This window comes from Stegostoma tigrinum, chromosome 7, assembly GCF_030684315.1.
Source record: "Stegostoma tigrinum isolate sSteTig4 chromosome 7, sSteTig4.hap1, whole genome shotgun sequence".
Lineage (NCBI taxonomy): Eukaryota > Metazoa > Chordata > Chondrichthyes > Orectolobiformes > Stegostomatidae > Stegostoma > Stegostoma tigrinum.
In genome coordinates, this window is record NC_081360.1 from 103,267,005 (window position 1) to 103,381,995 (window position 114,991).

Below are 114,991 nucleotides of genomic sequence, written 5' to 3' on the forward strand. Positions count from 1 at the left end.
TTGGAAAGGCCAGTATGGACATGGTGGGCCGAATGGCCTCCTTCAGCACAGCACTGTGGTTACTCTATGACTAATTCTCATCACGCACATGGTATTCCCCCAAACCCAGCCCGTGTGAGAGTAAAGGACTCCATGAGGCCCTCAGGCTGAGGGGCCCCAGGTCCCAGCCCATGTTCTCCCTGCGCCCGGCTGCGAGACCGGAACCGTTCCGCGAGGACCCACAGCTCCGGCCGGAAACTACAGCCGGCGGACCGGAAATGAGGGGGCCGGCAGCGCGGGAGGAGTTAAAGTTCAAACTGGAGTAAGTGTGAGAATAGTGAGTGTGTAAATCACCGGGAGGGGGAGGGGGAGTGAGTGTGTAAATCACCGGGGGGAGGGAGGGGGAGTGAGTGTGTAAATCACCGGGGGGAGGGAGGGGGAGTGAGTGTGTAAATCACCGGGAGGAGGGAGGAGTGAGTGAGTGTGTAAATCACCGGGAGGAGGGAGGAGTGAGTGAGTGTGTAAATCACTCGGAGGGGGAGTGAGTGTGTAAATCACCGGGGGAGGGAGGAGTGAGTGAGTGTGTAAATCACCGGTAGGGGGAGTGAGTGTGTAAATCGCCAGGAGGGGGAGTGAGTGTGTAAATCACCGGGAGTGGGAGGGGGAGTGAGTGTGTAAATCACCGGGAGTGGGAGGGGGAGTGAGTGTGTAAATCGCCGGGGGGAGGGAGGGGGAGTGAGTGTGTAAATCACCGGGAGGGGGAGGGGGAGTGAGTGTGTAAATCACCGGGAGGGGGAGGGGGAGTGAGTGTGTAAATCACCGGGGGGAGGGAGGGGGAGTGAGAGTGTAAATCACCGGGAGGGGGAGGGGGAGTGAGTGTGTAAATCACCGGGAGCAGGAGGGGCGGGGGAGGGAGGGGGAGTGAGTGTGTAAATCACCGGGAGGGGGAGGGGGAGTGAGTGTGTAAATCACCGGGGGGAGGGAGGGGGAGTGAGCGTGTAAATCGCCGGGAGGGGGAGTGAGTGTGTAAATTACCGGGAGGAGGGAGGAGTGAGTGAGTGTGTAAATCACTCGGAGGGGGAGTGAGTGTGTAAATCACCGGGGGAGGGAGGAGTGAGTGTGTAAATCACCGGTAGGGGGAGTGAGTGTGTAAATCGCCAGGAGGGGGAGTGAGAGTGTAAATCGCCGGGAGGGGGAGTGAGTGTGTAAATCGCCGGGAGTGGGAGGGTGAGTGTGTAAATCGCCGGGAGAGGGAGGGTGAGTGTGTAAATCGCCGGGAGGGGGAGTGTGTAAATCACCTGGAGGGGGAGGGGGAGTGAGAGTGTAAATCACCGGGAGGTGGAGTGAGTGTGTAAATCACCGGGAGGGGGAGGGGGAGTGAGAGTGTAAATCACCGGGAGGTGGAGTGAGTGTGTAAATCACCGGGAGGGGGAGGGGGAGTGAGAGTGTAAATCACCGGGAGGTGGAGTGAGTGTGTAAATCACCGGGAGGGGGAGGGGGAGTGAGAGTGTAAATCACCGGGAGGTGGAGTGAGTGTGTAAATCACCGGGAGGGGGAGTGAGAGTGTAAATCACCGGGAGGGGGAGTGAGTGTGTAAATCACCGGGAGGGGGAGGGGGAGTGAGAGTGTAAATCACCGGGAGGGGGAGGGGGAGTGAGAGTGTAAATCACCGGGAGGTGGAGTGAGTGTGTAAATCACCGGGAGGGGGAGTGAGAGTGTAAATCACCGGGAGGGGGAGGGGGAGTGAGTGTGTAAATCACCGGGAGGTGGAGTGAGTGTGTAAATCACCGGGAGGGGGAGGGGGAGTGAGAGTGTAAATCACCGGGAGGTGGAGTGAGTGTGTAAATCACCGGGAGGGGGAGTGAGAGTGTAAATCACCGGGACGGGGAGGGGGAGTGAGAGTGTAAATCACCGGGAGGGGGAGGGGGAGTGAGAGTGTAAATCACCGGGAGGTGGAGTGTGTGTGTAAATCACCGGGAGGGGGGGTGAGAGTGTAAATCACCGGGAGGGGGAGGGGGAGTGAGTGTGTAAATCACCGGGAGGGGGAGGGGGAGTGAGTGTGTAAACCACCGGGAGGGGGAGGGGGAGTGAGAGTGTAAATCACCGGGAGGGGGAGGGGGAGTGAGTGTGTAAATCACCGGGAGGGGGAGTGAGAGTGTAAATCACCGGGAGGGGGAGGGGGAGTGAGAGTGTAAATCACCGGGAGGGGGGGAGTGAGTGTGTAAATCACCCGGAGGGGGAGGGGGAGTGAGAGTGTAAATCACCGGGAGGGGGAGGGGGAGTGAGAGTGTAAATCACCGGGAGGTGGAGTGAGTGTGTAAATCACCGGGAGGGGGAGTGAGAGTGTAAATCACCGGGAGGGGGAGGGGGAGTGAGTGTGTAAATCACCGGGAGGGGGAGGGGGAGTGAGAGTGTAAATCACCGGGAGGGGGAGGGGGAGTGAGAGTGTAAATCACCGGGAGGTGGAGTGAGTGTGTAAATCACCGGGAGGGGGAGTGAGAGTGTAAATCACCGGGAGGGGGAGGGGGAGTGAGTGTGTAAATCACCGGGAGGTGGAGTGAGTGTGTAAATCACCGGGAGGGGGAGGGGGAGTGAGAGTGTAAATCACCGGGAGGTGGAGTGAGTGTGTAAATCACCGGGAGGGGGAGTGAGAGTGTAAATCACCGGGACGGGGAGGGGGAGTGAGAGTGTAAATCACCGGGAGGGGGAGGGGGAGTGAGAGTGTAAATCACCGGGAGGTGGAGTGTGTGTGTAAATCACCGGGAGGGGGGGTGAGAGTGTAAATCACCGGGAGGGGGAGGGGGAGTGAGTGTGTAAATCACCGGGAGGGGGAGGGGGAGTGAGTGTGTAAACCACCGGGAGGGGGAGGGGGAGTGAGAGTGTAAATCACCGGAAGGGGGAGGGGGAGTGAGTGTGTAAATCACCCGGAGGGGGAGTGAGAGTGTAAATCACCGGGAGGGGGAGTGAGAGTGTAAATCACCGGGAGGGGGGGAGTGAGTGTGTAAATCACCCGGAGGGGGAGGGGGAGTGAGAGTGTAAATCACCAGGAGGGGGAGGGGGAGTGAGTGTGTAAATCACCCGGAGGGGGAGGGGGAGTGAGAGTGTAAATCACCCGGAGGGGGAGGGGGAGTGAGAGTGTAAATCACCGGGAGGGGGAGTGAGAGTGTAAATCACCGGGAGGGGGAGGGGGAGTGAGTGTGTAAATCACCCGGAGGGGGAGTGAGAGTGTAAATCACCGGGAGGGGGAGGGGGAGTGAGTGTGTAAATCACCGGGAGGGGGAGGGGGAGTGAGTGTGTAAATCACCGGGAGGGGGAGGGGGAGTGAGAGTGTAAATCACCGGGAGGGGGAGTGAGTGTGTAAATCACCGGGAGGGGGAGGGGGAGTGAGAGTGTAAATCACCGGGAGGTGGAGTGAGTGTGTAAATCACCGGGAGGGGGAGGGGGAGTGAGAGTGTAAATCACCGGGAGGTGGAGTGAGTGTGTAAATCACCGGGAGGGGGAGTGAGAGTGTAAATCACCGGGAGGGGGAGGGGGAGTGAGTGTGTAAATCACCGGGAGGGGGAGGGGGAGTGAGAGTGTAAATCACCGGGAGGGGGAGGGGGAGTGAGTGTGTAAATCACCGGGAGGGGGAGTGAGTGTGTAAATCACCGGGAGGGGGAGTGAGAGTGTAAATCACCGGGAGGGGGAGTGAGAGTGTAAATCACCGGGAGGGGGAGGGGGAGTGAGTGTGTAAATCACCGGGAGGTGGAGTGAGTGTGTAAATCACCGGGTGGGGGAGGGGGAGTGAGAGTGTAAATCACCGGGAGGTGGAGTGAGTGTGTAAATCACCGGGAGGGGGAGGGGGAGTGAGAGTGTAAATCACCGGGAGGGGGAGGGGGAGTGAGAGTGTAAATCACCGGGAGGTGGAGTGAGTGTGTAAATCACCGGGAGGGGGGGTGAGAGTGTAAATCACCGGGAGGGGGAGGGGGAGTGAGTGTGTAAATCACCGGGAGGGGGAGTGAGAGTGTAAATCACCGGTGGGGGAGTGAGTGTGTAAATCACCCGGAGGGGGAGTGAGAGTGTAAATCACCGGGAGGGGGAGTGAGAGTGTAAATCACCGGGAGGGGGGGGGGAGAGTGTGTAAATCACCCGGAGGGGGAGGGGGAGTGAGAGTGTAAATCACCAGGAGGGGGAGGGGGAGTGAGTGTGTAAATCACCCGGAGGGGGAGGGGGAGTGAGAGTGTAAATCACCTGGAGGGGGAGGGGGAGTGAGTGTGTAAATCACCCGGAGGGGGAGTGAGAGTGTAAATCACCGGGAGGGGGAGGGGGGGTGAGTGTGTAAATCACGGGGAGGGGGAGTGAGTGTGTAAATCACCCGGAGGGGGAGTGAGAGTGTAAATCACCGGGAGGGGGAGGGGGAGTGAGAGTGTAAATCACCGGGAGGTGGAGTGAGTGTGTAAATCACCGGGAGGGGGAGGGGGAGTGAGAGTGTAAATCACCGGGAGGGGGAGGGGGAATGAGTGTGTAAATCACCGGGAGGGGGAGGGGGAGTGAGAGTGTAAATCACCAGGAGGGGGAGGGGGAGTGAGTGTGTAAATCTCCCGGAGGGGGAGTGAGAGTGTAAATCACCGGGAGGGGGAGGGGGAGTGAGAGTGTAAATCACCGGGAGGGGGGGGAGTGAGTGTGTAAATCACCCGGAGGGGGAGTGAGAGTGTAAATCACCAGGAGGGGGAGGGGGAGTGAGTGTGTAAATCACCAGGAGGGGGAGGGGGAGTGAGTGTGTAAATCACCCGGAGGGGGAGGGGGAGTGAGAGTGTAAATCACCCGGAGGGGGAGGGGGAGGGGGAGTGAGTGTGTAAATCACCGGGAGGGGGAGGGGGAGTGAGAGTGTAAATCACCTGGAGGGGGAGGGGGAGTGAGTGTGTAAATCACCCGGAGGGGGGGGGAGGGGGAGTGAGAGTGTAAATCACCGGGAGTGGGAGGGGGAGTGAGAGTGTAAATCACCGGGGGGAGCGAGCGTGTAAATTGCCGGGAGGGGGGTGCGAGCGAGCGTGTAAATGGATCAGTTCTGAGGAAGGGTCTCCGGAACCGAAACGTTAACTCTGTTTTCTCGGCCACGGACCAGCTGAGCTTTTCCAGCATAACAGGGTGTGAAGCTGAATGAACTTTCCTGCTCCTGAAATGCTGCTTGGCCTGCTGTGTCCATCCAGCTTCACACTTTGTTATCTTGGATTCTCCAGCATCTGCAGTTCCCATTATCTCTGAGCTTTTCCAGCAACTTTGTTTTTGTTCCAGATTCAAATTAGAGTTGTACTAATGGCCTCACGGTTAAAAACGTACAAATCAGCAGCTGGGTTTGAGCCTGCTCTGCCAATCGGTAAGGTTTTGCCTGATCTGATTGTGGTGTCATCTCTATATTCTCACCTGCCTTGATATCATTGACTCCACCATCAATCAAGAATTTATCTACTTCTGCCTGAAAATATATTCAGTGGTCCAGTCTCCGTCTCTTTCCAGCAAAGAGACTTCCACAGATCATTGACCCTCTTGAGTGGGGAAAGAAACATGCTCCTTGTGCTTACATTGGATGACCCCTTATTCTCAAATAGTGACCCCCTAGTTCTCATCTCTGTTCCATAAGGTAAAACAGCGACCTTTCAACAGCACCTTCCAAACCCACGACCCACTTCCATCTAGAAGGACAAGGGGCAGCAGATACATGGGAACACCACCCCCTGCAAGTTCCCATCCGAGCCACTCACCGTCCTGACTTGGAAATATATCCCTGTTCCTTCACTGTCGCTGGATCAGAATCCTGGAATTCCCTCCCTAAGGGACATTGTGGGTCTAGCAACAGCACAAGGACTGCAGTGGTTCAAGAAAGCAGCTCACCCCCACCTTCTCAAGGGGCAACTAGGGACGGGGCAATAAATGTTCACGTTCGATGAATTAAATTTTAAAACTACTCGGTCAAACTCTTTCTGCGGTGGGTAAGAAATAGCCCTTTGAGACACCCCTACAAGAAGGAGTGAGACAATGTGGGGACTTGAAGCTGTGGACTAAAAGTTAGACCTGATCACCCCAGTGGTAGAGGAACAAGCCCTGTTGCAAGTTAAGACATGACAGAGTTTTAGATGACTGTGGGATAGGAGGGTAGACTGTGGGTAAGGTCATATGCAGAGATTACAAACATATGGATGATGGTTTCACCAGCATGTGAGCTGAAATAAGCAAAGGTGGACAAGTTGGACTAGGCGGTCTTTACGATGGCAAAATGATCATGAGCAGAAGTCGATAAGCACGGCTTACAGACAGTTGTTTGATAGATTGCTTAAAGAAGACAAAGCCTTTCGCATTGCACTCATCAAAAGTAAGATAAAACAGTCCTGATGAAATGTGTACCATTTAAGTATAAATTTTCAGATGGGGAAGGTGTTCAGGAGCAATGTTTTCATACAGAATGTGGTGGTGGGATCTTGAACACTCTGTGTGAAAGGTAGTGAGGTAAAAACTGTCAGAGCAGTGAGAAGACATATGGATGTGTACTAGTGCGGTAATCTACAGACCGAAAACCAAAATCTGATCCATTCACTCAGCACCATCACGACTGGCTGAATGGCCTCCTGTACTGTAAATCTTGCTGTCTTTCTAAAATATGTTAACGATAGAGTGAACAATAAAATCCAGAAGGGCCAGAGGTTTGGGTTAGTCTCCGTTGAGTGTGTTTTCCTGAGAATAAACATGTCTGGAGCTGAAAGACTATTTAAACTAGTGACCAGTCACAGCCTTTGCTGAAGATTGAATCCCTCGTGTAGCAATAGAATTGCATCAAATGGCAGCAGATGAGAGACAGCCGGTGATTTTTCCTTTGCAAGCCAGGGACCGGAAGGTTTGAACTATAGGGAAGGGCTGAATAAGCTGGGGCAATTTTCCCAGAGTGTTAGAGGCTGAGGGCTGACCTTATAGAGGTTTATGAAATCATGAGGGGTATGGATGGGGTGAATAGACACGGTCTCTTTCCCAAGTTGGCGGGGGCGGGGGGGGGGGGGAGTCCAAAACCAGAGGCACATAGATTTAATCAGAGATAATGGGAACTGCAGATGCTAGAGAATCTGAGATAACAAAATGTGGAACACAGCAGGCCAAGCAAAGGTGAGTGGGGAAAGATAAAAGGGACCTGAGAGGCAACTTTTTCACACAGAGGGTGGTGCATGTATGGAACGAGCTGCCAGAGGAAGGGGTGGAGGCTGGTACAATTACAGCATTTAAAAGGCATCTGGATGGGTACATGAATAGGAAGGGATTAGAGGGATATGTGCCAAATGCTGGCAAATGGGACTGGATCAGGTTAGGATACCTAGTTGCCATGGACGGGTTGAACTGAAGGGTTTGTTTCTGTTCTATATAACTCTAAGACTCCATAAGTGCCATAATATTGGGAAGCCCAGGAATTTTGGAAACAAGTGTAAGAGATCCATATCTTTATGGGACATCTCTAAGTGAGGACTTGTTCAGGGACTCTCGGTGTGCAAGCCCCCTCCATTTCTACACCTTGTTCATCTTTTTTGTTCAGCTCGTGACCCTCATTCTATCTGTCCCTCTCGCGCCTGACCCTCGGTCCGTCTGTCCCTCTCGCTTCTGACCCTCAGTCCGACTGTGCCTCTCCCTCCTGACCCTCAGTCCGACTGTCCCTCTCGCTCCTGACCCTCAGTCCGTCTGTCCCTCTCGCTCCTGACCCTCAGTCCAACTGTCCCTCTCGCTCCTGACCCTCAGTCCGCCTGTCCCTCTCGCTCCTGACCCTCCGTCCGTCTGTCCCTCTCGCTCCTGACTCTCAGTCCGACTGTGCCTCTCGCTCCTGACCCTCAGTCCGACTGTCCCTCTCGCTCCTGACCCTCAGTCCGACTGTCCCTCTCGCTCCTGACCCTCAGTCCGTCTGTCCCTCTCGCTCCTGACCCTCAGTCTGACTGTGCCTCCCGCTCCTGACCCTCAGTCCGTCTGTCCCTCTCGCTCCTGACCCTCAGTCCGTCTGTCCCTCCATCTCCTGACCCTCAGTCCGTCTGTCCCTCTCGCTCCTGACCCTCAGTCCAACTGTCCCTCTCGCTCCTGAACCTCAGTCAGTCTGCCCCTCTCGCTCCTGACCCTCAGTCCGTCTGCCCCTCTCGCTCCTGACCCTCAGTCCGACTGTCCCTCTCGCTCCTGACCCTCAGTCCGACTGTCCCTCTCGCTCCTGACTCTCAGTCCGACTGCCTCTCGCTCCTGACCCTCCGTCCGACTGTGCCTCTCACTCCTGACCCTCCGTCCGACTGTCCCTCTCGCTCCTGACTCTCAGTCCGTCTGTCCCTCTAGCTCCTGACCCTCCGTCCGTCTGTCCCTCTCGCTCCTGACCCTCAGTCCGACTGCCTCTCGCTCCTGACCCTCCGTCCGACTGTGCCTCTCACTCCTGACCCTCCGTCCGACTGTACCTCTCGCTCCTGACCCTCCGTCCGACTGTGCCTCTCACTCCTGACCCTCAGTGGGTCTGTCCCTCTCGCTCCTGACCCTCAGTCTACCTGTCCCTCTCACTCCTGACCCTCATTCTGCCTGTCCCTCTCACTCCTGACCCTCAGTCTGTCTGTCCCAATTCTCGCTTCAACATCAGCTGGAGAATTGTTTACAGTAATTGTCCACACTTTAGGAAGGATGTGAACACATTGGAGAAACTGCAGGAGAGGTTTACAAGAATGGTTACAAGGACGAGGAACTGCCATTATGAGGCTGAATTGAAAAGATTGGCTCAGCTTTCCTTGGAGAGGAGAAGGCTAAGAGAAGATTTGACATCAATTTTCAAAATCACAAGCAGCATGAACAGAGTAGCTAAGAAGAAGATGTTTCCACTTGTCAGGACTGTTTTAAATTTGCAAAAGAAGCAAATGTGTTGTGAGGAAAGCTTTTTCACACCATCAGTGGTTGGGTTTGGAATGGACTCCCTCACAGTGAGTGGTTAAGGTTTGTAATATACTATCTGAGAGTGTGGGGGGAGGCAGGTTCATGGTAACTTAAATAGAAACAATCTCCAGGGTTACAGGGAAAGGCCTTCAGGATGCCTCAGGGAGCCAGTGCAGAGACAGTGGACTGAATGGCCTCCTACGCCATCATAATTCTGAGATTGATGTGAGTGATCAGTTGCTATTTTCACTACCTTACACACACAGACTCGGGCCTAAAATCAGTGACTCGTGCTTGCATTTAGTTTGCATTTAGCGGAGTTTGAATTAAATTGAATTAGCTTCATTGTCCATTCTGTCTCCTGTAGATCTTGCTGCTTATACCATGCTCCCCAGGCACCAGTGAACTGATAAAAGATGCCTTTCTCAGACTTTGTTCTAACCCTGAAGGATAACCCATACTTTGGGGCTGGTTTTGGGCTGGTCGGGGTAGGAACAGCGCTGGCACTGGCTCGCAAAGGAGCGCAGTTTGGGATGGTCGCCTTCAGGAGGCACTGCATGATCACGCTAGAGGTGACCAGTCGAGACAAGAGCTACCACTGGTTACTCAACTGGATAACGCATCATGCCAAGCGGACACAACACCTTAGTGTCGAGACATCCTACCTCCAACACGAAAGCGGTAGAATCAGCACGACCTTCGACTTTGTTCCCAGCCCAGGAAACCACTTCATCTGGTGAGTAAAGGAGTTGTATGTCACCATGCTGCTCTGACCCCATGTACTTCAGTGTCCGGGTGCCCAAAAAACATTGAACATTATCAGAACAATACTTCAGAACTGCTCTCTATAGTAGAAATTCCAAAAACCCATAATATTCATTGTGGTTTGCAATGCTGTCCCTGACCTGGGAGTGTTTGATGGGGACAGTGTAGAGGGAGCTTTACTCTGTATCTAACCCTGTTCTGTCCCTGTCCTGGGAGTGTCTGATGGGGACAGTGTAGAGGGAGCTTTACTCTGTATCTAACCCTGTGCTGTCCCTGTCCCTGTCCCTGGGAGTGTTTGATGGGGACAGTGTAGAGGGAGCTTTACTCTGTATCTAACCCTGTTCTGTCCCTGTCCTGGGAGTGTTTGATGGGGACAGTGTAGAGGGAGCTTTACACTCTGTCTACCCCTGTCCTGGGAGTGTTTGATGGAGGCAGACATGAGGGAGCTTTACAGTGTATTTAACCTTGTGCTGCCCCTGCTCTAGAACTGTTTGATGGGGACAGTGCAAAGGGAGCTTTTCCCTTTCTAAACTTGTGCCGTCCCTGTCGTGAGTGCTTGGAGATAATGTAGAGAGAGGTTCACTCTCTTTTCTCATGCTGCCCCTGTCCTGGGAGTCCAAAGTCACACGGCACTAGGTTATAGCCCAGCAGGTTTATCTGGAATCACACAAGCTTTCGGAGCTTCGTCAAGTGCGGTGAGAGACGAAAGCCACCCAGACGCAGAGTTTATAGGCACTGAGACCATACAGCTGGGTAGTTTGCTGCAAACAGTGGTCTGTTTAAGGTTTGGCAGTTGTTTGAAGGCGAGAAGTAGAAGGTGTAGGGAAAATTTTGACCAGGCGCTCATCGTTGATGAATCATTGAAGTCTGCGAAACGCATGGCATAATTTCTCTGCCCCAGGGGAGTACTGGACGATGAAGGGTATTCTATCAGTCTTATCCTGTGCCTGTCTCCTGAGGAGGTCATTGCAGTTTTTCGCTATGGCACATTGGAACTGGTGATGGATGAGCTGAGCATCGTATCCTGTTTTTATGAGGGCATCTTTCAAAACCGTCAGGTGTCCTTTGCATTCTTCCTCATCTGAGCAGATCCTGTGTATGTGCGGGGCCTGTCCATAGGAGATTTTCCGTTCATGCCACACTGCGGGTGACCCACCGCACTGTTCTGTATCAGTAAAATCTTCCTGGCTTTTCTGTTTTGACAGCATCATCTTGATAAGTTGTTATGATCTCTCTATCTTAATTAGTTTGTACAGTTTTGAATTAGTTACTACACTATCCCACACTCTCTCAGACACGCACACACACTCTCACTCACACTCTCACACACACACACACACACACAAACACAAATCTGAGGGGTGAATTATTTCTATTTTGTTCAAAAACACATAATTAATAGTCAGAGACAATCAGTGTGGCATCTTAAAAAATGCTGGCTTTCAGAATAAACCCAGCCTGAGTCCAGGTTAAAACTCGAAGGCAGATTCTGAATGAAGCCTCACACATCCAATTCAGTGCCTGATCTGAGATGTCACCTTTTGATCTTCCTATGGCTCTGCCTGATTGTCATGACAGCACAGCACTGACATTGACTTTATAAGCGCTTTACACACTGTCCTACACTCCTGGTCTCCTTCAGGGACTTATTACCTGACACTTCACTCACACCAGTTGTATGATCTTTTGATCTCAATGCCTATAAACTCTGTGTCAGTGTGGCCTTCGTCTCTCGCTGCACCTGATGAAGGGGCTGATTCCAAATAAATCTGTTGGACTGTGACCTAGTGTTGTGTGATTTTCTGACTTTGTCCACCCCCATCCAACATCAGCACCTCCACATCATGGCTACATGTCCTGGGAGTGTTTGATGGGACAGTGTGGAGGAAACTTTAGTCTATTTTAACGCAATAACACATATAATGGAAATATTCAGCGGGTACACTGCATCCGTGGAGAGAAATAGGTGTGAACGGTGAAGTTTGATGGCCAGTCCTCTGAACGTAAGAACAATGGAGTGAGAGCGATTCATTCCGCTTCAAGCCAGTGTGAAGCTGCAGTTCTCTCCGACACTCCATGGACACATACCCAGGCGTCAGTGTTGTGACTGCACCCCATTTCACCGTTTGGAAACCTGGCCTCAGGACAGCGTGGCATCACCTTTTCAGAAAGTTGTGGCATTTACTTTGTGCTGGTGTTGATGCAGGTACAAGAGCAAATGGCTTCGGGTGGAGAGAAACCGGGAGAAGCAGATGATCGACCTGCACACGGGTACCCCATGGGAGACCGTCACCCTCACCTCATTAGGCAGCAACCGCCAGGTCTTCTTTGATATTTTAAGGGAAGGTGCGTGTTTCCTTTATAACTTTGCACGTTCAACTAGTTCCAGATAAGTTTCCTTCCTTCATGTCCTGAAGGTGCCTCAGTGACTCACTGATATAGAATTGTGCTGCGTATTGGTTATTCAGTCGATCTTTGAAGCTTTGGTAGACACTTTCAATGATGGGCGTCCTATTAAAAAGGTCAGTTACAAAATGTTTCAAGCAGGCAGCAAGATGGAACACAAATACTGGGCAAAAACTGCAGATGCTGTAAAAAGAAACAAAAACAGAAATTGCTAGAAAAGCTCAGCAGGTCTGGCAGCATCTGTGGAGAGAAATCAGAGTTAACGTTTCAGGTATAATGGGAACTGCAGATACTGGAGAATCCAAGATAACAAAGTGTGAAGCTGGATGAACACAGCAGGCCAAGCAGCATCTCAGAAACACAAAAGCTGACGTTTCAGGCCTAGACCCTTCATCAGAGAGCTCTGTGATGAAGGGTCTAGGCCAGAAACGTCAGCTTTTGTGTTTAGGAGTTGGGACGTCGTATTGTACAGGACGTTGGTGAAGACTTTTTTTGGAATTCTGTGTACAGTTCTGGTCATCGTGCTATAGGAAGGATTTAAAAGGGATCTGGGGGGCAGTTTTTTCACACAGAGCGTGGTTCGTACATGGAAAGAACTACCAGAGGACGTGGTAGATGCAGCTACAGTTACAACATGTAAAAAACACTTGGACAGGTACATGAATAGGAAAGGTTTAGAAGGCAAGTGGGACTAGTTCAGTTTGGGAAACTTGGTTGGTATGGATGAGCAGGACTGAAGGGAGTGTTTCCGTGCTGTGAGACTCTATGGCTGGTCATCATTCTACTGACTTATCAGCAACTCGTTGCTGGCCGAATCCTGTTTTCTACGCATTCCAGTATGTTCACAACTAATTCTCCCCCACAAGTTGAGCAAACAGCACTTACAATAACTTTTTTTAAAAAGTGCAGCAATCCCTCCTTACAGTCCTCAGTCTTTAAAAACTGCCCTTTTCCCATTTCAGTGCTGTCCAGCCCAGAAAGGGGGTAATGCTAGACTAGATTCATGGGAATGAGGCATGTAAATGCTATATCTCTGTAATTTTCTGTATTTTTGTCTTTGGAACAATATTATTAAATTGGAGAGGGCGCAGAAAAGATGTTACTAGATCTGGAGGCTTTGAGTTACAATGAGAGCCTGCATATCTTGGGACTTTTTTCACAGGCGTGTCGGAGATTAGCAGGTGACTTTGAGGTTGACGAAATCACAAGAGATAAAGTGAATACCAAAGGTCTTTTCACTTGGGTAGGGATGTTCAAAACTAGGGGGCATAAGTTTAAAGTGAGAGGAGAAAGATTTAAACAATCTGTTTCTATGCAGAGGGTTCAGGAACCTGATGTACACAAGTTAAAGATAATTAGCAAAGGAGGGAGAAAGGAAGGAATTTTTTATTTGCACAGCAAGGTTTTTGATGTGGAACATGCTGTCTGAAAGAGCAGTGGAGTAGATTCAACAAGAACTTTCCAAAAGGAACTGGATGAGTCATTGAGGGGAACAGATTTACTGGGATATGAGGAAAGAACAGGGGAATGGGACAAACTGGAGAGATCATTCAAAGACCTAACAGGGCTATTATGGGCCAGATGGCCACTACCTGTGCTGTATAATGCTATAAAGAGACAGAGTGAATAGCATGAGCTGTGATTTGTTCAGTGACACTTGATAAGGAACTTTTTGGCATGTCTCTCCACTCCCTCTCTCAGCAAAAGATCTGGCTCTCAAGCAGCAGGAAGGCAAAACGGTGATGTACACGGCGATGGGAGCAGAATGGCGGCCTTTCGGATTCCCACGGCGCAGGCGGCCCCTCAATTCTGTCGTCCTGGAGAGGGGAATCTCAGAGAAAATTGTCCATGATGTCAAAGATTTCATTGGGAATCCCAAGTGGTACACAGACCGGGGTAAAGGGTGGAACAGTAACCTTTACTCAGTCACAGCACGTGAGAAATTCAGAAGGCCTGGCGGCATCTGTGGAGTGATAAACAGAGTTAACATCTCAAATCCAACATGACTCGAGACGTGTTCTCTGTTTCTCTCTCTCCTCAGAATCTGCCAGACCTGCTGAGTTCTTTTCCAGCAATTGTTGAATTTTGCTTTTACTTGCGTTTGGGTGTCACTGGCTGGGTCCAGCATTTATTGCCCATCCCTAGTTGTCCCTTGAGGAGTTGGGGCTGAGCTGCCTCCTCGAACCGCTGTAGCCCATGTGCTTTGGGTTGACTCACAATGCCCCTTAAAGAGGGAATTCCAAGATTTTGACCCAGCGACAGCACGATGATATGTTTCCAAGTCAGGATGGTGCTTGTCGCTGCCCTGGGGAGGCAGGTAATTTGGAAGTAATCCCTGGTGAATTGTTCTGTTGAGACTATTACGACTATTTCACCTATTTCCCCTGCCTCAATCACCTTTCCCACCTCCAGTGTATGCTTTGACAATATACTATCACCTTAAAATGAAATGAGAGTTTCTCAGTTAGACAAAGGAGACCCATTGGATGTGATCTATTTGGATTTCCAGAAGGCCTTTGACATGGTGTCATGCAGGACACTGCTAAATAGGGTAGGAGCCCATGTCGTCAGGGGTAGGACATAGAACATTACAGCACAGAACAGGCCCTTCGGCCCTCGATGTTGTGCCGACCTGTCATACCGATCTCAAGCCCATCTAATCTACACTATTCCATCTCTGTCCATATGCTTATCCAATGACGACTTAAATGTACCTAAAGTTGGCGAATCTACTACCGTTGCAGGCAAAGCGTTCCATTCCCTTACTACTCTGAGTAAAGAAACTACCTCTGACATCTGTCCTATATCTTTCACCCCTCATTTTAAAGCTATGCCCCCTCGTGTTCGCCGTCACCATCCTAGGAAAAAGGCTCTCCCTATCCACCCTATCTAACCTTCTGATTATTTTATATGTTTCAATTAAGTCACCTATCAACCTTCTTCTCTCTAATGAAAACAGCCTCAAGTCCCTCAGCCTTTCCTCGTAAGACCTTCCCTCCATACCAGGCAACATCCTAGTAAATTTCCTCTGCACCCTTTCCAATGCTTCCACATCCTTCTTATAATGCGGTGACCAGAACTGTACACAATACTCCAAGTGCGGCCACACCAGAGTTTTGTACAGCTGCAGCATAACCTCTTGGTTCCGGAACTCGATCCCTCTATTAATAAAAGCTAAAACACTGTATGCCTTCTTATCAGCCCTGTCAACCTGGGTGGCAACTTTCAAGGATCTGTGTACATGGACACCGAGATCTCTCTGCTCATCTACACTACTAAGAATCTTACCATTAGCCCAGTACTCTGCCTTCCGGTTACTCCTACCGAAGTGCATCACCTCACACTTGTCTGCATTAAACTCCATTTGCCACCTCTCAGCCCAGCTCTGCAGCTTATCTATGTCTCTCTGCAACCTACAGCATCCTTCGTCACTATCCACAATTCCACCCACCTTAGTGTCCTCTGCAAATTTACTAACCCATCTTTCTACGCCCTCATCCAGGTCATTTATAAAAATGACAAATAGCAGTGGACCCAACACCGACCCTTGCGGTACACCACTAGTAACTGGTCTCCAGGATGAACATTTCCCATCAACTACCACGTTTCAGCAAGCCAGTTTCCGATCCAAACTGCTATATCTCCCACAATTCCATTCCTCCGCATTTTGTACAATAGCCTATTGTGGGGAACCTTATCGAACGCCTTGCTGAAATCCATATACACCACATCAACCGGTTTACTCTCATCTACCTGTTTGGTCACCTTCTCAAAGAACTCAATAAGGTTTGTGAGGCACGACCTTCCCTTCACAAAACCGTGCTGACTATCCCTAATCAATTTATTCTTTTCTAGATGATTATAAATCCTATCCCTTATAACCTTTTCCAACACTTTACCAACAACTGAGGTAAGGCTCACTGGTCTATAATTCCCAGGGTTGTCTCTACTCCCCTTCTTGAACAGGGGAACCACGTTTGCTATCCTCCAGTCGTCTGGCACTATGGCCACTGTGACATGGATAGAGGATTAGCTGACTGACAGAAGGCAGAGAGTGGGGACAAAGGGGTCTTTTTTCAGGTTGGCAGTCAGTGACTAGTGGAGATCCTCAGGGATCAGTGTTGGGACCACAGCTGTTCATGTTATACATTAATGATCTGGATGAAGGAGTTGAGGGCGTTGTTGCTAAGTTTGTAGATGACAGAAAGAAATCTGGAGGGAGAGGTAGTGCTGAGCAAGCAGGGAGTGACCTGGACAGCCTCGGACAGTGGTCAAAGAAAAGGCAGATGGGATGCAATGTGGGAAAGTGCGAGGTTATGCACTTTGGTAGGAAGTTTAGAGGTGTGGAATATTTTCTAAATGGGGAAAGCTTCAGAAATCTGAACTTAGAGAATCCTGAACTAGGATTCCTTCAGGTTAACATGCAGATTCAGTCAGTTAGGGAAGACCAATGCAATGTTGGCATTCATTTTAAAAGGGCTAGAATACATGAGGAGAGAGTACTGCTGAGGTTGTACAAAGCTCTGGTCAGACCACTTTTGGAATATTGTGAACAATTTTGTTCCCTGTATCTAAGGAAGGATATGCTGCTGTTAGACGGGGTCTAGAGAAGGTTTACAAGAATGTACCTGGGGATGAAGGGCTTGTCACATGAGGAGCAGTTGAGGAATTGGACTGTCCTTGATGGAGTTTAGAAGGATGAAGAGGGATCTGACTGAAACTTGCAGAATACTGAAAAGCCTGAATAGAGTGGACGTGGAGAAGATGTTTCCACCAGGAGGAGAGACCAGGACTCACGAGCACAGCGTCAGGGTGAAGGAATGACCCTTTAGAAATGAGATGAAGAGGAATTTCTCTGCCAGCGGACGGTGAATCTGTGGAACTCATTGCTGCAGAGGGCTGTAGCGATAAGTCATTGAGTGTATTTAAGACAGAGATAGATAGGTTCTTGATTAGTAAGGGGATAGAGGTTATTGGGAGAAGGCAGGAGAATGGGGTGGTGAAACATTTCAGCCATGATCGAATGGTAGAGCAGACTCGATGGGCTGAGTGGCCTAGTTCTGCTCCTGTATCTTTTGGTCTGAATGATCAGTGCTCCATAGAGCATGTGAGCTATAGTTTGAGAGTCTCCAGGCCATAGAGGGATTTTAGGCTGGGGGCTGGAAGGGGGAGATTGTTCTCAGCAAGGAGTCTGGTCTGCCCATGTTGGGATTATTGATGTTACCTTGTGTAACTCCTGTTTTTGTTGGGGGGGTGGGCAGGGACTGTTTGTAAATTGATATCTAATACTGTACCTGGCTTAGTCTCTAATTTATGGACCATTATGTGACACTGCCCCCCCACTTTGTAGTGTAAGTGCTGGAGCCAAGCTTCCACTCAAGCCATTCAGTGCCTGCTGTCTGCTATTCAACCTGTGATTGAATCGTCTTCTTACAGGGATTCCTTACCGACGCGGGTATTTGTTGTATGGCCCTCCTGGATGTGGGAAGAGTAGTTTCATGTGAGTATTGACGTGGGTCATGACGGCACTTGTAGACCGACGTATAATAAGTGCAGAGAGTTTTACTGACAACAGATTTAAGATAATCGGTCAATTTGTGAGATGTTTATGCACTCTGCCACGCTTTGTGCAAGTAAAAATGAACATGTTCCAAACTTGAGGTGCTATTAAATTAACTGAGAGCTTGGGAAGCGTTTGCCCTGCTTTCTTTGTCGTAATGGCTTGTCACAATTGACCCACCAAAAATCTGCACCCTTTTGTCCTGTTGTATAAATTGTTGCGATTGTATTTAGAGTTTATTGCAGTTGGCCCGGGGAGAGTGAGATGAAAAGCTTCAGCAGCATAGAAATACTGGCCAGGAAGCCAGACACTATTTTTCTTTGAAATACTAACTTGTGAAGATCTTTACTGTTCACTTGAAAGGGCAGATAGGACATTGCTTTAACAATTCATCCATTAGACATTATCTCTGACAACGTGGCATTCCCAACAATATGTTACCTCCAGCAATGCAACATTCCCTCAGTTAAAAAGCTCCAACATCTCAGCCTTAGGCGGCACGGTGGCTCAGTGGCTAGCACTGCTGCCTCACACCGCCAGGGACCCAGGCTCGATTCCACCCTCGGGTGACTATCTACGTGGAGTCTGCGTGGGTTTCCTCCCACAGTCCAAAGATGTGCAGGCTAGGTGGATTGGCCATGGGAAATTGCCCGTAGTGTTCAGGGATTTGTAGATTAAGTGGATTAGAGGGGGATGGTTCTGGTTTGGGTGCTCCAAGGGTCGTTGTGGACTTGTTGGGCCAAAGGACCTGTTTCCACTCAGTAAGAATTCTATGAACAGTGTGAAGTGATTCATTTTGGAAGGACAAGTACAGGTGAAAATCGTACTGTGAATGGCAGAGTCCTTAGGAGTATTAATATGCAGAGGGATCTGGGTGTGCAGGTTCACACATCACTGAAGGTGGCAGTGCAGGTAGGTAAGGCAGTAAAAAAAGGACCTGTGGTATGCTTGCCTTCATTGGAAGGGGCACTGAGTATAGGGATAGGCACGTTATGCTGTAGTTTTATAGAACAATAGTTAGGGCACACTTGGAATATTGCATACAATGGTGCTGACCACACTACCAGAAAGATGCAGATGCTTTGGAGAGGATAGAGACAAGGATTCCCAGGATGGGGGATAAAGATTAGATAGACCATGTTTGTTTCATTGGAACGCAAGTGGTTGAGGGGTGACCTGATGTTTATAAAATTGTGAGTGGCATGGATAGAGTGGAAAGTATGAGGCTATTTCCAAGGGTGGAGGGGAACAATTACTAGGTGACACAGGTTCAAGGTTGTTTGTGAGTTTAAAAGAGATATGTGAGGCGGGTTTTTCACACAAAGGGTGGTGAGTGCCTGGTACACGCTGCCTGAGGAGGTGGTGGAAGCAGATACAACAGCAGCGTTCGGGAGTACATGAACAGGAAGGGAATAGAGGGATACAGATGCTGTAAGTGACACAGTTTTAGTACGGAAGGGCAAAGTCTGTCACCGGAGGGCCAAAGGGCCTATTCCTGTGCTGCATTGTTGTTTGTTCTTGTTTAGTCCTTCAGTACCATAGCTCCAAAAATACAGATCTCCCCCACTATAGCAGTCTCAACAATGCAGCTCCCCCACAATGCAGCAGCTCCAGCAATGCAGATCTCCCCCATTATAGCATGTCGAACAATGCAGCTCTCCCGCGGCGCAGCGGCCCCGACAGTGCGGCTCCAACAATATACTTTTTCCTCAGTGCATTGTGTATAACCTGAATCCCTGCTGCCCCCACAAATGTGGACAATGCCACTCTAATTTAAACAAAAAGTATTTTGCGTGATGGAGGTTTTGGATGGGTAAGTAAACTGATTGCAGGAGTCTCTGTGCCAAGTTAGAGTGAAATGTCTCACTCTGTAAATTGAGTACTCTCAGCCAAAAATCGAGGTTGGTGGTAAATGGAAGTGTGTTTAGATTTACTGATGTTCTATACACAGCTATCTGTTGTCAGTCGTGCACTGTCCTCTCTCAGTTAACCCATTGCACCCAAGTTCCTCAAGAAGTACCCTGTAACCCAATGTGGGAAAGGATCCTGGGGTCACGGGTATCTGTGACCTGTGCTGGGTCTGTGTCTCACCCAGGTGTGTATGGAATAACATTGCCATTAGTGTACTGACATGTGGCTTCCTCTCTGGCCTGACCCCTCAGCACAGCTCTGGCTGGAGAGCTGGAATATAGCATCTGTCTGATGAGCCTGAGTGACAGGAGCCTGACTGATGACCGGCTTAATCATCTTCTCAGTGTGGCACCGCAGCAGAGCATTGTCCTACTGGAGGATGTGGACGCGGCCTTCATCAACCGAGACTTGGCCAAAGAAAGTAAGTTAGCGTTCCTCCTTGTCATCACTCCAAACAGTCTGCCCTCCTCCCGGATCCCCAGTCAAACCTCATTCTCTATCCGTCTCTCGCTGTTCATAAATATAACTAAATCTGTGGCTTGGTGTCTTTCTTAGCTTAATAACCCTCCTGTGAAATATCTGCCCCGCTCCCACGGTGCCAACGCTCCAACAGTGCCCCGCTCCCACAGCGCCGACGCTCCGACAGTGCCCCGCTCCCATGGCGCCGACTCTCCGACAGTGCCCCACTCCCTCGGTCTTCAATATGGGTGGAGTTTCTGGAGTGGAGGCTAGAATCCATTACCCTGTGACCCTGCACAGAGTGAGAGATACTACACGCTGCCTGGTTTGTGATTACAGACCCCACGATGTATGAAGGAATGGGCCGTCTGACGTTCAGTGGTTTGCTAAATGCGCTCGATGGTGTTGCATCAGCTGAAGCGAGGCTCGTCTTCATGACCACAAACCACCTGGACAGGTAGAAGTCACTTTTCATTTTGCCTCATTTACCTTGCCTTGGAATAAATCTCCCACATCGACCAGGATCGAATCGCCCTGATATTCCCTTTCTCCCCTCCACACAGTCGCTTGAGACGTTGAAAGGGTGGAAGTACAAAGAAAATTCAGGGTTAAATAATGGAAAAAGTGTTATTTGAAACCCTTCTCCAGTTCCTTTAGGTGCTCAGACAAATTGGGCAAAGCCTTACAAAGATGTTTAGCTTCAAAGTGATACAGTCTCTTTTCCTGTCAGAACCTTTTCCAGCTCCTTCTCAAATACAGAGTCAGTGACACACACCAACAGCACCTCATTCCCAGAGGTCCCCCGTGTCAGAGGGAGATTCACGGGGGTGGTTCTGGAGATGTGCAGTAGCAGCCATGCAATTAGATGGGAGAAATTGGGGCTGATCTTCCGGGAGGAGATAAGGCTGAGAGGAGATTGTCCTAGATCAGGAAGGTGCCTGGAAAAACTGCAAAAGAGAGAACCTGTTCCAGTTGGAATTAGGAGCCAGAGGTACAGACTCATGGTGATTGGTAGAAGCAGCATTGGCAGCAGGAAGTGAAACAATCTCTCAAAGCGAGTGGGTAACATCTGGAATGCACAAAACTGAGTGTGGTAGAGGCAGGTTTAATTGAGACTTTCAAAATAGAAATTGAATCAGTACATGGAGAGGAAAGGTTTGCGGTGCTGCAGAGAGAGAGAGGCAGGAGTAGTATGAGGTGAATTGTTCTTGCAGACGACTAGCACACATATGACACAAGAATCTTCGATCTGCCTTCCCGTCTCTCCCTATTTATTTCAGAACTCTCTTCCCCTCCCCCATTTCTGATGAACGGTCGAGGCCCGAAACGTCGGCTTTCCTGCTCCTCTGATGCTGCTTGGCCTGCTGTGTTCATCCAGCTCTACACCTTGTTATCTCTGACACAAGAATGTCCTGCTTTTCTGTGTAATCATTCTGACGCAGCTCCTCACTTCTTAGCCAGGACCAAGAGGAAGCCATTCAGCTTCCTGCTGCACAGGAAGAGCCCACTCAGCTCTTCAAATCCAAGGTATGAGATCTCGGCTCTGTACTTTAACTCCACTTACAGAGCCATGTTGTGCAACTGAACAGAAAGAGGCCACTAGACTCAACAGTTGGAGTGGTGAAGTGGCTCAGTGGCTAGCACTGCAGCCTCACAGCACCAGGGACCCGGGTTCGATTGCACCCTCAGGCAACTGTCTGTGTGCAGTTTGCACACGCTCCCCGTGTCTGCATGGGTTTTCTCCGGATGCTCCGGTTTCCTCCCACAGTCCAAAGACGTGCAGGTTAGGTGGATTGGCCATTGGAAAAATGCCCTAAGTGCCCAGGGATATGTAGGCTCGGTGGATTAGCCATGGAAAATGCAGGGTTACAGGAATAGAATGCCCTTTGAAGGGGTGATGTTGGCTCAATGTGCCAATTGGCCTGCTTCCACACAGTAGGAGATTCTATGCCTGCACCAGCTCTTCAAATGAACATCATTACCTCGTGCCGAACCCCTGATTTTTCCCCATGTCACTGCGCACCAGTTCTCTCCAAATAACCATCCAATGCCCCTCTCGGTTGACTTACTTGAACCTCCATCCCCCACATTTTCAGGCAGTTCATCCCACGCCTTAAATACTCTCTGGGTGAAAAAGATTTTTTTTCTCACATCGCTCTTGCTTTTCCTGCACATCACACCAAATCAATGCCCTCATTTTTGTTCCTATTACAAACTTAAATTGTTTCTCCCTGTTCTTTGTAGCTGGCCCGCTCATGATTTTGTAAACCTCTATCAGACTAACTTACATTTGCTCCTTATCCCTCAATACCTCTAGTCAACCACAATCTCAATCTTTGGGCTCCAGCTGACCCCCAGCACCTACAGCAGTCTAGGGAATATACTGTTGGACATCCATATCCTCTTGTTACATGGAGTGACCAAGCTCTAAGTAAAAGTTCATGCCATTTTGTTCTTGATTCCCTCAACGGGGAAGATAGTTCCTCTACATCTTCTCTGTCAAATTCTTGTAATGTTTTAGATGGCTAGATTTTTTTTTAAAAATCATTGGATTAAAGCCAGGATTTTGCAATTTCTTGGCCTCGTTTTAAACTCCTAACCAACCCTAGTCTAATCGGATAAGTATGTCCAAAAAAACACCGATGCTGGAAATCAGAAACTCGGCAGGTCTGGCATCATGCTTTCTCTTCATAGATGAGTTTTCCCAGCAGTTTCAGTTTTTGTTTCCAGTCTGATTAACCCCTTACTGACAAGCTCCAAGTTTACTTCACAGTTCTCATCTTCCAGCTTCTCAAATGCTGACATAACCCCCAGTTTAATGGCTCCCTCTTTGATGGCCGTGCCTTCAACAGTATTCACTCCCTAAACGTCTCCACCTTTAATCCTGTGGTTAAAATCTACTGAACTAAACACCCTTCCAGGGGTAAACCATTCAGGAGTGAGATGAGGAAGAGTTTCTTTACTCAGAGAGCTGGGAACCTGTGGAATTCTCTCCCAGAGGAAGCTATTGGGGCCAGTTTGTTCGATATATTGAAGAGGGAGCTGGATGTGGCTGTTACAGCTAAAGGGAGTAGGGAGTATGGAGAGAAAACGGGAATGGGATACTGAGATTGCTTGATCAGCCATGATCATATTGAATGGTAATGCAGGCTCGAAGGGCTGAATGGCCTGCTCCTGCATCTTTTATGTGTTTCTGTGTTTCCTGTTATCCCCGTATAGCTGGCAGTCATTATTCAGTTTGATCGCTCTCCTGTGAAATGGCTTGGGATCTTTGACACCAGTGAAGATGCTGAAGAGCTGAGAGTTTATTATTTGCACAGGAACAAATTGAGATTTGCTCTGCTCCAGTGTCAGCATCCTCCTCAGTGACGATTATCTCATCAGTTAACTGGTGTAGGAAACAAGAAGTAACTTTCAGAGTAGACCATTCAGCCCATTGAATTAATTCCACCATTCAGTATCGTGGCTGATCTTGGGATTCAGTTTACTTTCGCAGCATCTCCCTGAATTCCCGAGAGACCAAAAAAATCTGTCAGCCTCAGAATAGAATAGAGGAAGCTTTATTATCTCTTGTACTCCAGTACAAGAGTACAGTGAAAAGGTTTTACAATGGCTCCCTTTTAATGGTACCATCTTAAGTACAAATACATGCAGACCTTAGAGTGGAAAAGAAAGTAATGCCGTGAGACAAAACAGGATTAAAAGGTAAGGATTTACATTACAGTCTGGTAAAAGTACCAAACAGTAGCAGCTCAGCATGAGCACCAGGTGCAACTCCAACAGTTGTCCTGCATCACACCAGCCTCCAGTCTGCTCCTCTCTGGCACTCAGCAGTAAACAGGTAAGTTGCGCTTGTCCGGGGCTAGCCTCACCCCGCACCTTACATATGTTCAATGATGGAACAGCCATAATCCTCAATCTTGCGAATTCCAAAGATTTATAATCCTTCCAGCAAAGGAATTTCTCCTCGTCTCATTTCGAAATGATTGGACCCTTATCCTGAAACTGTGCCCCCAGGTTCTAGGTTCCCCGGCAATGGGGACGGCTCACAGTTGACACCTCCCTCAAGTGTGAAACCATGAACTGTAACTCCTGGATTTCGATGTTATCTTCCTGTTTTTGTGTCTCCCTTCAGGCTGGATCCTGCCCTGATCCGTCCAGGACGGGTGGACCACAAGCAGTTTGTTGGGTATTGCTCCCACTGGCAGCTGTCCCAGATGTTCCAGCGGTTCTACCCAGATCAGCCAGTGGCTCTGGCTGAGGAGTTTGCAGACAGAGCACTCTCCGTCTCGGACAGGATCAGTGCCGCCCAGGTACAGGGGCACTTCTTACTGTATAAACTGGAACCTCTCAATGCCGTTGAGAACATCCAGCGCATCATCATGTAAAGGCCAGGAGAGTTGAACCACCTCCACCCTGAGAGAGGGAAGGAGCCCCTCTGGCCCACACTGAAAAAAACTAGATTCTATTTAAAAGAATAAAACCTAAAAGTGAAGCCTGTACCTCAGTGCTCAGTATATGTGAAGAGATACTGTCATTTATAGCTCCATATGGAGGGCTAATGTTGGCCAGTTAAATGGCCCTTAATCGCATGTTTCTATTTGTGGGATCTTGTGTAAAAGCTAGTGCGATGCCTTTGCATACAGAGCAATTGTGGAAAGGAATTCGGTAATAACAAAGTGCTTACCCTGCAGCAGTGTTAATAATGATTGGGACTCCAAACAGAACACTCCTGCTCTTTGCCTGTGGAATTTCTAACGTCCACTCAAAAGGCCAGATAGAGATCTCTTTAAGCTGGCCTCTCCTAACAGTGTAGCAGTGTACTGGCACTTCACAGACAACTAGGATTAAGTCCTGAAGTGAACACAGAGAAATGTGTGCTACCCACTGCAATCTTCCTTGATGCAAATCCAGAGGGAAGGTGAGTCTGATTCAGTTGTGCATGTCAAGTTCACTATCTGAGCAGGTTAACTGGCCCATAATGTCTTGTTGCTGTCTTTAGCATCATACCGTGGGCTAGCTGTTGGAAACCTTTCCCAAATCACTGCCTGTCTTTTGAAAGGTGCTTCATTAAACACAAAGTGCTCGAAGCCTCATGCAGTTAAAGTTGTTACATTCACCACCCTTTGTCATGGATCAGGGAGGAAGGCCTCTGCTCTGTTTGTCCTCCTACCTGTGAAGAGCATGAGTCCCTGTGACATCCCAAAACAGTGGAATGAACACTGAAGGTGACACAGGTGGCAGGCATCTGTGGGCCCATACTGTTGACAAAAAAACCGGATTAGCAAATGTCATCTTCTACTATCATGCAAAAGCAAAACACTGCAAATGCTAGAGAAACCCAGCTGGCTTGGCAGCATCTGTGGAGAGAGAAACAAAGTTAATGTTTGCTGTTGATAATCTTGACCTGATGAAATGACAGGCCTGGGCGAAACATGATGTGTTAAAAATGTTGGACTTGTATGGAAAGGATTTATTTTGCTCAGCCTGACATCAATTAAAGGATTATGTCAACATGAGTAATTCTGAGCCAAATGTTGTTTTGAGTCCTGTTTTTGGATACAATTCTTGTTCTAGTTCTCACCATTTGCATTAGGTGGATAATAGTAAATGACAGGAACACTCCCTGTTCAGCTATTTTCTGTCTGTAATTCTGCCTTGCTTCCACCTGTTGTATGGCTCTGCCATTGTATACCAGTTTCAAATAGAATGATTTGCATTTTTCCAGCATCTTTCTCAACTGCAGTAGGTTCCACAGTGTTTTACAGCCAGTGAAGTCCTTTTGAGGTCCGGTCACTATTGTGATTTGATTTAATTTGTTGTCACGTGTACCGAGATACAGTGAAAAGTATTACTTTGTGTGCTACCCAGGCAAATCATTATCTTATACAAATAGATCAGAGTAAAGAACAGAATATAGTGTTACAGCTACAGAGTAAGATCAGCTCTAGTATATGCGAGGTCCATTCAAAAGTCAGATTAAAAACGGGAAAGAAGCTGTCCTTGAGCTAATTTGTGCACAGCAAGACCTCAAACAGCAGTATGAGAATGAAAGTTAGGAAATGAAGTAAGTTGTGAAAAGAGGCCACAAGTTATTGATCACATAGGTTAGCGGGAAAACATGTGGCAAATGGGATATGGACAGAGGTCAGTGGGTGGTGAGGAATGACAGGAGGATTCTGGGAGAAGTCAGCTTGGTCACCACTACTTTCAGAAGAGGACTGGGGACAAAGACTTAACTGATCAGGAAGCAGGTCTGGAAATTGAGAGAGTAGTGCCTGGACGGAAATAAAATATTTTGAGAGAAAAGCGGAGAGTCATGTTGTTCCCTGAGCAGACTGCCAAAGTCATTTGGCAGAGTACCTCATCCCCAGAGCTTTCCAACAAACTCAAGGCACCATTTGGTCGGTGGTGGGAAGGGCACCACCTATGCGATCCTTCAGGTACGCCCAATCGGTCTGTGCCACTGCACTCTGCCCTTGAAGCTGCCATGAGGTGTAGGCTGCCATGATGTCCTGCTGGAATGTGTCTTTGTAAAGGGAGTCTAGAGAGAGGTGCATTGGATTTGTCGAGGTTAGCCCTGAACAGCTCCATGACACAGGACTCTGTGTTCTATGGTCTGTTCCCTGGAAGGACGCTCTTTGGGTCTGCCTGAAACTTGTCGGTCTTCCAGAATAAGGAGTTGACCGTGATTGAGTGTTGCAGACTGGCACATTCCAAAGTCCAGGACTATGTGCTGAGGGATGCACTAAAGCTTGGGGCGGCTGCTGTCAAGGTGCAGTGGGGAAAGACCACTGTATAAGGTCCTTCTGCCAAAGTACAATGGGGGTCTGCTCAGTTATCAGGCCCTTCAGATGCCTCAAATGCACGTAGATATAGCCTGTAAAAATTAGAAATGCCTTGTGTTTGTTGGTTCTCCATATGCAAAGATTGAACCAAATCAAACTGCTGTAGTGACTGAGTCATAGCAACATGGTGACTCAGTGGTGGGCTTTGCTGCCTCACTGTGCCAGGGGCATGGGTTCAATTCCAGCCTCAGGCGTCTGTCTGTGTGGAGTTTGCACATTCTCCTCGTGTCTGGGTTTCCTCCGGGGACTCCAATTTCCTCCCACAGTCCAAAGGTGTGCAGGTTAGACGCATTGGTCATGCTAAATTGCCCGTAGTGTCCAGGGTAGGAAATGCAGGGGTGGGTCAGGGTGGGATGCTCTTCAGATGGTCTGTGTGGACTCAATGGGCCGAATGGCCTGCTTCCACACTCGGGATTCTATGATGATTCTGTGAATGCTCTAGTGTTGTGAGGAAATGTCACGACCTGAAATGTGAACTCTGATTTTATTTCATTGATGCTGCCAGATCTGCCAAGCTTTTTCAGCTACTTCTGTTTTTGCTTTAGTCACTGTGCATATGAAGATTTTTATAAATAAAGCATTATTTTGAAATTTTAAAAAAACTTGTGTTTTGTTGTTGTGGTCTGATGGAGATTGGGTGTGAGAGACCTGAAAAGTTTGGTGATTAGTAATCAGTTCCTGGATTGTTGTTTGTAGTTGAAAAGGTTGGTTAAGTCACAGAATCCCTACAGTGTGGAAGCAGATCATTCGGCCCATCAAGTCCATGCTGACCTCCCGAAGAGTATTCCATACAGACCTAACCACCTACCCTATCCCTGTAACCGTCCATTGCCCACTGCTAATCCAGCTAGCCTGCACACTACGGACAGTTTAGCATGGCCAATCCACCTGACCTGTACGTGTTTGGACTGGGGGAGCGAACCAACACAAACATGGGGTGAATGAGAGGCATAGATAGAGTCGATAGCCAGAGACTATTTCCCAGGGCAGAAATGGCTAGCACGAGGGGTCATAGTTTTAAGCTGGTTGGTGGAAAGTATAGAGGGGATGTCAGAGGCAGGTTCTTTACGCAGAGAGTTGTGAGAGCATGGAATGCGTTGCCAGCAGCAGTTGTGGAAGCAAGGTCATTGGGGTCATTTAAGAGACTGCTGGACATGCATATGGTCACAGAAATTTGAGGGTGCATCCATGAGGATCAATGGTTGGCACAACATTGTGGGCTGAAGGGCCTGTTCTGTGCTGTACTGTTCTATGTTCTTCTATGTTCTATGAATATGCAGACTCCATACAGGCAGTCACCCGAAGATAAAATCGAGCCCAGGTCCCTGGCGCTGTGAGGCAGCAGTGTTAACCACTGAGCCACTGTGTGGCCGCAAAGTCAATGCGATTCACAATAGCAGGAGATACCAGCCCCATGGAATGCTCCTCCTGCTGTGTGTTGGAAATCAGGGACACAACCGCTCTCCATAGTAGCTCTGTATAAAGGTAATGTGTTCAGCCTCAGCTCCTGATTTGCTGCATTGTGTGCCTGGAGCTGTGGATGGACTCGTTATGGAGGATCCATGAGTCTGAGAATGTTGTGGACAGAATGTTTAGTGAGCTGGTCACACCACCAGTAAGGGCTATACAGACAGGGAAGAGTTGGATGGCCATCAGGAAGACGAATAAGTGTGTACAGGATTCCCATGTGACCATTCCACTCCCACACAGGTATACTGTTTTGGAGTGTCATAGAGATGTACATCATGGAAACAGACCATTTGGTCCAACTCGTCCATGCTAACCAGAATTTCCTGAATAAATCTGGTCCCATTTGCCAGCATTTGGCCCATATCCCTCCAAACCTTCCTAACCATGTACCCATCCAGATGCCTTTTAAATGTTGTAATTGTACCAGCCTCCACCACTTCCTCTAGCAGCTCATTCCATACATGCACCATCCTCTGTGTGAAAAAATTGCCCTTTCGGTCTCATTTAAATCCTTCCCTCTCTCACCTTAAACCTATGCCCCTCTAGTTTTGGCCCCCGCTAACCTGGGGAAAAGACCTTGTCTATTCACTCTATCCATGTCCCTCAGGATTTTATAAACCTCTGTAAGCTCAGCCTCCAACACTCTAAGGAAAATAGGCCCAGCCTATTCAACCTCTCCCTGTAGCTCATACCCTCTAACCCTGGCAACATCCTTGTAAATCGTTTCTGAACCCTTTCAAGTTTCACAACATCCATCCTAAGGGAAAAGAAGCAGCAGCTAGGTCAGTGACACCACAGTATTATCCACAATAAGGACAGTATTACAGTTGCAGACAGCATGTTTGGGGACTCGTCAACTGAGGTAGTATGGGCTGAGGTTAGAAACAGGAAAGGAGAGGTCACCCTGTTGGGAGTTTTCTATAGGCCTCCGAATAGTTCCAGAGATGTAGAGGAAAGGATAGCAAAGATGATTCTCGATAGGAGTGAGAGAGACAGGGTAGTTGTCATGGGGGACTTCAACTTTCCAAATATTGACTGGGAACACGATAGTTCGAGTACTCTCGATGGGTCAGTTTTTGTCCAGTGTGTGCAGGAGGGCTTCCTGACACAGTATGTAGATAGGCCAACAAGGGGTGAAGCCAGATTAGATTTGGTACTGGGTAATGAGCCCAGCCAGATGTTAGATTTGGAAGTAGGTGAGCACTTTGGTGATAGCGATCACAATTCTGTTATGTTTACTTTAGTGATGGAAAGGGATAGGTGTATACCACTAGCCAAGAGTTATAGCTGGGGGAAAGGCAATTACGATGAGATTAGGCAAGATTTAGGGAGCACAGGATGGAGAAGGAAACTGCAGGGGATGGGCACATTAGAAATGTGGAGCTTATTCAAGGAAAAGCTCCTGTGTGTCCTAGATAAGTATGCACCTGTCAGGCAGGGAAGAAGCCGTAGAGCAAGGGAGCCGTGGTGTCCGAAGGAGGTGGAATCTCTGGTAATGAGGAAGAAGAAGGCTTATGTTTGAATGAGATGTGAAAGCTCAGTTAAGGCACTTGAGGGCTAAAAGGTAGCCAGGAAAGACCTAAAGAGAGAGCTCAGAAGAGCCAGGAGGAGACATGAGAAGTTGCTGGCGGATAGAATCAGGGTAAACCCTAAGGCTTTCTATAGGTATTTAAGGAATAAAAGAATGACGGAAGTAAGATTAGGGCCAATCAAGGATAGTAGTGGGAAGTTGTGTGTGGAGTCAGAGGAGATAGGGAAAGCACTAAATGAATATTTTTCAACAGTATTCACTCTAGAAAACGACAATGTGGTCGAGGAGAATAGTGAGATACAGGCTACTAGACTAGGTGGGATTGAGGTTCACAAGGAAGAGGTATTAGAAACCCTACAGAGGGTGAAGATAGATAAGTCCCCTGGGCCGGATGGGATTTATCCTAGGATCGTCTGGGATGCCAGGGAGGAGATTGTCGAGCCTTTGGCATTGATCTTTAACTCGTCATTGTCTCCAGGAATAGTGTCAGGCGACTGGAGGATAGCAAATGTGGTTCCCCTGTTCAAGAAGGGGAGTAGAGACAACCCTGGTAATTATAGACCAGTGAGCCTTACCTCAGTTGTTGGTAAAGCGTTGGAAAAGGTTATAAGGGATAGGATTTATAATCATCTAGAAAAGAATAATTTGATTAGGGATAGTCAGCATGGCTTTGTGAAGGGAAGGTCGTGCCTCACAAACCTTATTGAGTTCTTTGAGAAGGTGACCAAACAGGTAGATGAGAGTAAATCGGTTGATGTGGTGTATATGGATTTCAGCAAGGCATTCGATAAGGATCCCCACAGTAGGCTATTGTACAAAATGCAGAGGAATGGAATTGTGGGAGATATAGCAGTTTGGATCAGAAATTGGCTTGCTCGAAGAAGACAGAGGGTGGTAGTTGATGGGAAATGTTCATCCTGGAGACCAGTTACTAGCGGTGTACCGCAAGGGTCGGTGTTGGGTCCACTGCTGTTTGTCATTTTTATAAATGACCTGGATGAGGGCGTAGAAGGATGGGTTAGTAAATTTGCAGACGACACTAAGGTCGGTGGAGTTGTGGATAGTGACGAAGGATGCTGTCGGTTGCAGAGAGACATAGATAAGCTGCAGAGCTGGGCTGAGAGGTGGCAAATGGAGTTTAATGCGGACAAGTGTGAGGTGATGCACTTTGGTAGGAGTAACCAGAAGGCAAAGTACAGGGCTAATGGTAAGATTCTTAGTAGTGTAGATGAGCAGAGAGATCTCGGTGTCCATGTACACAGATCCTTGAAAGTTGCCACCCAGGTTGACAGGGCTGATAAGAAGGCATACAGTGTTTTAGCTTTTATTAATAGAGGGATCGAGTTCCGGAACCAAGAGATTATGCTGCAGCTGTACAAAACTCTGGTGCTGCCGCACTTGGAATATTGCGTACAGTTCTGGTCACCGCATTATAAGAAGGATGTGGAAGCTTTGGAAAGGGTGCAGAGGAGATTTGCTCGGATGTTGCCTGGTATGGAGGGAAGGTCTTACAAGGAAAGGCTGAGGGACTTGAGGCTGTTTTCATTAGAGAGAAGAAGGTTGAGAGGTGATTTAATGGAAACATATAAAATAATCAGAGGGTTAGATAGGGTGGATAGGGAGAGCCTTTTTCCTAGGATGGTGACGGCGAGCATGAGGGGGCATAGCTTTAAATTGAGGGGTGAAAGATATAGGACAGATGTCAGAGGTAGTTTCTTTACTCAGAGAGTAGTAAGGGAATGGAACGCTTTGCCTGCAACAGTAGTAGATTTGCCAACTTTAGGTACATTTAAGTCGTCATTGGATAAGCATATGGACGTACATGGAATAGTGTAGGTTAGATGGGCTTGAGATCGGTATGACAGGTCAGCACAACATCGAGGGCCGAAGGGCCTGTACTGTGCTGTAATGTTCTGTGTTCTATGTTCTATAATATGTCTGTTGAAGAGCAGGGACGGTCCGTGTAGACCCACAGTGGTCATCTGGGATGCTATAGTCAGGGGGATGGACTGGTGTTCCTGTGACACGTGTGTTACATGTGACAATCCAGGATGGTGTGTTGCCTCCCTGCTGTCAGGGTCAAGGATGTCTCTGAGCGGGCACAGGACATTCAGAAGGGGAAGGGTGAACTGCCAGAGTTTGTGGTCCATATGAGAACCAACGACGTTTGCAGAAAGAGACATAAACTCCTGCAAAGGGAGTCGAGGGAATTAGGTAGAAGTTCGAAAAGTAGGATATCTAGGGTTGTAATCTCCGGATTACTTCCTGTGTCACAGGTCAGTGAGGCTAGGAGTAGGAAGATAGTACAATTTGTGACAATACTATGGCTTTAAGAGATGTATTTTGCCTATTTTTTAAACCTGATCACACTCCCATGATCCTCCTGTGATAGAGATGCAAATGCCTCCCGACCCCTTCGCAACTTCATTTGAATCAACAATACTCACAAGGTCACTGGCCATTTCATTTGCTTAGCTACTTTCTCAGATGAAATGAGAAAGGCTTAGGCCACATGGATGGATTGATTTATTGTCACATGGACCAAAATACAGTGAAAAGCTTTGTTTACAAGTGGTACAGGCACATCTCAGCAAGCAAAGGATGTACAGATCAAAAAAGCTTACAGTTTACATTATTTGAGGCTAAAGTATCATACGCACTTCTGGAATCCACATTATAGGAAGACCGTGAATGCAGTGGAGAGGGTACAATGGAGTTCTACCAGGCGAGTTTCACTTATGAAGAGGTTGGACGCATGGGTTGTTTTCCTTGGAGCAGAGAAGTCTGAAGAATAGACAGGAAGGAAATTTTCCCCTTGGTAGAGGGATCAATGGGCAGGGTCGGGGAGCCTCTGTGTAGCTATAACAACAATTCCTGACCCAACCTATCACTGCCTGGCTTGGTGTAAACACTTGAGCATGCCTTGAAACATGATGCTAACTAGCTATTTTATTGTGGTGTCCATCATTAGTTGGGCGTGGGCTTGCAAAGTTTCATGTATTCAAAGTTTATTTCTTTGGATAAGATGAAGCTCTACAAAAGTTTAGGGAGGATATTCCAGAATGTCGGCTCCAGGCAACTGAAGGCACAGCCACTGATGGAGAGGTGAAGGGAATGAGGGATGCGCTAGAATCTACAGCAGGAGAGCTGCAGGGGCTTTGGACCATTATGGAGCTGGAGGTGATGACAGAGATAGTTGCAAAGGTGAGACCATGAGAATTTTAAACTCAAAATTCATAGCCATCGCAGGTCGGCGAGCACAGAGTAATGGATAAATGTGATTTGATGTGAGTTGAACAACACTGTTTTATGGGATCAGGTTTACAGAGGCTGTAAGTTAAAAGTCTGACGAGATGATTTTGGAATTGTCAACCTGCAAGCAGTAAAAATCACCTTCCAGTGTTTCCCCCGAATCCTAGATTTGGATTTGTGATAGCCTTTGTTTATCCTCGAATCTCTTTACTGATCTGTACCATGGGGTCACAAGGAATTAAGCAGTTAAAGAACCTCGCCACTGAGATCAAAAACATCAATCCTTGAACATAATTAGGTTCAGGTCAACCTGATAGTGGTCAATAAGATAACAAAATGGAAAATGATGCAGGAGCCAGGGGCCCATGCTAATCTCATGGGCATCTCGTGCTGAATTTAAATTCAATTTAAAATCTGAACTCTGAAGCTGGTCTCAGCAATGGTCATCACCTTTATTGTTGTAAAATCCCACCTGGTTCAGGAAGGTCCATCCTAGAAGGAAATCTGCCCTCCTGACCTGATCGGGTGTGATTTCCTAGCCACATGCAACGTGGGTGACTCCTAATTACACTCTGAAATGACCACACGGTTCATGGGGTGGAGAGCAGTTTCTCGCCCTGCCAGGAACACCCACATCCCATGGAAGAATAAAGAGAGCAGTTAACATACTGATCCCTGATTGCAGTTTGTAAATTAAAGCAGACCAGGAGATTTGAACATAAACTCTGGGAAAGCTGGAGTAGACAGTGTTGGGCAGCGCTCCAACCTCGTGGAGAGCACTGCGCCTAGGGAATGTGTTGCTATTCTCGTGCAATGGGTGCTGACCCTCTGTCCTTCTGAGATGGAGCTGGACCTGTTGCAAATCTGTGGAATTCCCTGCCCAGTGAGGCAGTTGTCATGCTATCCCTTTGAATGTTTTTTAAGGCAAAGATAGATTTTTGAACAGTAAAGGAATTAAGGGTTATGGTGAGTGGGTGTGTAAGTGGAGCTGAGCCTCAAAAAGATCATCCACAAACTTATTGAACAGGGGAGCAGGCTCGAGGGGCCGGATGTCCTACTCCTGCTCCTATTTCTTACGTTCTTATCTTCTACAAAAATCCCATTAAGTGTCTTTGTCATAATTTCTTCGTACATGTGATCGCGTGGTTGTGGGATTCTGCTGTGATATTCCAACCCCTCTCTCATGAGAGATTTACAAAGTTACAATAGGAATTCTGAGTGCAGAATTGGAAGTTTACAAAAATTTTGAACACTTCATTACTTAATGAAAAAATTATTGGAGTTTGGGGTGAGTGGGCCTTTGAGCAAAGATTAAGTATCACCCAGTTGGGTTATGAAAAAAGCCTTTGTCCTTGCTGATTGTTTGGGTCCTGCAGGAGATGACAAATCCTGTGTTTAGACTGCAGCTCCTTGCTTCCTTCCCACACTACGGGTTCTGTGCTGTGTGGGCCAGGTCTGATGACCAGCCATTTTACAACCCAGGGAGTGGCCATTCAGCCTGTCAGGCCTGTGCTGGAAATTGCAGCTGCAGGAAAACTCTTCCAAAGCTGGGGCACAACTCCTGCAGGAAAAAGATTGGAAATCGGGAAGGAGGTGGGAAGTCCAGTTGTGACGTGTTACTGTGGGAATGCTGTTAAAGGACAGAACTGAATTAAGTGGTCAGGGAGGGGAATTTCTGTGTGAAGTGAGATACAGTATACAATGAAAAGGTCGGCTGATTTGGCATGACCTGAGAGATTGCGATGGATTTGAGCCTCGTCACTCCTTCCTGCTCTTGATCCTTCACTGCCGGTCCAGGAACTGCAAATTTATGGGTTTCTCAGGAATAAGAACAATCCTGGTCTTCGCAGAAATTTCCTGTGTTCCAGGCTCCAGCTTTAGCTGGAACTGTTTCAGCAGCTGGAATCAGAAAGAGTAATTTAACACTTAGACTCATAGACATTTACAGCACAGAAAGTGGCCATTCTACCCATTGTGTCTGTGCCAGTTGACAAAGATCTGACGACATTAATCCCACTTTCTAGCTTTTAGCCCCTTATCCCTGGAGGTTGTGGCAACATAAATGAATACCGAAATACCCTGTTCAATGTCACAAGAGTTTGTTTCTCAACTACCCATTCAGGCACCTTTCCTCACCAGTTCTGAATTACACTAACTCTGATTTCTTTCCAAAAATGCTGCCAGACCTGCTGAGCTTTTCCAGCAATGTCTGTTTTTGTTCCCTTTCAGGCAGTTAGATCCCATCACCCTCTGGGTGAAAAAAATTCTCAACCCTCCCTTTAGCCTTCCACCTTTTAGCTTAAATCTATGCCACTACTAATGGAGGAAAGTGCCTTTCCATCTATACCCCTCATAATCTTTTAGACCTCTACCAGGTCACCCTCCCAAACTTAGCGACTCCAAGGATAAAAACTTTGGCCGATTCAGTCTTTCCTCATAGCTCAGTCCCTCCAGCCCAGGCAGCATCCTCGTAAATCTCTGCACCTTCTCCACTGCAATCCCATCCTTCTTGTGATGTGGTGACCAGGAACTGCACACAATGCTCCAGCTGTGGCCCAACCAGTCTTCACACAGTTCCAGCATGAAGCTCCTTTCACTTGTATTCCACCCCTCAACTAAAAAAGCCAAGTATCCCATGTGCCTTTGAGCCAGCTTATAAGACCATAAGACGTAGGAACAGATGTAGGCCATTCAGCCCATCAAGTCTGCCCTGCCATTCAATGAGATCGTGGCTGATCTGATCATCCCCAACTCCACTTTCCTGCCTTTTCCCCATAACCCTTGGTTCCCTTCCTGATTAAAAACCTGTCTGTCTCAGCCTTGAACATATTCAATGACCCAGCCTCTGTAGGAAAGAATTCCACAGATTCAATCCCCCTCTCAGAGAGGAGATTCCTCCTCATCCCTGTATTGAATGGATGACCCCTTACTCTGAGATGGTTCCCTTTGGTCCTGGACTCCCACAAGGAGAAACAACCTCTCCACATCTACTCTGTCAAGCCCCCTGAGAATCTTCTATTTTCAATAAGGTCACCTCTCACTCTTCTATATTCCAATGAGTACAGGCCTGATCTACTCAATCTTTCCTTATAAGATAGAACATTCATATTTGATATTAACATGCTGAACCTTCACTGCAAAGCCTCCCATACCAGACTATCTTTTGTCAGATATTCATTGTATTCCGGCTGTGTGTCTGTTCGGTGCCATCTATAGTTTTAGTTATGCCACCCTTCTCCCTACCCTGCTACCTTCAGGGGTCTAAGGATATTGAGCAGGACTGGGCCCAAGTGCCTGCTCTGGTTGATGCTGACTCTGACTCGAACTTGATACCGGTCCTTACCCTGGCCATTATTAATTGCATCTCCAGCTCAGCGATCCTTCGCCCTGGGCAGCCCCGGACACCGTACCCGAAAGGCATTGAGCTGAATGGATGATGCTGGAGTTTATCTGCGCCTCGGACCCAGCGTTCTGGTTTGAAGAGGTGAGGACTGGGAAAGTTCTGTTCACTGTGGGACATGGCATAGTGACACAGGACAAACGTTGTCTGTAACAAAGGAATTACAGAGCTATAGAAACATTAACAGACCTTACAGGAGATTTTCAATCTGGTTAACATTTCAAATCCGTAACCCTTGTACAGCACTACTTCAGGGTTACTGGATCTGAAATATTAACTGTGTTTCTCTCTGCACAGATGCTGCCAGACCTGCTGACTTTCGCTAGTATTGTTTGGTTTTGTTTGTTTCACATTTTCAGCAATTGTCAGTTTTATTTCAATCTGATAATGTTTGAAAGGAAGGCACAACATACTGCATTAAACCTGCATGTCTGTCATTTCCATTGCCTGGAAGATCGAGGGTAGCACCGCATCAACTCTCAGTGTGAGTGTGGGTCCATGTCTCTCTCTCTCTCTCTCTCTCAGTGTGAGTGTGGGTCCATGTCTCTCTGTCTCTCTCTCTCTCTCTCTCGGTGTGAGTGTGGGTCCATGTCTCTCTCTCTCTCTCGGTGTGAGTGTGTGTTCCTCACTCTCTCTCTCTCTCTCTCTCTCGGTGTGAGTGTGTGTTCCTCACTCTCTCTCTCTCAGTGTGAGTGTGGGTCCATGTCTCTCTGTCTCTCTCTCTCTCTCGGTGTGAGTGTGGGTCCATGTCTCTCTCTCTCTCTCTCTCTCTCAGTGTGAGTGTGGGTCCATGTCTCTCTGTCTCTCTCTCTCTCGGTGTGAGTGTGGGTCCATGTCTCTCTGTCTCTCTCTCTCTCTCTCTCGGTGTGAGTGTGGGTCCATGTCTCTCTCTCTCTCTCGGTGTGAGTGTGGGTCCATGTCTCTCTCTCTCTCTCTCTCAGTGTGAGTGTGGGTCCATGTCTCTCTGTCTCTCTGTCTCTCTCTCTCTCTCAGTGTGAGTGTGGGTCCATGTCTCTCTCTCTCTCTCGGTGTGAGTGTGTGTTCCTCACTCTCTCTCTCTCCCTCTCTCTCGGTGTGAGTGTGTGTCCCTGTCTCTGTCTCTTTCTCTCTCTCTCTCAGTGTGAGTGTGGGTCCATGTCTCTCTCTCTCTCTCGGTGTGAGTGTGTGTTCCTCGCTCTCTCTCTCTCTCTCTCTCTCGGTGTGAGTGTGGGTCCATGTCTCTCTGTCTCTCTCTCTCTCTCTCTCTCTCTCGGTGTGAGTGTGGGTCCATTTCTCTCTCTCTCTCTCGGTGTGAGTGTGTGTTCCTCACTCTCTCTCTCTCTCTCTCTCTCTCGGTGTGAGTGTGGGTCCATGTCTCTCTCTCTCTCTCGGTGTGAGTGTGGGTCCATGTCTCTCTCTCTCTCTCTCGGTGTGAGTGTGTGTTCCTCACTCTCTCTCTCTCTCTCTCTCTCAGTGTGAGTGTGGGTCCATGTCTCTCTGTCTCTCTCTCTCTCTCTCTCGGTGTGAGTGTGGGTCCATGTCTCTCTCTCTCTCTCGGTGTGAGTGTGTGTTCCTCACTCTCTCTCCCTCTCTCTCTCTCTCGGTGTGAGTGTGGGTCCATGTCTCTCTCTCTCTCTCGGTGTGAGTGTGTGTTCCTCACTCTCTCTCTCTCTCTCTCTCTCTCTCTCGGTGTGAGTGTGGGTCCATGTCTCTCTCTCTCTCTCTCTCTCTCGGTGTGAGTGTGTGTTCCTCACTCTCTCTCTCTCTCTCTCTCTCGTGTGAGCGTGAGTCCCTTTCTCTCTCTCCCCATCATTCTCTCTCTCTCTCCCTCTCTCTCGGTGTGAGTGTGTGTCCCTGTCTCTGTCTCTCTCTCTCTCTCAGTGTGAGTTTGGGTCCCTGTCTTTATCTCTCTCTCTCTCTCTCTCTCTTTCTATCTGTCAGCCGAATTTGGGTCCGTGTCTCCCTTGGTTTTCACTGTTTCTGCCTGAGTTGCTCAGTGGGATATTTGCTCACATTCTGAGGAATATGGTAACCGCCCAACACGATGTCTTTGTTCAGCGTGCGATACCCACTTGGAACAACGGGGTACAACCTGCGGGTGAAAACAGAAGGAAATCTGACCTTTTTGTTCTTGTATTTCAGCTGATTTTCACACTCACCCTTGTTCCCTATTCACGGTCTCCAGCAGCAGCATTTATTGCCCACCTGTAATTGCTCCTCAAACTCAGTGACTTGCTTTCTGAGGGTGGATCAGAGTGTAGCATATTGCTGAGAGCCTGGGCTCCTGTAGACCAGACCAGGGAGGGATGGCAGGCTTCCATCCCTCAAGGATATTAGTGAACGGCTCAGGGTTTGAGAATAATCATTGATATTCTCATGGTCGCCCTTGCTGTGTCTTGATGAATTAAATTTACGACTGAAAACAAGTTTTAATTCTACCAGCTGCTGTGGTGAGTTTTGAACACTTTTCCCTACAGCTGTAGCCTGGCCCACAGGAGGTAACAATTCAGAAATGATACAACAATGTCACTCTCTCCCCTAGTTTCAGACACTCATTAAATATTGTATCGTACACTACAGCAGGTATATTTCAGCATCTTTTCTCCAAAGTAGAGGAAAGCAGACGTGCTGGCAGAATATTGGTTATCTTCAGGAGGTCCCCCACAGACCAGTCCATTTCAGTGGCATCTGTGCTACCCTTGAGAATCTGCAGGACTCTCTCTCTCTCTCTAACTCACACTCACATACACTCATACCCTCTCTCTCTAACTCTCACTCACACACACCCAGTCTCTCTCTAACTCACACTCACTCTCACACACACTCATCTCTCTCTCTCTAACTCACATTCACTCTCACACATACTCAGTCTCTAACTCACGCTCACTCTCACACACACTCAAAGTCTCTCTCTCTAACTCACACTCACTCACACACACTCATAGTCTCTCTCAAACTCACTCACTCAAACACACTCATTCTTTCGCAAACTCACACACACACATTCTCTCAAACTCACACTCACTCACACACACTCATACTGTCTCTCTGTCACTCTCACTCCTCTCTCTCTGTCTCTCTCTCACACACACACACACACAAACACACACACGCATACACACACACACTCTCTATCTCTCTCTCACTCTCACTATTCCCTCCTCCTTCTCTGCTTCTCCCTCCCAGTCCCCTAACTGGATGTTAGCTTAAGTGATTTCATGAATCAGGGTTGATAGAACATGACCTCTCCAGTCACCGGCAAGAGAATGAAGGTGTCTCAGGTATCTTGGAGCCAATGAAAGGGTAGCTGATTGAGAGGATATTGATCCTTTTTCTCATTGTCCATATCAGCATCAATAAATGGTCCGATATTGGAAGTAAAGAACATGAATGAGGTCCTGCTGATGGAGTCATCCAACCCTCAACCACTCCCATCCAGAAGGACAAGGGCAGCAGATACATGGGAACACCACCCCCTGCAAGTTCCTCTCTGAGCCACTCACCGTCCTGACTTGGAAATATATCGCCGTTCCTTCACTGTCGCTGGGTCAGAATCCTGGAATTCCCTCCCTAAAGGCATTGTGGGTCAACCCACAGCACATGGACTGCAGCGGTTCAGGAAGGCAGCTCACCCCCACCTTCTCAAGGGGGCAACTAGGGACAGGCAAGAAATTCTGGCCCTGCTAGTGATGGCCACATTAACATAAGGATATTCTAAAAACAATATGCAAAGATTAATGAAAATCGAGGAGCCCAATAAACAATAAGTTAAAATTTGTGAGAAAGACATGTTGGGGTTAAGGACATAATCAGGTGCTGAAGTAAATTCCATTCGGTCATGCCTGTAGCATGGAGTGAAAACAGAACATGTGAATTTGAAATGCAATGTGAATGATGGTAATCTCTGAGGCCTGGCTACATGTTACTGATGATTATTTGACAAGATTATTATAGTCAGACAGCACAGAAACAGACCCTTCAGTCCAACTCATCTGCACCAACCAGATATCCAAAATTAATCTAGTCCCATTTGCCAGCATTTGTCCCATATCCCTCTAAACCCTTCCTATTCACATACCCATCCAGATGCCTTTTAAATGTTGTAATTGTACCAGCCCCCACCACTTCCTTTGGCAGCTCATTTCATACACACACCACCCTTTGCATGAAAAAGATGCTCTTCAGATCCTTTAAAAATCTTTCCTCTCTTACCTTCAACCTATGCCCTCTACCAAGGAAAAATGCCCGAGGTTATTTACCCCTCTCATGATTTTGTAAATCTCTGTAAGTTCACCCCTCAGTGTCCCACACTCTAAGGTAAAAAGCCCCAGTCTGTTGAGTCTCTCCCTACAGCTCAAACCCTCCAAACCCTGGCAAGTTCTTTAAGGACCGCAACTTTCCCCCCACGGTGATCGAGAACGCCCTTGACCGCGTCACCCGTATTTCCCGCAACACATCCCTCACAGCCCGCCCCCGCCACAACCGCCCCAAGAGGATCCCCCTCGTTCTCACACACCACCCTACCAACCTCCGGATACAACGCATCATCCTCCGACACTTCCGCCATTTACAATCCGACCCCACCACCCAAGACATTTTTCCATCCCCTCCCCTGTCTGCTTTCCGGAGAGACCACTCTCTCCGTGATTCCCTTGTTCGCTCCACACTGCCCTCCAACCCCACCACACCCGGCACCTTCCCCTGCAACCGCAGGAAATGCTACACTTGTCCCCACACCTCCTCCCTCATCCCTATCCCAGGCCCCAAGATGACATTCCACATTAAGCAGAGGTTCACCTGCACATCTGCCAATGTGGTATACTGCATCCACTGTACCCGGTGTGGCTTCCTCTACATTGGGGAAACCAAGCGGAGGCTTGGGGACCGCTTTGCAGAACACCTCCGCTCAGTTCGCAACAAACAACTGCACCTCCCAGTCGCGAACCATTTCCACTCCCCCTCCCATTCTTTAGACGACATGTCCATCATGGGCCTCCTGCAGTGCCACCATGATGCCACCTGAAGGTTGCAGGAACAGCAACTCTTGTTCCGCTTGGGAACCCTGCAGCCTAATGGTATCAATGTGGACTTCACCAGTTTCAAAATCTCCCCTTCCCCCACCGCATCCCTAAACCAGCCCAGTTCGTCCCCTCCCCACACTGCACCACACAACCAGCCCAGCTCTTCCCCTCCACCCACTGCATCCCAAAACCAGTCCAACCTGTCTCTGCCTCCCTAACCTGTTCTTCCTCTCACCCATCCCTTCCTTCCACCCCAAGCCGCACCCCCATCTACCTACTAACCTCATTCCACCTCCTTGACCTGTCCGTCTTCCCTGGACTGACCTATCCCCTCCCTACCTCCCCACCTATACTCTCTCCACCTATCTTCTTTTCTCTCCATCTTCGGTCCGCCTCCTCCCTCTCCCTATTTATTCCAGAACCCTCACCCCATCCCCCTCTCTGATGAAGGGTCTAGGCCCGAAACGTCAGCTTTTGTGCTCCTGAGATGCTGCTTGGCCTGCTGTGTTCATCCAGCCGCACATTTTATTATCAACTTCCTTGTAAATCCTTTCTGAGCCCTCTCAGGATTAACAACATCTTTCCTATAGAAGGGCAACCAGAATTGAACACAGTATTCCTAAAGTGGCCAAACCAATGTTCTGTACAGTCACAACATGACATCCTAACTCCTATACTCAATGGTATGACCAATAAAGCCAAGCATACTAAACACCTTCACCATCCTGTCTACCTGCTACTCCACTTTCAAGGAACTATGCGCCCGCATTCCAAAGTTTGTTTGTTCAGCCACATACCCCAGGGCCGTAACTTTCTAACTATTGGTCCTGCCCTGGTTTGCTTTACCAAATTGCAATTCCTCACATTTTTCTAAATTAAATTCCATCTGCCACTGCTCGGCCCATTGGCCCATCTGTAAACTTGCTAACCATTACCTCCTTTGTTCACATCTAAATCATTTACATAAATGATGAAAAGCACTGAGCCCAGCACTGATCCGCTGGTCTCTGATCTCCAGTCTGAAAAGCAACCTTCTAGCCCCACTCTCTGTCTCCTACTTTCAAGCCAGTTTTGTATCCAAGTGGCTAGTTCTCCCTGTATTCCACGAGATCTAACTTTGCGAACCAGTCTACCACGAGAAGCCTTATCAAACATCTTACCAAAGTCCATGTAGATCATGCCCACTGCTCTGCCCTCATCAATCCGCTTTATTCTTCTCAAAACTCAAGTTAGTAAGGCATGATTTCCGACACAATGTTATCCCTAATCAGTCCTTGCCTTTCCAAATACATGTAAATCCTGTCCCTCAGGTTTTCCAACAACTTGCCCACTGCCAATGTCATGCTCACCAGTCTATAGTTCCCTGGCTTTTCCTTACCACCTTTCTTAAATAGTGGAACAATGTTAGCCACTCTCCAGTCTTCTGGCACCTCACCTGTGGCTATCGATGATACAGATATCTCAGCAAGGAACCCAGTAATCACTTCCCTGGCTTTCCCACAGAGTTCTAGGGTCCACCTGATCAGGTCCCAGAGATTGTCCATCTTTCTGCATTTTAACACCTCCAGCACCCTCTCTTTGGTAAGCTGGACATTTCAGGATATTGATGTTTATTTCCCCAAGTTCTGTACCTTCCATGTCCTTCACTGTAAACACTGATGTGAAATACTGATTTTGTACCTCATCCATCTCCTGTGGTTACATGCATAGATGGCGTTATTGATCTTTAAGGAGCACTGTTTTGTCACTAGTTACTCTTTTGCCTTTAATCTATTTATAGAAATCTTTTGGATGCTCCTTAACTCTATTTACCGAAGCTGTCTTACCTTCCCTTTTTGACCTCCTGATTTCATAGAGTCATAGAGATGGACAGCATAGAAACAGACTCTTTGGTCCAACTCGTCTGTGCCAACCAGATATCCTAGATAAATATCGTCCCATTTACCAGAATTTGGTCCACACCCCTCTCGACCCTTCCTATTCATAGTCCCATCCAGATACCTTTAAATGTTGTAATTGTATAGAATCGTAGAGCTGCCTTTTTAAGTATACCTGTGCTCTTTTAGGGATTCACTCAACCCCTGCTGTCTATACCTGACATATGCCTCCTTTTTCTTGACTAGAGCCTCAATTTCTCTAGTAATCCAGCATTCCTTACAGCCAGCCTCGACCTTCACGCTAACAGGATCATGCTGTCTCTGGATTCTCATTATCTCATTTTTAACAGCATCCCATTTTCCAGCCGTCCCTTTATCGGGAGAATAGCCTCCTCCAATTGACTTTTTAAAGTTCCTGTTCAGTCCTATCAAAGTTGGCCTTACTCCAATTTAGAACTTTAACTTTTACATCAGGTCTCTTCTTTTCCATTATTATTTCAAAACTAATAGAGTTCCGAACACTTACCCCAAAGTGTCCGCCCTCAGCCACATCCCATCTGTTCTTCCTCCTATTGGTACTCTCACAAGCACATGGCACTGGAAGTAATCAGATATTACTATTCTTGAGGTCCTACTTTTCAACCTAGTTTCCTATCGAGTTTTGAGAAGATTTGTAGCTTGAGGTTCTGGATGTGAGTTTGCTCGCTGAGCTGGAAGGTTAGTTTTCCAACGTTTCATCACCTTTTATTTTTATTTGAAAAAATATGCTTTATTCATAAGATGCACAAAAAATAAAACATATTTATACACCTACCCAGTCATGCTGGCCACTCCGGGTTACCCAAGGGGTACGTACACCAACTAAAGGCAAAAACAAAACAAAGAAGAAAAAAAAACAAAGCAAAGAAAATGCCCCGGCAGTCATCTCCCCGCACAGTCCCTGTTGGCCCCCTGACGAGTTGGGGAAGGCGCCAGCTGGGCCCAGTTACCAGATAGCGTTCTTTTTTCTATTCTGGACGAGGGGTTTCATACCGTGGTCTTTCCCCACCGCGCCTTGGCGGCGGCTGCCCCAAGCTTTAGCACGTCCCTCAGCACGTAGTCCTGGACCTTGGAGTGCACAAGTCTGCAACACTCGGTCGGGGTCAGTTCTTTCAGCTGGCAGACCAGCAAGTTGCGGGCAGACCAAAGAGCGTCTTTCACAGCATTGATGGTCCTCCAGGCGCAGTTGATGTTGGTCTCGGTGTGCGTCCCAGGAAACAGCCCGTAGAGCACGGAGTCCTGCGTAACGAAGCTGCTCGGGACGAACCTCGACAAATACCACTGCATCCCCCTCCAGACCTCCTGCGCATAGGCACACTCCAGTAGGAGGTGATCGACCGTCTCGTCCCCGCCTCAGCCACCTCAAGGGCAGCGTGCGGTGGTGCAGAGATTCCGGGCATGCATAAAGGATCTCACTGGCAGAGTCCCTCTCACCGCCAGCCAGGCAATGTCCTTGTGCTTGTTTGAAAGTTCTGGCGATGAGGCATTCTGCCAAACGACTTTGGCAGTCTGCGTGGGGAACCACACGACGGGATCCACCCTCTCCTTTTCCCGAAGGGTCCCGAGGATACTACATGCTGACCACTGCCTGACGGCCTTGTGGTCAAAGGTGTTTCCTTTCAAAAATTTCTCCACGAAGGACAGGTGGTACGGAACGGTCCAACTACTTGGAGCGTTCCACGGCAACAAGGCCAGGCCCATCCTTCGCAACACCGGGGACAGGTAGAACCTCAGTAAGTAGTGACACTTGGTGTTTGCGTACTGAGGATCTACGCACAGCTTGATGCAGCCGCACACAAAGGTAGCCGTCAGGGCGAGGGTGGCGTTCGGTACGCCCTTTCCCCCATTTCCCAGGTCTTTGTACATGGTGTCCCTGCGGACCTGGTCCATCCTCGACCCCCAAATGAAGTGGAAGATGGCCCGGGTGACCGCAGCGGCGCAGGTCCAGGGAATAGGCCAGGCCTGCGCCACATACAACAGTACCGACAGCCCCTCGCACCTGACAACCAGGTTCTTGCCCGTGATGGAGAGGGACTGGAGCGTCCACCTGTCCAGCTTCTGCTTCAGTTTGGTGATACACTCCTCCTAAGTCTTAGTGCACGCCCCAGCTCCACCGAACCAAACACCCAGCACCTTCAGGTAGTCTGTCCTGACAGTGAAGGGGATGAAGGAGCGGTCATCCCAGTTCCCAAAGAACATGACCTCGCTCTTACCCCTATTCACTTTGGCACCCGAGGCCAGTTCAAACTGGCCGCAGATGTCCAACAGCCTACTCACCGACCGACGATCGGTGCAGAAGACGGCGACATCGTCCATGTACAAGGTGGTCTTGACCTGAAGGCCTCCGCTGCCTGGGATAGTCACGCCCTTCAGGCTCACGTCCTTCCTGATGGATGCGGCGAAGGGCTCCGCACAGCACACGAACAAGGCAGGAGAGAGCGGGCAGCCCTGCCTGACTCCAGATCTAACAGGAAAACTGTCCGATTCCCACCCGTTGATCGAGACTGCACTAACGATGTTGGTGTAGAGCAGCCGGATCCAATTGCGGATGCCCTCCCCGAACCCCAATTTGGAGAGGACGTCCCTCATGTAAGCATGAGAGACCCTGTCGAAGGCCTTCTCCTGGTCCAGGCTGACGAGGCAGGTGTCCACCCTCCTGTCCTGTACGTAGGCAATCGTATCCCTGATGAGCGCGAGGCTCTCAGCGATCTTCCTGCCCGGCACAACACAGGTTTGGTCAGGGTGAATCACCGACTCCAGGACAGACCTGACCCGGTTGGCTATGACCTTGGCCAGGATTTTGTAGTCCACGTTCAATAGTGAAATGGGATGCCAATTCTTAATTTCTTCCCTCTCCCCCTTCCTCTTGTAAATGAGGGTGATGATGCCCTTCCTCATGGACTTGCACATTTCCCCTGCCCGAAGCGCACTATCGTACACCTCCAGCAGGTCCTGGCCGACAAGGTCCCACAGAGCGGAATACAGCTCGACTGGTAAGCCGTCGCTCCCGGGAGTCTTATTCCTCTCCAAGGACTTGAGGGCTCTGGTCAGCTCGTCCAGGGATATCGGCCAGTCCAGCCACTCCCTCATGCCGTCGTCTAAGACCTCCGTGATAGACGACAGGAACGACTCGGAGGCCGTGCTGTCCGTGGGCTTTGTGTCGTACAGTCTGGCATAGAAGGATCTGCTGATCCTCAAAATGTCGGGTTGAGACGACGTCACCGAGCCGTCGTCCTCCTTCAGCTGGCTAAGCACAGAGCTCTCTTTGTGCACCTTCTGAAAGAAGAAACGCGAGCACGTCTCGTCCTGCTCCACAGAGCGGACCCTGGACCGGAAGATTATCCTGGAGGCTTCCGCGGTGAAGAGCGAGGCTTGCTGGCCCCTCACCTCGCGGAGGTCCTCCGTGACATCGACCCCCCATCAACTGCAGAAGGAGCAGGTTCTGCACCCTTTTCTGGAGTCGCGACAGCTTTCCCCGCCTCTCTCTCGCCTTCCGAACACCCTTGAGGACAAAGAACCTCTTGATGTTCTCCTTCACCGTCTCCCACCAGTCGCCCAGAGACTCAAAGAAGGATTTCACGGTTCTCCAACCGGTGTACTCCCTCTTAAGCTCGTCGACGTTCTCTGGGGTCAACAGAGTCGTGTTGAGCTTCCACGTCCCCTTGCCGGCCGGCTGGTCGTCCTGTAAGTGACAGTCGGCCAGCAGGAGGCAGTGGTCAGAGAAGAACACCGGCTCGACGCCGGTGGACCTGACCGAGAATGTCCGTGACACAAACAGGAAGTCTTTCCTTGAGCGGATAGACCCGCCTGGCCGCGACCAGGTGTACCTCTGCTGCGCTCCGTCTGCAGGGGTGCTGAAGACGTCGAGCAGCTTGGCGTCCTTCACCGTGCCCATCAGGAATCTGGACGTGACGTCCAGTTGACTCCCCCACCCACTGTGCCCACGTCAGATCTTCCATCTGCATCGATGATGCAGTTGAAGTCTCCGCCTAGGATGACCGGCCTGGACGTGAGCCAGCAGGGGTGGAAGCCACTGCAGGACGGCCAACCGCTCACTGCGTACTGCTGGGGCGTACACGTTGATCAGCCTCAGGGGAGCGTTCCTGTAGGTGATGTCAGCCACTAGGAGGCGCCCCCCCACCACCTCCTGAACTTGAGAGATGGTGAAGTCACGCCCCCGCAGCAGAATAGCCAGGCCCGAGGAGCGACAGTCGTTACCCCCCGACCAGATTGAAGGCCCACAGGTCCAGGCGCCGGACCATTTCCCGTACCTGCTGAGGTGCAGTATCCCGCACTCCTGCAGAAACAGGAGGTCCGCCCTGACGGTGGTCAGGTAGGCCAACGTGGACACACATCTTGCGGTGGACTTGACGCTGCGCACATTGCGCAGCGCACACTGCGCACTGTCGTCCACTCCCCTGGGTCGCCTGTCACCGCCTCTATCAACTCCGGGTTGTGGGGGGGGGAGCGGAGCCTGGAGGGGCGCTTTGCTGGCCCCGGGCCCATCCTGTGGGGCTGGGCCCTCCTGCACGACCTGGCCCTCCTGCACATTAGTGGGGTCCTTGCTGGGCCCTGGTGCCTTCCTCTCCTCCGGGGGGGCTGGCCCCGCATTGCCCCTGCCGGTGACGTGGGCGTAGGTGGTCCCCCGCCGCGGGCATGCCCTATAGAGGTGGCCCACTTCCCCGCAAAGGTTGCAGCGTTTCTCTCGTGGGCAATCCTTTGCAAGGAGTCCCTCCTCCCTGCAGTTCCTGCAGATGGTGGCTTTGCAGTCGGCCGCCACGTGGCCTGACCTACCACAGGCATGGCAGACTTTAGGTTGCCCTGCGTAGGTCAGGTAGCCCTTGCTCCCGCCGATCGCGAAGCTGGACGGTGGGTGTACGACGTTTTCGTCCGCGCCCATCCTCAGCGTCACCTTGACCTGCCTCTTACTCGTCCAGATGCCAAAGGGGTCCATGATGTTGGTAGGTCCCTTCCACCTTCACATACCTTCCGAGGGAAGGTCAGGACATCAACTGCTGGCACATGCGGGTTGTACATGTGTACAGTCACCATACGGCTCCTCTGCGCTGGCATCATGAACAGCGGGACAGCGGTCAATACAGAGAGGGGGCCCTCACCTCCTTTCTCCTTGAAAACCTCCAGGAAGCGCTCGCAAAGCTTGGCACTCCTGAAGGTCACATCGTAAAAACCTCCTCCGGGGAAATCCTGCAGGCAGTAAATGTCCACAGCAGCGAACCCGCAACAGTCCAACAGGACCCTCTTCACAAAGAAGGTGCGATCCACAGGTGCACCTTCATCCACCTTCTTCACGGAAACACGGATGGTGTTCCGGACCCCCTGGCCTGGGGCACGAGCACTTGCCGCAGCCATCGTTGCAGGTTGGCTGCTCCCCTGAGCCAGCATTAGGCCGAAGCCAGCATTAAGATCCACCGGTTGCATGGGTGCACAGCCAACCCGACGTCCTCCTTCCACCTCCAACACAGCGCTCTCCTCCTCTCGGTCCACAAGAGAGTGGGTCTTTATTGTGTTCCAGATGTAAGCCGGTTCACTGAGCTGGAAGGTTTGTTCCCAGATGTTTTGTCACCATTCTAGGTAACATCAACAGAGAGCCTCCGACGAAGCGCTGGTGTTATGTCCCGCTTTCTATTTATCTGGTTAGGTTTCCTTGGGCTGCCATCGTAAGCCGCAGAAACATCTGTCTGTGCCCCAGACTAGTGAGTCCCCTATCACAATCAATCACTTGGAACCTGACATGCCCTTCGTGGACAGTAGAGCCAGTCACAGTATCAGAAATTCAGTTGGCAGTCCTAGACTCCCCTGAGAGGCCATCCCTCACTACAGTATCTAAAACAGCATACCTGTTTGAGATGGGGATAACCACTGGAGTTTCCTGCACAACCTGGCTACCTCCCCTACCTTTCCTTGTGCTAATCATCTACCCAACTGTATCTGCAGTGTCTTCACCTTCCTGGAACTACCGTCCATTACACCCCTTTGTTCTTGTAAACTCCCCATTGCCTCTAACTGCTGCATCAACCAATCCATGCGGCCCTTTAGGATTCACAACCAAATGCACTTCCTGCTAACATAGTGTCCAAAAACATTCAAATTCTCCCGGATCTCCCACATCTGACAGGAAGAGCACATCACCCTACTGAAAAACATTTCTGGCCCTTTGATGAAGGGTCTAGGCCTGAAACGTCAGCTTTTGTGCTCCTGAGATGCTGCTTGACCTGCTGTGTCCATCCAGCTCCACACTTTATTATCTTGGATTCTCCAGCATCTGCAGTTCCCATTATCTCTAAAAAATATTTCTGTCTTTTTTACAATCTATAGACCCTAGAAATTACCTAAAAGCAAACACAACACGATTTGCTCAAAATGCAGCGTTAGCACAATCTTACTGCTCAAAAACACTGCTCAGAGATAAATTTGATCCCAATCTTTAATATTAACAGTCAATCAGGAGGCAGATCACAGTATAAACTTAACAAAAACTTACTCACTGTTAAACATTTACAAAAGAAATACCTTAAAGTTTTATAAGTCTTAAAAATCATACACTTACTGATCAGGCTAAAAAACGAAGGTTGGTTTCTTCTGTAGTTTCAGACAGTGATTTTGTTTCAAAATCAATTAAACCTCTGCACAGCTGAGAGACCCTCCCCAACACACTCACACACACTCACAAATACACACACACACACACACACACACACACAAATAAACACATACACACACAAAAATAAATACACACACACATACACACACACAAATACATACACACACACACACGCACGCACGCACACACACACACACACAAATAAACACATACACACACAAAAATACATACACACACACACACACACAGACACACACACACCAGCTGTTGAGTGAAACACAATCTCCAGAGCCCTTATGCAATTTCTCATTCTGACAGCTGTGAAGCTTCACTCATTGGCTGCTTATAATAGCTGATCTCAGAGCCCCCCCTCAACAGGGTTTCTCAAACATGGTGTTGTTAGAAAAGGAAATAGGAACATTCGCTAAAAAGGGAATTCAGACAGGCCCCAGAGGCAGTCAAAGCTCTGGCTAGAATTGAGGCATCAACAGCCAGGGTACAGTTTCACAGTAAGGAGCAGGTGCTGTAGAAGGGATTGAAGGAAAATCTTTTTCATTCGGAAGGTTGGGAGTATTGGGAAATCACTGCACTAAAGGATGGTAGAAGCAGGAACCCTCAAAATATTTAACAACTATTTAAATGAACACTTGAACACAACTACAGGTCAAGTGCTGGCAAATGGGACTAAAATTGCTCCTACAAGCTGCAGTCCCCACCTGTACACAAAAAAAACACACAGTGTGCTTTAATGACCACTGTCTAATAGCTCTGACTTCAATAATCATGAATTGCTTTGAGATGCTCGTCATGGCCCACATCAACTCCAGTCTCCCAACCCACCCCGATGCCCTACAGTTTGCCTACTGACATAACAGATCCATAAAAGATGCCATGTCACTAGCCCTACACTCATCCCTGGAACATCTGGACTTCAAAGACACCCATGTCAGACTCCTGCTCATTGACTACAGCTCTGCCTTCAACACCGTTATCAGATACCATGATCAGGCATTCGCCAACAGTAGGGAGCTTGATCTCTGTTCTGGCTGTAGTAGATGCTGGACCCTGTCTCCTTGCCTTGCCTGAAGTGAAGATGGTGCCACTGTAGCTCACAACTACCTTTGGACAGAGAACTAAAGGAGAGATTTTAATGATTCAGCATGCACAGGGCTTAGGGATAAAGCAATGTTGAAGATTCACAGGTAAAGAAATCTCTCTTCATCTGAGCCTGAATAGGCTGGAATGTTATCCTGAGACTGAGAGCTGCAGTTGTAGATGTCCAGCCAGGGAGAGAAACAGGCTCTTAACAGTGATTTTACAGTGAGATCACTTCTCATTCTTCTGAACCAGAGAATGGAACCCCATTCTACTCACTGGTCCTTCCAATAGACTTCACTTGCTAAGCACCCAACTCTGTCCCTGTCCCAAACGTTGAACCAAATTTTCCAACACTTGGTCAGCTGGTTTCGTTCTGTTGTGAGCTCTGGCACCATTTCCCCTCAGTCACCAAAAGCCCTCTTCACCACTGCAATGTCACAACTCATAGAGGTTTATAAAATCATGAGGGGCATGGAGAGGATTAGACAAGGTCTTTTCCACAGGGTTGGGGGGGGGGGAGCCAAAACTAGAGGGGCATGGGTTTAAGGTGAGAGGGGAAAGATTTAAAAGGGACCTGAAGTACAACATTTTCACACAGAGGGTGGTGTGTGTATGGAATGAGCTGCCAGAGGAAGGGGTGGAGGCTGGTACAGTTACAGCATTTAAAAGGTATCTGGATGTGTACATGAATAGGAAGGATTTAGAGGGATATGGGCCAAATGCTGGCAAATGGAACTAGATTAATTTAGGACATCTAAGACACTTTGGTCCAACTCGTCCATGCCAAACTAGATAAATTTAGGATATCTGGTCAGCATGGACAAGTTGGGCTGAAGGGTCTGTTTCCATGCATTATATCTCTATCTATAGCATTGTTGTGGGTCTGGATTCATATGTAGGCCAGACCAGGTGAGGATGACAGTTTCCATCCGTGACCAGGTGGATTGGATTCATGGTCTGTAATAGACTTTTAATTCTGGATTTTTATTGAATTCTGATTCCGCCATCTGCTGTGGCAGGGTCCCCAGAACATTTCCTGGTCTGTAGTTTAACAGCCCTGCAATAATACCACTAGTTCATTGTGATACACAGCTGAAACCCTCATCCATATTGCTAGCTCCAGAATTAATTGTTTCTTGGCTATTAATCTTCTTTAAACCTAAGTTCATTCATTGCACTGTTGTCCAAAACCTACCTTGCACCTCAGCACCATCCCACCCTCCCTGGTAATCTGTGGTGGTCCCTTAGCTAGTAATAATGCTTTGATTTCAAGGTTCACACCCTGGTTTTAAATTCTCTTGTGATCTTGCTTATCCCAAGGCCTCTCAGCTTGCCCTCTCCACAGTTTCTTCACCATTTCAGTTCTGGCCTCCTGTGAATCCCCCAATTCCTCATTTCACTGTCAGGAGGTGTGCTTTCAGCTGGATAGCTTCTACATTCCATATAGTGCAGAAAGAGGCCATTCAGCCCATTGAGCCCACACCAATCATCCGACTCAAACCTAGCCCCCGACCCTATCCACATAACTTTGTATTTACCACAGCTAGCACAATTGGTGTGAAAACACCTCTGAACCTGGGATTGATACTTAGAGTTTCAGTCTCTCCCAAGTGAGCTATTTCCACCCAGCATGTCCTGAAATTCCCTCCCAAATCCTTTACACCTCTTCATCTTCCTCCTTTAAGACCATCTGTCACCATGCTCAAGCCTCCTATTATCTCCTGTCCTGACTCTGTGATGCACTGTTCCCTTCCTGTCTTATGACACCTTCACAAATTCCTCCTTCACCTCAGTGTCTCTTTGATGACAGCTCTCAGCAGGGACATTTTGCTGAGATCCTGAGGTGTTGGAATCTTCTCTCCTGGACAGCTGCTCCATATCTCCGTGAAGATGGATTCTTGAATTTCAGGATTCTTGGCCAGAGAGTACAGGGCCCAGGACAAGGTGTTTGCCGTCTGCAACGTAAGAGGCTATCGTTCAGTCAATTCCAGCTAACATACATTTTTAATTATTCATGCATAGGATGTGGGAATCACTAGCTAGGCCAGCATTTATTGCCCACCTCTAATTACCCAGAGGGCAGTTAAAAGTCAACCACATTGTTGTAGGTTTGGAGTCACATGAAGGCGATGGCCCAGTTGTATTATCGCTGGATTGTTAATCCAGAGACCCAGGTAACGTTTTGGGGACCTGGGTTCGAATCCTGCCACAGCAGGTGGTAGAATTTGAATTCAATAAATATCTGCAATTGAGAATCTAATGATGATCATGATTTGATTGTTGGAAAAACCCATCTGGTTCACTAATGTCCTTTCCATCCTTACCTGGTCTGGCCTACATGTGACTCCAGACCCACAGCAATGTGGTTGACTCTTAACTGCCCTCTGGGCAATTAGGGATGGGCAATAAATGCTGCCTGGTCAGTGATGCTGTCATCCTGTGAATGAGTAAAGGAAATCAAAATGTAGGCCAGACCAGGTAAGGGTGGCAGTTTCCTTCCCGAAAGGACATTGATGCACCAGACAAGTTCTTTGTGACCCCCGCCCCCAAACAATCAACAACAGTTTCTTGGTCATCATTAGACTCTAAATTCCAGATTTTCATTGAATTCCAATTTCACCATCTGCTGTGACAGGATTTGAACCCTGGTTCCCCAGAACACAACCTGGGTCTCTAGATTAATAGCTTAGCAATAATACCCACTCGGCCATCACCTCCCCAGTTGCAGAGATTCTGGGAGGGGGCAGGGAAGCAAGAAGGAATTGATCGGCATTCTAACAACCTTTACTTATGTAGGACCTTTATAAAACCACCGAAGGGTTACAACACAGATAAGACCATTTGGCCCATCATGACAGTGCTAGTTCTCTGCAAGACCTACTGATGTATTTCCACTCACCTGCCTCTTCCCTGTAGCCATGCAACTTTCCTTCTTCGGATAATGATCCGATTCTCCTTTGAAAGCACGTGCATGAGAATTCCTAGAATCCTGGCACTCCACGAAGCAGGCTATTAGTAAACACATTGAACTCAAACCCATATACATTCCACTATGGAGGAAACCCGGAAGTGAGGCAACCCATCGTAACAGACACCAGAGTTTAAAAACCAGGCGGGAAAACACACCGACGCTTCATCAGAGGCTGCACTGGGGATATTACCGAGCACAGTGACGAAACATCTGCAGAACAACAAACCAGCTCGGAGAGCCAACCAACCTCAACACCCACAACCCGAGCTACAGATCTACTCCAAAACCTTAGATTCACCTACTGCTCAAAAATTGATATAGTCTGTCAAAAACCATTTCCTCCACATCCAGTTGTAGAAGGGAAGCTTGCATTCTCTGTGAATGTAACATTCAGTGTGCACTCAGTTCCACGAGTTAGGGACACCAACATGTAGAATGTATTCCTGCTCCAACATAATGTTTGTTGTTGCTTGTTCAAATCCATGGAACTTCGTGGCTTTATTCTCTGAGCAAGTCCCCTGGATCTCAGCTCTTCTCTTTGACTTTAGCATAAAGTTACCTGGTCCCTCAGCATGCTGGCTCAGTGGTCAGCACTCACCATACTAGGGTTCGATTCCAACCTCGGGTGACTCTCCATGTGGCGTTTGCACATTCTCCCTGTGTCTGTCTGGGTTTCCCCGCACAGTCCAAAGATGTGCAGGCTAGGGTGGATTGGCTATGGGAAATTGCCCATAGTGTGCAGGGATGTGCAGGCTAGGGTGGATTGGCTATGGGAAATTGCCCATAGTGTGCAGGGATGTGCAGGTTAGGGTAGATTGGCTATGAGAAATTGCCCATAGTGTGCAGGGATGTGCAGGTTAGGGTGGATTGGCTATGGGAAATTGCCCATAGTGTGCAGGGATGTGCAGGTTAGGGTGGATTGACTATGGGAAATTGCCCATAGTGTGCAGGGATGTGCAGGTTAGGGTGGATTGACTATGGGAAATTGCCCGTAGTGTGCAGGGACATGCAGGTTAGGGTGGATTGACTATGGGAAATTGCCCGTAGTGTGCAGGGACATGCAGGTTAGGGTGGATTGACTATGGGAAATTGCCCGTAGTGTGCAGGGACATGCAGGTTAGGGTGGATTGACTATGGGAAATTAGTCTGTTTCCACACTGTAGGGATTCTATGAAATGGTTCTAACCAGATCATAACATAAAGCTACCCATCTGGTCTGGGATAATCAACAATTGCATCTTTACTTTATTCATTCATAGGGGGTGAGCATCACTGACTAGGTCAGTATTTATTGCCCAGAGGGCAGTTGGAGTCAATCACATTGCTATGGGTCTGGAGTCATATATAGGCCAGACGAGGTGAAGGTGGCAGATTTCCTCCCCTGTGACATTATTGAACCAGATGGCTAATCCAAGAATTGGCATTGGATCCATGGTCATTGAAGCATAGAAGAAAGGACCAGGAGAAGGACATTTGTCCCTTTGAGCCTCTCCACTATTCATCACAATCATGGCTGATCGCCCTACTCAATAGTCTAATCCTGCTTTCTCCCAATAACCTTTGATCCCATTCACCCGAAGTGCTAGATCTAGTCACCTCTTGAATATATTAAATGTTTTGGCATCAACTGCTTCCTGTGGTAATGAAACCCACAGGCTCACCACTCTCTGGGTGAAGAAATGTCTCCTCATCACCATGCTAAATGGTCTACCCCCAGTCCTCAGTCTGTGACCCTTGGTTCTCATTAGACGTTTCATTGTATTCAAATTCCACCATCTGCCATGGTGGGATTTCAAGCCAGGTCCCCAGAACCTTACGTGAATTTCCAGATTACTAGTCTAGCAATAATATCATTAGGCCGTCATCTCCCCACATAAAAGAGGAGGATGAGAGAGGCAGCTGAAGGCACAGGCCCCAGGGGTAGATTGGTGAGCAAGAGGCCAGAAGTAGAGAGCATAGGGTCCTATACTCTAGCCCCACATACCATCCTACTCCCAACCATTCACTCAGATTTCACACCACGGCCCACTCCCTGAGAACAATCTCGAATGTTCTGATGATGACTGACCGTGTCCACTCCAGCCAAAAGGAGCTCGGTGATGCTGCTGTACATCTCAGATTGGTTCATTTGCTCACTGGCCAGCAGGTGGGTCAGATACTGCCCCTCCACTGAATGTCCAGCATCCATCAGTTCTTGGATCTGCACCATCTTCCTGTCCACAGCCTTTATAGCTATAGAGGAGAGAGGCAAGAGACATAATTGGAAATGTTCTTTCTGCTCTCCTGGGATGTAGGCATCACTGAGCAAGGGCAGCACATGCTTCCCATCCCCCAATGCCCTTGAGCTGATCGCCTTGCCGATGATTTCACAGGCCTGTCAAGCATCAAGCACGGCAGAAACAGAAATCAGAGATAACAGAGTTGACCATTCCCCAGGCACTTGAGGAGCTTGAGTTCTCAGGAAGGGTCACTGGACCCAAAATGCTAACTCTGATTTTTCTCCACAGATGCTGTCAGACCCGCTGAGCTTATCCAGCAACTTTTGTTTTCGTTTCTGATTTACGGCCCCCGCAGTTCTTTCGGTTTTTACAACAGAAACAGAAATTGCTGGAGAAACTCAGCAGTATCTATGGAGAGAGGAACAGGTTTAACATTTCGGGTCCAGTGATCCTCCTTCAGATTGGAAGCTTTCTCTGCACAGACACTGTCAGATCTGTTGAGTTTCTCCAGCCATTCCAGTTTTTGGTTCAGATTTCCAGCATCCACAGTTTTTTACTTTTGATGGGATGAAAACCATATTGCTGTAGTCTGGAGTCCAGGTAAGAAGAGATGGCAGATTTTTGTTACTGAAGGGTGTTAGTAAATTATACAGACAGTCCCCAGGTTGTGAATGAGTTCTGTCCACAAGTTGATGTTTTCACAGGTTAGAACACAACGCAGAATATAAAGGAGCAGTTTGTAAGTACAGGAAATCTTTAAAATTACACCCCTCTATATCTTTTTAAACATGAATCAATGATAGCTGATGCAGTCAGCATCACCAGCTCTCAAGCCCAGACTTATTAGTGGAACTGAAATTTCACCAGTTGCTGTGGAAAGATTTGAACTGGTTCACCTCCGGCCTATTAGCCCAAACCTCTAGCTAGTATTGCCAAAGATAGTAACAGCTGCCGATCCTGGAGTCTGAGATAATACAGTGAGAAGCTGGAGGAAGGGTCTGAAGAAGGGTCCCGACCTGAAACGTCGGCTTTCCCATTCCTCCAAAGCTGCCTGGTCTGCTGTGTTCCTCCATCTCCACACTGTATTATCTAGTTACATTACCATTGAGTTACCATCTCCAGTAACAAGTACACACTCCTCAGTTCACTTCAACCACCTGATAGACTCATGTTTGTATGAGTGGACAGGTGATTATAAATGATAAAACTGTGTTTGTTGGAAAACATCGCAGATACCAATAGTGAAATGAGGACCAGTAGAATCACAGGATCCCTGCAGTGTGGAAGCAGGCTGTTCAGTCCACACTGGCCCTCCAAAGAACATCTGACCAAGACCTACCTTATCCCTGCAATTCTCATGGCCAATCCTGTACATCTTCAGACCGTGGGAGGAAACCCACGCAGGCGAGAATGTGCAAACTCCACACAAAGAGCTGCCCAAGGGTAGAATAAAACCTGGGCCCCTGGTGCTGTAAGGCTGCAGTGCTACTGAGCCACCGTGCCACACAATAGTCTGGCAAATCTCATAATTAGGCTGTGGACAGGCATTTAACTTAATTAATGGGATGGAAGGGTGCACATGAGGGAAAATCTGGAACGTTAAAGAGAAAGGACAAGGCAATAGTTCAAGGCAGTGAGATGGGTAATGATAGCCTCAGTGCGACAGAAAGGGACGGTATATACAAACATAAGTACAAACTAGCAAATCAGGGAAACTACCTTGAAACTAACCAAGGAAAAGGAGTTTAGAGGGCGAAAGGAGATTGAGAAAGATGAAAGTTTAGGCTATACATTCTTGTGGATAAAGACAACTGAATGGAACAGGAAGACAGTTTAACAAGATTAGTGCAGTACAGAGTCAGATTGAAATAAAAGCAGAAATTGCTGGAGAAATTCAGCAGGTCTGGCAGCATCTGTGGAGAGATTAACATTTTGAGTCTAATATTTTTCTGAAGAGCCATATTTCAGATCTCCAGCAACCACAATATCCTAAATGAACTGGTAACATAAAATGAGACGAGTGCTTTAAATCCTATTGCTATCACAGAGATATGGTGACCGAGATTGCTAAATAAACATTGAAGTGACAAGCAGAATGGAAAACAAAGGGGGATAGCCCCTGTAATGAAGTATAATGGCAAGTGACATGAATGAGAAGTGGTCTTGGCTCAGAATACAAGGAAGCATTAACAGAATAGGAGGAGATTAGGAATAGCAGCAGTCAGGTGCAGTTTACAGGTCCCCTAACTTTAGTTATACCCTTGGACATAGCACTGAACAAGACTCTAAATCTGAAACAAAAAGAGAAATTGCTGGGGAAATTCAGCAGGCCTGGCAGCATCTATGGAGAGAAAGCAGAATTAAAGTTTCAGGTCCAGTGACCCTTCTTCGGAACAAGAGTCTCTTGGCCCCAAATAATAACTCTGTTTTCTCTCCACAAATGCTGCCAGACTTGCTGAGTTTTTCTATTGAACAAGACATTATTAGAGCTTGTAACAAAGATAACATATTAATAAAGGGAGATGTTAATGCTCATAACAACTGCATCAATCAAATTGGCAAAGGTGGTGGAAGATGGTTTTGTAGAATTCATAGGATCACACGTAGACAAAAAACCCTTCAGCCCCTCAGGGCTGTACTGTTAAGTTCTTTCATGATAGTTTCCAGGAACAATATGTTGTCGACAAAGTAAGAATGAAGCTATTTTAGATCGTGTTGGATTATAATTAGAAATCTCACATTAAAACTCCACTAGGAAATCATAACACAATTGAATGCCACGTTAAATTTGAAATTTACATTTTCCAATCACAATGAGAATTGCAAATGAACCCATGTTGTAGGTAAGAGGAGATCTGGTTAAGGTTGATTGGAAAATAAGTTATAGGTATAGACATAAATAAAGTGGGAAACAATTAAAGAAAAGTTCAAAATACTACACACAAATGCATTCCATTCAAAGGCAAAAGTTCATTGAGAAAGACATGTCTGTGGCACATTCAGGTTAGTACTATGTTAATGCAGAGATTTAAACTTAAAGCATAGTGGTAAGCCTGATGATTGGGAGTGTTTTAGAACCAGCAAAGAGCTACCAAAAGTTGATTAAAAAAAGGGTAATTTACAAAAAATCAGAGTAACTGGCGAGAATAATTCAAACAGATGATGAGGTTGGGGTCAGAGTAAACACAGAGATTAGTTATGGTTATGGGTGTTGGAGGCTAATTATGTTCAGCTGGATATTGAGAGTGAGCATGTGCAGTTGTTAGATTGCTGCTGTCAGCGAACAGATCGGGAGCAAGAACATCCCCAAGACAATTTACTTAGATATTAGAACAGGCAGTCCACAGTTTGGTCAAAGAGATCAGTTTTAAGGAGCATCTTTAAAAGCAGAGAGAGAGAGAGAGACAGAGATCTTAGGGCCCAGGCAGCTGGAGGGACAGTTGTGGAGCGATTATAATCAGTGACACTGAAGAGGACAGAGGAAACAAACACAGGGATCTGAGAGTGTTGGCTGAGCCTAAGGCAACAGGGAATGGCAGGGACTCTCTGATGAAGGGTCGAGGCCCGAAACGTCAGCTTTTGTGCTCCTTAGATGCTGCTTGGCCTGCTGTGTTCATCCAGCTTCACACTTTATTATCTAGCACTGTGTTCAGTCCTGGGCTCCTTACTTAAGGAAGGATGTTAAAGCCCTGAAGGAAGTATAAAGGCGATTTACTGGAATGATCCCAGGAATATGGGATTTTAAATACAGGGAAATGTTAGAGAAATTGGGCTTATTCTCCTTGTAGCAAAGAACATTAAGAAGTGACCTGATCTGATGTGTTCAACGTTATGAACAATTTTGACAGGGTAAAGGAGGAAATTCTGTTTCCACTAGTTGGCATGTCAGTAACTACGGGTCACACTTTCAAGGTCGTCAGCAAGAGAGCTGAGGACAAACTTCTTTATTTAGAGAGGAGTTAGGATTTGGAATGAGCTGCCTGGGAGAGCAGGGGAGGTGGATTCCACAGGATGTTTCAGACGGCAGCTGGATATATATTTGAAAGGGATGAAGTTAGGGGACAGGGCTCGGGAGTGGGTCTAGCTGTGTAGGTCCTTTGGGAGCTGATACAGAGATGATGGGTTGAGGAGCCACCCTCGGTGCTGTAAAATCCCATGACTAGGCCGTGACGGGTTTCAAAAATGATGGTATGAATTTTAAAATGAGGCATTTCTGCTTCTGGCAAATTCTGCTGTCACCAACAACGGGTTTTAAAACACAAAGAGATTCCTCATACCAAAATCAAACATGTTGTCCCAAGCCCGAAGGTACTGCTTCCAAAATGGCAGCCAGTTCTTTGTCCACTTTGGTAACAGTTCGCAGTAGCCCAGTGCACGGAACATTGTCATGACAGAATTGATGAATTTCTGCGTTTCTTCTGGAACCTTCTCCTGCAGACAGCCCAGGCGGATCTCAAACAGGATAGCAGCAATTACTGTTCAACATAAGGGGCATCACCATTAGCTCTCACCAGTAACCAGCTACTGCCTCACTAGGTCATTGACTAAATTGACTCATTACGCTATAGGGAGGGGGATACACCCAACAGATAATCCATTAAAGCATAGGAGCAGAACCATTCAGTTGATTTGGCCTTCTCCTCCATTCAATGCATTCATTGATGGCTGATAATCCTCAACTCTACTTTCCTGCCTTTTCCCCAGAGCCCTTGATTCCCTTCAAACTCAGAACATTAGGCTGGTACCTTTGGGTCTATTACCAGTAAGCTCCTGGTGTCACAATCCCTCGAGATATAAGAGTGGAACCAGATAAAAGTAGTACTGACAATATAGGTTCTCCTGCCCTGAAAATAATTCAGATGTATTTGTGAGAATAACAGCCCCTTTGCTGGGAAACTAGCCTCACTTCCACTTCCTCCACCACCACCAACCACCCCCCCCCCCCCCCCCCCCCCCCGCCACACCTGCCCCCACTAATGCTGTGGTCCAGTAGCCCAGCAGTGGACTCACCTTCAAAGGTGTACTTCTGCAGTTCCTGAGTAATGTTGTGTACCATGACCCCTGATCCACTTGCCGAGCGCAGCCTCTGGATTCGGTTGATGAAATCAGTTGCTACCTCGTTGATAACACCCTGATATAACGTAGCATCCTGTGGCTTCAGCATCCTTTTGTTGAGCAAGGCCCGCAGTCTGTACCACTCCTCACCCTCCCTGGGTAGGGGAAAGACCAGGGAGACTTAAAGGAGATCATTGATTGATTGTGCCTGCTTCTTAGCAGGAGGGGATCAACGAGGCATTACACCGCATAATGGTCTTAAGATTTCAAGGGTGGCACAGACAGATCTTTAATCAGGAAGGGAATCAAGGGTTATGGGGAAAAGACAGGACAGTGCAGCTGAGGATTATCGGATCAACCATGATCTGAGCTGATAGCACGGTGGCTCAGTGGTTAGCACTGCAGCCTCACAGCGCCAGGGACCCAGGTTCGATTCCCGCCTCGGGCGACTGTCTCTGTGTGGAGTTTGCACATTCTCCCCGTGCCTGTGTGGGTTTCCTCCGGGTGCTCCGGTTTCCTCCCACAGCCCAAAGATGTGCAGGTTAGGGTGGATTGGCCGTGCTAGTGTCCAGTGATGTGCAGATTAGGTGGGTTAGCCCATGGGAAATGCAGGGTTGCAGGGACACTCTTCAGGAGGTCAGTATGGACTAAATCGGCCAAATGGCCTGCTTCCATACTGTAGGGATTCTATGATCTGATTGAATGCACAGCAGAATCGATGGGCTGAATGGTCTCATTTAGGTTCAATATTGGTCTATGCAAATTAAAATTTTAATTAACCCGTTCAATTTTTAAAAATTCATTCACAGGATGAGGCTGTCGCTGGCCAGGCAGTATTTATTGTCCATCCCTAATGACCCAGAGGGCAATTCAGAGTCAACCACTTTGCTGTGGGTCTGGAGTCACATGCAGGCCAGACCAGGTAAGGATGGCAGATTTCTTCTCTAAAGGACATTAGAGAACCAGATGAGTTTTTCCAGCAATTGACAATGGACTCATGGTCATCGTTAGACTCTTAATTCCAGATATTTACAAGATTGAAATTCCACCATCTGCCGAGGCGGGATTTAAACCTGTATCCGTAGAACATTAGAGATAATGGGAACTGCAGATGCTGGATAATCCGAGATAACAAAGTGTGGAGCTGGATGAACAGAGCAGGCCAAGCAGCATCAGAGGAGCACAAAAGCTGCCGTTTTGGGCCTAGACCGTTCATCACCCTTTTTTCTGATGAAGAGTCTGATGAAGCCCATCAGCTTTTGTGCTCCTCTGATGCTGCTTGGCCTGCTGTGTTCATCCAGCTCCACACCTTATTATCTCAGATTCTCCAGCATCTGCAGTTCCCATTGTCTCTAATCTGATCTACAATCTTGTTTCGAGCACTCTCCGGGTTAGTCAACACAGCTCCAGATTCCATACTATAAAAAGGTTAACAGAGGCATTGGAAAAGGTTTTAAAAGGTTGGAGCTCTCAGAGAAACAGAAGAGGCTGGAACTGTCCTCTCCAGAGAATACAGAAGTGACCTGATAGAGATCTTTACAGGGAATCTAAAGGTGTTTAATCAGGAAAGCCCTGACACAGGGGTGTATAAATGTCAGTTATTCACAAATAAATCCAGAATGAAAATCAGGAGCAGCACCCTTAGCCAGAAAGTGGAGAGTATCAATGATCACAGAAAGGTTGTTGCAAATAGCACAGTTGTATTTAAGAGATAGTTGGAGCTAAAACAGAATGTAGCTGTGCAGGTATTGTACTTTAGAGTAAGACTTTCACTATAAATATTGTATATTTGCAACCGACAATCTGTATTTTGCCCAGGCGGGGAGAATGCACAGTTACTAACATTACTTGTTAGCGCCCAGTCAGTTTTCATCTCGCTCTTGGCTTATCATGAGCAATTCCTTCGTCTGTCTCTCCCTTATCTCTCTCCCTCATTCTGTCTCTCAGCACCTCCTGTTTTTGTTTAGTGTTTCCAGAACCAGTCTTTATGTCAATTCCAGAGAACTTCATGACAGAAGATTCTGTTATTTCTTCAGCTGCTATAGTATTCCGGGATGGATATCATTTAGTCCCAGAGGTTTAACTATTGTAAGACCCACATTATCTTCCCCACATTCCACAATCAAAAAACTCTTACAGCCCAGAGGGAGATTGTTAGAGCTGTTGTGTCTGTGCTGGCTCTCTGCAAGAAAAATACTACCTCTGTCTCCCCTGCTGATGATCCACAGCCTTTAAAAACTTCACCTTTCTATTCAGGTGCTTGTACAATTCCTTTCTGCGATCTGTAATTGAAACTGTGCAACCCTAACCCTAACTCTCAGACAGTACACTCCAGACCCTAACCCCTCGAGTGACCCTGTCCCCCCCCCAGACTCTCATACAGCACGTTCCAGACCCTAACCCCTCGAGTGACCCTGCCCCCCTGCACTCTCAGACAGTACGTTCCAGACCCTAACCCCTCGAGTGACCCTGTCCCCCCGCACTCTCATACAGTACAATCCAGACCCTAACCACTCGAGTGACCCTGCCCCCCCCGGCACTCTCAGACAGTACACTCCAGACCCTATCCCCTCGAGTGACCCTGCCCCCCTGCACTCTCAGACAGTACAATCCAGACCCTAACTCCTCGAGTGACCCTGTCCCCCCGCACTCTCAGACAGTACAATCCAGACCCTAACCCCTCGAGTGACCCTGCCCCCCCCGGCACTCTCATACAGTACGTTCCAGACCCTAACCCCTCGAGTGACCCTGTCCCCCCGCATTCTCAGACAGTACAATCCAGACCCTAACCCCTCGAGTGACCCTGTCCCCCCGCATTCTCAGACAGTACAATCCAGACCCTAACCCATCGAGTGACCCTGTCCCCCTGCATTCTCATACAGTACACTCCAGACCCTAACCCCTCGAGTGACCCTGCCCCCCCGCATTCTCAGACAGTACAATCCAGACCCTAACCCCTCGAGTGACCCTGCCCCCCCCGCACTCTCAGACAGTACGTTCCAGACCCTATCCCCTCGAGTGACCCTGCCCCCCCCGCACTCTCAGACAGTACGTTCCAGACCCTATCCCCTCGAGTGACCCTGCCCCCCCCGCACACTCAGACAGTACGTTCCATACCCTAACCCCTCGAGTGACCCTGCCCCCCCCGGCACTCTCATACAGTACGTTCCAGACCCTATCCCCTCGAGTGACCCTGCCCCCCTGCACTCTCAGACAGTACAATCCAGACCCTAACTCCTCGAGTGACCCTGTCCCCCCGCACTCTCAGACAGTACAATCCAGACCCTAACCCCTCGAGTGACCCTGCCCCCCCCCAGACTCTCAGACAGTACAATCCAGACCCTAACTCCTCGAGTGACCCTGTCCCCCCGCACTCTCAGACAGTACAATCCAGACCCTAACTCCTCGAGTGACCCTGCCCCCCTGCGCTCTCAGACAGTACAATCCAGACCCTAACCCCTCGAGTGACCCTGTCCCCCCGCACTCTCAGACAGCACGTTCCAGACCCTAACCCCTCGAGTGACCCTGCCTCCCCGCACTCTCAGACAGTACGTTCCAGACCCTAACCCCTCGAGTGACCCTGCCCCCCCGCACTCTCATACAGCACGTTCCATACCCTAACCCCTCGAGTGACCCTGCCTCCCCGCACTCTCAGACAGTACAATCCAGACCCTAACCCCTCGAGTGACCCTGGCCCCCCGCACTCTCAGACAGTACACTCCAGACCCTAACCCCTCGAGCGACCCTGCCCCCCCCGCATTCTCAGACAGTTCACTCCAGACCCTAACCCCTCGAGTGACCCTGCCCCCCCCACACTCTCAGACAGTACGTTCCAGACACTTATGTTTCAATTTGCCTGTTTCTTCCCCCACATGTTGACATCCCTCCTTTTACCAATCGCCTAAAGTCAGTGCCCTCTGATTGTCAATCCTTCTGCTAGTGGGAACATATCCCCCCCGTCTACACTGTCTAGACCCTCATCATTTTCAACACTTCCAACAACTCTGCTCACCGTGGAGGAGAGCCCTGGTTTTTCCTATGAAAGCATGTCCCTCTTCCCCGATAACCCTCTCATAAATGATCATCACCTCCTCTCAGGCCTTCACATCTTTCCTGAGATATTGGGCATAATATTCCAGCTGAGGCCGTATCATTGTGTTTATAAATGTTCACTTGTACGTCCTTGCTTCTGTAACTCTGTAGCCTGTTTATAAAGGCCAGAATCCAATGTGCCTTTTTAATCACTCTTTTCACCCTGACAGCTACACTCAATGACCTCTGAACTAACACCCCAAGGGGTTTCTGCTCCTCTACCCACTTTAGAACTGTACCTGTCTCGCTCTGCCGACCAAAATGAGCCATTTTGCAGTTCTCAATATTAAATCTCATCTGACAAGCATCTGCCTACCCCAGCTGCCTCTGTCATCATCCTCCTTCACAGTTTCTGACTGAATAGACCTTTCACTATGCAGCCCTATAGGACCAGGAGTGTGCTGATTGGTCAAATAGTTGGGATAGTCAACAGGCTTTCACATAATCAATGTAAAAACACACACATTAAGTAATGTAAATGTAACGCAGGAGATATACACATCACTGTCATATTTTATTTACAGCATAAACCACTTACATAATAATGCAACTTTGTCTTAAGGAATACTTACCAGCAGAGAGACTCCCACTCATACTCTCACTGGGGTCATGACAGTAGGTCATGGTATTTGAGGTGAAATTGATTTGAAATTGAACTAACTGTTGATATTTTGTGTAGTCATTCAATTAAACAAGCTTATTTACATTGAGGTAAATAGATTTTTGCAAAATACAATAATTATCACCACCTGCCACAGACCCAGTCAAGCAGACGATACAAAGATAGGTGGAGGGACAGGTAGTATTGAAGAGGTGGTGAGGCTGCAGAAGGATTTGGACAGGTTAGGAGAGTGGGCAAAGAAGTGGCAGATGGAGTACAACTTGGAATAGCGTGAGGCCACGCACTTTGGTAAGAAGAATAAAAGCATGGAGTATTTTCTAAATGGGGAGAAAATTCAGAAGTCTGAAGTGCAAAGAGACTTGGGAGTTCTAGTCCAGGTTTCTGTCAAGGTAAACTTGCAGGTTGAGTCAGTAGTCAGGAAGGCAAATGCAATGTTGACATTTATTTTGAGAGGATTTGAATATAAAAGCAGCGATGTACTACTGAGGCTTTATGAGGCTGTGGTCAGGCCATATTTGGAGTATTGTGTGCAGTTTTGGCCACCATATCTCAGGAAGGATGTACTGGCCTTGGTGTGGGTTCAGAGGAGGTTCATGAGTCTGGTCCCAGTAATGGAAAGCTGACTATATGAAGAATGTTTGAGGACTCTGGGACTATACTCATTGGAGTTTAGAAGGATGAGGGGGGATGTAATTAAAACTTATAGAATACTGAATGGCCTGGACAGAGTGGACGTTGGGAAGATGTTGTCATCGGCAGGAGAGTCTAGGACCTGAGGGCACGGCCTTAGAGTAAAGGAAACACCTTTTAGAATGGAGATAAAGTCTGCTGTGTTCATCCAGCTCTACACCTTGTTATCTCGGATTCTCCAGCATCTGCAGTTCCTATTATCTCTGACAGTATTTGAAGTATACTCATTTTGCTGGCTTATCGAGAGTGATGATTCAGAACTGAAGTAGGGTTATTGGACCTGAAATATTAACTCAGCTTTCTCTCCACAGATGCTGCTGGACATGCTGAGTTTTTCCAGCAATTTTGCTAATTTTGTTTCAGATTTCCAGCATCTGCAGTTCTTTGGTTTTTTTGATCATAACTTAGAATCATAGTGTAATAGAACTGTACAGCAGAGAAACAGACCCTTTGGTCCAACTCGTCCATGCCCGCCAATATCCTAAATTAATCCAGTCTCATTTGCCAGCATTTGGCCCATATCCCTCTAAACCCTTCCTATCCACGTACCCATCCAGATGCCTTTTAAATGTTGTAACTGTACCAGCCTCCACCACTTCCTCTGGCAGCTCATTCCATACGCACACCACCTTCTGCATGAAAAAGTTAACCCTTAGGTCCCTTTTAAATGTTTCCCCTTTCATCTTAAGGCTATGCCCTCTTGTTTTTGATTCCCCCACCCTAGGAAAAAGATCTTGTCTATTCACTCTATCCATGCCCCTCATAATTTTATAAACCTCTTCAATGTTACCTGAACCCTTCGATGCTCCACGGAAAATAGCCCCAGCCTATTCAGCCTCTCCCTATAGTTCAGACGCTCCAACCCTGGAAACATCTCTATAAATCTTTGCTGAACCCTTTCAAGTTTCACAACATCCTTCCTATAGCAGGGAGACCAGAACTGCACACAGTATTCCAAAAGTAACCCTAACCAATGTCCTGTACAGTCGCAACATGACCTCCCAACTCCTGTGCGCTGTCCAATAAATGCAAGCAAACAAATGCTTTCTTCACTGCCCTGTCTACCTGTGACTTCACTTTCAAGGCAGTTTGAACCTGCTCTCCGAGGTCTCTTTGTTCAGCAACACTCCCCAGGACCTTTCCATTATGTGTATAAGTCCTGTTCTGATTTGCCTTTCTAAAATGCAGCACCTCACATTTCTCTAAATTAAACTCTATCTGACACTCCCTCTTTGTTCTTGCAATGTATGTCCCTATTGATGAAACCCAGGGCTTTATTTAAGTTACTCTCAACTATGTTTACGTTTCCACTCACTTCCTCTCTTCATAAATTGAGAAAGTTTGCTATTTGTTTTGTGATTCCAGATTCCTTTCTACACCTATCACTTTCCCAGTGTTTCTTTGTTGCTTTTTAGAATTCGTTCAGTCCACTGGGATCTCGGCTTCTCAAGTTCGTGTAAGCCTTATATTTCAGCTTTCTCCTACCTCACTGAGTGTGTGAAGTTGCTTTATAGCTGGGGTTTTTGTCTTTTCAAGGCATTTCCCATTTTGTTTCCTATCAAATATTTCTCTGAATCTTCCCCATTATTTGTGGATTTTTCGTTGATATTTCAGCCCTATAGATATGGTCAGCTCCCACCTTCGGCCCAGCATCAAATTCACTCATATCCTGATCGCTATGAACTACTTGTTCCCTGCACATCAGATTATTAACCAGTTTGTACTTTATTATTCATCACTAAATCGAGAAAAGCGTGTTTAATTCTAAAATAAATTGTTGCAGCATGTCACTTAAAGAAACGAACAAATTACTGCAGATGGTGGAATCTGTACTGGAGACAATAAATCCTGGAGATCACAGCGGGTCAGGCAACATCCATGGAGAGAGAGAGCAAGCTAACCTTTCGAATCTAGAATGGCTCTTCTTCTGAGCTAAGTCAAGTGTGGACAGGACAGACATTTATGCTATACTGGTGCAGGGGGGGGTGGTGTTGTGGTGTGGGGGAGGGTGCATGTGCATGTTGTGGGGCGGTGTAGGGTAGTGGGTGTAGGGTGCTGGATAAAAGATGTCAATAGCTCAGAATAAGTGATCAGATGTGAGAATGGCAGAGCAATGGTATGTCTACCTGCCAGACCCAAAAGGGACAGTAACTGGGATGGTGGCAGGGGAGAGAGGACATGATAACAAGCTAAAAGGATGGGATGTTCACAACACCTTTAAATTGTGAATAATTGTGAAGCTCATTCTCGCTGATGCTGCAGATCAAAAACAAATTCAGAAATTTCTGGAGAAACTCTGAAATGGAGGTGCCGGTTTTGGACTGGGTGGGACAAGATCAGAAATCACACGATTTATAGTCCAACAGGTCTATTTGAAGACTTGAGCTTTCAGAGTCTCGCTCCTTCTCCAGGTGTTAGTGAGAGAGGTGGTATCAGACGCAGAATTTATAAGCAGAAGATCAAAGGGCCATCGAAGTGATGCGGTGTTGAACAAACTTATGATGGCTATTAAATCTTCAATTAGTTACTAAGGATAAATATGCAAATTCCCAGATTTCTTTCAGGTCACTGCCCTGAGATAACTAAAGGTTTTATGAGTTCCCTCAGTATGCCAGAGGTATCATCTCAGGTCAGACAATGCATTTTAGGTGTTTAGAATGCCTTGTTTAGAATCTGGCTGTGTATCAACTTAGGAGTCAGACCGGTTTTATTTCTAAAGTAGGAATTTATAAAATGCCATGCTGTTTGTGTAGAAGAGAAAGAGAGAGACACACACACACATACACACACAAATTTAAGGGTGAATTTGCATTTGCAGATTTGTATTAGCAGGTACATCCTATTTTGTTCAAAAAGCACACCAGTTATAGACAGTCAGTGATTTTTGACCTGGAGAAACTCAGCAGGTCTGGCGGTGTCAGCACAGAGAGAAAGCAGAGTTAACAATTCGAGTCCAGTCACCCTGCTTCAGAACTGAGCTTACTCTGCTGTTGCTTATAGATGCTGCGAGACTTGCTGAGTTTCTCCAGCAGTTTCTGTTTATGTTTCATCCCTGCTGACAGTGAGGTTCAGACTGAGACTGACTTACGCAGTGATGAGGCCATTTGCCAGTCCCCGTACTTTTCGTTGTTCTTTCCAGAGGTTCTCAACGATCCTCATGGGATACTTCCCTTCCTGACGCAAAACTTGTTCAATCAAGCTGTTGTCAGCCACATTCACTATGGGTCCCATTCTCCACAATGGCCCAAACATGTTCTGTTCTATTATCTAACAAAGCAAATAGTAATAATCAGCTTTACAGGCAGAACTTTGGCTCCTAATAAATGTTTAACTCCTTACCATATCTATGTGCAAAGGTGAACTGCAATAACTCATCAGTGTACATTCTTTTGGGAGAATTATTCAGAATCACAGGGTCATTACAATAAAGAGGTGACCATTCAGCCCACTGGTCTGTGTTGGCTCTGTGAGCATTTGTACTTAATGCCAATTTCCCAATTTGACTGAAACCCCTGACATGATTTCTGTCATTTTTTGGGATATAGGTCTTGCTGGTTGCACCAGCATTCACCGCCATCCCTAATTGTCCCCTTGAAATGAATAGATTTTTCAGACATTTCAGAGGGCAGTGAAGACTAAACCAAATTGCTGTGGTTCTGAAGTCACATATATTCCAGATCAGGTAAGGACGGCAGATTTCCTTCCTGAAAGGACGTTGGTGAACCAGATAGGGATTTCCAGCAAATTGACTATGTGTCTGACCATAAGGAGGTGAAGGGAATCCTGCTTCCCATCGATTCCCTGTCCCAGGTGAGTCCCAGCCTTTCTCCCCCTGCCCCAGGTGACTGCCTGTTCTCTCTCCCCCTGCCCCAGGTGACTCTCTGGTCTCTCTCCCCGTGCCCCAGGTAACTCTCTGGTCTCTCTCCTCCTCCCCCAGGTGACTGTCTGGTCTCTCACCCCCTCCCCCAGGTGACTTTCTGTCCCCATTTACCTGGAGCCGGTGTAACCTTTTGAAGTATCCCTTGATGAAGAGCCAGTAGAAAGTGCTCCATCCACTATGTCCTGGCATAGCCTGTAGGGGTTTGGAGCGGAGGGCTGTGCTCTCTCTGTGTGCAGGCATGCTTGAACAGTGTCTGACATCAGAGTGACCACAGAAAGCAGAGTAGCAAGGTGCCATAACTGACCAATCCCATCGCACATAGATTCCCCTGCTCAGCACAGGTCTCATCACAGAAACCATTCTCAAGCTTCGCCAAAATGTAATCAAATGCTGAAAAGCAGTCACATCACACAATATATACTAATCTCTACCTTGTGCCCGTACAGGGTCCTAGTGCTCAAAGGCTCAGTATACTTACTGAGATTTCAGGGTAAAAGATGAGGAACCTTGGTTTGAAATTTGTCCTCATAAAAGCTCATCTTCCCACCACTCACTCAGTCAGTCCCCTGTTGAGAACTTCTTCCTTAACCTCAGTGTGTCACAATCAGGTCTCTCAGGAAAGGCTCTGGGTTCAAGACCCCGCTCGTGGTAAACCTCATTTACACTGACTATTGAAGGAGTGCCGCACTGTCGGAGGGACAGTGCTGAGGGAGCGCTGCACTGTCGGAGGGTCAGTACTGAGGGAGCGCTGCACTGTTGGAGGGTCAGTGCTGAGGGAGAGCCACACTGTCAGAGGGTCAGTGCTGAGGGAGTGCCGCACTGTTGGAGGGTCAGTGCTGATGGAGAGCCACACTGTCGGAGGGTTAGTGCTGAGGGAGTGCCGCAGTGTCAGAGGGTCAGTGCTGAGGGAGTGCTGCACTGTCGGAGGGTCAGTACTGACGGAGTGCTGCACTGTCGGAGGGTCAGTGCTGAGAGAGTGCCGCACTGTCGGAGGATCAGCGCTGACAGAATGTCGCACTCTTTGGAGAGTCAGTATTGAGAACTAAGCTTCTCAGCTAAGGAATGTTATGCTGGAATTGGAGCAGGTCCAGAGGAGGTTTACTGGAATGATTGGGGATGTGGGACTTGTCATATGCAGACTCTGGGCCTGAAGATGAGTGGAGATCTGATTGAAACTTACAGAATACTGAGGGGCCTTGATAGAGTGGATGAGGCGAAGGTGTTTCCATTCGCAGGAGAGACGAGGACAGAAGGGCACAGCCTCAGGGTGAAGGGACAACCATCCAGAACTGAGACGAGCAGGAATTTCTTCAGCCAGAGGGTGGTGAATCTGTGGAACTCATTGCTGCAGAGGGCTGCGGAGGCCAAGTTATTGAGTGTATTTAAGTCAGAAATACATAGGTTCTTGGTTGTTCAGGGGTTCAAAGCTTACGGGGAGAAGGCAGGATAATGAGGTTGAGCAATATATCAGCCGTGATTGAATGGCAGAGCAGATTCATTGGGCTGAATGGCCTAATTCTGCTCTGATATTTAATGGTGTTCTCTGTGCTCTCCCATCATGTGTATTGTGTGTGTGTGGACAATGAGTGTCGAGCTGAGCGGGGCTCACTAAATTGATTCCAGAGACAAGGGGTTTGTCGTATGAAGAGAGATTGAGCAGATTTAGCAGTTTAGAAGAATGAGAGGAGATCTCATTGACGTCTATAAGATGTTAAAGGGGATTGACAAAGTTGATGTAGAGAAGATACTTCCTCATTCCTCATCACTTTTGGATAAAGGGGGCAAATTTAAAAAGGAGGTGAATCTGTGGAATTCACTGCCCCAGACTGCAGCGGATTGTGGGCCATTGAGTGAATTTAAGGAGGATACAGACAGATTTTTAATTAGTAATGGGGTTGCAGGGCAATGGAGTATGGACAGGAAAGTGGATTTGAGGCCAAGATGAGATCGGCGATGATCGTATTAAATGGTGGGGCGGGTTCAAGAGATTGAACGGCTTACGAGTTCTTATGCTTTTATGAATGATGGTGCAATATTTATGTGATTCAGTCTTGATCCTGTTTATGCATCCACTTACTCAGGGACATTGTGAAGTAGCCAGGGCTAGGATCTGAACTGGAGATGCCTGCCCTCTAAGCCCAGGCCATTGTTCTGGTTAAGAACAGGCAGTGAATTCAGCCCAGTACAGGAAGGTGGAAGCTGAGGTTAGTTTAAAAAACACACCTATTGTGACCACTGGGCCATGTAATGATTTGGAGATGAACTGGAACTTGAAGACCCAACAGCATGCAAAGTCTATTTAAACAGAAGGATCGTGATCAATTGGGTCAATGGGCTGAGGAATGAGAGGTGATTTTTAATTTGGATAAATGTGAAGTATCGTATGGTGTTGAGACAAATAAGGGCAGGACTTCTACAGTTAATGGTAGGGCGCTGGGTAGTGTTGTCAAACAGAGAGACTTTGTGGTTCAGGTACATAGTTCCTCTGGGTGCTCCAGTTTCCTCCCAAAGATGTGCAGGTTAGGGTGGATTGGCTATGCTAAACTGTCCCATAGTATTCAGGGATGGATAGGTAAGGTAGATTAACCATGGATGCAGGGTTACAGGGATAGGGTGGGGGGGTGGTGGTGGTGTGAGCCTGGGTGGCATCCTCTTTGGAGAGTCAGTGTGTTAGACCTGTTGGGCTGAATGGCCTGTTTCCATGCTATTGGGATTCTGTGATGTTTCAGTGAGGTCTCTTCTGGAGTACAGTGTACAGTTCTCATTGCCCTGCTATTGGAAGGATGTTATTAAACTGGTGAAGATTCAGAAAAGATTTACAAGGATGTAAGGTAGTAGAAGGAAAATATTCTGCCTGGAAGTCAGTGGTGAGTGGGGTTCCACAGGGCTCTGTCCTTGGGCCTCTACTGTTTGTAATTTTTATTAATGACTTGGATGAGGGGATTGAAGGATGGGTCAGCAAGTTTGCAGACGACACAAAGGTCGGAGGCGTCATTGACAGTGTAGAGGGCTGTTGTAGGCTGCAGCGGGACATTGACAGGATGCAGAGATGGGCTGAGAGGTGGCAGATGGAGTTCAACCTGGATAAATGCGAGGTGATGCATTTTGGAAGGTCGAATTTGAAAGCTGAGTACAGGATTAAGGATAGGATTCTTGGCAGCGTGGAGGAACAGAGGGATCTTGGTGTGCAGATACATAGTTCCCTTAAAATTGCCACCCAAGTGGACAGAGTTGTTAAGAAAGCATATGGTGTTTTGGCTTTCATTAACAGGGGGATTGAGTTTAAGAGTCGTGAGATCTTGTTGCAGCTCTATAAAACTTTGGTTAGACCGCACTTGGAATACTGTGTCCAGTTCTGGTCGCCCTATTATAGGAAAGATGTGGATGCTTTGGAGAGGGTTCAGAGGAGGTTTACCAGGATGCTGCCTGGACTGGAGGGCTTATCTTATGAAGAGAGGTTGACTGAGCTCGGTCTCTTTTCATTGGAGAAAAGGAGGAGGAGAGGGGACCTAATTGAGGTATACAAGATAATGAGAGGCATAGATAGAGTTGATAGCCAGAGACTATTTCCCAGGGCAGAAATGGCTAGCACGAGGGGTCATAGTTTTAAGCTGGTTGGTGGAAAGTATAGAGGGGATGTCAGAGGCAGGTTCTTTACGCAGAGAGTTGTGAGAGCATGGAATGCATTGCCAGCAGCAGTTGTGGAAGCAAGGTCATTGGGGTCATTTAAGAGACTGCTGGACATGTATATGGTCACAGAAATTTGAGGGTGCATACATGAGGATCAATGGTCGGCACAACATTGTGGGCTGAAGGGCCTGTTCTGTGCTGTACTGTTCTATGTTCTATGTTCTCTATGTTCTATGTTACCAGGGCTGGAGGCTTTGAGTTATCGGGGTTGGCTGTGATCTTTTTCCTCATTGGAGCGTTGGAAGTTGGGGGGTGACCTTAGAGAAGTTAATAAAATTATGAGGGGCTTGGATAGGGTAAATAGCAAAGGCTGTTTTTCCCTGGGGTGGGGGAGTTCAAAACTAGGGGGACATATTTTTAAGGTAAGAGGAGAAAGATTTAAAAGGGATCTGAAGGCAATTTTCTCACACGGAGGGTGGTTCGTACGTGGAATGAACTGCCAGGGGAAGTGGAAGATGTAGGGACAGTTACAACATTTAAAAGACATTTGAAAAGGTACATGAGTAGGAAAGGCTTAGAGGGACATGGGCCAAATGCAGGCAAGTGGGACCAGTTTAGTTTTGGAAATTTAGTCAGATTGGACTGAAGGGTCTGAACATATTCAAGTCACCCTGCAAAATCCCCACCAGGCTATTCACCATCCTGACTTGGAAATATAACACTGTTTGTTCAGTGTTGTTGGGTTAAAATACTCCTTGTTCTTACAATCTATACCACAAACTGATCAAGGCAAGTGTCCCACATGCCACCTTAACCACCTTGCCATATTAACGTGCCCTCCTCCTTCAGGGATTACTGGACAAGCTCCCGAAGATCACTCTGTTCCTCTGAACTTCCTGGTTCCCTGCCATTCATTGAGTGCTCCCTTGTCTTGTTCCTTCTTCCAGAAGTGCATCACCTCTCCTTTCTCAGTGTTAAATTTCCATCTGATACTGACCTGACCATTTGACCGATCCTTTTCAACCTTCCTGTAACCTCACACCCTCCCTCCTCATCATTACCTCTCTGGGTCATTTGGAAATGTATTTATCACACCACCACACAATCTCATCTGCATCAATAAGGGACCCAGCATTGATTCCTGTGATAAGCCAAGCACACCAGGCTCCAGTCATACAAATAGCCTTTTATCCTCTGTCTCCTGCCGCCACGCCAGCTACAAATCCAACTTGCCAAGTCACACAACTTTTACATTCTTCAATGGTTTCCCATGTGGCACCTTGGCAAAGATTTTGCTGAAATCCACATAAAATTCTAAGAATGTATAAACTAACAACTACCTCACCCTTATCTACTCATCGAGTCACGTCCTTAAAAAATTCAATCAGATTTGTAAGGTATGACCTCCCTCTGCCAAAACCATGCTGACTATCCTTAAGCTAACCTTGCCTTTCCAAGTGGATAACAAGGTGTAGAGCTGGATGAACACGGCAGGCCAAGCAGCATCAGAGGAGCAGGAAAGCTGACGTTTCAGGTCTAGACCCTTCTTCTTGACCTGCTGTGTTAATCCAGCTTGACACCTTGTTATCTCAGATTCTCCAGCATTTGCAGTTCCCACTATCTCTGCAAGTGGAGATTGTTTCTCTCACCAAAATTTTCTACAATTGTTTCTCTACCATTGATGTGTGACCGCCTGGTCTCTAGTTCCCTGGTCTATTTCTACTGGCCTCTCGTAAAATCAAACCACATTAGCTGTTGGAGATAATGGGAACTGCAGATGCTGGAGATTCCAAGATAATAAAATGTGAGGCTGGATGAACACAGCAGGCCAAGCAGCATCTCAGGAGCACAAAAGCTGACGTTTCGGGCCTGGACCCTTCATCAGAGAGGGGGATGGGGGGAGGGAACTGGAATAAATAGGGAGAGAGGGGGAGGCGGACCGAAGATGGAGAGTAAAGAAGATAGGTGGAGAGGGTGTGGGTGGGGAGGTAGGGAGGGGATAGGTCAGTCCAGGGAAGACGGACAGGTCAAGGAGGTGGGATGAGGTTAGTAGGTAGCTGGGGGTGCGGCTTGGGGTGGGAGGAAGGGATGGGTGAGAGGAAGAACCGGTTAGGGAGGCAGAGACAGGTTGGACTGGTTTTGGGATGCAGTGGGTGGGGGGGAAGAGCTGGGCTGGTTGTGTGGTGCAGTGGGGGGAGGGGATGAACTGGGCTGGTTTAGGGATGCAGTGGGGGAAGGGGAGATTTTGAAACTGGTGAAGTCCACATTGATACCATATGGCTGCAGGGTTCCCAGGCGGAATATGAGTTGCTGTTGCTTTGCAGAACACCTCCGCTCAGTTCGCAACAAACAACTGCACCTCCCAGTCGCAAACCATTTCCACTCCCCCTCCCATTCTCTTGATGACATGTCCATCATGGGCCTCCTGCACTGCCACAATGATGCCACCCGAAGGTTGCAGGAACAGCAACTCATATTCCGCCTGGGAACCCTGCAGCCATATGGTATCAATGTGGACTTCACCAGTTTCAAAATCTCCCCTTCCCCCACTGCATCCCTAAACCAGCCCAGTTCATCCCCTCCCCCCACTGCACCACACAACCAGCCCAGCTCTTCCCCCCCACCCACTGCATCCCAAAACCAGTCCAACCTGTCTCTGCCTCCCTAACCGGTTCTTCCTCTCACCCATCCCTTCCTCCCACCCCAAGCCGCACCCTCAGCTACCTACTAACCTCATCCCACCTCCTTGACCTGTCCGTCTTCCCTGGACTGACCTATCCCCTCCCTACCTCCCCACCTACACCCTCTCCACCTATCTTCTTTACTCTCCATCTTCGGTCCGCCTCCCCCTCTCTCCCTATTTATTCCAGTTCCCTCCCCCCATCCCCCTCTCTGATGAAGGGTCCAGGCCCGAAACGTCAGCTTTTGTGCTCCTGAGATGCTGCTTGGCCTGCTGTGTTCATCCAGCCTCACATTTTATTATCACATTAGCTGTTGTCTAGGCCTCTGGCACCTCCCTTTGTAGTCAGAAGTGATTTGAAAATTTGGGCCTGTAGTTTCCTCCCTCGTCTCACACTGCAGCCAGGGATACAACCCAAGATAACAAAGTGTGAGGCTGGATGAACACAGCAGGCCAACCAGCATCTCAGGAGCATAAAAGCTGATGTTTCGGGCCTAGACCCTTCATCAGAGGCCCATCTGGGCCTGGGGATTCGTCTACTTTTAAGACCACCCACCAAAACCTCCAATACCTCTTTGCTTTTTATACCAATCTGCTCAAGAACCACACAGTATCTCTTGCTGAATTCCACACCTACATCTTCCTTCTCCTAAGTGAAGACAGATATGAAGTTCTCATTTAATACCCAACCAATGACCTCAGTTTCTCACACAGATTGCAACTGTGTGCCCCTCCCTGACCTTGGTCCCTTATGGACCCGACTCTTCCCCAGGTTGTCCTCTTCCCTTTGATATACTGGGAGAACATTTTGAAATCCTCCTGAATATTACTCACCAGTGTCTCTCGGCATCTCTCAGCCTGGTCTCGGTGTCTCTGAACCTGGTTCTCACTGTCTCTTAGCCTGGCCTCACACTGTCTCTCAGCCTGGTCTCTTGGCATCTATCAAATTGGTCTCTCGATGTCTCTCAGCCCGGTCTCTCTCAGCCTGGTCCCTCACTGTCTCTCAGCCTGGTCTCTCAGTGTCTCTCAGCCTGGTCTCTCAGTGTCTCTCAGCCTGGTCTCTAGGTGTCTCTCAGCCTGGTCCCTCAGTGTCTCTCAGCCTGGTCCCTCAGTGTCTCTCAGCCTGGTCTCTCGGTGTCTCTCAGCCTGGTCTCTCAGTGTCTCTCAGCCTGGTCTCTAGGTGTCACGCAGCCTGGTCCCTCAGTGTCTCTCAGCCTGGTCCCTCACTGTCTCTCAGCCTGGTCTCTCGGTGTCTCTCAGCCTGGTCTCTCAGTGTCTCTCAGCCTGGTCTCTCGGTGTCTCTCAGCCTGGTCCCTCAGTGTCTCTCAGCCTGGTCCCTCGGTGTCTCTCAGCCTGGTCTCTCAGTGTCTCTCAGCCTGGTCCCTCGGTGTCTCTTAGCCTGGTCTCTCAGTGTCTCTCAGCCTGGTCTCTCGGTGTCTCTTAGCCTGGTCCCTCGGTGTCTCTTAGCCTGGTCTCTCAGTGTCTCTCAGCCTGGTCCCTCGGTGTCTCTCAGCCTGGTCTCTCGGTGTCTCTCAGCCTGGTCCCTCGGTGTCTCTCAGCCTGGTCTCTCGGTGTCTCTCAGCCTGGTCCCTCGGTGTCTCTCAGCCTGGTCCCTCAGTGTCTCTCAGCCTGGTCCCTCGGTGTCTCTCAGCCTGGTCTCTCGGTGTCTCTCAGCCTGGTCCCCTCGGTGTCTCTTAGCCTGGTCTCTCAGTGTCTCTCAGCCTGGTCTCTCAGTGTCTCTCAGCCTGGTCCGTCGGTGTCTCTTAGCCTGGTCTCTCAGTGTCTCTCAGCCCGGTCCCTCGGTGTCTCTCAGCCCGGTCTCTCGGTGTCTCTCAGCCTGGTCCCTCGGTGTCTCTCAGCCTGGTCCCTCGGTGTCTCTTAGCCTGGTCCCTTGGTGTCTCTCAGCCTGGTCCCTCGGTGTCTCTTAGCCTGGTCCCTCGGTGTCTCTCAGCCTGGTCCCTCGGTGTCTCTCAGCCTGGTCTCTCGGTGTCTCTCAGCCTGGTCCCTCAGTGTCTCTTAGCCTGATGTTGTGGGATTTGAACCTGGGTCCCCAGAATGTTGTCTGGGTCTCTGATTAACATTCCCAACAATCACTCGGCTTTCTGAGTTGAAGGATTGAGGTTTCAAGTCCCATTCATTAGTAAGGACTGCTGCCCTGTCATAGTAGAGATCTTTTGGATGAAACATTTCAACCAGCCTTCCTTATCGAGTGGATGGGAAAGATCTCACGGCCACTATTTCAAAGAGGATCCCTACATGCAATGATAGTTAATATTCATCTCTCAAACAACTGCATCTGAACAACATCCTGACCTGGTCTGGCCAACATGTGACTCCAGACCCACAGAAATGTGGTTGATTCTTAACTGCCCTCTGGGCAATTAGGGATGGGCAATAAATGCTGCCTAGCCTGCGATGCCCTCATTCCATGAATAAATAAAGGAATAAAAGATTCTGGTGCAGTATTTGAGAACTGCCACAGATGCTGGCTTTCTGGTGAGATGTTGGACAAGGGACCCTCTGAGGCCTCAGAAGTGAGTGTAAACTATCCCAAAGCACCATTTTGTATAGCAGAGGAACCTTTGTCAATATTTAAAATAACAAAGTGTGGAGCTGGATGAACACAGCAAGCTTTTGTGCTCCTGAGATGCTGCTTGGCCTGCTGTGTTCATCCGGCTCCACACTTTGTTATCTTGGATTCTCCAGCATCTGCAGTTCCCGTTATCACTTTGTCAATATTTATCCTGATTTTAACTTCTTCCCATATAGCCACCACAGCCCAAATGCAAAGGTCCTTGTTTATTCTTTGTGTGTCTGCCCCTAATTGCCCTTGAGGGGTGGCAGTGAGCCATCTTCCTAAACCACTGCTGTCCATTTTTCTGTAGCCAGTTTATTACAACCGAGTGACTTGCTGGACCATTTTTGAGGGCACTTAACTATTAACCTCTTTTGTGTCGCAGCATTGGGACCCAGGAGCAAGTTTGCAATGATGCACAGAACAGCATATCAGTGGGTATAAATGCCACAGTGTGGGTGGAGCTAGGAAAATCTCAGTTGAAGACACACAGGAACTGAAGAGCGTATGAGGAAGATAGATTAGTTGACAATAATAATAGTAACAATGAATAATTAATAACCATACTAAGAATTAATAGTAAGAATCAAACCTAATATATCTAAAGATGACCATGTACAACAGTGTTTGGTTTAAAAGTATCATAAATAGTGTCACTTTGAAATGTAAAACTCATGACAGATCTTGAATTTGCCTTCACCTTGACCAGAGTGTATTGGATCTAGACTCATTACGTGGCAGTAAATATTGTAAACTTAAATCTGCCTGGTAAAAGTGGCAGATTTTCATCCCTAAAGAGCATTAGTGTTATAGAATGCATCCACATTTCTATGTTAATCATGTTGTAGGAACTAACAGTGCTATTGAATGTAGCCTGGCTGCATTTTAGATTCAAAACCACTCAGTCTGCTTTGTCTGGTGTTGTAAACAGGATGTGGTCATGGATTAATTTGTTTTATTTATTGCTGTCACATGATACAGTAAAAAGTGTTGTTTTGCTAGCTTTACAGGTAGATTGCACCATACAAAATGCATCAGGGTAGCAGAACAGAGCGCAGAATACAGTGTTATAGCTGCAGAGAAGGTGGAGAGAGAGAGAGATCGGAATTAACATATGAGAGACAAAAACAGAAGGTGCTGGAAAAGCTCAGCAGGTCTGGCAGCGTCAGTGGCGAGAAATCACAGTTAACATTTCAGGTTGAGTCCTGAAGAAGGATCCATAAGACTATAAGACATAGGAGCAGAAATTAGGCCATACAGCCCATTGAATCTGCTATACCATTCAATCATGGCTGATAAGTTTCTCAACCCCATTCTCTCACTTTCTCCCCATAACCCTCAATCGCCTTGGCAATCAAGGGTCACTGGACCCGAAACGTTAACTCTGATTCCTCTTCACAGATGCTGCCAGACCTGCTGAGCTTTTCCAGCAATTTCTGTTTCTGTTCTGTTTTACAGCATCACAGTTCTTCCAATTAGTATTTAACATTTTGAGAGTTCCATTCAAAAGTCTGATAACAGAGAAGAAGCTCTTCTTCAATCTGTTCGTATGTGTATTCAAACTTTTACATCTTCTGCCTGATGGAAGAGGGTGAAAGAGAATATAACTGAGGTGGGAGGGGTCTTTCATTATGTTGGTTGCTTTCCTGAGGCAGTGGGAGGTATAGATGGAGTCAATGGATGGAAAGCTGGTTTCTGTATGGACTGGGCTGTGTTTATGACTCTCTGTAGTTATGGTCTTGGGCAGAACAATTGCTATACCAAGCTGTGATGCATCCAGACAGGATGCTTTCTATGGTGCTTCTATAAAAACTGGCAAGAGTCCTTCTGGAAATGTATGTAGTGTAAGATGTGGTGTGATACTGCAAAGTAATCAGGTACAGCTTACATTGATCTGATAGACATTGTAACAGAGACTATGAGGAGGAGAAGCTCAATCCAAACCCTTTGAGGTCCTGAGCTGTTCTCCTGCCCAAGACCATATGGCATCATCATATTGGGCAGTGCTTAATGCAGTCCTCTTTATTAACTCTTTCAGAGCCTAATACCTCTCTAAAATTAAAACACACAGAGACAATGCACGAGGAACTCAGCAGGTCTGGCAGCATCCGTGGAAGGAGAAACAAAGTTAATGTTTTGAGTCTTCATTAGAACGAAAGGAGTCATCCCAGACTCGAAACATTAACTCAGTTTCTCTCTCCACAGATACTGCCAGACCTGCTGAGTTTCTCCAGCATTGTCTCTGTTTAAGATTTCTAGCATCTGTAGTAGATAACTTTTATTTACTTTTTACTGTTTACAATGTATGAATCAGATGAATTTTAATGACAACGTGATTGATGGTCACTGTTACCGAGAATAGGTCAATAATCTAGATTTCTTATCAATTCAATTTAATGTTTGGAAAAAGCTTTGGGCTGTTGAAAGTCTCTCCTTAAATACAAGCCTGTCTTTGTTTTAAGTGTTGTTGACTTGCTTGTACGGTCAGCTCCCTGTAAGTATCCTGCCTCTGGACCAATAGTCCTTGTCTTGACAGTTTATTCAAACTAAGGAGCATTGGAGCATCGAGAAGATCCCAGTAATTACCTTCTCGCTGGCCCTTTAGCTGTGTGCAATGGAAGTAATATCTTCCTCCATCACTGATGCTTTGGTTGTGGGATCTCTCATTTGCTTGGAGTAACAGTCATTCTCACTCTGACAGATGCAAAGGAAACCTTTTTGCTTTTACTGTTTTGTCAAAGTCATCAAAATGCCTTTTAAACAAAATCCTGCTGCTTGCTCTCTTTTCTTCCTCCGCTTCCTCATTCCCTGAACTAGTCTCGAAGGATATCAAAAGAGCCTGTGAGTTCCTCCTGACGAGAAATGTGTTGGCACCACATTAAAGAGGAAGAGTTAAATGCCATCTTTTGAAATGTTCATTGACCTTTTATTTGGGGGTGGGTGCTGAATGAGGGGGCAAGGTCGGTTTTCTCACCAGCTGAGATTAAGGGCAGTGTTTCTTTAACAAAAGCAATGCCAAGCCGGTTTACTGGCTGAGACAAGGCTCCTTTTGTATAGCAGTGTAAACGATTGCCAAAATGAGATTTCGGAGGATGGGAGACTGACATGGGACGTGTTTCTGCTATTTTGTTTTTCAATCTGCATCTGCACTGAAAAGGCAGCAGTGACTTCAGAGAGTGGAATTAAGTTCAAAAGGACTGGCCGGGGCTGAAAGAGGGGCTCAGAAACTGAGTGGTGTGGTGTGCTGTGCGAAATAGTTGAGTAACCCGTGGGTAGCTTTTGCATTAACTTGGTGCTGATATTGTTAGGATTCTCATTAATAGGAGGGTGGAGGATGGAGCTGCTTTCTTGATATTTGTTGAGCCTTAGATAGGACTTGGCTACAAGACTCACTGCAGAAACTCACCAAAGACCCTCAGACAGCACTTTCCAAACCCACGTGCACTTCCATCCAGAAGGACAAGGGCAGCAGATACATGGGAACACCACCCCCTGCAAGTTCCCCTCCCAGCCACTCACCATCCTGACTTGGAAATATATCCCCGTTCCTTCACTGCCACTGGGTCAGAATCCTGGAATTCCCTCCCGAAGGACATTGCGGGTCAACCCACTGCAAATGGACTGCAGCGGTTCAAGAAGGCAGCTCACCCCCACCGTCTCAAGGGGCAACTAGGGACGGGCATTAATGCTGGGCCCAGCCAGCAACGCCCTTGTTGTGCCTGTGCATAAAGAAAACTAATGACGTGTTCCCTAAAATTTAAAGGTTTAACATCATTTGATCAAAGTTTTCAAGACAACTCCTGGATAATAACGATTCAAAATTTACGTACTTCGTCACCACAAGGACCTTTATTGGTACTGAACATACAATACATAGCATATTTATAAGAAATATTGGATTTAATATCTGTCTAATACTGTCTAGTAATCAGGCTATTCGGGTGGGTTTAAACTAATTCAGCAGGGGGATGGGAACCAAAATTGTAGTTCGAGTATAGAAAAGGTTGAGAGTAGGGTGGTCCGAAATAAAGTTTCAGGGAAGCAAGATGGCACCGGCACGTTGGTTTGAAGTGGGTCTACTTCAATGCCAGGAGCGTCCGGAATAAGGTGGGTGAACTTGCAGCATAGGTTAGTACCTGGGACTTCGATGTTGTGACCATTTCGGAGACATGGATAGAGCAGGGACAGGAATGGTTCTTGCAGGTTCCAGGATTTAGATGTTTCAGTAAGAACGAAGAAGATGGTAAAAGGGGCGGAGGTGTGGCATTGTTGGTCAAGGACAGTATTACAGTTGCAGAAAGGATGTTTGGGGACTCGTCAACTGAGGTAGTATGGGTTGAGGTTAGAAACAGGAAAGGAGAGATCACCCCGTTGGGAGTTTTCTATAGGCCTCCGAATAGTTCCAGAGATGTAGAGGAAAGGATAGCAAAGATGATTCTCGATAGGAGTGAGAGAGACAGGGTATTGTCATTGGGGACTTCAACTTTCCAAATATTGACTGGGAACACTATAGTTCGAGTACTCTCGATGGGTCAGTTTTTGTCCAGTGTGTGCGGGAGGGCTTCCTGACACAGTATGTAGATAGGCCAACAAGGGGCGAAGCCACATTAGATTTGGTACTGGGTAATGAGCCTGGCCAGGTGTTAGATTTGGAAGTAGGTGAGCACTTTGGTGATAGCGATCACAATTCTGTTATGTTTACTTTAGTGATGGAAAGGGATAGGTGTATACCACTGGCCAAGAGTTATAGCTGGGGGAAAGGCAATTACGATGAGATTAGGCAAGATTTAGGGAGCACAGGATGGGGAAGGAAACTGCAGGGGAAGGGCACATTAGAAATGTGGAGCCTATTCAAGGAAAAGCTCCTGTGTGTCCTAGATAAGTATGTACCTGTCAGGCAGGGAGGAAGCTGTAGAGCGCGGGAGCCGTGGTTTACGAAGGAGGTGGAATCTCTGGCCAAGTGGAAGAAGGCGGCTTATGTTAGGATGAGATGTGAAGGCTCAGTTAGGGCACTTGAGGGCTACGAGGTAGCCAGGAAAGACCAAATAGAGAGCTCAGAAGAGCCAGGAGGAGACATGAGAAGCTGTTGGCGGATAGTATCAGGATAAACCCTAAGGCTTTCTATAGGTATTTAAGGAATAAAAGAATGACGAAAGTAAGATTAGGGCCAATCAAGGATAGTAGTGGGAAGTTGTGTGTGGAGTCAGAGGAGATAGGGAAAGCACTAAATGAATATTTTTCAACAGTATTCACTCTAGAAAACGACAATGTGGTCGAGGAGAATAGTGAGATACAGGCTACTAGACTAGGTGGGATTGAGGTTCACAAGGAAGAGGTATTAGAAATCCTACAGAGGGTGAAGATAGATAAATCCCCTGGGCCAGATGGGATTTATCCTAGGATCGTCTGGGAAGCCAGGGAGGAGATTGCCGAGCCTTTGGCATTGATCTTTAACGTATCATTGTCTACAGGAATAGTGCCAGATGACTGGAGGATAGCAAATGTGGTTCCCCTGTTCAAGAAGGGGAGTAGAGACAACCCTGGTAATTATAGACCAGTCAGCCTTACCTCAGTTGTTGGTAAAGTGTTGGAAAAGGTTATAAGGGATAGGATTTATAATCATCTAGAAAAGAATAAATTGATTGGGGATAGTCAGCGCGGTTTTGTGAAGGGAAGGTTGTGCCTCACAAACCTTATTGAGTTCTTTGAGAAGGTGACCAAACAGGTAGATAAGAGTAAACCGGTTGATGTGGTGTATATGGATTTCAGCAAGGCGTTCAATAAGGTTCTCCACAATAGGCTATTGTACAAAATGTGGAGGAATGGAATTGCGGGAGCTATAGCAGCTTGGATTGGAAATTGGCTTGCTGAAAGAAGACAGAGGGTGGTAGTTGATGGGAAATGTTCATCCTGGAGACCAGTTACTAGTGGTGTACCGCAAGGGTCGGTGTTCGGCCTACTGCTGTTTGTCATTTTTATAAATGACCTGGATGAGGGCATAGAAGAATGGGTTAGTAAATTTGCAGACGACACAAAGGTCAGTGGAGTTGTGGATAGTGACGAAGGATGCTGTAGGTTGCAGAGAGACATAGATAAGCTGCAGAGCTGGACTGAGAGGTGGCAAATGGAGTTTAATGCAGACAAGTGTGAGGTGATGCACTTTGGTAGGAGTAACCAGAAGGCAAAGTACTGGGCTAATGGTAAGATTCTTAGTAGTGTAGATGAGCAGAGAGATCTCGGTGTCCATGTACACAGATCCTTGAAAGTTGCCACCCAGGTTGACAGGGCTGTTAAGAAGGCATACAGTGTTTTAGCTTTTATTAATAGAGGGATCGAGTTCCCCAACCAAGAGGTTATGGTGAAGCTGTACAAAACTCTGGTGCGGCCGCACTTGGAGTATTGCGTACAGTTCTGGTCACCGCATTATAAGAAGGATGTGGAAGCTTTGGAAAGGGTGCAGAGGAGATTTACTCGGATGTTGCCTGGTATGGAGGGAAAGTCTTATGAGGAAAGGCTGAGGGACTTGAGGCTGTTTTCATTAGAGAGAAAAAGGTTGAGAGGTGACTTAATTGAAACATATAAAATAATCAGAGGGTTAGATAGGGTGGATAGGAAGAGCTTTTTTCCTAGGATGGTGACGGCGAGCACGAGGGGGCATAGCTTTAAATTGAGGGGTGAAAGATATTGGACAGATGTCAGAGGTAGTTTCTTTACTCAGAGAGTAGTGAGGGAATGGAACGCTTTGCCTGCAACGGTAGTAGATTCGCCAACTTTAGGTACATTTAAGTCGTCATTGGATAAGCATATGGACGTACATGGAATAGTGTAGGTTAGATGGGCTTGAGATCGGTATGACAGGTCGGCACAACATCGAGGGCCGAAGGGCCTGTACTGTGCTGTAATGTTCTATGTTCTAAGTTCTATGTTCTAATATCCTAATGTAAGGCATGAATTGCCTGGTTAGCATGCAAAACAATACTTTTCACTGTAACTCAGTACAAGTGACAATAATAAACCAAATCAAATCCTTCAACCAATTTCACTGAAACAAGATCACTCGGTCCCTTCCAGATTACTGTTCGTCAGAACTTTCTGAGTGCATATTGAGTGCCAACGGAGAATATGTCTCTGGCCTGTAGTAGCACAAGATTCAGATTTTGAACCAGGCTGTGAATGGTTTTAAATGGAGATGACAGATGTTAGGGCCATTGTTTGGAGAGATATGATAATTTATATTAGGAAGGACGGTTGACAATCAGTTTTTAATTGGGCAGTAACGGATCTCCCACAGGATCAAAGATGCTAAGGTGGCCATCAAAGCCTTGCCCACTGAGAGGTTCTGGCCAATCAGAGGTCAGCATCTCTTCATTGCTCAGCAGTGCTAGAGGCGAGAGGGCTATTATCAGTAAGACAACCAGGCACAGGGGAGTGATAACACCTTAAGAAATAGGAACAGAAGTAGGCCCTTCAAGTACACTTCGCCGTTCAATAGGATCATGGCCGATCCAATATTCCTCATGTCCATTTTCTTGCCTTTTTCCCGTAACAGTTGATTCCATGACTAATCAAGAATCTAACTATCTCAGCCTTAAGTAAACACAAGGGCTCTGCTCCCATATCTCTTTCTGCTGAGGAGTTTCTAAGACTCACAGTGCTGTGTGAAGAAATTCCTTCTCATTTCAGGCTGAAATTGGTGCCTCCCCTTCCCCAATCACCAAGGGGACGGGGGTGGGGCAGTAAGGGTGGGGTGTCACGATGTGATATCCTCCATCCCAATACTAGAGCTGTCAGTCTGATCCTGAATGCCCACAGGACAGCCTGGTGGCCTGTAAGCGAACCCTGCCTGGTCAAAGCCCTCATACACTGCTGGGTGAATGTCAGTGCCTGTAGAATGAGGCTTTTCACTTAACATGAGTTGCCCATTTTAAGGACTTCAATTGGTATTGAGCTAAGAAGGTCACCCCAGGGTTTAATGAGGCAGCAAAAGGAAGGCAGTGGGTCCTCTCCTTCACCCTCCATCCTGGTTAAATACCCGCCATCACCAAATGACCATGAGCAAGAGCAATTAATTACACCCTTTTCACAGAATCGCAATGTTACAGTACAGAAGGAAGCGATTCAACTCTTCATTCCTGTACCTACTGCCGGTTTCCTATTTCTCCCTCAAAGCCTTACATGTAATTTCCATTCATAGAGTCATCAAGATATACCGCACAAAAACAGACCCTTGTCCGTGCCAACCAGATATTCCTAAATTAATCTGGTCCCATTTATCACCATTTGGCCCATATCCCTCTGAACCCATCTTATTCATATATTCATTTAGATGCTTTTTAAATGTTGTCATTGAACCAGCCTCCACCACTTCCACTGGCAGCTCATTCCATACATGCACCATTCTCTGTGTGAAAATATTGCCCCTTAGGTCCCCTTTATATCTTTTCCCTCTCACCTTTACCTATGCCCCTCTAGTTTTGGACTCAGCCACTCCATGGAAAAGACCTTATCTATTCACCCTATCCATGCCCTTTAAGATTTTATAAACGACTATAAGGTCACCCCTTAAACTCCAAAACTCCCGGGAAAATAGCCCCAGCTTATTCAGCCTCTCTTGTAAATCTTTTCTGAACCCTTTCTAGTTTCACAACATCTTTCCTAAAGCAGCAAGACCAGAATTGCATGCATTACTCCAAAGGTTGTTTAATCAGTGTCCTGTACAGCCACATCATGACTTCCCAACTCCTGTAATAACCATCCAAGTCCCCTCCTAATGTCTCAACTGAACCTGCATCCACCACATTTCCTGGCAGTGCATTCCACACCCTAACTACTCACTGGCTGACATAATGTTTTTAGCTTTAATTTTATTTGTAAATGCCTTCTCATCTGTCCCATTTAGCACACAACATGATGGAGATTGTTCTCAATGTGAAAGCGTGACTTTGTCTCCACAAGGACTGTGCGATGGTCACTGTTACCGATACTGTCATGGACAGATGCATCTGCAGCTGGCACATTGATAAGGATGAGGTCAGTTCCCTCACCACCTGCCGCAGACCCAGTCTAACAGCTATGTCCTGTAGGACCCGACCAGCCCGATCAGTATTACTGCTGCCGAGCCACTCTTGGTGGTGAACGGTGAAATCGCCTCTTCATTTCTTGATATTGTGCGGTGTGAATTAACTTTACAGCCATCATCAGCCAGAAATGACAAGTGGATGATCCAATTCTGATGTAGAGCACACCAGGAGGAAGCACTGAGGGTAACAAGGCTCGAAACGTACTCTCGAAGGGAGTTTTCGTTGTCTCTTTAAACAATTAAATAATGCAGCTGCAATAAGAATGTGGTGGTGAGCTACCTTCTTGACTGTTGCAGTTCTTTATGTAAAGGACACCCTCAGTGTCCTTAGGGAGGGAATTCCAGGACAGTGACCCAGTGACACTGAAGGAACGGTGATGTATTTCCCAGTCAGGATGGTGAGTGACTCGGAGGGGAACTTGCAGGGGGTGGTGTTCCCATGTATCTACTGCCCTTGTCCTTCTAGATGGAAGTGGTCGTGAGTTTGGAAGGTGCTGTCTGAGGATCTTTGGTGAATTTCTGCAGAGCATCTTGTAGATAGTACACACTGCTGCTACTGAGTGTCGGGGGTGGAGGGAGTGGGATGTTTGTGGATGTGGTGCCAATCAAGCAGCTGCTTTGTCTTGGATACAGTGTAATCCCAATAAACAGATGAGGTACTAATCATTGGGCTTGTGTTTTGTTGTTATGAACCCCACATGACCTCGATCTGAGATTAAAACATGATTATTATCATTGTCACACAGGTCACTTCTGTGTAACCTAAACTGCTATCAAAGACTGAAAAACTGCACCGTAATTTCAGAAGATGAGAGAGAAAAAACCAGAAAATGATAGCTTGGAATTCTTGCCACCTGTTGTGGGGAAGTTAGTGGAATCTATCATTAATAACACAGTAACTGAACACTTAGAGAAATTTGAGTTGACTAAAGAAAGCCAACATGAATTGTAAACGTATCGAACAAATGTAATTGGAATTTTTTTGTGGGTGGAAGTACAGTCATAAGTTGGGAACATAACAGAATTGTTCTGGTGCAGAGAGAGGACATTCAGCCAGTCACTGGCTCTCTGAATGACTTTGCCACTTGAATGCCATTCTCCTGCCTTCTTCCACTGCACTTTGTTACTTTTCAAACAATAGTCTAACATTTCTGGGTGTTATCATAGAGCCAAAGAGATGTACAGCACAGAAACAGACCCTTTGGTATAACTCATCCATGCTAACCAGATATCCCAAATAAATCTAGTCCCATTTGCCAGCATTTGTCCCATATCACCCTAAACCCTTCCTATTCATGTACCCATCCAGATGCCTTTTACATGTTGTAATTGTACCAGCCTCCACCACTTCCTCTCATTCCATACACACACTACTCTCTGTGTGAAAAACATTGTCCCTTAGATCCCTTAAATCTTTCCCCTTTTAGCCTAAACCCAAGCCCCTCTGGGGAAAAGACCTTGTCTACTTACCTTATCCAAGCCCCTCATGATTTTTTAAACCTCTGTAAGTTGCCTTTCAGCCTCCGACACTCCAGGGAAAATAGCTCCAGTCTATTCAGCCTCTCCCTGTAACTCAAACACTCCAACCCTGGCAACATCCTTGTAAATCTTTTCTGAACCCTTTCAAGTTTCACAACATCCTTCGTATAATGGGAAGGCTAGAATTGCACGCAGTATTCCAAAAGTGGCCTAACCAATATCCTGTACAACCGCAACATGACCCTCCCAACTCCTATACTCAATGCACTGACCAATAAAGACAAGCATATCAAATGCTGCTTCACTATCCTATCTACCTGTGAGTGTACTTTCAAGGTGCTATGAACCTGCACACCAAGGTCTCTTTGTTCAGCAACACGCCCCAGGACCTTACCATTCAGTGTATAAGTCCTTCCCTGGTTTGCCTTTCCAAAATCCAGCACCTCACATTAAACTCCATATGCAAATCCTCGGCCCATGGCCCATCTCGAACATGGAACATAGACCATAAAACGTAGAACAGTACGGCACAGGACAGGCCCTTCGGCCCACAATACTGTGCTGAACCTTTACCCTAAACTGAAGGTCTATCTAACCTCCACCCCTGCCTTATACAATCATCCAAATGCCTATCTAATAGCCACTTAAATACCCCTACTGAGGCCGACTCCACTACCCTCTCTGGAAAATCATTCCACGCCTCTACCACTCTCTGAGTAAAGAACCTACCTCTGACGTCTCCCCTATATCTACCTCCACTCACTTTACGACTATGTCACCTTGTAATAGCTACCTCCACCCTAGGAAAAAGCCTCTGGCTGCCCACTCTATCTATACCTCTGATCATTTTGTACACCTCAATGAAATCATCTATTATCCTTCGTCATTCTAAATAGAAAAGCCCTAGCACTCTCAACCTTTCCGCGTAAGAACTTCCCTCCATTCCAGGCAACATCCTGGTAAATCTTCTCTGCACCTTTTCCAATGCTTCTACATCTTTCCTGTAATGAGGTGACCAGAACTGGACACAATACTCCAGAACTGGCTGAACCAGGCTTTTGTATAGCTGGAGCATAACTTCACGGTTTTTGAACTCAATCCCTCTATTAATGAAAGCTAACACACCATACACCTTCTTAACAACTCCATCCATTAGGGAACTATGGTCATGAACCCCAAGATCCCTCTGCTCCTCCACACTGCCAAGAATCTTTCCATTAATCCCGTATTCTGCTTTCAAGTTTGTCCTTCCAAAATGAATCATCTCACACTTTTTAGGGTTAAACTCTATCTGCCACTTCTCAGCCCAGCTCTGCATTCTATCAATGTCCCTTTGTAACCTAGAACAGCCCTCCTTCATATTGTCTGTGAACTTACTAATCCACCCTTCCACTTCTTCATCCAAATTATTTACAAAAATCACAAATAGAAGAGGTCCCAAAACAGATCCTTGTGTTACACCACTCGTAACTGAGCACTATGTTGGATATTTTCTGACCACCACCACCCTTTGTCTTCTAAGGGTTAGCTAATTCTGAATCCAATCAGCCACACTTCCCCTATCCCATGTCTCCTAACCTTCTGCATGAGCCTACCATGGGGAACCTTATCAAAAGCCTTATTTAAATCCATGTGTACCACATCCACTGCTCCACCTTCATCCACGTGTTTGGTTACCTCTTCAAAGAATTCAATAAGGTTTGTGAGGCATGATCTACCCCTCACAAATCCATGCTGACTATCACGAATCAAACTGTGCCTGTCCAAGTGATCATAAATCCTATCTCTCAGAGCCCTTTCCAATAATTTGCCCACCACTGACTTAAGACTAACTGGCCTGTAATTTCCGGGGTTATCCCTGTTCCCTTTTTTGAACAAGGGAATGACGTTTGTCACTCTCCAATCTTCCAGCACTATATTTATGGACAGTGAGGATGAAAAGATCATCGCCAAAGGCCCTGCAATCTCTTCCCTCGTTTCCTATAGAATCCTCAGATAGGCCCGGGTGACTTATCTATCTTCAAGTTCTTCAAAATTCCTAGTACATCTTCCTTACTAACACCCACTTCCTTTAGCCTACCGGCTTGTTTCACACTGTCCTCCTCTATACCTAGGTCCCTCTCAGTTGTGAATACCAAAGAAAAGCATTCATTAAGGACCTCTCCTATCTTTTTAGGCTCTGTGCACAAATTCCCTTTACAATCCTTGATCGGCCCTCCTCTTTCTCTGGTCATTCTCTTGTTCTGCACATTCGTGTAAAAAGCCTTGGAGTTTTCCTTGATCCTATCCGCCAAGGTTTTCTCATGCCCCCTTATATCTCTCCTAAGCCCTTTCCTTAACTGCTTCCTGGCTAACTTGTATCCCTCTAAAGCCTTTTCCATTCCTTGTTTCCAAAACCTTATATAAGCATCAAGATCCCATTGAACTCTGAGGTAACCTTCTTCGCTGTCCACTGCGCCTCCAATTTTGGAGTCAATGGCAAACTCACTAACCATACCTCTTACGCTCACATTCAAATCACTTATACAAACAACGAAGAGCAGTGGACTTAGCACCAAACCTTGTGGCACATAACTAGTCACAGATCTCCAGTCTGAAAAGCACCCCTCCACCACTCTCTGAATTCTACCTTTGAGCCAGATCAGTATCTGAATGGCTAGTTCTCCTGGTATTCCATGTGCTCCAAACTTGCTAACCAGTCTATCATGAGGAACCTTGTTGAACACCTTACTAAAATCCATATAAATCATGTTCTCTGGTCTGCTCTCATCAATCCTCTTTGTTACTTCAAAAAACTCAATCAAGTCAGTGAGACAAGATTCCCTACGCACAAAGCCATGTTGACTATCCCCAATCTGTTCTTGTATTTTCCAAATACATGTAACTACTATCCTTCAGGATTCCCTTCAACCAATTGCCCACCGCCACTGTCAGGCTCACCAGTCTATAGTTCCCTGGCTTTTCCTTACCACCTTTCCCAAATAGTGGCACCACGTTAAATCTCCAGTCATCCAGCACCTCACCTGTGGCTATCAATGATACAAATATCTCAGCAAGGGACCCAGTAATCACTTCCATAGCTTCCAGTTCTGATCAGATCCCAGGGATTTATCCATCATTATGTGTCCAGCACCTCCTCCTCCATGGTGTGGACATTTTTCAAGATATTGTAATTTATTTCCCTATATTCACTTTCTTCTTACATATACTTCTCCACAATAAACACTGATGCAAAATACTCTCAGTTCCTCCGTCTCTGTCGTATATGCTCCAGTGAGGCCAACTTCAACAAGGGGACCTCCAAAATGTCCACCGTCCTCCTCAAACAAGGACTCCCCAGCTCCGTTGTCGAGCGGGGCCCTGAACCAGGTCCTAGCCACACTTCTGTCCTGTCCCCTTCTCTTCCTTCCCACAACAACGACAGGGTTGCACTTGTCCTTACCTACCATCTCCCCAGCATCCACACTCCAGAAGATCATCAGATGCCATTTCTATGACCTCCAGTGAGATGCCACCACCAGACACATATTCCCCTCCCTCCCCTCCCTTGTCCGCCTCCCACAGGGACTGTTCCCTCCAGGGCATTCTGGTCCACTCTTCATTCATCCCCAACACCCCCCAACAGCCCTATGGCACCTTCCCCTGTAACCAGCAAAGGTGCAACACCTGCCCATTTACCTCCTCCCTCCCCAGTAGCCAAGGGCCCAAACTTACCTTCCAGGCGAAGCAACACTTCACCTGCACTTCCCACAATCTAGTCCACTGCATTCGCTGTTCACAGTGTGGTCTCCTCTACACTGGGGAAATGAAGTGTAGACTGGGCGATGGCTTTGCAGAACATCTACATTCTACCCTGAGCTTCCAGCTGCCCGCCACTTTAACACACCGCCCTGTTCCCTGGCCAACATCTCTGTCTCTGGCTTGCTGCAGTGTTCCAGTGAAGCTCAGCCCAAGCTGGAGGAACAACGCATTTTCTTCTTGGGGACCCTGCAGTCCCCCAGACTCAATATCGAGTTCAATAATTCTAGGGCCTGAACACTCCCATGTCCCAGTAACCCCCACCCCACACAACAGGCCTTGTTACCCCACAGCCTGCCACTACACACCCCCCTGCTGCTAGTCACTAACAGTCCCCAGTAACAACTGTTCACCCTCCCAGCTGGATCGTTATCCCTATTTGTCTGCCCAAATGTTTTTTCCTTTATTCAGTCACAGGATGAGGGCATCGCTGGCCAGGCAGCATTTATTGTCCATCCCTAATTGCCCAGAGGATGGTTATGAGTCAACCACATTGCTGTGGGTCTGGAGTCACATGTCCTTCCCTGAAGGACATTAGAGAACCAGATGGGGATTTCCTGGCAATCGACAATGGTTTCATGGTCATCATTAGACTCTTAATTCCAGATATCTTTTGAATTCAAATTCCACCATCTGCCATGACAAGATTTGAACCCGGGTCCCCTGGGTCTCTGAATTAACAATCTGGTGATAATACCATGAGGCGATCACCCCTCCTTACTTTCTGCTCCCTTTTTGGGCTCTATCTGCACCTATCATTTACTCCCTTCCCATCCCCCAACCCTACCTCTGCATATAAACCAAATCTTTCCTAGCTACCATCAGTTCCAAGGAAGGGTCACTGGACCCAAAACATTCACCCTGATTTTCTCTCCACAAATGCTGCCAGACCTGCCGAGCTTTTCCAGTCACTTCTGTCTTTTCACACAAAACACTTGTGTAGTGTTCCCCCCAGCTCCTGCAGTTCCACACATAGGTGGCTTTGCTGTCCTTTATGTGACCCTATTCTCCCCCTAGTTACCCCTAGCACACTCTGCCTGGGCTCTCATTTTCCAGACGTCCCTTTACCTGTGAACATCCGCCTCCAATCAGCTCTTTAAAATTCTTGCCTAATACCGTCAAAGTTGACCTTCCTCCAATTTAGTACTTTAACTTTTAGATCTGGTCTATCCTTTTCCATCACTATTTTAAAACTTATAGAATGATGGTTGCTGGCCCCAAAGTGTGTGCTATGGATTCTACAGGAATTTAGTAAGGTCCTACTTGAATAACTCCTTAGAGGCTGGTATCATGTTATCAAGTTACTATTAATATACACGTGCATAGTATATGATGCAGGTCCAACTTCCTCAGAGTGAACAGAATCTCTGGCGCTCCTGTTTATATCAGTCAGCCAGGACTCCCTGACTGGATCAGAATAACAGGCTCTGTAGGCTTCTATGAGGTCCACCAGGCTGACCTTGTTACTGTGACATAAAAACCTTAAAGTACTGACCAGGAATTGACTATGTGATAGAAGACAGAGAGTAAAGATAATGTTTGGAATAGGAAGAGGAATAGGAATAGGAAGAGAATGGCAGACTATGTAAAAGCTAGCCCTGGTATGTGAGGACATGGGAGAATTCAGGCCCTAGAGTTATTAACTCGATATTGAGTCGGAAGAGGATTACTCATCATGTAACCCGGGGCCAGTGTGGTGGGAACCTTCATTGTTCACTGCCTATCATCATACTCAGTTTTTGCTCAGATTTGGTTGGCCAGTCGAAGCAGCATACCATGATCTTTTTAGAAATGATTTTTTTTTATTGGGCAAGGCTGGCATTTGTTGCCCTTCAACAAGTGTTTAAACCATTTCACAGGGTAATCAAGAGTTAACCATAATATCTTTCTAACCCCATAAACAACATCGCTAACATGTCTCACTTATTTCTTAACATGGGCTCCTTAAACTCCACATCTGCAGCCTTCTGTTCTGGAGAATTACTCTTGTTCACATTAAGCTGCTCAGCACTTTTTTTCCTTCTACACTGAATTCTTTTGAAGTTGCTAAGCTGCATGGCTTTTTGTTACGGATGTGTTTCACCTGCCCTTTCCGGAAAGATACCTCTACATACTGTGCCTGATCTTTCGGACAGTTCTGTCTTTCTGAATCCCCACACCATAGGACACTTTGTGGTTCGGCAATAGTGGTTTGTTTTCCTCTCCTACACTCACTTTTAATGCACTGAAATGTTCACCACGAGCTCTATTACAAGGCTATAAATTGTCATTAAAAATGCATATATGAACAATAAATTCTAGAAGTGAAGTGAGAGTAACAGCCTTTGATGTCAACGCAATATTTCATTGAGTTTGGCATCAAGGAGCCGAAGCAAAACTGGAATCAATAGGAATCATTGGCGGGATGGGGGGTGTTGGCTATCTCTCTGCTGGTTGGAGTCATACTTGACACGTTGGAAGATGGTCGTGGTTGTGGGAGGTCAGTCATCTCAGCTGCAGGACATCTCTGCAGTAGCTCCTCAGGGTAGTGTCCTCAACCCAACCATCTTCAGCTGCTTCATCAATGACCTGGACAATAGCCAGGCTTGGGCTGAAAAGTGGCGAGCAATACTTGCATCATACAAATACCAGACCATGACAAGCACTGATAAGATACAATCAATAAGATATTGCCCCTTGACATTCAATGGTGTTACCATCACTGAATCCCCCACTATCAACATCCTGGGGGTAACCATGGACCAGAAACTCAACGGGACTTGCCACATAAACACAGTGGCTACAAGAACAGGTCAGACTCTAGGACTACTGCAGTGAGTAACTCACTTCCTGATTCCCCAAACCTTGTACATTATCGACAAGAGTATAACAGAATACCCCCAACTTGCCTGGATGGGAACAGCCCCAAAAACATTCAAGAAGCTTAACACCATCCAATATAAAACTGCCCGCTTGATTGGCTCCACATTCACAAACCACTCCCTCCACCACAGACACTCAGTAGCAGCAGTGTGTACCATTTACAAGATGCACTGCAGAAACTCACCAAAGATCCTCAGGCAGCACCTTCCAAACCCACGCCCACTTCCATCTGGAAGGACAAGGACAGCAGATACATGGGAACACCACCCCCTGCTGGTTACCCTCCAAGCCATTCACCATCCTGACTTGGAAATATATTGCTGTTTCTTCATTGTCACTGGGTCAAAATCCTGGAATTCCCTCCCTAAGGTCAGAAGTCACATGACACCAGGTTATAGTCCAACAGGTTTATTCGAAATCACAAGCTTTCATAGCACTGCTCCTTTGTTACTGCACTTGACGAAGGAGCAATGTTCAGAAAGCTTGCATTTTCAACTAAACCTGTTGGGCTATAACCTGTTTTCGTGTGGTTTTTGATCTTGCCCACCCCAGTCCGACTCCAGCACCTCCACATCTTTGAAAAAGTAGGACACACCAGACCAACTGAAGTGATTGCAAACATTTTACGTATGTTAATAAATTAGAGAAATGTGTATAAGTTCAGGAACGTATTTTGTGATCCTCTGAGTATGTGCATCTCTGTGTCTCTTCATGTGTGCTTCTGAGTCTCTGTCTCTGTGTGTCTTCTGTTACAGTTAAGGTTGAAATACACTGATAGTTTTATCATCCCACTCTTCCACTGATCATTCTAACAGGAGTATACAGGTTAAACGCAGTGACTGGGCAGAACCAGAGAGTCATGTTAGGGATACGGGTGGGCCATTTAGGACTGAGATAAGGAAGAATGTCTTCACCCACAGACTGCAGAGCTTGTGGAACTCTCTGCCACAGAAAAGAATTGAGGTCACGATATTGAACATTTTTAAGGAGTTAGATATATCTTTGGGCTGAAGGTTTGAGGAGAAAGCAGGAACTGGGATTATCAGCCATGATCATATTGAATGGTGGGGCAGGCTCAAAGAGCCAAATGATAACAAAGCGTGGAGCTGGATGAACGCAGCACGTCAAGCAGCATCTTAGGAGCACAAAAGCTGACGTTTCTTATGAAGGGTCTAGGCTAGAAACGTCAGCTTTTGTGCTCCTAAGATGCTGATGTGTTCATCCAGCTCCACACTTTGTTATCTCAGATTCTCCAGCATCTCCAGTTCCCTTTATCTCAAAGAGCCAAATGGCCTACTCCTGCTTCTGTGTTTTATGTTTCTGCATCATAATAAATTTGAAGTTTGTCCATGGTGATAATATGGCCAATTATAAGGGATTTAGACTCTCATGAATTTTATATTCAAAACAATTCAACCAGGGTTCTTCAACTAACAAACATTAATGAATTTATTACGCATGAAACTTAAAAAACATGTAATGATTATTGATAAAATAAGGATTAGACTGTGCTTGGCTAAATATGACTCATATTCTAACATCCAAAACTTAACATGAGGCAAATATAGGTAATAGACAACAGATTAAATTGCATTGACAATGAAGACAGACTCCATAGATTTCTCAGCTGCACCCCTACCTACATGCAAGATATTAGTAGCACTGTCGGTCACCAAATATTTTAAATTAAAACTTTACGAGGGATATCAGTTGTCCACTTTTGGTGACTTAGCTTGAATTTTGCCCAAGATCTCCTCCATCAATGGCCTGCCTCAGTGACTGCTCATGTTCTGGGTGGTGGGGCGGGGGCGTTAACCCTGCTTTCTTGGGACGACACTCCCCTGGATTTTCCAGTACCCACTCACAGTAACCAACACAGCTAGTCATAAACAGCAAGCTTCAACAAGCTCCTGAATCCTCGATGAGCACAAAGTAAATACTGTAATTGGGTTTCATAATCACCATTCACAGCTGCCTGAACATGGCTTTTTCAAGCTCCACCTCTTCCAGGATTTTCCTGAGCACTAACTTCAACACTTGGCTACATCTACTGGCTCCAAAAGTTTTGTCCTGAAATCTTGCTGCGTGAGCTATGTAACTGCTCTTGACTTTGCTAAGCACCAAATATACAAATATTGACTCCTGAGTTCTGACTGCCAGTGATTCTAAGTTCCCTTATCTGGGCTTCAGTAAGGCGTTTGGTAAGGTTCCCCATGGCAGGCCGATGGAGAAAGTGAAGTCGCATGGGATCCAGGGTGTACTAGCTAGATGGATAGAGAACTGGCTAGGCAACAGGAAACAGAGAGTTGGAGTGGAAGGGAGTTTCTCAAAATGGAGAACTGACCAGTGGTGCTCCACAGGGATCCGTGTTGGGACCACTGTTGTTTGTGATATACATAAATGATCTGGAGGAATAGGTATAGATGGTCTGATTAGCAAGTTTTCAGATGACACTAAGATTGGTGGAGTAGCAGATAGTGAAGGGGACTGTCAGAGAGTGCAGCAGAATATAGATAGACTGAAGAGTTGGGAGGAAAAATGGCAGATGGAATTCCATCCAGGCAAATGCGAGGTGATGCATTTTGGAAGATCAAATTCAAGGGCGAACTATACAGTAAATGGAAAAGTCCTGGGGAAAATTGATGCCCAGAGGGATCTGGGTGTTCAGGTCCATTGTACCCTGAAGGTGGCAACGCAGGTCAATAGAGTGGTCAGGAAGGCATACGGCATGCTTTCCTTCATCGAACGGGGTATTGAGTACAAGAGTTGGCAGGCCATGTTACAGTCGTATAGGACTTTGGTTCGACGACATTTGGAATATTGTGTACAGTTCTGGTCGTCACATTAACAAAAGGATGTGGATGCTTTGGAGAGGGGACAGAGGAGGTTCACCAGGATGTTGCCTGGTATGGAGGGCACTAGCTATGAAGAGAGGCTGAGTAGATTAGGATTATTTTTATTAGAAAGATGGAGATTGAGGTGGGGCGTGTGCCTGATTGAGGGCTACAAAACCATGAGGGGTATGGACAGGATGGATAGCAAGAAGCTTTTTCCCAGGATAGGGGACTCAATTACCAGGAGTTATAATTTCAAAGTGAGAGGAGGAATGTTTATGGGAGATATGTGTGGAAAGCTCTTTACGCAGAGGGTGGTGGGTGCCTGGAACATATTGCCAGTGGAGGTGGTAGGGGAGGGCATGACAGTGTCATTTAAGATGTATCTAGACAGATACATGAATGGGCAGGGAGCAGAGTGATACAGATCCTTGGAAAATAGGCGACAGGTTTAGATAGAGGATCAGCGCAGGCTTGAAGGGTCGAAGGGCCTGTTCCTGTGCTGTAATTGTCTTTGTTCTTTGTTCTTATCAGCAGTAAATTCAAACAGCTAGATTCCTCATGGAAGCTGCCTCTGTCACTGTCTGCCTCTAACTCCAAATAACTGTGGCATAATATTGTTATTCAGAGACTCCAGAATTGGTTGAGTGACCAATTGAAAATCATGTAACAAGTCTTTGAGACAGTAGGAACTGCAGATGCTGGAGAATCTGTGATAACAAGGTGTGAAGCTGGATGAACACAGCAGGCCAAGCAGCGTCAGAGGAGCAGGAAAGCTAATGTTTCGGGCCTAGACCCTTCTGAAGAACTGGTTACACTGTGTGCTCCTATATGCCTGTGCATCTGTGTGTGTCCCCATGTCTGTCTGTTTGTGTGTGCCTCAATCTGTGCCTGATTCCTGTACCTTTTAGAGGGCTTGAGTGTTTGTGTAAGTGAGACAGAACACAGTCGTCAAAATGTTAATTTGACAGTTGGGGTCTTGAAGAAAAGATGGGCTGGGGATTTTCTTGTTTCCTTAGTGTGCTTGTAGATGATAATGTAAACTGCATCAATGTTTGATGTGCAGAAAAGGACTAAACAGCAGCTTGTGGATGCATGTGCCAATCTGTTTCTGTCCACAGATGTTTATGCATTTGGAATCACAGGAAGTCCTGATCCAAGTTGGTGAACTCTGCATTCAATTCCTTTATTTATTTAGCCTCTGGATAAAAGGCCCCGACATGTGCAACTGGAGTGACTTTGTGTTTTTAATGTTGGGACCATTTAATCTGCTTCCAAACCTCAGAGGCATTTTCTCTTTGATTGGGACTGACTTTTTGTGCCTTACAACATGCACTTAATTAACTGAAGCCACACCTCCCAGCGAAGGCATCTTGCTGGCGGTCATGTCACTCCTTAGCAATCAGCACAGCCCTGAATCCGCTCTGTCATCAATAACACCTCCTTAATTCCACCTCTAATGTTGCCTGGCTCCAGCTCATCTGCTGCAGAAACCCTCATCCCTGCCTTCTTAGTTCCAATCTTGACTGTTCAAGCACACACGTCACCTGTTCTCAATCTTCCATAAACTTGATTGAATTCGAACCTCTGCTCTCCATGCCCCGACATGCATTAAGTTCATTCATCTACTGCCTGCCTTCGAAAGCCTGCAATACCTAGTTGCTTTTGTTTTCATTCAATCGGGGGACAACACGGCACGGTGGCTCAGTGGTTAGCACCGCAGTCTAACAGCGCCAGGGACCCGGGTTTGATTCCAGCCTCGGGGGACTGTCTGTGTGGAGCTTGTACATTCTCCCCGTGTCTGCGTTTCCTCCGGGTTCTCCGGTTTCCTCCCACAGTCCAAAGATGTGCAGGCTAGGTGGATCGGCCATGCTAAATTGCCCGTAGTGTTCAGGGGTGTGTGGGTTATAGGGGGGTAGTTCTGGGTGGGATGCTTCAAGGGGCGGTGTGGACTTGTTGGGCCGAAGGGCCTGTTTCCACACTGTAGGGAATCTAATGTAACAGCATGTCTTTCCTATCTCCAGTTGCCCCTTGAGAAGGTGGTGGTGAGCTGCCTTCTTGAACTGATGCAGGTAGACTTATTATTGCCTTTAGGGAGTGAATTCCAGGATTGTGTCCCAGCAATGGTGACAGAATGGTGATATATTTCAAGAATGGTGAGTGGCTTGGAGGGAACGAGCAGGGGGCGGTGTTCTCATATTAAAACTCTCCGCCTCCTGTTCTGTTCACAGGGGAGGTGATGGAGCAGTGGTTATGTTGGTTTGTCAGTAATCCACAGGACTCACCTACTAGTCTGGGAACACCACCATGACAGATGGTGAAATATGCATCAATAGTGACAACCTTCAATTCTTGTCAAAATCCCACCTGGTGCACTAATGCCCTTTAGGGATGGAAACTGCCATCCTTACCTGGTCTGGCCTACATGTGACTCCAGACCCACAGCAGTAGTCACCCTTAACTGGCCCTAGCATACCACTCACTTTAAGTAACGATTAGTGAAGAACAATAAACGCTAGGCCAACTAGTGATGCCCATATTCCCTGAAAACAATCTTTTTACCACTACATTGTCCCACAGTCTCTCCTCTCCCTATTGCTTCTCCCTCCAGCCCCTCAATCCTTCAAGATCGATGTGCTTTGAAAATTCTGACCTCACACATCCCTATTGTTAAACTCTTCACCAATGACAGATGTGCTTTTAGCTGCCTGCATCGAAAGGTCTGGAATCCCTCATGAAACATCTTCACCTCTCTGATATAAATGACGGGCTGGCCACTCGGTCCCTCCAGCATGCTTGCTGCTTGAGAAGATGATGGCTCATCAACTCCTCTTCCCAATCTGCTAATTGGAAAGCCTCAATCCACTTGTTAAGCAAACCTCAGCCATGAATCTGTGCAATGACCCAGCCTCCCCTTGCTCTCTGGGAAAAGGAATTCCAAAGACTGATGACCTGAGAAAAGAAATCTCTCCTTATCTTCATCTTAAATGGGAAATCCCTGACTTTTGAACTGTACCCCCTAGTTCTAGATGCCCTCACAAAGGGAAATACTCTCTTGGCAGCTTGTCATTCCCTTCAGTGTCAGATGTGTTTCAATAAGATCACGTTGCGTCCTTCTAAACACTAACGCATACAGACCCAAACATGTCCAACCTTTCATCATACCAGAACCCACTCATCCCAGAAATGGTTTGAGCGTACCTTCACTGACATGCTTCTCATGTAATTATAAATTTTCTTAAGTAAGGATCAGTTCTCCAGACGCAGTGTTTCTGTAGCTTTGCACAGCTACAGAAACACTGTACACTTCTCCATGCAATAAACACCAGTATTCTATTTGCCTTCTTAATTACTTGTTTCCTACATCAGTGTAAAAGATATGGCCGAAGCATTCGCAGCAATCTTCAGCCAGAAGTGCCGAGTGGATAATCCATCTCAACCTCTTCCAGTGGTCTCCAGCATCACAGATACCAGTTTTCAGCCAATTCGCTTCACTCCACGTGATATCTAGAAACACTGGTTTTATGAAACTATGGAATCACTGGATACTGCAAAGGCTACAGGCCCTGACAACGTTCCAGCAATAGTACTGAAGGCTTGTGCTCTAGAACTTTCTGCTCCCCTAAAAAAGCAGGACAAATCCAACCTGACCAATTAACACCCCATCAGTCTCCTCTCGACCATCAGTAAAGTGATGGAAGTTGTCAGTAACAGCGCTATCAAGCAGCTCCTGCTCAGCAATAACCTGCTCAGTAACGCCCAGTTTGGGTTCCGCCAGGGCCACTCAGCTCCTGATCTCATTACAGCCTTGGTTCACACTTGGACAAAAGAGCTGGAATCCAGAGGTGAGTTGAGAGTAACAGTCCTTGATATCAGGGCTGCATTCGACCGAGTGTGGCATCAAGGAGCCCTGGCAAAACTGGAGTCAATGGGTATCAGGGGGCAAACTCTGCTGGTTGGATTCATACCTGGCACAGAGGAAGATGGTCATGGTTGTGGGAGGACAATCATCTCAGCTCCAGGGCATCTCTGCAGGAGTTCCTCAGGGTCGTGCCCTCGGCCCAACCATCTTCAGCTGCTTCATCAATGATCTTTCCTCCATCATAAGGTCAGAAGTGGGGATGTTTGCCGATGATTGCACCATATTCAGCACCATTCGTCACTCCTCAGGTACTGAAGCAGTCTGTGTTCAAATGCAACAAGATCTGGACAATATCCAGGCTTAGGGTGACAAGTGGCAAGTGGCATTTGTGCCACGCAAACACCAGGCTATGACCACCTCCGACAAAAGACAATCTAACCATCGCCCCTTGACATTGCCCCTTAGCATTACCATATCACTGAATCCCCTATTATTAACATCCTGTGGGTTATCATTGACCAGAAACTCAACTGGACTCACCACATGACTTCAAGGGCTACAAGAAACTCCCCAAAGCCTGCCCACCATCTACAAGGCACAAGTCAGGAGTGGGATGGAATACTCCCCACTTACGCTGGATGAGAGCAGCTCCAAAGACACTCAACAAGTTTGACACCATCCAGGACAAAACAGCCCCCTGACTGGCAAAACATCCACAAATATTTAGCCTCTCCACCACTGACACTTAGTAGCAGCATTGTGTACCATTTACCGCGTGCACTGCTGAAATTCCCCAAGGCTCCTTTGTCAAAAATAAATCAAAGAACTGCAGATGCTGAAGTAAAGTTAAATCACATGAGATTCAGGGAGAGCTTTGGGTACAAAATTGGTTTGATGGTAGGGCTGTTTCTCAGACTGCAGGCTTGTGACCAGCAGTGATCCACAGGGATTGGTGTTGGGTCCACATTTGTGTATCATTTATATAAATAATTTGGATGCAAATTTAGGAGGCATGCTTAGTAAGTTTGTGGATGAAACCTAAACGAGTGGTATAGCTGACAGTGAAGAAGATTATCTAAGATCACAAAGAGATCTTGATCAAGTAGGTCAATGGACTGAGGAGTGAGAGGTTAATTTGGGTAAATGTGAGGTGTTGCATTTTGGTAAAATGAACAGAAGTACCATTTATACAGTTAATGGTAGGACCCAGGCTAGTGTTGCCAGAGAGATCTAGAGGTTCATGAAAGCAATTCTTTGAAATTTGCATAACAATAGGCAGGATGGTTAAAGAAGGCATTTCGCGCACTTGTTTTCATTGCTCAGACAACTGAGCACAGGAGCTGTGACGTCATGTGAGGCTATACTGGACATTGGTGAGGTCTTTTCTGGAGTACAATGTACAGTGCTGGGTGCCCTGCTTTTGGAAGGATATTATTACATTGAGGGTTCAAAAAAGATTTACCAGGGTGTTGCCACGACAGGAAGGTTTGAGTGATAGAGATAGGCTGAGACCTTTTTCACTAGAGAGTAGGATGTTGAGGCATGACTTGATTAAAGTTTATAAAATCATGAGGGGCAGAGATAAAGTGAATAGCAGAAGTCTATTCCTTAAGGTTCAAAACTAGAGTGTTTATTTTTAAGGTGAGAGAAAGACCTTAAAGCAACCTGAGGGGCAACTTTTCACGCAGAGTGTGGTTCAGATGTGGAATGAACTGCCAGAGGATGTGGTAGATGCAGGTGCTGTAACAATGTTTAAAAGATATGAATAGGAAATGTTTAAAGGGATATGGACCAAATGCAGGTAAGTGGGGTTAGTTTAGTTTGGGTAACTTGGTCGGTATGGACATGTTGGGCCGAAGTGTCAGTTTCCATGCTGTATGACTCTGTGACAATCTGAAATGGAACTGATGAACTGAAGAGCCATTGGAATCGAAATATTAACTCTGCTTTCTCCGCACTGACGCTGTTGGCCTGCTGAGTTCCACCAGCAATTTCTGTCTCAGGTCCTTATACAGCACCTTCCAAATTCATGACACCTTCCATCTGGCTGGACAAGGGCAGCAGATACATGGGAACACCAGCCCCTGCAAGCTTCTGCCCACGCCATTCATCGTCCTGACTTGGAAAAGTATATTGCCATTCTTTAGGTGTCACTGGGTCAGCAATGATTGAATTAATGGCCAGCATTTATTGACCATCTATAATTGCACAGGGGGCAGCTAAAAGTCAATCACATTGTTGTGGATCTGAAGTCAGACCAAGTCAGGACAACAGTTTCATTTTGTAAAGGATATTAGAGAACCAAATTGTTTCCCCCCCACCCAAAATATTGACAATATTTTATGGTCATCATTAGGCCCTTCATTCCAGATGTTGTTAAAAAAAAATTGAATTCAAATTTCATCAATCTCCTTGGTGGGACTCAAACCTAGGTCTCCCAGAACATTTTAACCCCATTCTGGATTGAAAATATAGCCATCATTAGCAACAACAACAGCAGCAGGCACAGAAACAAAGTGGCTGGAAAAGCTCAGCAGGTCTGGGAGCATCTGTGAAGGAACATAATCAGATTTAATGTTTTGGGTCCAGTGACCCTCCCTCAGAACCAGTTCTTTTGGTTTTTAATGATCAGCCCTCAGCCCTCTCTACTCTTTGCAGTCATTTGAGGAGGAAGCTCCACTGTCTCCAGGACAATTACAGGTTGGCAATGAATGTTTGCAAAGCCAGCAACGCCCCAATCCCATTTATCAATAAAAGAAGCGCAATACAAGGGTGGATAAAAACAGAGATTAAGATCTTAAATTCTACCAAGACAAACCTGTTTACTGTACGTAGTGTTGACAGCAAAGGGAAGAGATTAATTCTGGTCTTGGGGTTCCTTTGTAAAAACTATTCAAGCTGTGAATTGTGTGACAGAAATTGGCAGTAATTCTCTGAAACCTCACCTATTCACCAACTTTGGATGGATCAAGAGAACCGGTTTTACTGCTCTTCAAAATCCATGGTTGAGTTATGTTGCAGAGCTTCTGAGAAATTTACCATCCAACACCATCACCTCCAACTTCCCTCAGACTGGGGTCAGCTCAGTTCATCCCTCTCTACCTGACATCGAGACAATGACTCCCTTTGCATGTCAAACATTTATCTGCCGAGCGCATGGAAAGTTCTCTCTGAAATGTCAGGGCACTCCAATTCATCATGATCACATGCATTTAAGGTGAGAGGAAGCAAATTGAAAGGTGGCATTGGGGCACGTTTTTTACACAGAGAGGGGTAGGAGTCTGGAGATTGCAGCCAGGGGGTAGTGGTGAAGGCAGATATAATAGGGGCATTTAAGGGGCTTTGAGATAAACACGTGAATTGCAAGGGATGGACAGATATGGACCCAGGGCAGGCAGAAGGGATTAGTTTGATTTGGCGTCACGTTTGGTACAACATTGCGGGCTGAAGGGCCTGTTCCTGTGCTACACGGTTCTATGTTCTGTGCAGTATGGTCCCAGGTGTAAATTAGGAAGTGTGGAAGTCATTTCTGTGCAGCAGTGTCATGAAGAATAAGTCCACTAATGACCAGGAAACGAGCAATATTGTTTGGGGATTAATTATTGGAAAAAACAATGGGATTGAACCCCAAGCTCTTCACTCATTACTGGTAATAGGATTCTATATGGGCACTTGAAATTTCCCAGCCTTGGTCTCATGCAAAAAGATAGTATTTCTGACAGTGTCACACTCCCTCAGTGCTCAACCGTATCTCTTAAAACAGCTGTGTACCCTTGCTCCTTCTCCTCTGGCAGTGCAGGGCAAATTCCATGATAAATTTCAAAGGAAATGTGAATGAAGTCTTCAAGGGGAATTATTCACAGGGCCTTGGAAAAGAATGGGGTGGGGGCCTCGGGAGAAAGGAATGGGAATCCATCAAAGAACAGCACAGACACAATGGCCCAAAAGGCCTTGTCCTCTGCTGTTCTCCTCTGTGGTATGAACATAGTCACCAGTCAAGGTGTCTGAACTCCCTGGCCACCAGCAGAGCAGGAGCACCTCGAAACCTATGGATGTGATTCAATCAAGAGGAGGGCACAGGACTAACTTCCCTTATTGGATACAGGAAGGAGGTGGCAATCCCAGAAATTCCCACATCCAAACAAGCAACAGTGTGAAGGAGAACTTGAAAGGCACAATGAAAAAACAATGGAATGAAGCCAGGTGAGACAGGGAATCAAAGTTGAAAGAATGGCATAGGGAATAATAGACAGAGATAAACTGCAGTTTGTGGTCATAGTCATAGAGATCTACATCATGGAAACAGACCCTTCGGTCCAACTCGTCCATGCTGACCAGATATGCTAAATTAATCTAGTCCCATTTGCCAGCTTTCGGCCCATATCCCTCTTAAACCCTTCCTATCCATGTACCCATCCAGATGTCGTTTAAATGTTGTAATTGTCCCAGCCTCCACCACTTCCTCTAGCAGCTCATGCCACACACCACTTTCTGCATGAACAGGTTGCCCATTAGGACCCTCTTAACAGGGTGAGAATTCCCCTCTGATGGATTTCCACTCCACTTGGTGATAGCAACAGATTTAAATATTGTTGCCAATACAGGTGATGTGATGTCAAAAGAACATAAGAAACAGGATCAGGAATAGGCCATCTGGCCCACTGAGATAACACGGTGTGGAGCTGGATGAACACAGCAGGCCAAGCAGCATCAGAGGAGCAGGAAAGCTGACGTTTTGGGCCTAGACCCTTCATCAGAAAAGGGGGATGGGGAGAGGGTTCTGAAATAAATAGGGAGAGAGGGGGAGGCAGATAGAAGACGCATAAAGGAGAAGATAGGTGGAGAGGAGACAGACAAGTTAAAGGGGCAGTGATGGACCCAGTAAAGGTGAGTGTAGGGTGGGATGTAGGGAAGGGATAGGTCAGTCAGGGGAGGACAGACAGGTCGGGGGGCAGGATGAGGTTAGTAGGTAGGAAATGGGGGTGGGACTTGAGGTAGGAGGAGGCGATAGGTGGGAGGAAGAATAGGCTAGGGAGGCAGGGACAAGCTAGGCTTGTTTTGGGATGCGGGGTGGGGAGGAGGGGATATTTTGAAGCTTGTGAAGTCCACATTGATACCATGGGGCTGCAGGGTTCCCAGGCGGAATATGAGTTGCTGTTCCTGCAACCTTCGGGTGGCATCATTGTGGCACTGCAGGAGGCTCAGGATGGACATGTCGTCTAAGGAATGGGAGGGGGAGCTGAAATGGTTTGCAACCGGGAGGTGCAGTTGTTTGTTGCGAATCGAGCGTAGGGGTTCTGCAAAGCGGTCCCCAAGCCTCCAAGCGGAAGAAGAAAGGTCTAGGCCTGAAACATCAGCTTTCCTGCTCCTCTGATGCTGCTTGGCCTGCTGTGTTCCTCCAGCTCTACACCGCGTTACCTCAGATTCTCCAGCATCTGCAGTTCCTACTATCTCTGGAAAAACGATCTCTGTTTGCCTTAAAAACATCCAATGAGGAAGCTTCAACTGCTTCATTGGGCCGGGAATTCCACAGATTCACAAACCTTGGGTGAAGAAGTTCCTCCTCAATTCAGTCCTAAATCTGCTGTCATATCAGAAAATGTATGTTCCTCACTCTTGAAGTTACTGAACAGTGTACTTGTGTATTTGGCCTTCCATGAGAGGGAGCTCTACGTTGAGTCAGTGGTGTTTCTCTGTGTGAATCTGTGTTCACCTTCCTTACATTCTATTAGCCAGGCAGCCCCAGGAACAGGAATCTGTTAGTGCATCCTGTCTTTATCTCCCCTTCTTGCTGCCACTCACCTACGTTGTCCCTCAAGGCAAACGAGATGGAGTATAAAAGGAGGAAATTCTTACTCCACTGTACGTAGCAAAGATGTGACCATTCTTGGAGAAGTGTACACAGTTAGGGTCTCCTTTAGCTAAGGAGGGTTACACCTGCATTAGAAGTAGTACAGACAAAGTTCACAGCACAGAGGGTTTGTCTTTTGGGGAAAAACTGTGCTTCCACCCAATGGAGTTTACTGAAATCGGGGCGGCACGGTGTCTCAGTAGTTAGCACTGCAGCCTCACAGTGCCAGGGACCCGGTTTCGATTCCAGCCTCGGGGGACTGTCTGTGTGGAATTTGCACATTCTCCCCGTGTCTGCGTGGGTTTCCTCCGGGTGCTCCGGTTTCCTCCCACAGTCCAAAGATGTGCAGGCTAGGTGGATCGGCTATGCTAAATTGCCTGTAGTGTTCAGGGGTGTGTGGGTTATAGGGGGATGGGTCTGGGTGGGATGCTCCAAGGGGCGGTGTGGACTTGCTGGGCTGAAGGGCCTGTTTCCACGCTGTAGGGAATCTAATCTAATCTAAATTTACTCCCAGAGTAAGGTGGATGCCAGGACACTGAATAAATTTAAGGAGGAGATACATTTTTAAGTGGTAATGGGTTGAAATGTTATTCTAAGGAGGCAGGAGAGTGGAGTTGAGACCGAGCTGAGATCAGCCATGGTCATATTAAATGGCAGAGCAAGCTCAAGGGTTGAATGGCCTACTCTTGCTTCTAGCTCTTTTGTTCTTAATAGAGGAGACCTTTTTGAAAGGTGTTCGAGTTTGGACGGAATTTGAGAAGATAAATGCTGAGAGGATGTTTCTCCTTGTGACGGATTCTAGAATTCGGGTTCACAGTTTGAAACTAATGTGGTCTCCCATTTAAAATGGAGGTAATGAGACTATTGTTCGCACATAGGTCTTTGGAATTCCCTTTCCCAGAGAGGGTAGAGGCTGGGTCACTAAATAGATTCAGAGTTTTTGATCGACAAGAGAATGAAGGGTCAGGATAGATGGTATTAGTGAGAGGTGGGGGGGAAGGTCATGTCAGGAAATTGGAGTTAAGGCCAAAAACAGATTATCCATGGTTGTACTGTTTGGCAGGACTGGCTAATGGGGCTTGAGGACTGATTCTTTCTTCGGATTCTCAGGTTCGTTCCTCTTTCCTCCTTTATTCCACAGATGAACAACTCCCAGAATCAGATTCTCTAGAGTATACCCAGGACAAGCACTGATCACAGCTCACTGCAGTAGTAAAGGGGGCAGGGTTATCTTACAGATAATTCTCCAGATACCAGCTTTCTTACAATGGAAGGTGGCACGGTGGCTCACAGCGCCAGGGACCTGGGATCGATTCCAGCCTTGGGTGACTGCGTGGGAGTCTGCCCATTCTCCCCGTGTCTGCATGGGCTTCCTCTGGGTGCTCCAGTTTCCCCCCACAGTGCAAAGATATGCAGATTAGCTATGCTATGTTGCCCTGTGATCTGCAGGCAAGGGGGATTGGCCATAGGAAATGCAGGGATAGGGTGGGTGGCTGGGTCTCAATGGGATCCTCTTCAGAATGTTGGTGCAGACTCAATGAGCTGAACGGACTCTTTCTGCGCTGGATGGGTTCTAGAAGATTCATCAATTCTTTTATCACCTGTGGTGCACAGACCCATGGTGAGATGTTTCTGAGTTGAGCAGCTACTTTCTCAGGTGAACCAACCTGGACCAGCCTCACAGCTGCTTCCCTAAGCGGCCCTGAATGCTGCACCCACGCACAATCCAACACCCTGTAAACTTATGGTCACACCACGGTTTTGTAGCCATGATGACGACAGTCCAGCAGTGTATTAAGGAGGATGACATCATTCAATCTGTCTCAGATGCACACTCTGACTACAGGCAGCTACAAGGAGCTGACAACCTAACTCTACAGCTTCACCTCAAATACCAGCAACCTGTAAGCTGCAGCTCTGATTTCCAGCTTCAAAATCTCACAGATAATAGATTAAACTTAGGCCCAGTGGACCCTCCCAGGTGGACATAGATGACCCAGTGGTACTCTTTTAAAAAGACTGAGGGAGTTTGTCACAGGTTCCACCACAATATTTATCCCTCATACAACATGGAACCATACCCTACCATCCAATTAGTCCATGCTGACCAGATATCCCAAATAAATCTAGTCCCATTTGCCAGCATTTGACCCATATCCCTCTAAACCCTTCCTATTCATGTACCCTTCCAGATGCCGTTTAAATGTTGTAATTGTACCGACCTCCAACACTTCCTCTGGTAGGTTGTTCCATACATATATCACCGGCTACATGAAAAAGTCGCCCCTTAGGTCCCTTTTAAATCTTTCCCACGTCACTTTAAACCTTAAACCTATGCCCTCTAGTTTGGGACTTCCCCCCCACAAGGGAAAAGATGTTAGTTATTTGCCCCACCTATGTCCATTACGATTTTATGAACCTCCACCCCTCAGCTCCAGTGAAAATAGCCCCAGCCCATTCGACCTCTCCTTACAGCTCAAACCTTCCAACTCCAGCGAATCTTTTCTGAACCCTGTAAAGGTTAATAACATCCTTCCTATATCGGAGAGACCAGAATTGCATGCAGTGTTCCAAAAGTGACCTCACCAATGTCCTGTACAGTCCTTTACTCAATGCACTGGTCAATAAAGACAATTTTAAAAATTTGATTATCTGCCATTCATCTCATTGCTAATGTGGGATCTTGTTCTGCACAAATTGGCTGTAATGTTTCCTCCGATACAGCAGCGACTCCACTTTAGAAAGCACCTCACTGACTATTCTCACGTTCCGGGAATGTGTGAAACTTTTGTAAAATAGAAATAGGTGTCCAATGAGACAAAGCCCATGGAAAAATATATTTTAATCCTTATCTCTCACAGAGTTTGAATGTTTGTGCTGTCATATCAGTCAGCAGGTTAACTCTGATTACCTGAACTCTATCACACGTTGTGATTAACTTTCCGTGACCATGACAAAGTACTCAATCCTGATAAATTCCCCCTCACCCTCATGGTTCATAGCTCCTGATGAAATTCCCGCTAAGAATCCACTTCATTCTGATAGATTCCCACAAACCTGGTAAGTCCAAGGATCACAATAAATCCTGGCAGCCTGATAAATTTCCTCATTGAGACATACAAGATGATCAGAGGATTATATAGGGTGGACATTGAGAGTCCTTTTCCGAGGATGATGACTTCAGCTTGTACGAGGGGGCATAGCTACAAATTGAGGGGTGATAGATTTAAGACAGATGTCAGAGGCAGGTTCTTTACTCAGAGAGTGGTAAAGGCGTGGAACACCCTGCCTGCCAATGTAGTTAACTCAGCCACATTAGGGGCATCTAAACAGTCCTTGGATAAGCATATGGATAATGATGGGAATAGTGTAGGGGGAGGGGCTTAGATTAGTTCACAGGTCGGCGCAACATTGAGGGCCGAAGGGCCTGTTCTGCGCTGTATTGTTCTATGTTCTATGTTCAATCCTGACAATTACCCCAGATCCTGATTAATCCGAGTATCCTCGTAAATATCATGACTTTGATCATTCCCAATCATCTTTATAGATCCCATCAATCCTGATAGCCCTTAGAGATAAAAATATTTTTTAAGTAACCTGTCCAGAGATGTTATGACCCATTTCTGGAGTGTGATACAGTGGCTTGGTGGTTAGCCCTGCTGCCTCACAGCGCCAGGACCTGGGTTCAATTCCACCCTTGGATGATTGCCTGTGTGGAGTTTACACGTTCCCCCCGTGCCTGCATGGGTTTCCTCCCACAGTCCAAAGATGTGCAGGTCAGGTGGATTGGCCACGCTAAATTGTCTGTAGTGTTCAGGGATGTGTAGCTTAGGTGGGTTATTGGGGATTGTGGTCTAGGTGAGATGCTCCAAGGGTCAGTGTGGACTTGTTGGGCCATACTGTAGGGATTCTATGATAAGAACTAAGAGTGGGAGTAACCCATCCAGTCTATGACATCTGGTCAGAGATAATGGGAACTGCAGATGCTGAAAAGAACAAAGTGTGGAGCTGGATGAACACAGCAGGCCAAGCAGCATCTTAGGAGCACAAAACCTGACATTTTGGGCCAAGACCCTTCATCGGAAAGAAGGGTCTAGGCCTGAAATGTCAACTTTTGTGCTCCTAAGATGCTGCTTGACCTGTTGTGTTCATCCAGCTCCACACTTTGTTATCTATGACATCTGGTCCACCATTTAATACAATCATGGTTGGCTCATCTTAGCCTCAAGTCTATTTTCCTGCTCATTCCCTATAGCCCTTCGACCCTTCAGCCATTAAAACTCTATCTCCTCATTAAATTCAGAGCCCCAACATCCACTGCACTCTGGGGGAGTGAATTCCACAGATTCATAATCATTTGAGAGTAATTTCTCCCTGTGTCTGTATTAAACCTGCTAGCCCTGATTTGACAAGAATTCTACTCAACCTGATAAATCCTGTTGATCCTTTATAAACCTTCAGAATCTCAGCTAACCCACCCAGCCTGTACAATTTCCCACGGCCAATCCACCCAACCTGCCATCTTCAGACTGTGGAAGGAAACCGGAGCATCCAAAGGAAACCCAGGCAGACACAGGATTCTACACAGTCACCCAAGGATGAAATTGAACCCAGGGATTCATAGCAGGGTGAGAGAGCAATGCTAACCACAATGCCGTTCAATATTACATTATAAGGAACAAAGAAAATTACAACACAGGAACAGGCCCTTCGGTCCTGAAAGTGTGCACTGATCCAGATCCTCTATCTAAATCTATCACCTAATTTCCAAGGATCTGCTTCCCTCTGCTCCCTGCCCATTCATGTATCTGTCCAGCCTTTGGGATGAGCTTTCCACCACATGTCCACTCCATTGTCAGGACACTCTCTGTATGAGTGTGCATGTGTGTGAGTGTGAGAGACTGTGTTGTGAGTGTGAGTGTTTATGTGTGTGAGTGTGGGAGATTGTGTTGTATGTGTGTGTGGGAGACTGTGTTGTATGTGTGTGAGTGTGGGAGACTGTGTTGTGTGTGAGAGAGTGTGCATGTATTTGAGTGTGGGAGACTGTTGCATGTGTGTGTGAGAGAGATGTGTGTGTGAGTGTGTATGTATGTGAGTATGGGAGACTTCTGTGTGTGTGAGAGATTGTGTGTATGTGTGTGAGTTAGGAGGTGGTGTTGCGTGTGTGCGAGAGAGTGTGTGTATGTGTGGGAGACTTGTATGTGCGTGTATGCGTGTGAGTCTGGGAGACTTGTGTGTGAGAGAGTGTGTGTGTATGTGTGTGTGTGGAAGACTGTTGCATGTGTGTGCATGTGAGTGTGAGAGACTGTTGTGGGTGTGTGAGAGAGTGTGTGTATGTGTGTGTGGGAGACTGTCATGTGTGTGAGCGTGTATGTATATGAGTGTGGGAGATGAGTACGTGAGAGATGTGTGAATGTGTGTGAGTTGGGAAATTGTGTTGTGAGTGTGTGAGAAAGTGTGTGTGCATGTGGGTATGTGTCGGAGACTGTTGCATGTGTGTGAGAGACTGTGTGTGTGCGTGTGTGCGTGCACGCGTGTGTGCATGTGTGTGTATGTTTTTGTGTGTGTGTGTGTGACAGTGTATGTGAGTTTGAGGGACTGTGTGTGTGAGGGACTGTGTGTGTGAGGGGCTGTGTGTGTGTGGGGGATGGAATGTATAACTGTGTGAGAGTGTGTGTATGTGTGTGCATG

The 114,991-nt window shown here is 47.2% G+C and overlaps 2 protein-coding genes across 4 annotated transcripts; one reads left to right on the forward strand and one right to left on the reverse strand.

Moving 5' to 3' along the window:
* Positions 1-227: 227 nt before the first annotated feature.
* Positions 228-25,503, forward strand: LOC125454337 (mitochondrial chaperone BCS1). 3 transcript variants are annotated; one of them, XM_059647587.1, is made up of 9 exons: positions 285-301; positions 5,254-5,335; positions 9,251-9,619; positions 11,855-11,994; positions 13,756-13,950; positions 17,491-17,554; positions 19,777-19,946; positions 20,324-20,441; positions 24,120-25,503. In XM_059647587.1, exons 3-9 carry the CDS (start codon positions 9,300-9,302, stop codon positions 24,370-24,372), a joined length of 1,260 nt encoding a protein of 419 aa, XP_059503570.1. In that variant the 5' UTR covers positions 285-301; positions 5,254-5,335; positions 9,251-9,299; the 3' UTR covers positions 24,373-25,503. The 3 variants fall into 3 exon arrangements, with proteins under 3 accessions (XP_059503571.1, XP_059503572.1, XP_059503570.1); XM_059647588.1 differs by lacking the exon at positions 5,254-5,335 and having other exon boundaries at positions 228-301; XM_059647589.1 differs by lacking the exon at positions 13,756-13,950 and having other exon boundaries at positions 284-301.
* A 6,843-nt stretch (positions 25,504-32,346) lies between these two features.
* On the reverse strand, positions 32,347-71,016 carry LOC125454300 (sterol 26-hydroxylase, mitochondrial-like). The gene is made up of 9 exons (XM_059647586.1): positions 70,762-71,016; positions 69,859-70,037; positions 61,322-61,521; positions 60,589-60,786; positions 56,161-56,324; positions 52,910-53,076; positions 38,478-38,556; positions 36,429-36,632; positions 32,347-34,984 (listed from the first exon to the last, which is right to left on the reverse strand). The coding sequence occupies exons 1-9, from the start codon at positions 71,008-71,010 to the stop codon at positions 34,868-34,870; spliced, it is 1,557 nt and encodes a 518-aa protein (XP_059503569.1). The 5' UTR covers positions 71,011-71,016; the 3' UTR covers positions 32,347-34,867.
* Positions 71,017-114,991: the final 43,975 nt, after the last annotated feature.

Coding starts and splice junctions, on each gene's coding strand:
- LOC125454337 (XM_059647588.1), top strand. CDS start 9,300: ATGCCTTTCTCAGACTTTGTTCTAACCCTGAAGGATAACCCATACTTT. Junction 9,620..11,854: donor CCAGGAAACCACTTCATCTG/GTGAGTAAAGGA, acceptor GTGTTGATGCAG/GTACAAGAGCAAATGGCTTC. Junction 13,951..17,490: donor CAAGTGGTACACAGACCGGG/GTAAAGGGTGGA, acceptor GTCTTCTTACAG/GGATTCCTTACCGACGCGGG.
- LOC125454300 (XM_059647586.1), bottom strand. CDS start 71,010: ATGGTTTCTGTGATGAGACCTGTGCTGAGCAGGGGAATCTATGTGCGA. Junction 70,038..70,761: donor AAAGGTTACACCGGCTCCAG/GTAAATGGGGAC, acceptor TTGCTTTGTTAG/ATAATAGAACAGAACATGTT. Junction 60,787..61,321: donor GCAGAAGTACACCTTTGAAG/GTGAGTCCACTG, acceptor TATGTTGAACAG/TAATTGCTGCTATCCTGTTT.